The sequence below is a fragment of the Hemiscyllium ocellatum genome, chromosome 3 (genome assembly GCF_020745735.1).
Source record: "Hemiscyllium ocellatum isolate sHemOce1 chromosome 3, sHemOce1.pat.X.cur, whole genome shotgun sequence".
NCBI classification, from domain to species: Eukaryota; Metazoa; Chordata; class Chondrichthyes; order Orectolobiformes; family Hemiscylliidae; genus Hemiscyllium; species Hemiscyllium ocellatum.
The window spans coordinates 138,909,315-139,053,493 of NC_083403.1; the positions used below are offsets into that span (position 1 = coordinate 138,909,315).

The window sequence follows — 144,179 nt, forward strand, 5'->3', positions numbered from 1 at the left end:
CTTCTACGCATGATGCTGACAGATCATGACCTCCCGCATTGTACAAACATTGACTGCCCACTTTCCCTGCTATCTGTACAGTACTAAAGGCAAAATCAGATATTGCTGGAGAAACTCAGCAGATCAGGCAGCATCTGTGGGGAGAAAGCAGAGTCCAGTGGTCCTTCTTTAGAGTAATGATGATGAACAAGAAGGAAGATTAGAACTAAAATCCTGTCAGAGAGAGGGAGAAGAACATCTCCAAGGCAGGAATACTTTGAAGAGAAGTGGCAATGATCAAACATTAAATAAAACAAAGAACTGTGGATGCTGGAAATCTGAATCAGAAACAGAAAATGCTGGAGAAACTCAGCAAGTCTGGCAGCATCTGTGGAGGGAAAGCAGAGGAAAGTTTTCAGATTCACTGAGCCTTCTTCAGTGCCAAGGCATGTTTTTACCAAAGACTATTTCTCCATAGTGCCTGTGACATTTTTAATGGGCTTTTTTTCCCTTTATTCATTCATGGGATGAGGGAATAACTGACCAGACCAGACCAGCATTTATTGCCCACCCATAAATGCCCAAAGGGCAGTTAAGAGTCAACCTGGAGTCACATGGAGGCCAGACGAGGTAAGGATGGTAGTTTCCTTCCCTAAAGGACATTAGTGAACCATCGAGAATGCATTCACGGTCGTTGTTAGACTCCTAATTCCAGATATTCTTATTAAATTCAAATTGTATCATCTGTCATGGTGGGATTCAAACCTGAGTCCCCGGACATTATCTGGGTCTCTGGGTCGACAGTCCAACAATAATACCATTAGGCCATCATGTCCCCATTTGAAGGGCTGTTGTAATTCTGCCATGACAAGTTCCTTACTTTGTATCCTTAATTGTTCTGTACCAAACAGCGTGTGCAATCTGTGCACCCTGCAATTTGTCCAATAACCATCTTTCATCAGCTTTTAAAAAAATTAACCTGTTCAGACATGGTACTATATGACACACCTCAGTGGCAGGTAGGATTTGAACCAGATCTTCTGGTTCCCAGGGGTAGGCTTTAATGAGCCTTAATGGACCTTTTAACAAATATAATTGCCCTTAATTGAGGAGCAGATGGCTTGCTGCCCTGGTAAACATTTTCTGCAGCAGAACGGTGTCACAGAACTGAAATATCAGCTGGTGCCAGTATCTCTTGGCTCCATCTGCCTCCCTTTCTCACCTCTGTGTGGGCTGAATATTCAGCACCATTTCTACCCACCATCATTACCACTTACTTCAATCACCATTATACTGTTGGTTTTACACTACTCCCTCAGCTGCCTTTTTTTTAACCTCTTGATTTAGGTAATCAAACATTCTCCTGGATGGGCTGGTAACTTGTCAAGCAAAGATCAGTCAAAACTTGCTGCCCATTCCCTAACTCACACAGTGTCCAACGAACCAGTCATTCCTTGAATGATCTCACTGAGCTACATTCACACCCAGCCTTGCAACTTCATAATTAAAAAAGAAGTCTCCTTCCCATTTTCAAATCCCTCTTCGTTGGTCATCACTGTCAGTACACTTCTTCCGCCTTCCCCCTCTCTCTGATTTATGCTCTTGCAGATCTCTGATTTGAATCACTTCATTATTGTTCAGTATGACTTTGGTTCTTTAAATGCTAAGCTGTGAAATTCCATGCTTAAATCTTTTTAACTCTCTATTCTCCTTTAAGATAATCCCCAATATCTTTGTTCAATATCTGTTCTAATATCCCGTTGTCCAATTGCAATGCACGTCTGTAGAGAACTTTTAAACATTAGATTAAAGCTATTATTAATTGCAAATTGATTTTTGTTGTTAACACATTAGAACATCTTCAAATATCTCAAGAGGCCTATTTTATGAAATTACGGCAGGAAAACTCCCTTTTTTTAAACAGTATAATGGTGATTGAAGTAAGTGGTAATGATGGTGGGTAGAAATGGTGCTGAATTGTAAAGCTGGTTGGCTTTAGGAATGAGTTATCTCTCAACCTGTGACCTGTGAGGACGTCGACCTGTGAGGACCTCTTTCAGATCATGTGCTAAGCAGTGTGACCCAGTGGGTTTGGTGGTTGGTCAGTTCCGAGGAGAGTGATTTCCCGCTCCACCTGGTCAGTCGGAGGCAGGCAGTTACTGTGTGACACTGTGCAACTTCAGCTTCCTGCCACACCTTCTCCCCACCCAGTACCTGGCTGTATAGCACAGCAAAAGGCAAGGAGCTATCTGAAGCCAAGTGGCAATTTTTGAGCAGGGGGTCAAGAATCGGTACTCGTGGTGAGTGATTTCAGCATCCACACTCCTGACCTTCTCCAATCACCCCAAAGTCTGGGTATATCTAGGCTCCCACCTTCAACCCAGTAGCACCTGCTCTATTGTAGTAGTTAGGAAGGTTTATAGTTTTCTCGCCTGCTGATTAATGTGAACACTTAAGGGCCTTAGTCCACTGTTGATAGGGCAAGTTGCCATCAGACTTTCCTCCAGGCGGCACGGTGGTACAGTGGTTAGCACTGCTGCCTCACAGCGCCTGAGACCAGGGTTCAATTCCTGCCTCAGGCGACTGACTTTGTGGAGTTTGCACGTTCTCCCCGTGTCTGCGTGGGTTTCCTCCGGGTGCTCCGGTTTCCTCCCACAGTCCAAAGATGTGCGGGTCAGGTGAATTGGCCATTCTAAATTGTCCGTAGTGTTAGGTAAGGGATAAATGTAGAGGTATAGGTGGGTTGCGCTTCGGCAGGTCAGTGTGGACTTGTTGGGCCGAAGGGCCTGTTTCCACACTGTAAGTAATCTAATCTAAAAGGGGCAGTTATCTCCTAGGCGCCAATCTGTCTAATTATTTGCCATTCCCACCACCTTCCCCATCTCTTCTAGAGAAGTGAAAATCCAAGTTCACATCACGGGCAAGGAGACTTGTTTTAGTAGAGGTATATATAACAAATTAAGGTTTCTGTACTTGGTGGCTTCAAGTTTGTAGTCCTTAGTCATTCTGCAGTAAGAATATTGCTCAGTAAGTCTTGAAGGAAAAATGTTGACCAATCTACCTTTCCTTTCATAGTTTCAAAATCTTTAGATTTAGCGTGAAGTGTATGAACTGAGTTGAATCAGACATATCCTAAAGATTAGTTCTATGTAGGCCCTAAAGTGAAAAACTCACTTAAAACTTTGTTCAGTTAACAACTAATATGCTGCTGCAACAGGCACTGAAATTGCTCCTGCCAATAGTCAAAGCAAAATATAAACAATGGGAGATTCTCATTGGAATTTCTGAAGAATACTGATATTGGACTCCAAACATTAACTCTGTTTCTCTCTCCACAGATGTTGCTGGACCAGCTGAGCTTTTCCACCACTGTTTCATATTTTAAGAATTCCAGTTGCTTCTGTTTTAGAGAAATTCTAAAGTGATCAGCAGAAGGAATTTAATTTCACGTATATATGCACATAATATGAAGAAAGGTTCAATTTACCATTTTTTTGCACACTGTTAAGAATTAAAAGATGTCATTACTATAACATATTTGTAGCCATTTCAGAAATTTCAAATTACAAGTTGGCAAATCCCAAGTATGCATTCAAGCACTCCGTCTCCCTATGGTTTTATGAGCCAATACACAATATATCTTAAGACTCTACTTAGCTAGCAATATTTGCAATCCTCATCCAAGCAAAACTTAATTTGTCAAATAAGTCAAAATGAATAAAGGCCAAAGTTTATTTTGATTATATCTTTCCAGCTTCATTGCAAATAAACAGACGGAACAAACTCAGTGATGAGTATTCTGAAAACAGAAATTTGATCCCTACAATGCAGGAGTATATTCTGCAACCTCACTTTAGAAATACTATTTTTAGATACTAATGTAATCTGTTGATACTAATATCAGCGGTTCCCTGTTTTGAAAAAAAAAATGGAATAACAAAATACTGAATACAAAGTGGATCCAACAATCTTAAAAGTTTTTGAAAGAACAACTGCAAATAGAATTAGTTATTCTTTCATAATCTCTGTCACAGTGATAGATAGCATGAAAATAATTTGACACCAATTTAACAAGTTCCACAGTCTATGTGAAGCCACCTGTGAGACACATGACTCAGTCAGAAGATGTGTCTAGTCAACACATCGATATTTTCAGAAACAAGCTCAAAGTTTTATAAAGTAATCAACAATAATTTTCATTTATGCAATGTGTTTAACATAGGAAAACATTCTATGACATTTACAGAAATACACTCAGATAAAGAGCAGAAGGAGCTATCAGGAGCTATGATTTACAGCTTGGTTAATTTTTTTCTTAATTCACCACGTGGGACATGGACACCACTGGTTGGCCAACAATTATTGCCTGTCCCTAACTGTACTTGAACAGAATATCTTGCTAGGCTGGTTAAAGGCAGTTGAGAGTCAGCCACATTGCTGTGGGTCTGGAGTCACATGTAGGCCAGACCAGGTAACGATGGGAGTTTAATTCCCGAAAGAGCATTAGTGAACCAAATGGGTTTTTCCAACAATTGGCCATGGTCTCACAGTCAGCAGTAGATTCTTAATTCTAGACTATTTTCTAATGATTAAATTCAAATTCTGACCTCTACCACGGTGGGATTACAACACAGATTCCCCAGAACATTAGCTGAGTTTCTGATTTAATAATCTAGTGTTAATATCACAAGGATTTCACCTCTCCTCAGAGTGAGAGGTCTTAAAGAGGGTTTTAGAGAAGAACAGAGAAAAGAAAATGGGGAAGGGAAGCCAAATGGATAATGTATGTGCAGACACCACAATTCAGGATTCTCCTGACTGGTATCTCAACATATAGGAAGCAGTATTGACTTGAAACACACGATAAAGCACGCAACCTCAGTCAATAGAACAATGACTGTGAACAGTCTAATCTAGGCCAAGATCTTTGTGGTTCTGAAGAAGAGTCACTGGAGTCGAAACATTAGCTCAAGTTTCTCTCTCCAGGTGCCACCAGACCTCCAGCATTTTCTGTTTGAATTCAGATCGTAAGTATCCACAGTAACATAGAATCCCTACAGTATAGAAACAGGCCATTCAGCTCATACCAACTCTCCGAAGAACATCCCACCCAGAACCACCCACCTACATTTCCCTATAACCCTGCATTTCCCATGGCTAATCCACCTATCCTGCACACCCCCAGACACCGGGCTATTTACCTAACCCGCACATTTTTGGACTGTAGGAGGAAACTGGAGCACCCAGAGGAAACCCACACAGACACAAAGAGAATGGGCAGACTCCACACAATCATTCAAACAACCTGGTTCCCTGGCATTGTCAGGCAGCGGTGCTAACCATGGAGCCACTGTACTTTGCTTTTATTATTGTTTCCTAACAGCGAGGTGAAAATATTGAGTGAAGAAAGTGCAAAATACTGGAGTGGGTAAAAAATAATGATGGTGCACCAATGTTGGAACATCAGTTCACCATGCCATAAAGTGGAACACAAACTTCATTCCAGATTCAGTCTCAAGTGTATATGGTCAACTGCTATTCAGAAACATGTGATTTTCTCATGGAGTGGGAGTGAGTTATTTTACACAATCTTTACACACCTTCTGATACTACTTTCATGGTAGTTTAGCTAGAGGGCACGTACTGGAACTCCATTTGATTTCGTAGCCCTGGCACTTTTGCACAAGAATAGAAAAAAGTTGAGAGTCATATCCATAACTGTTATCAAAAGCACCACTAACCCCAATGTTTTACATCTTCCTACTTTAAGCTGAAGATGAATCCCTTGAACTGTCTAGGAACGGGGAGCACGTAACAGCAGTTATTTTACTTAAACACAGATCGTTTGGCACCAATTTAAACAGAAATGGGTGCAAATCTTCCTGGAGGCTGTAATGATCCAGTTTGAAGCACAGCCCAAGGGGGTATAGGATTAGACTGCCTTTGCTTCAGGACATCTCTGCAATAAAAGATTAAACATCTCAAAATGGCGAAGTCCCAGTCCATCATTTTTAGTTAGTAACATTAGTAACTGTAAAACCCACAACTTTGGAATTCACGCTCTTATCGATGAGGCATGTAGTCTGCATTACAGGAAAGGAAGCCTTAATACATTAGAAAAATATTGTTTTAAACTGAATAGCTGAGGGATGGAGAAATGGCAGAGGTGCTCTCCTGAGGTTAGGATTAATAGACACTGAAGTAATAATGATGTGGTGAAATGATATTGTAAGTACCATCACAATAATTTCCCCTGGCAGGCAATTTAGAAAAATACCAAATGTATAAGGTGGTATTTGTAATTTCACGAATGATATAAAATAAATTAAATCTATCTGGACCATGCTAGCGGTGTTAATTCCTACAGTACACTATTGCCACGCTGTTTCCAAGTGTTCCCGTTCTATACTTTCTGCAGATGAATTATTCTTGGACGCGTTTTTGACAAAGCTGACAAAGCAGGTGTCAAAGCGTAAAACAATCTATAGCGTCGTTTCTTTGCAAATTAAATCAAAATGCGTTTCAAGAGCAGAGAGAGACAAAGCCTTTCCACAGTGTGTGGGTTTGCATTTCCTTTGATACAGCCGTGTGCCTGCATGTTTCACGGTATCTTGAAAACGTAACCTGCGAGACAAAAGCATTCTCGCTCAAAACATATGCAGTTTGGCATTTGTCTTTGTTGATGCAAATTGTCGACTGTTGCTTGGGCATTTCCATGAGCACATGATTTATCTGCTTTGCTGGATGTTGCGTTCAATTCCCACGACTCCAATGTTCATCCTGTATCTTGCAGCCAAGCAAGCTGTACTCTATAAATGCCATCAATTGCGGGGGTGGTGAAATAAATCGAGTCAGTCGATTGCAGTTGTCCAATTGACATTACCATCATGTAAGCAGCTGATCGAAGCAGTTCCCCTCCTTTTCCCCAGACAGTTATTACATTTTAAGCAAACCGACAGAAACAATTTGAAAGCCTCCCACTTCGTCACAAGTAAAGTTTTAATTTGCAAACAACAAAAAGAAAACAAATTTAAACAGAAATTGCTGGAGAAACTCAGTAGGTCGGGTAGCACCTCTGTAAAGGATGCAGTGTTTATGTTTCGAATCCCCCGACCCCCTTTTTGGAAGTGCTTCCCTTCTTTGTTCCAAATGTTATTTCTTGCAAAGACAGAAATTTGCAGGAGAAGCTCACTCGATCCAGCACCATCAAGCGGAGAGGGAAAGCAGAATTAATTATTCGAGTCCAGTGACCCTCCTCCAGAACGGCATCCTTCTTTTGTTTCGGATTTTAGCTTTGCATTAACAGACATTGCTGGAGAAGCTCAGCAAGTCCGGCAGCATCTGCGGAGAGAGAAAAGGCGAGAGTCCACCTTTCCAGTACAGTGAGCCCTGCATTTCGGAAGTGCATCGTATTTTAGTTTTGCAAAAAAAAAACCCCAGAAATTGCCGGAGAAGCTCAGCAGATCCGACAGCATCTCTGGACAGAGAGAGAGAGAGAAAGAAAGCACGGTTCTCCTTTAGAGTCCTTCTTTTCAGAAGTGCATCCTTCTTTGTCATGCATTTATTTTTTTTAAAAAGAATATAGAAATTGCCGGAGAGGGTCAGCAGATCCGACAGCATCTCTGGACAGAGAGAGAGAGAGAAAGAAAGCACGGTTCTCCTTTAGAGTCCTTCTTTTCGGAAGTGCATCCTTCTTTGTCATGCATTTTTTTTAAAAAAATGCAGAAATTCAGAGATTTAGCAGATCCGGCAGCACCTCTGGCGGGAGGGGGGGGAAAAAAAAGCAAGAGTTCACGTTTCGAGTCCAGCGAGCCCTCCTTTGCAGAACTTGCACCCTCCTCTGTTTTTGAAATATTATGTGTGAGTGTGTGTGTGTTTTGCATAATGTGTTTTTGGACGATGTGATCTCTCGTGGCCACCGTCATGTGTACAGCAGCACGCGCAAGTTGAGACATTGCAGGAAGAAAAGTTTGGGCAGACCCCCCCCCCAACCCCCGCTCGCTGGGCTTTCCTCTCTTGTCAGTCTGTTCTCTGCCTACGGGAAGTGGAGCTTTCTTTTGCATTTGTCTGTGTGTGTGACAGAGACAGCTCGCGGGCAGCATCGCCGCCCCACCCCGCGCGCCCGTCCCGTCCCGGGCTCAGGTTCCAATTTGGAACGTTGGGTCGTCCAACGGCTCCCTAACGGTTCCCCCCCACGAGGTGGTGGTGGTGGGGGGGCGTTCCATTCGACCCCCATTGTTCCTCCGCCATGCTCGAGCCGCTCGCGCGCTGGCTGCAGGTGCTGCTGCTGCGGGGCAGCGAGTGGCTGCTCGGGGGCGGTCTCCCTGATCCCGGTCTCGGCGCTGCACCCGCGGCCGCTGTCCGCCTGCTGCCGGGCTCCGCCACCGCCTCGGCCGTGCTGCTGCTCCTGGCTGCCGCCGCCGTTGTTGTTGTTGTTGTTGTTGTTTTCCTCCTCCTCCTCCTCCTCCAGGGTCGAGGCCACGCCGCCGCCGCCGCCGCCAGCCGGGCCCTGCCGCTCGAGGAGCGCTCGCTGCTGGAGGAAGCCGCCAGTCCTCCCTGGAAGAAGCCGAGGCAGCACGAAGAGGCGAGGAAGAGGAGGAGGAAGGAGAAAGCGAAGGTAAGCAGGGAGAAATAAAGGGAAGGGGGTGGGGGGGGACCAAAATAAATAACAAAGAGCTAAAGGGCCAGGCGTGGAGAGCACAATGTGCACCGCTGGTCATTTCCAAAGGAGCGTGTGTGAGTTCTGACTGGACACACTGATTGGGGGGGGGATGCTGTCTACACTCACCCTTAACTCAACAAATAAAACACACACAATACCAACTGTAGTACTGGGAATCTCTAATACCACAGAGCTTCCACCCCCTGGGCCTGTGAGGTGGGCATCGCCAATAAACATAAACCAACATTTAAGAGGCATCTGGATGGGTGTATGAACAGGAAGGGTTTGGAGGGATATGGGCCGGGTGTTGGCAGGTGGGACTAGATTGTGTTGGGATACCTGGTCGGCATGGACGGGTTGGGCCGAAGGATCTGTTTCCATGTTGTACATCTCTATGACCCTATAATGTACATCTCTATGACCCTATAACGTACATCTCTATGACCCTATAACGTACATCTCTATGACCCTATAACGTACATCTCTATGACCCTATAACGTACATCTCTATGACTCTATAACGTACATCTGTGACCTTATAACGTACATCTCTATGACCCTATAACGTACATCTCTATGACCCTATAACGTACATCTCTATGACCCTATAACGTACATCTCTATGACTCTATAACGTACATCTCTATGACTCTATAACGTACATCTCTATGACCCTATAACGTACATCTGTGACCTTAAAACGTACATCTCTGTGACCTTAAAACGTACATCTCTGTGACCTTAAAACGTACATCTCTATGACCTTAAAACGTACATCTCTATGACTCTATAACGTACATCTCTATGACCCTATAACGTACATCTCTGTGACTCTATAACTGCTCACAGTAGGATATCCTTTCACAAAGAGAAGCTGCCGGAGAAGCTCAGCAGGCCAGGCATCATCGTCGGATTTCTGTCCACAGATGCTGCCAGACCTGCTGAGCTTCTCCAGCAATTCCTTGTTTGTGATTCTGAGCTACTGCGTACTTTTGGTTTTTTTATTAACGGGATATCCTATATTTATTTCCAAGAGGATGTCCAGTAATTGTCAAGTCCAGTGTATCGGAAAAATACATGGTTTGTATCTCTTTGTTCACGCAAGAATGTCTTGACAGAACTGTGTGTGGAATACATTTTACATATAGTTGAAATAGTGGCTTATGAGGATGTTCACATAATTCTGTCTTTCATGTCACCTGTGGGATTTATTCTGAAAATAAAATACCTGGACTACACCCCTTCCCACCCTGCCTCCTGTAAAAACATCATCCTTTATTCCCAGTCCTTCCACCTCCACTTCCCAGAGTGACCAATTCCACGATAGAAAATTCCAAATGGCTTCCTTCTTCAAAGACTGGAATTTCCCTCTCATGGTCGACGATGGGTCCAGCACATCTCCTCAACTTCCCGCACCTCCGCCTTTGAACTCCACCTCTCCAATCACAAGAAGACAGAACTCCTTGGACCTCACCTTCCACACCACCAACCTCCATATACATTGCATCGTCTTCCGCCACCTGCAAACAGACCCCACAATTAGGCATATATTTCCCTCCCCACCCCTGTCAACATTTCGGAGAGACCATGCCCTCCACGACATCCTTGTCAGATCCACACCCTCCTCCAGCCCTCACTCCACTCCTGGCATCTTCCCCTGTCACTGCAGGAATTGCAAAACCTGTGCCCACGTCTCCCTCCTCACCTCTGCCCAAGGCCCCAAGGGGTCGTTCCACATCTGACAGAAATTTACCAATATTTCCACAAATGTCATCTATTATATCCGTTGCGTCCGTGGTCTCCTGTACATTGGGAAGTCAGGATGCCGACTTGCAGGTTATCCCAGAGATGTTCTCCGAAACACCTGAACCAACCAACTCCACCAACCCGTGGCTGAACACTTCAACTCCCACTCCACCCAGGATAGGCAGGTCCTGGGCTTCCTCCATTGCCAAACCCTTACCACCTGATGCCTGGAGGAAAAACGCCTCATCTTCTGCCTTGGGACCCTCCAACCACATGGGATTAATGTTGATTTCACCAGTTTCCTCATTTCCCCTCCCCCCACCTTATCCCAGTCCCAAGCCTCCAACTTGGCACCACCCTCTTCACCTTTCCCATCGATCTGCTCCATCCTCCTCTCTAGCCTATCACCTTCTCCCCCACCTTCATCTACCTATTGCATTCTCAGCTAGCTTCCACACAACCCCCCCCTCCCCCCAATCTATCTCTCAGCCTACTGGCCCACAAGCCTCAATCCCGATGAAGGGCTTACGTCTGAAACATCGATTCACCTGCTCCTTGGATGCTGCCTGACCTGCTGTGCTTTTCCAGCAACACACTCTCTTGACCCTGATCTCCAGCATCTGCAGTCCCCACTTTTTCCTCGCAAATAAAATGTCTCTGCCTACAACTATGGGTGTACCCAGGGAGGTGCAGATCCTCAGTTTTTTTTAATCATACTGTATCATTGTTTACTATGAATGAATAAAAACAAAATTCTGTAGATGCTGGAAATCTGAAACCGATGTAGAGAATGCTGGAGAAACCTGTTGTCTAGCAGAACCTTTGGAGAGAAAGAGTTAATGTTTTGAGTCCAGTATGACTTCTTCAGAACTCCTGAAGATATTCTGGAAAACATAGGTGTGAAATGTTAACTCCTGCTTCTATCTCTAGAGATGCTGCCAGACCTGCTGAGTTTTCTGTGTTACTTTCAGTATTGACCATGATCATGCAACTCAGCAGTCTTTAGCCATTTTTTAATATAACCTATTTTTCTAATCAACCTGTTCAGAGATGTTATTCTGGACCTCTGGAGCAGGTAGAACTTGAACCTGGGACTCTTAGTCCTGACAGAAGGACAATACCACTATGCCACAAGAGGGCCGATAGCAGATCACCTTCCCAAAGGGGGCATTAATGAACTCCAGTGGGGGATTTAAATGATGATCAATGATCGTTTTTCATGGTCTATGTGACAAGCATCCAATCCTATATTCATTCATCAGATATAAGTCCCACCAGAGGTCCTGGTGTGATTCAAACCCCAATGGTGGTGGGTGAGGGAGGATTTGGATTACTAGCCTAGTGACATTACCACTGGGCCGTTGCCATAATAATACACTTTCCACATGGGGAGAAGAGATTAATCACATTCAGGATGTCAGTGATCAGTGACATTTTCACTTTTCTTTTGGCACTTTGATGGTCATTAATGACAGTTTACTTAAAATTTTAAAAGAGAAACTACATTTTCATTCTGGCAGGTGCCAAAAGAGATCAGGATCTGTAGGAATAGTTTACCCTAGAGTGCTGGCTCAAGTTGCTGCTGAGGCTAAATGTCAATGCTAATTTTACCGGCACTATATATCTACCAAGTAAGTAATTGTAAATTCTCATTCCAAGCCCAACATTGCAGTATGAGAGATTGTGGTAGTTCACTGCACACAACTACAGATCAGACAGGCAGGAAGGCTAAGATACATTTCATTATGTTATGCTCTTCTTGAAGTCGTGTGGTTAAGTGTGAGAAGAGTTCTCATTCATCTTAGTGTACAAGGGAGAAGTTTTCAGAAATACAAAAATGGAAGCCAGTAACAACAGCAAATTAATCTATATAAATAGCAGATTCCTATGTCTAAGCATATATGAATGTTAGGATTTGTAATTACTGCTAGTGTACCACAAGATAGAAAGAAACTTGCTCCAAAATTCATCTAAAGCCCTCTCAAAATCATCTGTTGGCAGTGTAAGTAATTGTTCTAAAAAGCACATGTGCACAGAATACATGTCATACTATCTTGAGCTATAGATAGCAAGGTGAAGCAAGTTGAAGCATCGAATGTTTATGATATAGAAAAAGACCATTTGGCCCATTGTGTTTATGCCAGCTGAAAAATGAATTATTAAGCTTAATCCCACTGTCTAACATTTTATCAATATCCCTACAGGTTATGGCAATTCAGAATTATACCCAGAAACTATTTAAATGAGTTTAGGATTTTTAACTCTAACTACCATTTTAGGCAGTGAGTTCTGGACCCTTGTTGTCTAATAGTTGAAAAATGACTTTCTCATCTCATGTGGAGTGCTTCTACTAATCTGTTTAAATCTGTGCTCCCAAGTTATTGCTCAGGCCCTTCCCTTCCTTTTTCAGGTCTCTTGCAATTAATTGCACCTGAATCAACTCTCCCTTCAGCCAGCTTTGCTCTAAGGAGAATAACCCTAGCTTATCAAATCTTTCCTCAGGGTTGGAACATTGGGTCAGTGGTTAGCCTCACAATGCGAGGCACCCAAGCTTGATTCCATCCTTGGGCGACTGTGTGGAGTTTGCATGTTCTACCTGTGTCTACATGTGTTTCCTCCGGGTGCTTCGGTTTCATGCCACAGCCCAAAGAAGTACAGGTTAGGTGGATTGGCAATGCTAAATTGCCCATAGTGTCGCGGGATGTGCAGACTAGGTGGATTAGTCGTGGGAAATGCAGGTTTACAGGGATGAGGTAGAGAGATGGTGGGATGCTCTTCAAAGGTTGGTGTGGACTTGATGGGCCAAATGGCCTGCTTCCATATGCAGGGATTCTTTGGTTCTAGTTGCATTTTTCCAGTCCTGGCAATGGCCTTGCATTCTGATCATTTAATCTGAACTGTCAACATCCTTTCTAAGCCAGCATTCCAACTCCTCCCTTCCCATTGCGTAAATTCTACTCCCTCCAAAGTTCATGTCCGCTCTAATGAAGAGTTATCCAGACTCGAAACGTTAGCATGCTTTCTCTCCATGGACGCTGCCTGATCTGATGTGAACTCCGACGTTTTTTGTTTTCAATACAGGTTCCAACATCTGCAGTAATTTGCACCTACAATATCCTCGCAAATTTGTACCTGTCTAGTATAATTGCATTGTTTTTATAGAGGTGACCACAATGGCACACGGTACTCAAGTACTAACTAATGATGTATGCAGTTTCAACATAATCTCCTTCTTCCAGCTAAAAAATGGAAAGATTCCATATGCCTTCTTAACCACCATTTTGACCTGACCTCCTATCTTCCAGAATATCTGGACATTCACTGCATGGACTCTTACTTCCTTTGCACCTCCCTCTAACCTCCCACATATTATGTATTCCTTTCCTTTGTTTTACTACCACAAATACATTATCTCACAATTCTCTGGGTTGAATTCCATTTGTACTTGTCTGCTAACTTAACCAGTCTGTTCATACCTTCCTATAGTTCACAGCTGTCCTCCTGTATTTATTGGAACACGAGCTGGGTAGAGCTCATTCATTGAGATCCTTGAATGGGGTTGTTAACTTGGGCAGTTAGGAAGCCCTGGCTGACAGATATAAATAGGAGATTAGCATTACCGCTGTTAGGCGGTAGTGTAGGGGTAATAAAAAAACAGGAGTGAAAAAAAACATGAGTGTCTGGGTAGAGAGAAAAAAAACAGGAGATTAATAGTAATGGTGTTTATTCATTCCCCAGGATAGTTTTCTGCCTGTTAGTCCAATGTAGCGTTTGTTACAGTCCTTGCATGGTATTTTGTAAGTGACATTAGTTTTGTTTGTTGTCTTTATAGGGTCTTGCAAGTTTATTGATTGCTGTTTTAGTATGTTGGTGGGTTTGTGGGCTACCATGATGCCAAGAGGTCTGAGTAGTCTGGCAGTCATTTCTGAGATGTCTTTGATGTAGGGGAGAGTGGCTAGGGTTTCTGGACGTGTTTTGTCTGCTTGTTTAGGTTTGTTGCTTAGAAATCGACGAACTGTGTTTTTTGGGTACCCATTCTTTTTGAATACGCGGTACAGGTGATTTTCCTCTGCTCTGCATAGTTCCTCTGTGCTGCAGTATGTGTGTTTGCTTGTTGAAATAATGTTCTGATGCAGCTTCGTTTGTGGATGTCAGCAGGCAGAAAACTAGCCACCAGGATACATGAACACCAACTAATCACGAAAAGGCATGATCCTCTCTCACTAGTATCCTTACATACGATGAGGAAGGACACCACTTCGACTGGGACAATACATCCATTCTAGGACAAGCCAAACAAAGACGCACACGAGAATTCCTAGAAGCATGGCATTCCAACTGGAACTCTATCAACAAACGCATCAAGTTAGACCCTATCTACCAGCCCCTGAGAAAAGGAACAGGAAGTGACTTCACAGGAAATGACATCACCAACCCAAACGTACAAATAGAAAGCAGGAATTTTCAGCAGTGCTTCGCCTGAGGCCCACTGAAGATGTTACCTAGTAGGGTGTCGAAATGTCTGGAAATAAATCATACAGCTCAGTGAGCAAACCTACATCCAAAACTTGATGTCTAGGTATTTTAATACATCTGGAGCAGCTGGAACAAATCCAGACCTTGCTTAGAGGCATGGGCATTACAACTGCATCACAGCTCTATATAACTTACAGTCTGCTAAGATTGGATTACCTCGTGTAATTATATGGTCTATCCCTTGCTCCTTTTTTAAACAAAAGTGAGTTTTGTGACACAGTGATAGTGTCTCTACTTCTGGTCCAGACAGTCTATATTCAAGTCCTATTAGCTGCAGAGATATGTCATGACATGTCCAAACAGATTGATTTAAAACTAAATACAACAATAGTCCTTCAATCCTTCATCTCACACTTGTATCCAGTTAACACTCAACCCAGAGAATTGTGAGATGATGCATTTGTGGAAGTAAAGCAAAGGAAAGGAATACATAGTAAGTGGGAGAATAGAGAGAATTGCAAGGAAAGTGAGAGTCCATGCAGTGAATGTCTAGGTATTCCTGAAGATAGAAGGTCAGTTCAGTAAGATGGTTAAGAAGGCACATGGAATCTTTCCCTCTTTTTTAGCTGGAAGAAGGAGATTATTTTGGAATTGTGGCTGCAAATGTGTTGCTGGTCAAAGCACAGCAGGCCAGGCAGCATCTCAGGAATAGAGAATTCGACGTTTCGAGCATAAGCCCTTCATCAGGAATTGTATACATCGTTAATTAGTGCTTGAGTACTCTGTGCCACATAGGAAAATGGTGGACCTTGCACTATTTCCTTCCTGGCTTCTTTTTATTTCTGTGGCACCATTAAGCAGGCCCTGATAATTTATCCACTTTCTAGGATGCTAATCAAATTAATACTATTTTTTTCTCATTGTTTATCACATCCAATACTTTACACATCATCTCCTTGACTACAGTATCTGTATCATTCCCTTTTTATGAGCAGGCAGCATTTGTTAAGATCCTTTATATAAAATGTTTGTTTTGAAATCAGAATTAATTGCATCATTGCATGATTTGTCCAATGTCCGTTATATTCCACCCAGGATTACAAAATACATATATACATTTTTAAAAACTGAGGATTGTGAGTGTTTACAATTCCCTTCCCCAAAAGGCAAGGGGTGCAGAATCTTTAAATATTTTTAAGGCAGAGATAGATAGATTCTTGATCACTAAGGGAATGAGAGATTGTTTCTAATTGCAAGAATGTAGAGCTGATATTTAAAACCAGATCAGCCATGATTTTATTGAAGGGCTCGAAGGGCCAAGTGGCTTATCCTTATTTCTTGTTTGTATGTTTGTAAGATTTCTTAAAGTTGGCAATTTAATAGAATTCAAAAGTTCTACACTATAATGCCTCTGAAGAGAGGCAAGTTTCTTCTCGTGCAATTATTTTATTAGAATGCTTTGACTCTTCCTCAACTCCATTGAATCCTAATGAAATTATGTACACAGTCTGTCCCCACTCATTATGGAACATATTTTACTGGATCAGGTCATCTTCTGGAATGACTTATGCGTTCGAATTTTCTCTGCATCCTTTAGCTACAAATTAGTTTTGCTCGGTAACTTGATGAAAATGCATGCTGACAATAAAATGGTGATGGGAATGGGGCATCTGGGATTTTAGTTAATGGCAGGACAATTGGTGCATTTTCTGAAACAATTATATTTGAGCGTTAAGAAAGAAATGGGGGAATGAAGGAGCAGCAGTGAATTTAGCATGAGTAAATTAGAGTCAAATCAGGGGCAAAAATATATTCCAAAAGAGAAAAAAGACAAAGGCAAAATAAAAATACAAAAATGTAAACATTTGGCATTTTTAACATTTCTTCTAGCAGTGTTTGACTGCAGTCAGGAATGTGATTGGACTCTGCAGATTGTTTATTTTCTGGATTGGCATTACATTAATAACCACTACATTGCCATAAGGATGCTTACACTCTTAATTATTGTACCTAACTTCTTGTATTACGATTAAGGAGTAATTATTTTGAAAATCCACCAGTTTCTCAAAAATAGCAGGAATACTAAGGTTTGGATATCTTTTGACTAAAGCAAATGTCATGGCACTGTAACTCAATCAGCAAGTTCTGGAGATTCTCAATTTGTAGCATAGCTTTCAATTCCTTGAACCTTCCAACTTATTTGCTTATTAAAACAGTATATATTGTTAAAACCATTATTTTTGCAGCCCAATCCAATGCAACATATTTTCAGATCAAACTTAAGATAAGTTCAGTTTGAAATCCTCTGTGATTAATAATCAGTTTCTATTAATTGGCAACAAAACCCATCAGTTACTCACGAGGAACCATCCAAATAGCATTCAAATATAAAAGAAAGCCAGCATTCAAAAAGTGATATTCTCTTAGGAAGTGGGTGTACTGTACTAATGAAAAAAACAAGTGCTGCTTTAGATTCTTAAAGTAATTTCTCACTTTACTGCTCTTACAAAGCTTTTGTCCTAATGTGCCAGATATTGTTTTTTTCCAGTTCTAATTTTTATTGGTTTTGTTTTGCACATGTATTTGAAGGTGTGAATGCCAAATTATGGGGGGAATTGCATAAATAAACAGCAAAATGGCTTGCATGGAATCTTATAATGGTGTTTCCTTTTCTCAGAACAATCCTTTTTTGTTTCTTTTAAACTTTCTGACACATTTGATATTGAACTCTCGTAAGCCTTCATGATGTGCAGACCTCTTCTTTCACATGAAGTTAGCAAAAAGACTTAACAAGTGCTAATGTACAATGTTGTAGAGCTGGCAGAATGCACAGAACTGTAGACCACTTCCTCATTTAGATGTGGTGGTTTGTCACAATTTTCTGCTGTACTTTGCTTAAAATGTACCATATTTTCAAAATGCCAAAGAAATGCAAGTTTTAAAGATGAAACTCAATAATTTTTATTACCAGATTGGGTACACATATGCAGAAGGCAGGCTGTGTAAAGCAGCTATTTAAAAAATAGTTGCCCGTACTTCCCATTTTGATCCAGGGTTTGGCAGGACATTGGATTGGGAGCCAGAGTGGAGAAGGCTGCTGGGTGGAAAGATTACCTGTTGTGTCTGGCACTGTGGTTAAATATTAGAAGTTATAATAGAAACATAAAATATTACTCCTATCTCCATCCCCTCACAATCCATGACCTGCATTCACCCCATGCCCTCCCTCACTTCTGTATTCATCAATATGACTTCTTATACTGTCCATGTCATCCATATCAATGTACCCATAACCCTTCATACCCCCATGTCTTGATAATTCCCATGTCCCTTTATAACCCCAATGCCAACCTTTGCCCCCACTCTACGTGTTAAATAACCTGATATCCTAGGGCCTTCTTCAAAATAAATTTAGTGTGTCTACTAATGATTTCACCCTTTAAAAAGAAGCCACTGTTATTGGTAAAAAAGAAATTTGATGCATTTAAATTCCTTCAACTAACCCCTTGTGTAAGCAAACATTTCACTCAAATGCTTCATCCCTTAACTGTTTAATCTCTTATATAAACAGACAATTCCATTCTATAAGCACTTTGAGCTGTCCATCAAAATGCTCACTTGCTGGACATCTCATTGTGAAAGTAATGGTTATGATTATCCCTTTGTCACACAATAGTTATTCCAGTGCAGATTTGGAATTGTCCATGGGATTCCTGTGAAATCCCTATCATAGCAGACCCCAAGGAATTACATGGGAAATTGAAGATTCAACTGGGCAGTTTTCTCTCGCTGTTTAGAACCCACTGAGAGTTTCCATTTAAATCAGTGAATTTGGAGAGTTATGTAAATATTATTGAGGAAAGGTTAGACTATTAAATGCGTACAGAAACTCCAGACTAAATATTCAACTGACCCAATGCTTAACTCATGTACTCCCTCTGCAGCACTCCCAGACCACATACAGCCCCTGGATCCTGACACGATACCCAACACCCACCCTACTCTAGATCTGACACTCTCCATCTCCTGTACCAGAACTGCTTGCCCCTGTTCTTCCAATCCCCTGTGCCCCCACCCCACCATGCCTCTGGACCTGACACACATTCCCCCACTCTGGACCTGATCTACAGCATCCCGCTCCCCAAACAATCCTCCCTTCCCCCTACTGTGGACTGGATCAGCCTCCTTTCTCAACCCACTCTAAAAGCTACATCCTTACCTGGCCATCTGACACGGTACCCCTTCCAACCTTTTGGCATCCTATCAACTGCCCACCTACCCCCAACATGCTTCATATCTTACCTATCTGATGTCCTAATCGTCGACACCCTACTCCTTGGCAGTCTACCTCTAACCCAGGGAGTAACATTCCCACCTGGCACCTTACTTGGTCATGGTAGCTTTTGGCTGACCATAGCATCAAGAAGTCCCAGCAAAACTAAAGTCAGTAGAAATCAGGAGGAAAAGGTCTCCACTGTTTGAAGTCATACCGAACACAAAGGAAGATAATTGTGGCTGTTGGAGTCAGTCATCTCAGCCTCAGGACACCCCTGAGGAACTCTGCAGAGTAATGTTTTAGGCCCAATCATCTTCAATTGCTCTGTTAATGTCCATCCTTCCGTCAAAAGATCAGACGTGGAGATCTTTGCAGAAATGTTCCATCTACTTTCTTTGCCTCCTGCTGAACTTGTATGCTAATTGTGTGTGAAGTAAGTGCATGGATTACCAAATCACTTTGTGCTGCAGTTTTCAGCAGTCTTTCTCCGTTTAAATAATATTCAGTTCCTCAATTCTTCCTTTCAAAGTGAAAAACTTGATATTTTCTCACATTATATTCCATCTGCCAAGTTTTTTTTCCTTTATATTTCCCTCTGCAGACACTTTCTGCCATCCTCTTCACTTGACGTCCTGCCTATTTTTATGTCATCCGCAAACTTGGCTGCAGTATATTCACGTTTCTCATCCAAGCTATTTATATATTATAAATAATGGTAGTCCCAGAACTGATCCCTGTGGCACTCAACTCGTTACAGATTGCAATCCTGAAAATACTACTTTATCCCAACATGTGTCTTCTATTAGTTAGCCAATTCTCTTACCATAATAACATATTATCTCCAACGCTGTCAGCTTTAATCTTTTTCAGTAGGCTAATGTGTGATATCAAGAAATCTAAGTATATTACATCTAGAGTCATAGAGTCCTCCAGCACGGAGACAGGCCCATTGGCCCAAACTGGTCCATGCCAACCAAAATGATCGAGATGGTTGGGTCCAAAAGGAGAAAGCTGCGAGTCTGGGTCTGTGGTGGGTGGGAAGGAAATGACTAAAAAGGAGAAGCATAGTTGACCTCATCCTCACCAGTCTACCGGCTGCACATACATCGATCGATGACCATATTGGTAACAGTGGCTACCCTACACAGTATTTCTGAAACGCAGTCCCACTTTTACATTGTGAATACCCTCCATCATGTGTGTGACACTATCACCGTGGTAAAATGTGCATCCACTATTTCGCTTTTATCTATCCTGTTTGTTGCCTCTTACAGAAAGATCTAAACAATATCCAGGTATGGGCTGATAATTGGCATGTAACGTTCACACCACACAATTAAGAGTCAAATTGAACTTGAAACAGTTCCCTTTCTGTCTCCACAGATTGTGCCTGACCTATTGAGTTTCTCCAACACTTTCTGCTTTGCTGTTTTCCTAACTTAGAAACATTATTCAAATCATTTTTGTCACTGTTTTCTCTCCTGGCATTTATCAACACATTATTAATGAGTTTGGGTGGAGATTTAAAACACACTAAAATGGACGAGAGCCTCTGGGTGACCTAGAAATCAAGCTTTTTTTTTTAAACCCACACTCTCAAATCAGACGACTGGTGGTCACATTATTGTTACTCACTGGATCTTGCTCTGGGTCGAAAGACAGTGAATTTATCTGCCTAATAAAATTTCCTGCCTTCTACTGTAATTTAGTGTACATGGCACAGCTTGAGATGTTTTAGCAGAACGTTACAAGTTGTTGTTGAATGAAAGCATTTTTCTTGTATTGTGGTATCCTCCACATGTCACATAACCTGATCTATCCACTGTATTGTACCATTCCTTTGTGTACCTTTGTATTTCTCTTCTTGAAATTGAATGCCTTTAGCACACAGAAGCTTCATCTCTATCACTGTGCAATAATTGAATTGCTACATCTGGAACTTAACCAAGCTCTAAATGAGACAATGAAAATGTTTGGTTTAATTCTTTACAGAATGTATTCTTCACATTTTCCACAAGTTCAAACAACAGGTACCAAATCGAATTTTTGTTGTTTTTGTTATCAGCTGTTCGTATTCTAAGTTACTCTATTCAGTCTCAACTACATATCATAAATCTTCATTTTTAAAGTTCATTTACGGGATTCAGGCATTACTGGCCAAACTAGCATTTATTCCCCATTCCTAATTTCTCTCCGGAGGGTAGTGGGTAAGCTGTCCTCTTAAACTGCTATACTCCATGTGGTGCAGGTACACTCACAATGCTGTTAAGAAGGGAGTTCTACGGTCTTGATCCAGTGACGGTGAAGGAAGAATTATATCTCCAAATGTAGATGGTGTGTGCCTCGGGAACCTTCAGGCAGTGGTGTTTCTATGTATCTGTAGCTTTTGACCTTGTAGATGGTTGAGGTTACAGGTTTGAAAGATGCCGTCAAAGGTGAGTTGATAAGGCTTCATTGCTAAGGCTGCTATAAGAACGTCCGATTGTCTTGTTGCTAAAGAACTGATATTATCTCTTCAATTCCATTTTGGGTGGCACAGCGGTTAGCACTGCTGCCTCACAGCGCCCGAGACCCAGGTTCAGTTCCCTTCTCAGGCGACTGACTGTGTGGAGTTTGCACGTTCTCCCCGTGTCGGCGTGGGTTTCCTCCGGGTGCTCTGGTTTCCTCCCACAGTCCAAAGATATGCGGGTCAGGTGAATTGGCCATGCTAAATTGCCCGTAGTGTTAGGTAAGGGGTAAATGTAGGGGTATGGGTGGGTTGCGCTTCGGCGGGTCGGTGTGGACTTGTTGGGCCGGAGGGCCTCATACCACACTGTAAGTAATCTAATCCTCATAAAACGTCCAGAAATATTTAAGAGTTGAGTACTATATTTGGTCTTGCTCTTTTTGCATTCATATTCCTGGGTGCATATTAGAAAAATCTTATGTTCAGATAATAAAAGTGAAGAAAGCAGATATGTTCTATTTTTAGTTCATTACTTATTCATAAAGTTTTTACTTAAGTGCTTTTGTTTATTTTGCAAACTTCTATATGGTATTCAACCAATTATATTCAGTGTGACGGACATTTTTAAATTTGATTCCTGATGAAGGGCTTTTGTCCAAACGCGATTCATTTGCTCCTCAGATGCTATCTGAGTATAATTTTTAAATTATAGTTGAGTAATAGTAATACTTAAATTAAGAGATATTAATTATGATATAAAACAATATGGTATAAATTACAGTAAACTTGCAAACCCAGAAAGTAGAATGTTAAAATTTGACACATTTATCTATATATGTGTTAAGTAGCCTTTTCTTTCTCATGTGCTTTGTTTGTCCATTAAGCTTAAAAGTAATTGAGCTTGCCATGTTTCCAGTATTTCTAGGGTATGTTTGTCTATTATTGTGTGGTTTCATTCTTTAAGAAAGGACCTTCTAAGTATTTTCTTCAGGAAAACACTTAGTCTCTACTGGAGTTTAATCTGTGTGTTTTATAAATTATGTCTTTATATATAGCCTTTAAGTGCTAAGAAATTAAGAACATAGAACATTACAGCACATTACAGGCCCTTCGGCCCCTCGATGTTGCGCCGACCAGTCATACCAATCTGAAGCCCATCTAACCTACACAATTCCATGTACATCCATATGCTTGTCCAATGACAACTTAACTGTACTTAAAGTTGGCGAATCTACTACCATTGCAAGCAAAGCATTCCATATCCTTACTACTGTCTGAGTTTAAAAAAAACTACCTCTGACATCTGTCCTATATCTAGGTTCTTAATATTTTCTTCTATCATGGTATATCAAAGGCAGAAAGTATTCAACTGCTCTGTTTCAAGGCATGTACCAATGCTGCTTTATAGTCCTAGCTGATAACAGTCCCTAAGAGGGATTGGTCAAGATCACTTTCTTTAATTCCTGGATCTCTGACCTGACCTGCTGTGAAAACCAAGTACAAAATCATTTCCTGTCTCCTGTTTGGTTTCTCTGCTGTAGACAATGATATTGACATAGGTTAATTAAGTAAAAATCTCCTGAACAAAACTCCAAAGGTGACATTTTAAAGGTGCGGTTCCATTTCTGCAAGGAATGAGAGATGGTGGTACAGGGTGCACACTGGAATCAGCAACCATAATAATTAAGTAAAGCTGGTATTAGCTGAAGGTGTTAGCGAATTTGTTGGTCCCTCGTTAAGATATTGGTTTAGACAACTTAATCAACAGAAACCAGAACTAGCAGAAATTTGTACTTGTGTCACGATTGAAAAGTGGTGGGGGGGGGGGGAATTTCAACACCCTGGTGTGATGTTTAAATTTTTTAAAAAATCAAACACAATCAAATTAAAGCGTATCCTTGAATGTAAGTGATTCAGACATGCATAAGGTTCAGGTGTGGGAGTGGCGGAAGGGGTCAACCAACTTTCTCCCAGAAGGTCAGTCATCGAATTATCTTTGTCAGGATTTGTGCTACGGACCTCGTGGCTTGAGTTTCCTGATCCTAAAGGATATCCAGTAGCCAAAGAGACTTGAGACAGCTGCATAACTTCTTGACTTTACAAATGGAATAGCCCCAGACCCTTCGCCCAAAGCATTCCTGCCCCTTTCCCAAAGCTAGGAATTCCTTCCTGTCTCCCCACTCTCCCCACACACAGGATTCCAACTTGTTTCACGTTATGACAACTGATAAATTTAAGAGACTGAACAATACGGATATTGATATTTTACTGAATGATGTTATCATCTTACTTATGGTTCATGACAAATGAACATTGCCTTATTTTTCTTTTCCGTCTGCGTGTCAGTGGAATTAGAGATTAAATTCACAGTTACGTAACCTGACAACTCAAGTTGTAAAGTCTTGAGATGTACAGCATGGAAACAGACCCTTCGATCCAACCCGTCCATGCCAACCAGATATCCCAACCCAATCTAGTCCCACATGCCAGCACCCGGTCCATATCCCTCCAAACCATTCCTATTCATATACCCACCCAAATGCCTTTTAAATGTTGCAATTGTACCAGACTCCACCACTTCCTCTGGCAGCTCAATCCATACGCTTACCACTCTCTGTGTGAAAAAGTTGCCCTGTAGTCTCTTTTATATCTTTCACTTCTCGCCCTAAACCTATGCCCTCTAGTTCTGGACTCCCCGACCCCAGGGAAAAGACTTTGCCAATGAACCCTATCCATGCCCCTCATAATTTTATAAACCTCTATAAGGTCACCCCTCAGCCTCTGATGCTCCAGGGAAAACAGCCCCAGCCTGTTAAGCCTTTCCCTATAGCTCAAATCTTCCAACCCTGGCAACATCGTTGTCAATCTTTTCTGAACCCTTTCACGTTTCACAACATCTTTCTGTTAGGAAGGAGACTAGAATTGCATGTAATATTCCAACAGTGGCCTAACCATTGTCCTGTACAGCCGTGACATGACCTCCTAACACCTATAGTCTATACTCTGGCCGATAAATGAAAGCATACCAAATGCCTTCTTCACTATCCTATCTATCTGCAACTCCACTTTCAAGGAGCTATGAACCTGCACTCCAAGGTCTCTTTGTTCAGCAACACTCCCTAGGACCTTATCATTAAGTCCGGCTAAGATTTGTTTTCCTAAAATGCAGCACCTCGCATTTATCTGAATTAAACTCTATCTGCCACTTCTCAGCCCATTGGCCTATCTGGTCAAGATCCTGTTGTAATTTGAGGTAACCCTCTTCGTTGTCCACTGCATCTCCAATTTTGGTGTCATTTGCAAACTTATTAACTGTATCTCTTATGTTCGTATCCAAATCATTTATGTAAATAACAAAAAGCAGAGGAACCAACACCGATCCTTGTGGCACTCCACTGGTCACAGGCCTCCAGTCTGAAAAACACCCCTCCACCACCACCCTCTGTCTTCTACCTTTGAGCCAGTTCTGTATCCAAATGGGTAGTTCGCCCTGTATTCCGTGAGATCTAACCTTGCTAATCAGTCTCCCATGGGGAACCTTGTCAAATGCCTTACTGAAGTCCATATAGATCACATATACCGCTCTGCCTTCATTAATCCTCTTTGTTCCTTCTTCAAAAAACTCAATCAAGTTTGTGAGACATGATTTCCCAAGCACAAAGCCATGTTGACTATCCTGAATCAGCCCTTGCCTTTCCAAATACATGTACATCCTGTCCCTAAGGATTCCTTCCAACAGCTTGCCCACCACCTGCGTCAGGCTCATTGGTCTGTAGTTGCCTGGTTTGTCCTTACCACCCTTAAACAGTGGCACCACATTAGCCAACTTTCAGTTCTGTACTATCAAACAACAATTTGAATAACAGTATAATTCCTTAATTTGCATACATCAAATGTATTTAATGAACTATTCTTTCATTCACCTTAACTAAAATATATCATTATATATGATCCAGTACCTCATTCAAAGCTATCATCCAAGAGCAATAACTAATCCAAATTCAAAATCTGATTGAAGATTTGTAGCTCGGGTATCCGTTGTTGTGGTTCTGCTCGCCGAGCTGGAAGTTTTTGCTGCAAACGTTTCGTTCCCTGGCTAGGGAACATCATCAGTGCGGTGGGAGCCTCGTGTGAAGCGCTGCTTTGATGTTTCTTCCGGTATTTATATTGGTTTGTTCTTGCCGCTTCCGGGTGTCAGTTTCAGCTGCAGTGATTTGTATCTGGGGTCCAGGTCGATGTGTCTGTTGATGGATGTTCTTGCCGTTTCCGGGTGTCAGTTTCAGCTGTAGTGGTTTGTATATGGTGTCCAGGTCAATGTGTCTATTGATGGAGTTTGGGGATGAATGCCATGCTTCTAGGAATTCTCTGGCTGTTCTCTGCCTGGCTTGTCCTATGATAGTGGTGTTTTCCCAGTCAAATTCATGTTGCTGGTTGTCTGAGTGTATGGCTACTAGAGATAGCTGGTCGTGTCGTGTTGTGGCTAGCTGATGTTCGTGGATGCGGATTGTTAGCTGTCTTCCTGTTTGTCCTATATAGTGTTTTGTGCAGTCCTTGCATGGTATTTTGTAAACTACGTTAGTTTGGCTCATGCTGGGTATTGGGTCCTTTGTTCTAGTGAGTTGTTGTCTGAGCGTGGATGTTGGCTTGTGTGCTGTTATGAGTCCTAAGGGTCGCAGTAGCCTGGCTGTCAGTTCTGAGACACTCCTGATGTATGGTAGAGTGGCTAGTCCTTTTGGTTGTGGCATGTCCTCGTTCCGTGGTCTATCTCTTAGGCATCTGGTGATAAAGTTGCGTGGGTATCCGTTTTTGGCGAATACCTTGTATAGATGTTCCTCTTCCTCTTTTCGCAGTTCTGGTGTACTGCAGTGTGTTGTGGCCCTTTTGAATAGTGTCCTGATGCAGCTTCGTTTGTGTGTGTTGGGGTGGTTACTTTCATAGTTTAAGACTTGGTCTGTGTGTGTTGGTTTCCTGTGTATCCTTGTGGTGAATTCTCCGTTGGGTGTTCTCTCTACTAACACGTCTAGGAATGGGAGTTGGCTATCCTTTTCTTCTTCTCGTGTGAATCGGATTCCTGTGAGTGTGGCGTTGATGATTCTGTGTGTTTCTGTGTGCTTTACATCAGTAAAGCACAACAACTACTCGCAGACACCAACACCTACCAAATGAAGGATTCCGACCCCACACCACAACTCACCAGTAGAATAATCAACACACTAAGGAATCTACAAAAAAACGGACAGATAACCAAAGCGGACCAGCAAAGAATGAAACCTGAAAGCAACAACACCCCCAGATTCTATGGACTACCCATAGTACACAAACCAGACATCCCACTCAGACCCATAGTATCACTACCAGGGACACCAGCATACAAACTGGCCAAAGAACTACAACAAAAACTGAAACACCTAGTCAGCGGATCCAAACACTCCATACAATCAACACAGGAATTCTTGGACGTCATCAGGAAGACACACATAGACAAAGAAGAAACCATGGTATCATTCGACGTGACGGCACTGTTCACTTCAATTGACAAAACCCTAGCCAGAGAAACAATAGCCAACCTACTGGACATACATAACAGAACACAGGAGGCCGAACCTATCAACAAGGACGGCATACTTAAACTACTGGACCTGTGCCTCACCACACACTTTACATTCAACAATCAGATATACGAACAAATCAACGGAACACCCATGGGATCACCAATCTCGGGACTCATAGCAGAGACAGTTATGCAAAGATTAGAACATACAGCCATACCACAAATCCAACCCAAACTCTGGATCAGATATGTTGATGACACCTTTGTAATCACCAAAAACACAGATATAGAAAAAACACACAGAATCATCAACGCCACACTCACAGGAATCCGATTCACACGAGAAGAAGAAAAGGATAGCCAACTCCCATTCCTAGACGTGTTAGTAGAGAGAACACCCAACGGAGAATTCACCACAAGGATACACAGGAAACCAACACACACAGACCAAGTCTTAAACTATGAAAGTAACCACCCCAACACACACAAACGAAGCTGCATCAGGACACTATTCAAAAGGGCCACAACACACTGCAGTACACCAGAACTGCGAAAAGAGGAAGAGGAACATCTATACAAGATATTCGCCAAAAACGGATACCCACGCAACTTTATCACCAGATGCCTAAGAGATAGACCACGGAACGAGGACATGCCACAACCAAAAGGACTAGCCACTCTACCATACGTCAGGAGTGTCTCAGAACTGACAGCCAGACTACTGCGACCCTTAGGACTCATAACAGCACACAAGCCAACATCCACGCTCAGACAACAACTCACTAGAACAAAGGACCCAATACCCAGCATGAGCCAAACTAACGTAGTTTACAAAATACCATGCAAGGACTGCACAAAACACTATATAGGACAAACAGGAAGACAGCTAACAATCCGCATCCACGAACATCAGCTAGCCACAAAACGACACGACCAGCTATCTCTAGTAGCCATACACTCAGACAACCAGCAACATGAATTTGACTGGGAAAACACCACTATCATAGGACAAGCCAGACAGAGAACAGCCAGAGAATTCCTAGAAGCATGGCATTCATCCCCAAACTCCATCAATAGACACATTGACCTGGACACCATATACAAACCACTACAGCTGAAACTGACACCCGGAAACGGCAAGAACATCCATCAACAGACACATCGACCTGGACCCCAGATACAAATCACTGCAGCTGAAACTGACACCCGGAAGCGGCAAGAACAAACCAATATAAATACCGGAAGAAACATCAAAGCAGCGCTTCACACGAGGCTCCCACCGCACTGATGATGTTCCCTAGCCAGGGAACGAAACGTTTGCAGCAAAAACTTCCAGCTCGGCGAGCAGAACCACAACAATAATCCAAATTCATAAGAGCCACTAATAAATTAGTATTTCTTTGCACACTCTGAATTATCCAGTAAATATTTTCATATTTCATTAGCAACCAATTTAAGATTGTCGGTCAGCTTGCTTTGTGAAACACCTGCATATACTGGAAACTACGTATATTAATACACAGGGCACTGTTCTTTTCAGATAGAAAGAAAATGAACATGTACCGTGTCAGTTTCAACACAATAAAATAGATGGCAGCCTTTTGCTGATTCATTTTTGAGGTCCAAGTTAAGTAACCAGTGTTAACCTGCCTGGTTCAATATCTTAACAAAGTCTGACAATTAACTGTCAATCACCATTAATGGATGCATTCTCCATGGCAGTCCCTCTACCAATTGAAGTCCAAAGGCCAACCAATCAACACTCTAACAGCATTATAAGGTGTTGCATTTCCCCTTGAATGCTTGTGAATTTTCCTGATGTGTGCAAGCTTTGACAAAATTTCTCTTTTTAGCAATTTGTCTTTTTCAAACTAATTGGTCTTCCATGACTTTGTAATATTATCTTACTGAAGAGTAAGATTTAAACTCTAATCTGCTAAACCTTAAACACTATCAACTTGCATTTAAGTCGCTCATGTAATATCGTGAAATGTCCCAAAGTTGCTTTGCAGATGTGCTATGAAGCAACATTTGAAACAGCTATATGAGCAAAATATTGGTCACAGTGGTAACTTAGAAGAAGGGAAGAGGTGTAGAGCTTTAGGGCTAGTCTACAGAGCTTATTGCCTAGGCAACTGGAAACACTGTTGTGAGTGGCTTCAATCATGAGTGCTCAAGGGACCCACAAAGTAGGAGGGTCTTGAAAGGTTATAGGCTGGAGGATGTCATGGGTAGTCAGTGATCTCTCTTTTTCAACAACTGTAGACATCCTGTCAGAAATAATGTTTAAGCAGAAGAAAAGCAAAATTATATGGAGGCCCGTTGTGTGATGCAGTGTTTCCTGTGGTGGAACATTAACTACAAAAGTTCATTCTGTGGCCTGACAGCTAATATTATGAAGGCTAATTATTAAGTGCCCTCATTGATGTTTTTGCTTATAGCATTGTTTCTAACAGGATTGTTCGTCAGCTAGTCTTGCATGATGGACTTGTAAGCAAGAGATTTAAATCTATGGCAGTCGTTTAACAATATGAGAATGAAGTAGTATGAAGATTTTAAGCATGTTGCTAACTTGCTAACCTGTTTTCAAGAGCCCAGTTAAATACTGCATGAATGTTCACTCTACTTGATGAAATGTGCAGAAAGCACATTCAAAATTTTATTTCCTTTTTTTTGTTCAAATTCTCTGTTCCTTGGCACCTTCACAATTGGGATTCTGCACTGTGCATTTCTGTTGTTAATTTCTGAATTCAGGTGCTGTTTGCTCATTCCTGATGGTTTTTTTGAGGAGAAATATTGCATGTTTATAAGAAAGGCCAACTAATGAGTTCTATGGGTATTTCCAGAATGCTCTTTGTAGAGACAAATAAGACACAGACTAACTCTGTGTTGCATTCTTAGCAGAACCTCTGACAGCTACACAATCAAAACTCATGCAAAAATAATAAAGAATCACAGTCATAGAATTATATAACAAGGAAACAGACCCTTCAGTTCAACACATTCATGCCGAAGACATATCCTAAGCTGATCTAATCTCATTTGGCCCATATCCCTCTTAACTCTTCCTATTCATGTAACCATTCAGGTGCTTTTTAAATGTCGTAATTTTACTTGCCTCCATCACCTCCACTGACAGCTCATTACATACCAGCACCACCCTCTGTGTGAAAAAGTTGCCCCACTGTTCTCTTTTAAATCTTTACCTACTCACCTTAAATGCCTATTTTAAAATTCATAAATAAATTTCCAGACATACATAGGAATAAACTAAATAAGAGCAGAAGATCATTCACCCCCTCAAACCCTCTCTACCTGTCAAAAAGATCATGACTGAACTTTTGAGTTTTGAATTCTTCAATCTATCTGACCCTGATAGCCCTGATTAATGTATCTAACAAGAATCTATCTACCCCTGTTTTAAAAAAAATCACCATCTTCTGAGGCAGTGTCTCAAGGTTACACAGCACTGTGAGAGAGCAAGAAAAATCTCCATCTCCAGCCTTAAAGGAGGTTCCTAGTTCTAAAGCAGTGTCCCATAATCATGGACTGACCCACAAGAGGAAACATCCTTTCCATAATTTTCTATTTAAGACCAATCAGGATCCTTTATATTTCAGTCAAGTCATCACTAACCCTTCTTCCAACTGCCTAAACTCTAGTGGAAAAATGTCCAAAGTGTCCAATCTGCTTATTCAAAGTATCAAACTGGTCAACCTCTTCCAATACATTTACATCTTTGCTTGTATTAAGGAAACCACAACAGCACACAGTATTAAAGATGCGGTCTCACCAACACACTGAATAACTGAAGAGAAGCCGCCTTACTTTTACGTTCACTTCCTGTCATAATGAAGTACAGTATCCACTTAGCCTTCTTGATTATGTATTGGATCTATATATTAAATTTATGTGACTCAAGTGTGAGAGCAACCAAATCCATCTGCACATTAGAATTCCATAATCCTTATTCATTTAAGCAATACTTCGCATTTTCATTCTTCCTTCCTTCCTTCTAATTTTCCCACATTATATTCCATCTGTTAATTTTTGCCCATTCACTCATCCTATCTATATCTGTCTGCAATTTCCTTCTGTCTCCCTCATAGCATACTTGGTGTTGCCTGTAAATTTAACTACCATGCCGTTGCTGCCTTCATCTAAGTGATTAAAATCAAAGTTGGGGCTGTGGCACAGACCTTTGTGGGACTCCAGTTACCACAGCTTGACAATGAAATAAAGGCCCATTTACACTAAGTCTCTTCTGCACATATTTGCATTCAACCTCCTCCAACAATATGAACTTATATTTTCTGCAATAATTTTTTATGTGGCACCTTATCAAATGCCTTCTGGAATAATGAGTATGTTATATTTACAGGCATCTCTTTATCTACAGTGCATATTACTCCTTCAAAGAACTCCAATAAATTGGTTCGACATGGTTTCCCTTTGATCAAACTGTGCTGACTCTTTACAATTGCCTTGAGATTTTCTAAGAGCACACTATAATCTCTTTCATAATCAATTCTAACACTTTTCCCATGATACATGTTGAGGTGACTGGCCGATAATTTTTCTGTTTTCTTCCTCCCTTCACAGAGTTTGTTCTATGCATGCTGTCTGCACAGCAAGAATGGGGGTATAACTATAGCAGTAATTTCTGACAGATTAGCTAATGTTTCTTAGAAATATTTTAAGTGACTGGAGAAATTCCATCCGGAAATTCCAAGTGAAGTTTTAGTCTGCATTGCTCACTTGTGGCAGTCAAGAAAACGACTGCTCTCAGTTTAAATGCCAGATTTTTTATCCACTTGGAGATGTTAGAAGTATGTGAAAGTCATCATGGTCTCAGAGGACTGTACTCTGCGCTCATTAGAGAGATAGCTGGTGGGAAATTTACCACAAGGGTGACCACATCTCGTGAGAGCTGTGATTGGGAAGGCAGAGAACTTCATGGTGATCTCCCAGCACTGGAATTGAACCCACGCTATTGGTGTAACTCTAAATTACAAACCAGTTGTACAGCCAACTGAGCTAAACTACCCTAAACTACTGCATTTGGTACACTTTATTCAACTATTGAATGTGCTGTTTATCCAGGCTCATTTGTATAGTCAACTGTTATCACACTATAATATACAAATTTGTGTTATTTAAGCTTTGAAAGAAATAATAGATAAGCAGATTGGAAAGCAGTACACTACTTAATTATCACTGACAAATAAAATAGTTTTCCACATTCGGTATGGTACATTTCTCAGAACTCTTTTGGTGTTTTTGTTTCTCAGGGCTTTTTTTATTCATTGTCAAAAGTTTGCATACATACGTGTCTTTTCTAAGGCCATTGTACCTTTTAGATTATACTGCATTTGTGTGAAGGATGCATCAATTAATTTATGTTTCTTTGCATGTCTACGTTTATGACAGGATTAATGTTAATTAAGGAATTATTTGATGTAAATTATGATTCTATTTCCTGGGAACTAGTTCAGTCTGAGAATTAAGTTGGGGAGGATGGAATTATTTAAAGCCCTACTTGTTTTGTATTTGTCGTAGTAAGTATGTGATTGTGTGATTGCCATCTCCCATTTCAGAAATCTCTATTCTGAGAAGACTTTGTAGACAGTTCTCCCAAGGCAGCTAATCGTTTTGGATTTTTACCAGCTTTACCTATGGTCTTTGAAATCAAATTGGCCTGAAGCAGGCAAAGTATTCCTTTTTATAGTTGGTCTTGAAACAGCAATGTTATACATGTTATCTGTGTTGGTGAGTCAGATTGCAGTTTTGAATACAGCGAGAGCTTGAGTAATTTATATCCCTTTGTCCCAGGTCATACATAGCAAAAATAAATTTCATTAGTATTATTTGAAAAGTTAAATTCTACACAGCAATGAATATCAGTTCTTTTCTACATGGCATTGCTCATGCAATTTTTAAAAGAAGTGTCATCTGATTTTATTGGAAATTCTCACAGATAAGAATTTGCAGTAGAACACTGGTTGAGGTTTCACTATAATACACCGAAGAACTGGGGATGCTGGAAATCTGAAATAAAAACAGAAATTACTAGAGAAACTCAGCAGGTCTGGAAGTATCTGTGGGAAGAAAGCAGAGTCATCATCTTGAATTGGGTGACTGCTTTCTCTCCATGGATACTAAAGCAGCTGAGTTTCGCCAGCAATGTCTGTTTTTGTTTGAAGTTTCATTATGTGTGGAAGTCAGCAATAATCGTGGGCAATTTGCGTATTCCACAGTCATGCTATGTTGGCACTATTTTGTGATAAGAATAACATATTCACAGTCTATGCAGTCTGGCACAGCTGACCTCACAATCTCTTGATCCTTTTAAGTTTTGGTGTCATTTATCTTTGTCCTTTAAGCCACATCATTAAACCTCTTCTTATTAAGTGCTCTGTTTTGTTGTTTGAACAAACATGTCATCTGCAGAGGGTAGGAAAAGCTTTGTTATCATTGCGTTTTAATAATGATTAAAGAATCAGGAACAAGACCAGACTACTCAGCTCTTCGAACCACCTTTGGCATTCAATATTATGGCTGATCAGATGTAAACTTCAACTCTGCATTCCTGCATGCCCCCAATAAAACATCGTAAACACAATTTTGTTATACTCATTACTAAAACATAATTTCCTTTACCTAGTTTTTCAAAAGTGCACTCTTTAATGTATCTCCAGGAAATGTAGTTGTAGAAGAATTAAATAGAAAATACTTCAAACAAGAAATTTCAGTAATCTCTTTTAATAAGTCTGATTTTTTTGCAGCTTGGCATAGAAAAATTTTATTAGCGTATTGACTGAAAGAACAGCTATCTGTATAGGTATAAAAAGAAATCTCATTGACCTTAAGCTTACAATCACATCATGGTTTACAACAGCTTCAAGATAATCCAGCCACATAGGCCTACTCTGTTTTGATCCATTTTTGTTCGTATCCTAATATAAATGATGCTCAAATCTCAAGTTTTCTGAGCTATTCTAAGATAGAAACCAATGCCACTTTCAAATGGATCAATTCAAATGGACTGCATCTAAAATAGCTGTTTCAGTGTCAGATTGGCTTTTGAAATATGTCCATTTTTAACACTTTTTAATGTTTATGTTTGTACTACGAAGTACATCTTAAGTATTCTGCAGTTGGTGCATCCAAATCTGATTTTTGGTTTGGAAGCTGTATTGCTGGTACTCCAATAAATTAATTAAAATCAAAAACTAATTGTTCAGTAATAAAAGCTCAGTAAAATTAAGTTTTTCATAGAGTATACAGAATACAGAAAGTCTCAACTTGTGAGAAAGAGTAAAATCGCAGTTTATTGGTAAGTTCTATCAGGGATTTAATAGAAACTTAGTGGGCGAATGTCAAACCGTTACAGCTTGTAGTTGAGTGAAAAGAATAGAAGTTTTTAAAGGGCAGCTGGGTAAGCATGTGAAGCAGAAGAGAGGAGTAGAGGATTACATTGGTAGAATTAGAGGAGAAAGATTGGAAGGTATGTGAGTGGAATGTAAACCTTAGCTGGTGGACTGAGTGAGCGAAGTGACTTGTTTCCGTACTATGTGACATTTGCAATTATGTAAGATTTTGGACCCATTGGGGAATGTCCTCTGATATTGCAAGAGTTGGTTAGTTTTTCTGTGGTCAGTAATTCATTTATTAGCAGTATTTCTGATAGTGATTTCAAACAGCAAAGTTGTTTCTGATTAATTTGCTTTTAAAATACATTACTTCATTTAAAAAAAAGATCCAAGGCATCTGAATGGGTATATGAATAGGAAAGGTTTAGACGGATAGGAGCCAAATGCTGGAAAACGGGTCTAGATTTATTTAAGATACCTGTTCGGCATGGATGAGTTGGACTGGAGGGTCTGTTTTTGTGCTGTACATTTCTCTGACTCTGAGTCTTTCCAGTAGGAGATTCTGCTTTTAATAATTAAAATAAGAGAATTGTCTGTATTTCCAAAGACAGACTTTTATTTTGCCATATACTGTACTTAATGTTTTTGTTGGAAAATGAATCAACCTTCTTCTGCATTTCTTTCAAGGTACCACTGAATGGACATCCTCCCCTTTCAAATGACATAGAGCTAATTGTTGCAGAAGAAACAAAAGAGTCACAAGCTACAGAGAAGAAAGCTCTTAAGGTACGCTGAAGGTGTCATTATTTAATTTGTCCTTAAGTTGAGCATTTTCACTGTTGATTGAAAATGTCCATGGACATTATATCTGTGTTAGACTAGAAGGCACCAATTCCAAGGTTGAGAGAAAGTTTCAATGCTGTGAAAAAGAAAGAGAATATGTAATTGTAAATCAGTGACAAAGGAGTTATAAATTTTAAAATCTCAAATGAGATGTTATAAATTTCTTCATGCAGTATGCTGTTAGTGCATAAATACTTTACTATGCAGTATAATTGAAACAACAATCACTATTGAATTGTCATTGAGGAGAGATTAAGTCCAGTAAGCCTACATTCCTTACAGTTATGAAGAATGGGAGTGGATTTCATTGATACAGAAAATCCTTAAGGAGTTTCACAAAATAAATACTAAGAAGTTTTTTTACCGTGCTGGGGAGTGTAGATATTAGGAGTTTGCGTTCTCATGTAGAGGGTCGGCTGGCTAGAACTGAGATGACAAGAAATTTATTCGCTCACTGAATCTTTGGTTTTTCCCACCTTCAGAGAGCTGTGCATGCTTAGTTATTGTATTTATTCAAGATAGAGGTCACGTAATTTTAGAATGCTAAGGAAATTAAGGAGCATGAAGATAATTTGGGAACATAGAGTTGAAGTAGAAGATCAACCATAACCTCGCTGAACGGTAGAGCAAACCCCAGAGGTCAACTGGCCTGCTCTTATTCCTGTTTCATATGTATCTTTTAAGGGAAGAACAGATAAGCATTTGAGGTAGATTCATATCTAGAGTATGCAGAAAGAGCAAGTTCATTGCTTTGATTTTAGTTTTCGATTGCTACATCAACCACAAAAGGATGAGTGTAAAGACACAATGAGACCATGTTTTTTATTCTTTATATGAAAAGACTTGATTAAAATCATATGATGTTCCCTTTCTTCTCTTAGAAGCTTGGTTCTGCCAGCATTAAAATGCGTTCAAGTAGCACATCAGCTGTTTGGGTGAACCTACATTATTATGAGTTTGCAGGGCATAAGCAGAACAGCTGCATGAATCTTTTGCAATTCTTTAGGTTGTCAGGGAAATTGTTCAGATTTTTAGGGTGTTTGTATTTCAACTTCTGTCTCAGAATTGCATGTTGCAGTGTCTTAGTAAATACAATTAAGGAGTTGATGATTTAAACCTAGCGATTCAGTTGATTCCATCCAGATCAGTAAATAACTGGCCGAGTGTTAGTAAGGCAGACAAGATCAACAAATATACCAGTCTCAGTGAGACTAACTGTGCCCTAGTAACTTTCCAGGAGATAGCCGGCCTTGCCTGTATTTTGTCTCAGATTTGCTTCCAGTGTAATCTTTCTTTGATTGAACTCTGGTGACTTGAAAGAGTTTTATTGTACTCACTGTTCTCTGTGGCTTCATTTATAAACTACTCCTTCAGTTAAGGCACCTCCTGCACAAACTCTTCAAAATTGTCAATATTAGCACTTATTTTCTTACTATTGTAGTTGCTTCTTATAGATTAGGTAAATGATAGACAACGCCTTCCAATAACCTGAACTTTTGGAGATGAGCTTCCAGTGCTAGTTGAGGCTAACCTTTCCTGTTAGATATATACTGCAGCTTCATTAAAATTTTATTGCATTTGCTTTGACAAGTGTACACAGGTTAGTTATGAAACAAATTGTTGCCTGAGAAAGAGGAATATTAACAAGCACAGGGAACAGTCAAAGACGTAGGACTAGGTACACAGCTCATGTGGGGAAAGGCACCCAAATGGTCCAAATGATCCATTTCTTGTCATAGAGATGTATAGCATGGTTGTGCTCCAGCTTTCAGGGATACAATGAAAAAGATATGTATTGACTAGACAAGGAGAGACTGAGCTGATTTAAATTTTACTTAATTGATGTTGTGAATGTGGGACAGGTGAGGGCTGAGGGAGCAGGACAGTAACCTTGATGGTGGGAGTCAGTTCTTAAAGAATTTATAAAACCTACCAAAACTTAAATTTATTTTTGTTTGGAAAATCTGGTCAGTGCATTGTCCATGTTCCTAGTTCTTCTATGTTTATTGTTTGATTTCCTCTTAAAGAACATTTTTTAAAAACGTCTGATCTGCAAACCCATAATCATGAAACGACCAGGTTGAAAACATGTTATAAGTATTAGATTGATTTTGAGTAATTGTTGCTGACTAGCACTTTCACTGTTAGGCTTTTTAAGCTGTCACATATCATTGCCACCTGCTCAATTACAAGTGTAGGATTTCAGAGCATTGAATAAATTTGCTTGACAAGTTTGTTTTTATCAGTCAGTGAACTGAACAATTTTACTATGCTTGTCTCAAGGTCAAGGGGAAAATTGAGATCCAGACTGTCTCTGAGTCAAGGAGAAAGTGAGGACTGCAGATGCTGGAGATCAGAGCTGAAAATGTGTTTCTGGAAAAGCGCAGCAGGTCAGGCAGCATCCAAGGAGCAGGAGAATCGACGTTTCGGGCATGAGCCTTCTTCAGGAATGAGGAAAGTGTGTCAAGTGAGCCTGCTTGGCACACTTTCCTCATTCCTGAAAAAGGGCTCATGCCCGAAACGTCGATTCTCCTGCTCCTTGGATGCTGCTTGATCTGCGCTTTTCCAGCAACACATTTTCAGCTCTGTCTCTGAGTCAAGCCCATTCTCCTGACAGGCGATTATATAATCTGTTCCTTCATACCAGTACATTTTTCTGAGGAATCATTCTGCAAATATCTTGTAGCTTTCTAGCAAGACTATGGAATGTCTACACAATTTTACATTTTTTGACCAGATGCAAGCCATCTCTCAGCTATTGCATGGCAATATTCATTCTTAACTCCTAAAGCAGCAGGTAGTCTTGCAGCTGTTGTTTGAACGAGTTATTCAACATGTTAGTTGCTTCAGCTGAGAATCTATTCCACTTCATTGCCAAGCTTTCAATTGCTGTTTTTAAGTTCAATATTTTAATCATTTTAAATACGTATTATTAGATATGTCGAAAGTGGGTGTAAATTGAAGGGTGGAATGTCACAGTTGCAGAAATTTCATTGTGAAAACTTGCAGAGTAGCTCCAGGAAGACAGCTATGATAATTTACAGCATCTGCATTTTGATAGCTTGACAATAGGAAATTAGCATTAATCTACTTTTAACTTTGATATTTGGGGGTCTGTACTTAAGCCAAATTCCATACATAAAGAGCACAGAGACAATCTACTAGAAATATGTCGCAGTAATTTGCAGCCCATCTGCCCTCATTACTATTTGATTTTCATTTGAAAATAACAAGCACACGCAAGTTTAATTCAGCAGCCTTGTTTCAAAATGTATGTATGCACATGTTTGTGTCTGAAAATTCTGTGTGCAATTTTATCTGAGGTCTCATTGTCAATAACAAAAATGGGTAAAAAATGAGGTCTGCAGATGTTGGAGATCACAGCTGCAAATGTGTTGCTGGTCAAAGCACAGCAGGTTAGGCAGCATCTCAGGAATAGAGAATTCGACGTTTCGAGCATAAGCCCTTCATCAGGAAATAACAAAAATGGCTCTAGAGCTCGTGTGGGTTGATGTCGAGATTCTGAGGGGATTTTACTGATATGGCCGATTTAAGAGGCTGTCTCTGGGCCTTCTGTGCAGCCTGACCCTACAAATCACTGGTTCTATCAGAGGATTAGTAACTCAGCAGACTTGGCAGTCTCATTGAATAGAGGTGGTCACAGCTGAAGTTGCAAAGAGAAGACAGTGTTGTTTCCATTTTTGAGGTGGCTTCAATAGGGCAAGTGAGTTTTATTTGTGTGCTGCAGCCTGGCAGGCAGTCCCCACTTCCCGATCAATGGGGCTGAATCTCCAGTAGTGTGATGCCATGGGGTGCCTACATAAACACCGGAGTGACCATACCAGAATTACCCCTCCCTGCAGTCCACCAGAATGCCCCCTTGATATATTTGGTAATCTCCTCACACAGCGGGAAGGTTCATCTCAATATCGAAGAAATGCTGGCATTCACATAAAGTGGCTATTAATCAGCCGATTAATTGTTGGCTTTTCCTTCTAGAGCCTTTAGCAGTAGATTAGATTCCCTACAGTATGGAAACAGATCATTTGGCCCCACAAGTCCACACCGACCCTCTGAAGAGTAACCCACCCAGACCCATTCCCCTACCCTATATTTACCCCTGACTAATGCACTTAACATTATGGGCAATTTAACATGGCCAATTCACCTGACCTGCACAACCTTTGGACTGTGGGAGAAAACCAGAGCACCCGGAGGAAACCCATGCAGACACTGGGAGAATGTGCAAACTCCACACAGGTAGTCACCAGAGGCTGGAATCAAACCAGGCTCCCGGACACTGTGAGGCAGCAGTGCTAACCACTGAGCTACCGTGCCGCACGTGTAGTTTTGCCAATGCTCCTGCCTCCTTGCCTGTAAATGGGCTAGTGAAATCGTTTGCTCTCTCCCTTGAGTTCTCCCTCGTGCTCTAACTCTTATCATTAAGTCAAGCATTCTGCAGATTACTGGCTGCTGAAACAATATTTCTGTTCTTTGACAGGTCAAGAAGAAAAAACAGCGTTTAGATGAGAAATCAAAGGAACAAAGTGTTTCAGGAAACAAAGAAAAAAATGAGGAAGAAGCTGGTGAGTTTGAATACCACAAATAAGAGTGATCTTGAAATTGTAAAGTTCCCGTTAAGGGACGAACATCTTTGGTAACATGGATAGATTTCCTTTTCCTTTGCTTTGTGAGGCAGTCGATGCAAAAAGTACTAAATTGTGAACTTAAGGAAGAGACCAGAGGGCACTGTTTTAAGTTTAAGCTGTCTTGATGACTTCCATGGCACATGATGCCCAACACAAGCTGTGTAGAGATTATTTAAAATTAGCTCAGACTCTTAAAAAAGAAAACAAAGTAAGCAGATGCTCTCACACATATTATGAGATTAGCCTCTGTTATCAAAGATCTGGAAAACCCTTTTGGCAATAACCAGAAACATGGGGAAGGTATTTGCAGCACCACTAGATCACTTTGACTGTCACAGTTGCTGAAAATCATTCGAGGAATGAGTTTGATCATGGAAAGAAACACGAAGGGGGCTTGCTCCGAGCTTTTCTGTCACAGTAGTTGAGGCTGTAGAGATAAAGTGGAGGGGAGATGTACTCCATCTACCTGAAACTAAGGAACCTCTCAATTGGATACTGCAAAGGCAGGGAGAGCAGATAGCCATTGTAGCCAGAGGTCAGTGATCTGATGTCCTATAGGGAATGAAGTACATCATTCTTGGACTACACTGTAACTCCAGAAGCACAGCAGTGTGCTTGACTCTTAACTGTCATCTGAAATAGCCCTGTCATGCTATTTAGTTGACCCATTTTGCGAAGGTCATTAAATGCCAATGATGCCCTTATCCCATGAATGACAAAAAAATCATCCAGAATACCTGAGCTCATTGGCATACCTCACTCTCAAAGGACAGGATGGCAAATCGCCACAAACAGCAGCCCGTAGTTGTTAGGGTACAGGCACGGCTACATACCCTCCTGCAGTGTAGGAGCTAGTCCAGGCCACTGCAGTGATGGCCAACACTGAGGTTGTGACCTGACTGAGTCCATGTCTAAAAGTATGTAAAATGATGATATGCTAAAATCTCATTTTCCTTTGAACATTCAACTTTCTGCTGATACCACAAGCTATTCTTTGCATCCATTCTAAGCATGCACCTCTTGGTTTCCTCACCTTCCCTCACCATTGCTGTGAGATTGTCCCTTTTCTCTTTTCAGACACCCAGGGACTGCCACCTGCATTGTGTTGAAGGAACCAGGGTGTGGAAAAGAAAGAAAGCAGTGATAATGAAGAATCATAGAATCCCTGTAGTGCAGAAGGAGGCCATATGGCCACCGGGTTTGCACCGAACCTCGGAAGAGCATCCCACCTAGACCCACGCTCCAAACCCATCCCTGTAACCTCAAATGGGGTTTTTGCCATGGCTAACACTCCAAATCTGCATATCTCTGGACACTACGGGGCAATTTTTAGCATGGCCAGCTTACCTAATCCGAACATCTTTCAACTGAGAAAGTACCTGGAGGATGCAGAAAAACACCTGAGGCTGGAATCAAACCTGGATCCCTGCCACCATGAGGCCACGGGGTGCCTGCACAAGCCTGGGAGTGACCATACCATGCAGCCCGTATCACTTTCACATTTGCAGCTGTCACACCAGATGTTAGATGTAATTTAGCATAGCTTAGTACAGTGGAATCTGCACTTTGTGACACACATGACAAAAGTGAGCTATACCTATGGCAGAGAGAAGGGGCAGCACAGGTGCCAGTTCTCCAGAGTGCACAATTGCATGCCATTTCTGCTGTAAACAGTTCAGCTGAGGATGTTGGAGGAAAGGCATTCAAAAACAGTCTGATGTGTTCGCACACAGAAATATGGTGTACTAACAAGTCTGCCAGTAAACTTGACGGAACTCTCAAATAATGTGGATAAGTTTGGTACTAGGCTTTGGCTGAGTTTATAACCCATTTTTTTCCAGCTTTGTCATTGTGGGCCACCTCATTTTCACACCTAGACACAACTATGATGCAAGCTGATGTTTCGTTTCCATTGCAATGTAAAGATAAACTATCCAAAAGCTGAGAAGTGCTGTTTGAAGCTCAGACTAAAGTCTGAATCAGTGCAATTCTTGAGAGATTTTGTCTGCACCATTGAGCTTTGTAATAGAAACATGCATAATGCTGTATGATTGGTTGAATTATTTGAATCCAAGCAATCGAAGAAACTGTTTCAAGGTACTTAAAGGTACTCGATGGAATTTTACTGAGGTAGCAGGAGTCCATATTAAGAAAAGAGATTATTTTGTTGAAGGCAGTTTAGAGAAGGTTTGCTAAGATGATCCCAAGTATAAAGAGATTGTCTTTGAGCAAAAGTTAAACAAGTTGTGACTTTACCCCAGAATTTAGAATAATAAGAGGTGATGTCATTAAAATGCATAGGACTCTTAAGGGGCTTCACTGGGTAAATTCTAAGAAGACTTTTCCCCTCAAGAGAAACTTGAACCAGAGACATATTCTCAGAATAAAGGGGCACCAATTTAAGACTGAGTTGAAGAAGAATTTCTTCTGAGATGTGAGCCTTTGGAACTCCTACTTTGGGGCAGAGTCCTTTTGTGTATTTAAGACTGAGTTAGATAGATTCTTGATCAATAGAGGAACTAAGGACTATGGAGAAAGGGCAGGAAAGTGATGCTACTGAGTGGTGGAGCAGGCTCAAGTGGCAAAACAACTTACTCCTGTTTCTATTTTGTATGGTATTATATTCTTGCCATCAGGGTTGCAACTGGGAATGACCTCACTTTATTGAGCTGTGAAACCAGTGACTACATTCTGTTGGACTTACCACCCCCAAATGCTGCCAGTCTAATCAGAGAGGGCTAATTGATGACCATGTGTCCTCCATAAGTGAGGTTTAGGGATCTGGACTGTTGAGTGTCACCATGGATAGGCTACATCATCGTTACATATAGCCGTTATTGCTGGGGTGGGGGACTCCTCCATAGGCCAGAGAATGTTGCAAAAGGTGGGCATCCTATGGTTCCCATTGGGAGTTCATTGAGGTTTAACAGGGATGGGGGGTCTCTCTAGACAATGGAAAGCTCCCACAACCACGGGTCAACAGCGAGCAGAAGTGAAAATAGGTGCTTAGTCGGTCATTTATGTGGCTCAGTGTGAGCCAGCTAGTTGCACCATCTGCCACCTTTCCTGCCATTGGCAAAATGAAAGGATGACAGTTGTGCCATTCTACCATCTTCCCAGCTACCATCCTGTCCCAAAAGGGCTGGCAAAATTCAGTTGTTTTTTGAGTTAAAATCAGATGATTGCTTTGGCCCTAAACTTTGAAGATTCTAAACTCAATGTAACTTCTACAGTGGTAAAATGTTAAAGAAAAGGAACAATGCTTGAATAAAAGATATTAAATCAGTAGTCTTTTCATGATAAGATTACAAGTGTTAATATTTCTTTTGTAGTCCAAGTGTATATAAATTATATTCAAAATTATTTGCTATATACCACTGTTATTTACAATCTACCTGGTATTTTTTTTGATAATATCTGCAGTATTGCTTTTTGTAGAAGGGAGAAAGACCCTCTGAAGGCAGAAAATAATTTCATTGTGTAAAATAATTTGCATTTTTCCAAATAAATGCTACTGGAAACCAAATTATCATTGTTAGTTAATATGGTCTCAACATTATGGAGAAATAGGTCTGACCAGAATGGTAGCCTAAAATGTGGTAACTGAGAACGCTAAAATAGAATAGAAAAGCCAACAAAAAGAATACTGTAATAGTGACCAACTTCCAGTTGATTTGGATTTTCTGTCTTTTTCATCACTGGCCGTGATTATAACAACAGCTTAAATTGAGCATGTTCACTTCGATGGTGTGATCTACTGTTTGCAGCAGTAGTTCCAAAATTGTTGAACTGTTAAGTAGAATTATCACCAGAGGTACCTATTCTTGGATCAGATTCCTATTCTACTGTTATGGCGAACTTACATGGAACAAATCTGTTATATCCAAATGGTGTTTATGTCTGTAATGCAAGCTTAATTTTGCCTGCATGACAAGATTCACTGCATATCAATATTCACTGTGTGAATTATTGAGCTGTTTCAATATTTTAGAGTGTTATACAAGTTACATTTTTATTATATTCTAGGCGACTGGGTTATGAAAATCAGTAATCGGGAGAAACGTCAGTTGAGAAAAGAGCGCCAAAAGAAGAAGTGTGACACGACAAGTTTCTTTGATCCTAATTTTTCTCTTTATTTTGATGGAAACAAAGCTGCTTCAAGATCAGCTAAGGACAGTAAAGGTTCAGATGATCAAGAAGGTATCAAAAGATGTTACCACTGGTCTTTTGTTGGCTATATAGGTTAAAATTTAAAGATGTACAAAAATCAAATCTCTTCAAAGATGCTATTCGATTTCTCTTCCAGTTATTATCCAGTTGGTAGAACATGAGGAATAAGGGCAGGAGTAGGCCATCTGACTCTTTCAGCTCCCTCTGCCATTCAGTAAGATTGTGGTTGAACTTTTCGTGGCCTCAGCTCCAGTTGCCTGCCCTCTCACTAATAACCCTTAATTCCTTTACTGTTCAAAAAATTATCTGTCTTAGCTTTAAAAACATTGAATGAAGCCTCAACTACTGGGCACGAATTCCACAGATTAGAACCCTCTTGGTGAAGAAGTTTCTTCTCAATCTGGTCCTAAAGCTGTTCCCCCTAATTTTAAGGCTATGCCCGCTTGTCCTAATTTTACCTGCCAGTGGAAACATCCTCTCTACTTCTATTTTATCCCCTTCATAATTTTATATGTTTCTATAAGATCCCCCCATCATTCTTCTAAATTCCAATGTATATAATTCCAGTCTACTCAGTCTCTCCTCATAAGCCAACCCCCTCAACTCTGGAAACAACCTAGTGAACTTCCTCTGCATATCCTGCAGTGCCAGTACATCCTTCCTTAAGTAAGGAGACCAAAATTGTACGCAGTACTCCCGGTGTGGCCTCACCAGCACCCTATACAGCTTTAACATAATCTCCCTGCATTTAAACTCAAACCCTTATTGCAATGAAGGACAAAATTCAATTTGCCTTAATTATCTGTTGCACCTGCAGACCAATGTTCTCTGATTCATGCACAAGGACACCCTGGTCCCTTTACTTAGCAGCATGCTGCAATTTCTTACCATTCAAATAATAGTCCTTTTGACTGTTATTTATACCAAAATGGATGACTTCACATTTATTAACATTGTACTCCATCTGCTGGACCTTTGCCCACTCACCTAAACAATGTCCCTCTGCAAAGTTTAAGACCATAAGACATAGGAGTGGAAGTAAGGCCATTCGGCCCATCGAGTCCACTCCGCCATTTAATCATGGCTGATGGGCATTTCAACTCCACTTACCCGCATTCTGCCCGTAGCCCTTAATTCCTTGTGACATCAAGAATTTATCAATCTCTGCCTTGATAGCGTCCCAGCCTCCACTGCACTCTGCAGCAATGAATTCCAATTGCCCACCACTCTCTGGCTGAAGAAATGTCTCCGCATTTCTGTTCCGAATTGACCCCCTCTAATTCTAAGGCTGTGCCCACGAGTCCTAGTTTCCTCGCCTAACGGAAACAATTTCTTAGCGTCCACCCTTTCCAAGCCATGTATTAAGTTTCTATTAGATCTCCCCTTAACCTTCTAAACTCCAATGAATACAATCCCAGGATCCTCAGCCATTCCTCATATGTTAGACCTACCATTCCAGGGATCATCCATGTGAATTTCCGCTGGACACTCCAGTGCCATTATGTCCCTCCTGAGGCGTGGGACCCAAAACTGGACACGGTACTCCAAATGGGGCCTAACCAGAGATTTATAAAGTCTCAGGAGCACATCGCTGCTTTTATATTCCAACCCTCTTGAGATAAATGACGACATTGCATTTGCTTTCTTAATCACGGATTCAACCTGCATGTTTACCTTTAGAGAATGCTCGACTAGCACTCCCAGATCCATTTGTACTTTGGCTTTATGAATTTTCTAACCATTTAGAAAGTAGTCCATGCTTGTATTCTTTTTTCCAAAGTGCAAGACCTCGCATTTGCTCACATTGAACTTCATCAACCATTTCCTGGACCACTCTCCCAAACTGTCTAGATCCTTCTGCAGCCTCCCCACCACCTCAGTACTACCTGCCTGTCCACCTATCTTCGTATCATCGGCAAACTTCGCTAGAATGCCCCCAGTCCCTTCATCCAGATCATTAATATATAACGTGATCAGCTGCGGCCCCAACTGTGAACCTGTGGGACACCGCTTGTCACCGGCTGCCATTCCAAAAAAGAACCTCTTATCCAAACTCTCTGCTTTCTGTCAGACAGCAAATCCTCAATCCATACCAGTAGCTCACCTCGAACACCATGGGCCCTCAACTTACTCAGCAGTCTCCCGTGTGGCACCTTATCAAAGGCCTTTTGGAAGTCTAGATAGACCACATCCACTGGGTTTCCCTGGTCTAACCTACTTGTCACCTCTTCAAAGAATTCTAACAAGTTTGTCAGGCACGACCTCCCCTTACTAAATCCATGTTGACTTGTTCTAATCCGACCCTGCTCTTCCAAGAATTTAGAAACCTCATCCTTAATGATGGATTGTAGAATTTTACCAACAACCGAGGTTAGGCTAATTGGCCTATAATTTTCCATCTTTTGTCTTGATCCTTTCTTGAACAAGGGGGTTACAACAGCGGTCTTCCAATCATCCAGGACTTTCCCTGACTCCAGTGACTTTTGAAAGATCTCAAACCAACACCTCCGCTATTTCCTCAGCCACCTCCCTCAGAACTCTAGGATGTATCCCATCGGGGCCAGGAGATTTGTCAATTTTAAGACCTTTTAGCTTTTCTAGCACTATCTCTTTTGTAATGGCAACCATACTCAACTCAGCCCCCTGACTCCCTTTAATTGTTGGGATATTACTCATGTCTTCCACTGTGAAGACTGACACAAAGTACTTGTTAAGTTCTGCTATTTCCTTATCTCCCATCACTAGGCTTCCAGCATCAGTTTGAAGTGGCCCACAGTCTACTTTTGCCTGTCGTTTGTTTCTTATGTATTGAAAGAAACTTTTATTACCATTTCTAATATTACTGGCCAGCCTACCTTCATATTTGATCCTCTCCTTCCTTATTTCTCTCTTTGTTATCCTCTGTTTGTTTTTGTAGCCTTCCCAATCTTCTGATTTCCCAGTGCTCTTGGCCACTTTATAGGATCTCTCTTTTTCTTTAATACATTTCCTGACTTCCTTTGTCAGCCATGGCTGTCTAATCCCTCCCTGGATGATCTTTCTTTTGTTGGGGATGAACCTCTGTACAGTGTCCTCAATTATACCCACAAACTCCTGCCATTTTTGCTCTACTGTCTTCCCTGCTAGGCTCTGCTTCCAGCCTATTTTTGTCAGTTCCTCTCTCATGCCCTTGTAATTACCTTTGTTTAACTGTAACACCATTACATCCGACATTGCCTTCTCTCTTTCAAACTGCAGTCTGAACTCTACCATATTATGATCGCTGCTTCCTAAGTGTTCCCTTACTTTAAGATCTTTTATAAAGTCTGATTCATTACATAGCACTAGGTCCAAAATAGCCTGCTCCCTTGTGGGCTCCGTGACAAGCTGTTCCAAAAAGCCATCCTGTAAGCATTCCAAGAATTCCCTTTCTTTGGATCCACTGGCAACATTATTTACCCAGTCCACCTGCAAATTGAAGTCCCCCATGATCACTGTGACCTTGCCTTTCTGACATGTCTTTTCTATTTCCTGGTCCATGTTGCGCCTCTGGTCCTGACCACTGTTAGGTCTGTCCATAACTCTCATTATGGTTTTTTTGCCTTTGTGGTTCCTCAATTCCACCCACACAGACTCCACATCATCTGACCCTATGTCATTCAGTGCCATAGATTTAATTTTGTTCTTAATTAACAAGGCCACCCCACCCCCTCTGCCCACCTCCCTGTCTTTTCGATAAGTTGTAAATTCTTGGATGTCTAACTGCCAGTCCTGAACCCCCTGCAACCATGTCTCTCTGATGCCTACCACATCATAATCATTCCCGATGATCTGTGCTGTTAGTTCATCTACTTTGTTACGAATGCTGTGAGCATTCGGGTAAAGTGCCTTAATGCTAACATTAGAGATATTGGAAGTCATAAGATGTCCTAAGTTATCCTTGCTTTTTGTTGCATTCCTAATCTGCCTCAAGGTTAAATTCACCTGCAAACATGCTATCCTCCTGCCTTTCTTTCCATTTAACTCCATACTCCCTGTCGCTTTCACTTTCCCCCCCCCCCCCCCCCCCCCCCCCCCCAACTCAGAAGTTTAAAGTCCTACTGACCACCCTATTTATCCTCTTCGCTAGAACATTGGTACCAGATCGGTTCAGGTGGAGACTGTCGCAATGGTACAGATCCCCCTGGTTCCAAAACTGATGCCAATGCTCCATGAAATGGAATCCCTCTTTCCCACACCAATCCCTTAGCCACGTGTTTACTTCCCAGTTCACAGTTCTCTGCACACTTTGCTCTTACCATTCATCTTAGCGTCATCCGCAAACTTTGACACAGTACTTGTGGTCCCCAATTTCAAAACATCAATGTAATTTGTGAATAATTGCAGTCCCAATAATTATCCCTGAGGCACACCACTAGTCACTAACCACTAACCAGAAAAGGACTCATTTATCCCCACTCTTTGCTTCCTGTTAGTTAACCAATCCTCTATCCATGCAAAACATTACCCGTAACACTATGCATCTTTATCTTATGCAGTAGCCTTTTGTGCAGCACCTTGTCGAATGCCTTATGGCAGTAAACTGCTCATTTAAATATTTTTACCAGTTAAGCCGAGGAGCTAGTACTGGTTTACATTTCAACCCGTTCACATTGAAACAACCACAAAACCATTACGTTTTGAGAATATTCTGAATATTCCTAAAAATTTTCTTCAGACTGTTTCAACTTCTATATTTTTAAATCTGTATATTTGACTAACATAACAGTAATCTTTTTAAATGTATTAGATCTTTAGTTGAGATCAAATTATTTATGGCAGAGTTGGTTTTGTAAGGCTGATAATTGCTAATCTAATTATTTTGTACATGTTCTATTGAGTACATTGGGGTTTTTCCAGTCATTCTTCAGCAGAATGGTGGTTATGCTGTATCATCAGGTCAATAGATCTGCTGAATTTACAGTGGATAATGAAGAAACCCATACTGAAATTCAATCTCTTAATAGTATTTAACCTGCTCCTGTAACCTTTCCTTTGAACATTACTTTTACTATTTCTGCAGCTTCTAAATCCAAATTAATGCTGCAATATCAGTTCACTCCTCCCCCACGCATCTTTAATAATATATGAATTTGCAAGGTGCATATTGAGGAATTTCATTTCGCTCCAGCTAAAAATGGAAAGATGAAAGGATTATTTTCAACCCCACTTCACCTCAAACTCTGTATCTTTTTTAGAGTTTGTGAATTCTTCATCATTGAGTATTTTTAAGGTTGGGATAGATAGTTTTGATCTCTCAGGAAATTGAAGAATATATGGAGTGAATGGGAAAGTAGAGTTGAGCTAGAAAGTCAGCCAGTCATTAGAATGACAGAGTAAGGTTGAGGGACCATATATCTGGTCTAAGCCGCCTTTGATTCACAAACAGCATGGGGGCATCATTGACTGGCCCAGCATTTATTATCCATCCATAATTGCCCTTGAAAACATAGTGATGAGCTGCAATCTTGAACTGCTGCAGTTCATTTGGTTTAATTACACCCCCAATGCTGTGAGGGAGGGACTTCCAGGATTTTGACCCAGAGACTGAATGAATGAAAATACATTTCCAAGTCAGGATGTGTGGCTATAGAGTTAGGTTGTTATACTGATACGAGGTACTGGTACCATTGCCAGTAATTCTTTATCCCTCCGAAAATCACAATGTCAGGCTCAATATGTTGGATAACAATCCAAGCTTCCAATCCCACATATTCTTGATCACAGATTGCCAACTTTAGCTTTTAACACTGGACCTTCACCTGAAGATAAATCTCACTTGCTCACATTGACTGTGAATTCCATTGGTTTGAGTCCTTCATCACTTAAGTATTAAATTTATATGTATGTTTTAGAATCCCTTCATTGTTTTGCTGTTTACTATGTCTGCAACTTCATACAGCCTAAATTCCCTGTTAACTAACGAATTGACAATACATTATCAACAAGTCTATTTCCCTCGATCAGTGTGATTGTGCAGTCCCTTTCCTTCAATCATTTGTATAGCCATTCACGTTTCCGAGCTACATACTCTACCTGCAAGTGCCTTTTAAAGGTCCTTCCTAAAATTCTTTGTCCTTAACTCATTTTATTTTGTTCTTTGATGGGAGTTGGGTGTACTTGACCAAGCCAGCATTTGTTTCCCATCTGTAATTGCCTACCATCTGACTATTGCAGTCTATTGTAGTTTATTGCAGAGCGGAGTTAAGGATGAACCACGCTGCTTGAATCTGTATCACATGTAGGTAAGGAGCAGATCAAGTACAGAAGGCAGATTTCCTTCTCTAAAGGGAATTTGATGAACCAGATAGGATTTTGCGGTAGTTTCGTATCTGTCATGACACAGGGTAAACCCCTCTGCTAATTTAAACCAGCAACGCAGAAAAGGTTCACCCCATGCTGTAATCTGTTAAAATTCGAGAGGCAAAGAATTATCCCAAAAGTCACTATTTAAAGTAAAAATAAACAACTTTGTCTGGTACACTTCGGCCCATTTCTCCTCTGCACTAACCTGCTGTAGTCTCCATTTCAATCTTAGGATTCTATCTTTCAGATAATAACCCTCGGGAATATTCTCAGCCTCTTTTTCGGAGTACTCTTTCACAGATATATTTTTTATCATCTTGTCTTGCTGCTGCAAGAGCAAAAGTTTACAGTGTGATGTAACTGAAATTATATATTGAAAAAGACCTGGATTGTTTAAGTGTCTCATCTTTTAGGATGGGAATGTTGGTTTTAGTTGCATCACACTAAACTTTTGCTATAAATTCTGGGTCCTCCGATCTTATACTCCACAACCACCTGATGAAGGAATAGCATTCCAAAAGCTAGTGCTTCCAAATAAACCTGTTGGACTATAACTTGGTGATGTGATTTTTACCTTTGTACACCCCAGTCCAACACCAGCACCTCCACGTCAAAATTAGAACTATTTGTCCTGCTCCACCTGTTCTTTCTGAGTAAACTTTACTCAGGTGAATTTTTTTATTGAGATCAAGTACTAACTCCTTACCCAGCCCTGCCTTGGCTATGCACCCTCCTGCAGTTCCTTGGCTCTTCTTGGGATTTCCTTTACTACATTCACTAATGTCACTGGCTTAGCTTGTTTTGCCACATCTTTTCTCACAGTGCCTTTCTTTAACAACTAGCACTGTGACTTTGAGTGTCCCACTTTACCACAGTGGAAACTCCTGAGGCCTTTCACCTCCTTTCCACCCTCTTGGGCTTTTTATTTTACCTGTGGTAAACTCTTACCAGTGACCTCTACTTTTTGTTTCGTAATGTAGGATCTCCCCTTTCCCAACTTTTATTCCTCACAGGATGAAATTCTGGCTGGAAACTTGTCTTATCCATGAGTATGTATTCATCTGCTAATTCTGCTGACCTTTTCACTTCCTGAACTTTCTGTTCCTCCACGTAAATTCTTAGCATCTCTGGAAGTGAGTTTTTAAACTCCTCCAGCAGGATAATCTTTCTAAGAGCCTCAAAGATCCTAACTATCTTTAAAGCATGCATCCATCTATCAAAATGACTATGTTAATTCTTTCAAGCTCAAAATAAATCTGACCTGATTCCTCCTTTATGTTTCTGAAGCGTTGTCTATACACTTCTGGTACCAATTCATAAGCACTTAAAATAGCCTGTTTAACCTCTTCATAATCTCTTGACCCCTCATCTGACTGTGGCAAATACCTCACTGGCTCTGCCTACCAGTTTAGTCGGAATTAGCATTACCCATAAATCCTCAGACCATTCCGTCTGCCTAGCCAATTTTTCAAATGAAATAAAGAAGGCTTCAGCATCTTTCTTATCAAAATGTGGAAGAGTTTTAACATATTTGTATATATCACTACTTTCTCTTTTAATCTCCATCCTGTTATCTTGACTTTGCTGACTAAGTTGCAACTTCTCAAGTTAAAATTCTCTCTTTTTGCTCAGCTAAGAACCTTCTCTGTCTTTCCCCCCCTTCTCTTCTTCTCTCTCCCTTTGTTTATCTTCTAACTCCATTTTCCTCAATTGTAATTTAAGTTTTTCTACCTCTACTGTACTTGTCTATTTCTCTGACACCGTTAAGTGTTTGAGTAATTCCCTTACAATTTCAGCTGTATTTGCCCTTGATTAAACCCAAATCTAACTTCTTTGTTAATTCTAAAAATATGGCCTTTTTCTTTCCTTTTAAACAGTTTTGGCAAACTTGAGAATCATCTTCAAATCCCAGAATCTCGTTAGCAATTTTAAGAGCCATTTCTCTCACTCTTAATTTAACCAACCACAAATCACTGAAAATAAACAAGTTGTCTCACCTACATTTTATTTAAAGATCTAGGATACTAAACTGCAAGTGTTTAAATCTACTGGGCTTTTTCATACCCCAAATCTATTCAAATCTCGGACTGGATCTGTCTAAACCTGTTCAAATCCTGAATCTGAGACCCAAACTGTTCAGATCCCAGATGAGCCACCAAACTGTTGCAATACGACATAAACCCCTCTGCTAACACAGAAAAGATTCACCCTGTTCTGTGATCTGTTAGAATTTGAGAGGCAAAGAACTATCCCAAAAATCACTATTTAATGTAAAATTAACAACTTTTTAAAAGTCAAACAGAGAATAATTAACTAACAACTATTTACAACTCCTTTCTCTAAACCTATCTTTTACTTTCTCCTCTACGATACTGGTCCGATATAGATCCCAATTACGATTTACAAAAAAAATGTCACGTTTCAAAACCAGTCAGCTTTGACGAGTGTCCTCTGTAGATTTTCCTCTATCTTCTTTTCTTCTTAGGGATTCTGCTTCACAGGTCATTGTTAGATAAAGGTACCTTTAATAGAGCAAATCTTTCTGTAAGCAGTCTCTCTAGTTATTGGTGCTCACTACTCTTTGCCACTCTGGGTAACTGTCCTAAACATCAGATCATTTCATTGGTTTACTGTTGCCAAAACATTATTTTTTCAAATTAGTTTTGATTTTGATAATATGGGGTATAAATTAAACTGATTGTCGAAATTCAAATTTGTTTTTGCATCCTGGCAACACAACTCTTAGTTGTTTTGACCAAATGTTACATTGTTACCTTGTTCAGAACATTTTGTGCTAGCCAGAAAGTTCAGTTCCCTTAAAGATACAGTACACCCCCAACTTCAAAAAGGTGACCCTGATTCTGAGATTAGCTTTCAATTCCAGATTTTATTTAAATTCCAAGTTTCTAGGTCCCAGATGCATTACTCTTTCCTCTGGATTTTATTCCAGTGATATTATTGTTATGTCAGCACCTCCCTCTGACTTGCTTAAGTACTCTGGGATGTTCCTCTACTTTAAAAGGTATATAAGTACAAATTCAGCAAATGCAGGACACTGATTTCACAATAAAATATGCTTCTGATGGCAAAGTGAGGGTGTTAAGAGAGCTAGAGTTCAGCCTTGGAGTTTTGGTAACATCTATCTGCCTGAAATAACCTTGTTGGACACGGATACTATAATTAGTACAGCGCCAATCAGATGTAAAATGGAACATTCTTTTCCCATAACTAAGTATATTTTTTGTGTTACTAAAGTATAACTTCTCAGCAAAAAAGCAAATTGGACTGTATTAAATGTCTTTCTAACTAGGAAAACCCTAGTTAGAAAGTAATGGTTGGGAATTTGATTGCGAGGGCCTGCATATAATTTAATGTGAGAGTCAGTTAAGCCACTAAATTGGTAGAAATAATAAAAATATTTAGATAAACTAAGGCAAGCCTAAGAAATACATTGTTCCAAATATTTTGTAGAATTATTCAGCTATTTCGGAGCTGTTGTATTAGACTAGACTTGAAATCTTATAACTGTGAGTGAGTGGACTGATGATGCTGTAATAAATAGCTACAGTTGTCATGTCCTGTATACTGATCTGAATTGAAACTGATTGAAATAGAATCCTCTAGGCTAACACGTGCAGTGTATGCACAGTTCCACAAACAGTTGCATCTAGAGGCTAACGATTTGATGTAAACTGTAGTATGGAGCTGGGAGTTAGCATGTTTTGTCAAGTACTGGAGTAGTATAAAATAGCTGCAAAAAATACATTAATAGCTAGCACTAGCTTATCTATATGTCAGGGCAAAACCTTTAAAATATAAAAATTAATAGTAGGAATCTTAATCAAGGGGAGTAAAGGTGAGGCCCAGCAATCAGTCAGTATCTGAACAAGAAAGACAAGTTAGCCTTTCAGCTGAGATTATTCTTCATCTACAGTTAATACTTATCACTTCAGCCCAGCTCTTGCACCAAGATGCTATTCTGCTTTACTCTTTCACATGTTGCTTACCTGCAGAATGTTCTATTATATTTCTCTATTGCAAGCACATGCAGATAATGCCCTTATTCACTGTCAGGGTGAATACTTCTGGGAATAATATTGATCTCTCCTCTCTAATACATTTTGGAATAAAACTGTCCCACTGAATATAACTCAAAGTAATCTCAGAGTTCTATTGACTTTCCACACTGACTTTTATACAACCCAGTTGATTAAAGTGATAAAACTAAACCACTTGGCTTCTTAGCTTATGATTTGTCTTAATGAATAAAATTGTTAATGAAGTTACTGCTGATCAATGACATTCTGCCTGCACTGTGTCAGTGGATCATATCTATCACCGTAAAGGCTTTTTATCAATGACTGTAAGTCTTTACAGAGGAACCCTTCAACACAGATAAGCTGTAGAGTAAAGGGCGTGATTTTGACAGTGCCAATTTGTGGACTGAAATATAAACAAAGTGCTGGGGAAATTCAGCAGGTCTGGTAGCTCATGTGGAGAGAGAAACAGAGGTGACATTTCAAGTCTCATATGACTGTTCTGAACAGTGCTGCTGAGTTTCTCCACCACTTTTTTGCTTCAGATTTTCAGCATCTGCAGCATTTTGATTTTACTGTGCTGAAAAATGATGGATTACGTTAGGTCTTCATCTTGACATTAAGGCTGTATTTTGGCTGAGGAAGTGGGACTCTGGAGACAGGTTCATATTTGGGTCGTGATTCTGCCCTGAACAGAAAACAACTGATTTTGGTGTGGGCGAGGGGTTACTTGTTGGGGTTTGGGACAGGAAGCCACTTAATGGCATAATGAAGCAGGAGTAAAGGCAGAAATTCCAGGGAATCCAAGAATGTGTTGCAACTTGTGCTCCATTTTATCAACAATTTGGGGGAGAATTGTCATATGAAACACCTGGTAAGTTATGGAGTATTAGGGGCATTATATTCTATCTACAGTATCTTATTTTTAGTTATATTATTTTGATTTTAAACTCCTTTCTGCATTGGAAATAGGATTGTTTATTTGTGACACAAAGCACTGGCCTGTGCTGAATCATGTTGTATTTATGTGCCGTTTTATACCTAAGTCCTGTCATCAGCCGATGAACTGTATCATTGCACAGGCTCATCCTTGTGTAGACAAATTGTGCAAGCTATAATAAACTTGACAGTAAACGAAATTACATTTCCTTCCACTTGAGGTCCCTCTCCTGTTATACACCATTCACTATCTGATGGTATGAACGGGATATCCTTGAAATCTCCAGTAATGTTCCTCGATGAAAATGTTTACCTTGTGTGCTTGTTCTTTACCTTGCATAGCTGAACACAACTTCAACAGCAGGAGGGTCTTGGTCTCTACCTGAACCAACCCAGTCAAAGATACCAGATATTGTATGATTTTTGTTTTGTCCTTTGCTTTAAGTAATGGTCCTTTCTAATAGTTGTTTGAAGTTGTGAAAATCGGTAGTGCGCATAGTGAAGGAAGTTGACCTCATGGCTTCTGTGTAAACTGGTTGCTGCCAGATATCTTCTGCAAATGGCAATGCAAGTTGGATCAGTTACTAATTTTTAAACCTGAGATCGATTTTATTTTGTTAAGCAAAGGTATTAAGAGATAGGGGGCCAAAGGCTAATAGATGGAGTTAGGTCACAGATCAGCCATGATCTTATTGAATGTTGGAGCAAGCTTGAGGGGCTGAATGGCCTACTGATGTATATTCCTCTGCACTGGTAGGCATGCTGTTAATTTTATAACTGAGCTGGTCTTTTGTGGAATAATGATATTAAGGGATTTTGGGACATAGGTGAGTTATAAGAAAGTTATGTGACGTTAGTTATATCAATCATGGTCTCAAGTTCCGTTCCTATCTGCCAACTCTTGATATTTAGCCTTATCAGTTTGATAGTATGTGTGCATTTTCAAGTATTTCTGAATGTTTTGAAGGTTTCTGTCATTGCAGGTCTGAAAGATAGTGAGTTTCAAACTCCTGCCAGTTACTGAGTGCAAAAGAATTCTTATCAACTTCTCACTAATCCATCTATCAATTGCTTTAGAGGCAAAAAAAAATCTGCAGATGCTGGAATCCAAAGTATACAAACAGGAGGCTGAAAGAACACAGCAAACCAGGCGGAATCAGGAGGTGGACAAGTCAATGTTTCGGGTATTAATCCTTCTTCAGGACTCTTTTCCAGGCAGCTTCAGAAATACCTGAAGAAGGGTTAATACCTAAACGTCGAGTTCTCTACCTCTTGATGCTGCCTGGCTTGCTGTGTTCTTCCAACCTGCTGTTTGTCTACTACTATTTGCTTTAAATACACATGGTACTGATCTCTCTTGAAAAGGAAGTCGACACTTACTGTCTATCCAGACTATTGAATTGTAGCTTATACACTTCATTTACATCTCTGTTAAAACTTTTCTGTTTGTGAATAAATGACCCAATTTATCAAATCCTTTCTCATTGCTAAAATTCTCCATTCCTGGCAACATCTTTATAAATTTCTTATTGTACTGTATCTGATGTAATCATATTTTTCCTGTCATACAATGAGCACAACTGTATGTACTACTCTAGCTGCAGCATAACTAACATCTTCAACATCATAGAATCATAGAATCCCCTCATTGTGGAAACAGGCCCCATCGGCCCAACAAGTCCACACTGACGCTCTGAAGCGCATTCAACCCAGACCCTATCCTTTGTAACACTGTATTTCCCCTAGGTAATGCACCTCACCTATGCACCCCTGAACACTGGGCAATTTAGTGTGACCAATTCATCTAACTTACATATCTTTGGACTGTGGGAGGAAACTGGAGCACCCGGTGGAAACCCATACAAACACTGGGAGATTGTACAACGTACTCATAGACAGTTGTTCATGGTTGAAATCAAACTTGGGTCCCTGGTGCTGTGAGGCAGCACTGCTGAGCCACTGTGTCGCCCTCTGAGCCACCATGCCACTAGTGCTGCTACACCTGCTGAGTTTGTCCAAATTTCCTTATTTTATTTTAAATCTCAGAACAACATTCCAACAATAACCCTGAAGACCTGTATTCCAGAACCTGCTGCTTTCCTAGTCACGCTGTTCCAGTACAACTATAAGGAGAAAGTGAGGACTGCAGATGCTGGAGATCAGAGCTTAAAAATGTGTTGCTGGAAAAACAGCAGGTCAGGCAGCATCATAGGAGCAGGATTCCTGAAGAAGGGCTTATGCCCAAAACGTCGATTCTCCTGCTCCTTTGATGCTGCCTGACCTGCTGTGATTTTCCAGCAACACATTTTTAAGCTCACTGTAACTATAACACTGGCATCTACTTAACAGTGGGGAAAATGGCCAAGATCTGTCCTGTACACAATGCATGACAAATCCCATCCAGCCAGTTATTTATCTAACAGCCTACTGTCGGTCAACAATAAAGTAATGGGAGGTGACGTCAATGAGGCGATCAAACACCATCGACTAACGGCAGGTAAGAGACTAGGAATACTGTGGTGAGTAACTCAACATTTGACTCCCCAAAGCTGTTCACTATCTATGAGGCACAAATTAGGAGTGTGATGGAAGACGCCCCATGCTCGCTTCCTATTTCAGATTGCCTTTGAATTCTGTTTATTGATTATATTCTGAAATGCTTAGTAACATGAACTGTTATGGTAGCCAGTTCTATTAACTGAAATAACCACTCCAGGCCAAGAGAAGAAATACTGAGTAGTTCCAGTGGGGCATGTCATGGCAAAGGTCAAACAACAATCTTAACATTTATTTTATCTCCTAACTTTAATCCCAATTACATTTCCTTAATAACTTTTCCTATGCAAAGAAAACAAATCCAAATTCCTTAAACGTTAACATTTTAATAGTTTGATTGCTTCTTTTCTTAAGTAAAATTTTCATCTGATTAGGTGAAGAGAACTATACCCAGTATCACAGCTCCTTGTCATATACACTCTGTTCCTTTCCTTTCAAATTATATCTTGTTACTATTTAGTTTAACATCTGCCAAATGTCTGTACAATGGTAAGATGAAAAAAGGAAAATATTAAATATGTAAAATATTTGAAATAAAATTGGAAATACTCAGCAGGTTTGGCAGTACCTCTGAAGAGAGTTAATAAGAGTCAGTGTTTCAGGACTCTGACCTTTTTGAGTGTTATTTGGTTGTTGTGAGTTCTTTTACTTCCTTGGCTATTGAATAATGGATGATTGTATAAAAGTACACACACATGCTCTGCAGTTCTAAATTGTATGATGTATTTGTGACATTTTCTACTATGACCAGTCCAAAGCTGGTAAAATTGGGTGTCACTTTTAGCCACATTTGGTGCTTCTCAGCCAGTTCTTTCATAAGGTAATGTTGTAAGGGAACTAGAGAATAAACTCATTCCCTAAAGGCTAATTGTAAAAGAACTAAGAATAGCACAATAATAAATGTAATGCCATGTGTTTGGAGGGTTAATGTGTAACTAAAATGCTACTGTTTGACATAACGTCTGGTGATTGTGATTAATACAAACTGATTACATTTTTGGATTGATATATTATTTTGAATCTTTTTCTCAAGACCTTGAATTCTCCTCGGAGGATGCACTGGCCAGCCATCGCCACTCCACAAACTTTAATTGAAAACACGTTTTTGATGCTATCGTGTTTGAAGGTCTAGTAACTCACTAAGTGCAAGAGGAAATGAAGTTTTGTTTCACAGCAAACTTTGACCGCAGTAGTAAATTTGAAGGCTGAGCAGAGATAAGAATAGCTGCAGGAGAAAACCATAGTTACTGTAATTGCATGATTGATAATAGCAGTCAAAGACGTCACACCCTTAGAACCGACATCTTACTTTGTGTTACAGGAAGTCTTACCAGGTACTGATCATTTGCCGTCAGTTTTTAATGCTCAAAATTGTTGCTGCAGGCAAGTTGTTGCGAATGGCAGTATTGACCATAAACTGTTACAATTGACCTCTAATCTCTCGATTAGAAAGGAATTGAAGATGTGCCATTAGACAGCCCACATACTTAAAGTCTATCTTGGTTTCTGGATGTCAAGAAAATGGGGACAGAAGAATTATAACCCATGAAATACTTTTGTACATCTCAGTTAGCAGGAGGTGTGGTTAGATGCTACAACTACAAAATAAATGCAACCAAGTGTTTACTGTTGTTATTGTGTAAAATTAAGCATGCAGTTTTCAATTCACTTAAGATCAGGAGTGAGCCTTTTCTGCTATTTCAGTTTACAGAGGAACTCCAAAAAGACATTGATAAGTTGGTAGAAAGGACAGTTAATTATATTGACTTTATAACTCTTCACAGATACTGACATACCTGCTGATCTTTTCCAATTTTATTTCAGGCCTCTTACGTCTGTGATATTTTGCTTTCTTAATTTTCATCTGACAATTTTACAGACATTTGACATGTCGAAGCAAAAGCAGATGACGCTTAATAAGTGTGATGTGAAGCATTTTGATAGGAAGAACATTATCAAATAGGGGGTACAATTCCAAAAGGGGTGCAGGAGCAGAGGAAACTGGTTGACAGACGATTAAGGGTTGAAAATGTGTTGCTGGTTAAAGCACAGCAGGTCAGGGAGCATCCAAGGAACAGGAAATTCAACGTTTCGGGCCAGAGCCCTTCATCCTGAGGAAGGGCTGTGGCCCGAAACGTTGAATTTCCTGTTCCTTGGATGCTGCCTGACCTGCTGTGCTTTAACCAGCAACACATTTTCAGCTCTGATCTCCAGCATCTGCAGACCTCACTTTTTACTAGACGATTAAGAGTGGTAGGACAGGTACAGTTAATAACACATCCAGTGTCCTTGGATTTTATTAGCAGGGAAATTGAGTATAGGAGCAAGAAAGCGATGTTGAACTTGTATAACAGACTTGTTAGATTTCAACTGACACATTGTGTACAGTTGTGGGATCCACATTATAGGAAAGATGTGAATACCTTGGAGATGTTGAAGAAGTGATTTACAAAAATGGTTCCAGGAATGAGAAGTGTAAGTTATGGGAATAGATTGAAGACGTTGGGATTGCTCACCTTAGAGAGAAGGCAGCTGAGGGGAGATTTCATGGAAGTTTCAAAATTACGAATGGCTGGATAGCGTAGGTAGGGAGAAGTTTTTTTCCATTCAAAAAGGAACAAGAGCAAAAGAGCATAGATTTAAACTGTTAAAAATCACACAACACCAGGTTATAGTCCAACAGGTGTATTTGGTAGCACTTGCTTGCAGAGCGCCACAACCACCTGATGAAGGAGTGGCGCTCCGAAAGCTAGTGCTTCCAAATACACCTGTTGGACTATAACCTGGTATTTTATGATTTTTAACTTTGTACACCCCAGCCCAACACCGGCATCTCCAAATCAGATTTAAACTGATATGCAAACAAAGCAAGTGTGGTATGAAAACAAAACTTTTCACTCAGTCAGTACTTAATGTGTGGAATTCACAGTCTGAAAATGTGGTGGCAGCAATTGAGGCATTCAAGATTGGATAATTGCATTGGATGATTATTTGGATAAAAATAGTGTGCAAGAGTATGGGGAAAACACAGAAGATTGTCACTAGGTAGTCTGTATCTCAAATCCATTTATCCACATTTGCACCATACTCATCAGCATTTCTCTGCAACAGAAGTCTATCAGTTTCAATGACAATTTCAGTCTCAATGGGTCTTTTGGAGTAAGAATTGTATATTGCCCTGAATTGTGTGCAAAATATTTATTGATTTCACTTTGTGACTTTCATAACTTTCTGGGCCTTCTAGTTTAATGCTGTCTGAAAACCTGGATCTCTAACTATCAGTGACTGGTTGAAGGAATATATATGGTTTGAGATTACAGGAGTCTTGCATATGTATAAAGCTGAGGCCTAGTGTGTATTTATGGAAATAAAACTTTCTACAAATCACCATACATTTCCTAAATCCCCATTCTCCAAATCCTACTACTACTTATCAATCCATGTACATTGTTTTGCATGCTTTTAATATTAACTAAAACTCTTATGTATCAGATGCCTTCCACATGTGTAAATATACACCATTTTTGTTTCTTTTCATGGGATCTGAGTTTTGCTGGCTTGGCTAGGTTAGGCTAATTGTTGCACATTCCCAATTGTGCTTGAAAAGGACATATCGTTGTCCTTGATCTGACATCCTCAAAATATTCAGCTGGGTTAGTCAACCGCCATCAAAACACACACGCGTTCATTAGAATGTTTTTAGAATCTGGTGAAAATTCTGTATGTTAGCTTGCAAACTCATAACATTGTCCTAGTTGTTCTAATCTTGGCAATAAAATCCACACTTTTTGTACATCCATCACCTTATACAGTAAACTCATTAATCCAAGACCCCTTTACTTAATGGCCATGAAGCAGAAAATGAGCAATTATAGAGTCATATGACATGGAAACAGATCCTACAGTCCAACCAGTTCCATGCCGACTATAATCCCAAACTAAACTAGTCCCACTTGCCTGTGCTTGGCCTACATTATTCCATTTTATTCACATATTTATCTAAATGCCTTTTAAGCATTGTAACTGTACCCGTGTCCGCCACTGCCTCTCAAAGCTCATTCCACACAAAAACCATTCTGTGTGTAAAAACCAATCACCAATGTCTTTTTAAAATCTTTCTCCTCTCCTTAAAAATATGCCTCATTGTCTTGAAATCACCCACCCTAGGGAAAAAGATACCTGTCAATTACCTTATTTACACTCCTCGTGATTTTATAAACATCTGTAAGGTCACTCCTCAAACTCCTAGGTTCCAGAGAAAAATGCCAATCCAGCCTCTCCTTTTAACTCAAATCCTCCATTCCTGGCAACTTCTTGCTAAATCTTTTCTGAACCTGCTCCAGCTTAATATTATCCTTCCTATAACAGGGTGACCAGAATTGGACACAATACTCCAGAAGAGGCCTCATCACGTCTTTGTGCAACCTCAACATAACATCCAATTACTCAAAATTCTGAGCAAAGAAGGGCAAGCATGCGAAAAACCCTTGGGTAAATGTGAGATTTTCAGTCGCCAGTAAGACGAGGAGCGAAGGCACAAGTTTGTAACAGATTTGAGGTTTTTCGAAGATACTTACAGGCATTTTTCTGAGAATACTTACATTACCATAGAAAAAGGATTTTCAGGAAACTTTCCTGAAAAGGATTGGTCAAATATTACCTACAAAGAGGAAAAGTTTGTGGCTCTGCAATAGTTCATTGAATATTTAAGTGTTGGCCTAAAGTTGATTGAATCACATTTTGATTTCCACTGCATAAACAGTATATCTTTCATAATTATACATCTGCCCTTTTAACTAGATCATTTGTTTTATAAATAAATGTGAAATTGCTTGTAAAATATTGAAGATGCTATAGCAAAAGATATTTAGCCAACTGTTATTTTTTTTCACTCTTTTTTCCAGAGACCACTGCATGGAATGCTTCGTCTGATTCTTTAGTTGATACAGTTTCCAGCTGGAATGAGCCCACTGACAAAGCTGTCACATGGCAGTTCACAGGGAGAGGAGAAACAAGCTCTGTGGCTTGGGGACCCTCAGATAAACCAATGGCTACCTCAGGTTGGAGCATGACACCCAAGGACTTGACTAATAGTGGAATTGACTGGGACACTGCAGATTCTGCTGAGCAGGACATCTTCGCTAATATAGGTCAGTATCCTTAGAATTACTTACAAATGCAGTAAAATCAAAGGAATGAATGAAGCAATAGGTTAAACTAACAGCTCAGACAGATGGATGAAACTGTTGTGACAAAATTTTTCTCGTACACAGGATTAGGAGCTCAAATGATTAAGGTTGAGGTGTCTCCAAATTGTCCCTAGTTTGATTCCAGGCAAAAGAAAACTATCCATAATGAAACACAAAATTGTTCATGGAAGTGTTGAGTGTGGAAATCTTTGCCCTCCTCTCTGTCTGTTCACTAACACCTCTACGTCTCTTTCTGTGAATTGGAGAGTAAGCTTTCCTTCTTGGTCATGTAGGAATATCGAGGCTCGAGCACCAGTATGAGTTGTAGTTCCTGGCATGCAGCATCTGAGTGCTGTGCAGCTGGATTTTAATTATGGTGCCAGACGTGTGAAAACCAAAAGGTCCGGGCAATAGCATGTGCCTCGGCCTCTCTGGCTTCAAGGAGCCTGAGAGTCCAGTAGCATAATAATTTGGAGAAGAATGGCAGATTGTCTGAAAAGAGTCCCTCTGCGCAGCAGGCTGGACACCATGAATTTCCCTCAACAAAACACTTTAGCTGCAAATAGGAAAATTTCATTCACTGATAAGGAATTTACCTAACCCATGTTAAATGTGATGTGAAGTTGTACCTGCCAAAACTGGTAAATCATGACAGGGAAGAACAAGAGATGCTACAGTTTTGACCTGGTAATGTCAGACATTCCTCTAAGTTATTTATATTAGATTTGAGCTTTTGTACTCAGAACCAGAGGGAACCTTGTACGGTGTGTATATTCTTTTACAGTTATACAATGAAAAAAGCAAAAGATGAAAATACAAAGGTAAAATTTATATCATTTCAAAATAAATGTGCCTGTCAGCATCTAAATGGCTTTGATGAGATGAATCTAGAATAACCTTTTGGTAACATAAGCTTGCCTAGTCTCCCTTCTAAGATTTTTCAACTCTTATGTGCTTTACGCCTGCCTTATGAAAATAAGATCACCCATATAATGGGACTTTTGGTGCCTGTGGTGTCAATAAATTTTGCCAAGTCAAGCAACTTTCTAACTACTCATACATTCTGAAATTCTCTCACTCCCAATTCAATACAGACTGTCCACCATCTACAATGTTCAAGTCTGTAATGTAATGGAATACTCTCCATTTATCTGGATGAGTACAGCTTTGACAACATGCAAAAAGTTCAACATCATGCAGGCCAATGCAGTTCACTTGATCAGTACCCTGTTTATTCACTTCCTCCATCACTGCACACAATGACACTTGTGAAGCCTCCTTTGACAGTACCTTCCAAACTTCCAACTTCTACCACTTAACAAAAGAATGGAAGCACCATTCTGATCTCGAATTATATCGCTGCTCCTTCACTGTCACTGAGTCACAAAACTGGAAATCCCTTTCCACACTATCTGCACTGAAGTAGTTCATCAAGGTGGTTTGTAAAGGGCATTTAGGGGTGGGCAACAAATGTTGACCTTATCAGTGATACCCATATTCCATTAATGAAGCAAAGATTGGTGGAGTAGCAGAAAGCATAAGGGACTGTCTGAGAATATAGAGACTGGAGAGTTGGGCAGAAAAGTGGCAGATGGCTTTCAATCCAGACAAATGTGAGGTGATGCATTTAGGCAAGACTAATTCTAGAGCAAATTATACAATGGACGCAAGAGCCTTGGGAAAAGTTGATGGGCAGAAAGATCTGGGAGTGTAGGTCCATTGTATCCTGAAGGTTGCTGCACAGAGTGGTCAAGAAGGCATATAGTATGCTTGCCTTCATTGGATGGGGTATTGAGTATAAGAGCTGGCAAGTCATGATAAAATTGTACAAGACGTTGGTTCGGCCGCATTTAGAATATTGTGTACAGTTCTGGTCATCACATTACCAAAAGGATGTGGACGCTTTGGAGAGGGTGCAGAGAAGGTTTACAAAGATGTTGCCTGGTATGGAAGGTGCTAGCTATGAAGAGAGGTTGAGTAGGTTAGGTTTATTTTTACTAGAAAAAAGAAGATGGCGGGGGTGGGGGGGGGAAACCTGTTTGAGGTTTACAAAATCATGAAGGGTATAGACAGGGTGGATAGAGACAAGCTTTTTCCCAGAGTGAAGGATTCAGTAACCAGAGGTCATGCTTTCAAGGTGAGAAGTGGAAAGTTTAAGGGGGATGCACGCTTCAAGTACTTCACACAGAGGGTGGTGGGCATTTGGAACGCATTGCCAGCAGAGGTGGTAGAGGCAGACACGGTAGATTAATTTAAGATGCGTCTGGACAGATGCATGAGTAGGTGGGGAGCAGAGGGGTACAGTTGCTTAGGAATTGACTGACAGGTTTAGACAGTACATTTGGATCGGCTCAGGCTTGAAGGGCCGAAGGGCCTGTTCCTGGGCTGTAAATTTTCTTTGTTCTTTGATTGCAAGTGCTTTTCTTTACTTAACAATCAGTAGTTCCTATACTACAGTCCTAAAACAAAATGTCTCATGACATAGGCCAAAAGACATTTACGCAAACTGCTAACAGTGATAGCTCTGAACCTAAAAGTTTGTTCTAATGTAAAACAAAAGTCTGCTAAACACTTTTGTCGCAGATCCCATGGCTACTTCAGCATGGGGGAGAAATAGTGTCTGTGCCAAGCAGTCAAGACAATGTTTACCTGACTTGGGATATTTAATATGCAGGGTTATAATATAAACTGTTTGTTGATTCACCCTCACACCATTACTGGATAAAGATGCCTGCAGCAATTGTTTTCCACAAGTACTTGTTTTTTTACCTGTTCAAGTCAGTGATTTATTTGCCGCACAAAAAGAAGTGACAAAAACAGTTTTACTCTATTTTTCTCTTGAGCAATGTTCAAGAAGGATCGTTTGAAATGCTTTTAAGTCTGTCAGTATCTGCAGTTGGAATTTTGTGCAGGAGTTGGGATATGTGAGAAATAAATGATGAGGGAAAGGAGACCTACCTGGACAACAAAAGAAACCAAAGAAAAAAAGGGCATAGATGAAAAGGAGGGAATAAAAGGGAGAGGAGGAGGAGCTGGAAGAGAAACAGTAAGGGAAGTTGGTGGCTTGCATTGTTAGATTAATAGTTTACAGTAAATATTATCGATAAGATTTGTAATTTTTTATTAAGATTACTGTAGAAAATTTGAAAGTGCATGGACGGATATGGTCAGTATTTACAAAATTTGACTTTGCATTTACACCTATCCATGAGTTTTCAGGGTGTGGGAGTCTTTACAAGAACGTGTTGGGTGTTTTCGTGTGTAATCTTCTATATTAACATCACAATGTAAAGAACTTTATAAATTAACCATTTGTAAAATAATTATAAGTCACCATCATCTCAGAGACAACCACAGAGATGCACTCTCATTAGAGAGAAAGAGAGAGGACTGCTGGTGGTTTAACTTGGGGGTCACCACAATTCAGGAGAGGTTGAGAGGGAGAGTCTGTCATGGTAACTTCAACCAGTCTGAGAATTGAATCAACATTGTTGGCATCTACATCGTAAACCAGTTGAACAGTGAACTCAGCTAAGCAACCCTCGATAATTAGAAGATTGCACTAAAAAAAGAAACAACTCAACAGGTCTGACATCATTTGTGGAGAAAAAATAGAGCTAAATTTTAAGTCCAGTCATCTTTCTTCAGAGCTGGACTCGAAATGCTAACTCTGCTTTCTCTCCAAAGATGCTGCCAGACCTGCTGATTTTCTCCAACAATTTCCACTTTAATCAGGAAGCTTGTTTCCAAATAAGAATTTGATTATAAATTTAAATTCCTTCAGTCTTTGACACATTGAAATGCAGAATAATTAAATGTTAATGGTTTTCAAGAGCCGTTTTTCCTGATGAGACTTTCTTACAACAAGTGACACTCACACTGATAACTGGTTTGAAAATTGGATTGTTCCGCAGCCTTGATTTAATAGTTATTTCTGCAAGCAGACAGTGCTTGTTTGGAGAATGAGCCCGTTTATAAGCACTTTTATTCCAATCGCAGTGTAACAAAAAATTCCAAACCTTCATTTCAGGAACAACTATTTTGTTGCTTTGTCTTGAATTGATCTTGCTGATTTGTGTTTAGGTACATGGGAAAACAAGGCAGGTGTTAGAAGCCCTCCTGTGACCTTTGGAGCATTTACAGATCTTCCCGAAGCAAGTAAGTGACCAAGAACATGCCTGTCAATATGCTACTTTCATTTCATTGCCAGCAGTGAGCTATATTGAACTGCTTTAGAAATAGAGATTGCTGATTTGTCACCAATATATTATAAGACACTAATGCAATCGAAGAGTTTAAATAATGCCATAAATTGAGATGGTAATGAAATTTTGATATTTTTAATAAATAGCATCCACAACAGCCTATTTATCACGAGTTTCTGTTTTAAATAAGTGCCGTGCAATGCTGGATACCACAGAGTAGTTTGTTGATGTTTCACCGCACAATGTATGAGTTGTTTTAATACAGCAACTCATTGCATTTGAATCTAGTGCCACAGACATTAAATTCCATTTTCTAAGATTCTACTTGTAGCCTAAAGCCTTGTTGGGGGTAAGCTTGGATTCAAAAAAATGGACCCCAGTTTTGTAGGTTTAATTTTCCAATATGCAATTTCGGAAGGAGCATAGCATCAGTACTGTTAAGGAAAGCTGGATAAGCAAATGATTTAACTTGGGTCCCTCATTTGATTTCATGACTTGCAAGTCTCTTTATTGAAGTTGCACTTGCTCATTTGAAATGGGTTAGAGATGATTGTACTATGCATGGACTTTCAGACATAACTGAAATAACTCTGCAGATTCTATCACCAAGTCACCCTTTATTTGCCACATGGAGAGTCTTTGACACTAATCCAGCTCCCTCAGAGCCAGCTTTCAGAGTGAACAGGATGTCTGACACTTATCCTTGGACTCAGGAGCAGAGATGTTGTGATTGTAACGAGGTCGGCCAGGTGGACTTCATAGAATATGAGTTCCCTCATTGGACCAGATTAACAGCCCCAATGAGTTCTAGTAAATCAGTTCTGAACTCTTTCCAGCTTAATAAAGTCCTTTCTATAACAGGACGACCAGAACTGGCCACAGTACTCCAGAAGAGACCTCATCAATGCCCTGTACAACATTAACATAATGTAACAACTCCAATACTCAGGGTTCTGAGCAATGAAGGCATGTGTGCTAAATGTCTTCTTAAACATCCTATCTAAATGGGATGCAAGTTTCAATGAATTATGTACCTGAACCCCTAGTTCGCTCTGTTCTACAACACTAACCAAGGCTGTACTTTTAATTGTATAATTCCTGTCCTTGTTTGTTTTACCAAAACGCAATATCTTTCATTTATCCACATTAAACTCTATCTGCCACTCTTCAGCCCATTGGCCCAATTGATCAAGATCTATTTGTAATCTTAGAAAATCTTAGATAACCTTCTTAGAACTGTCAATTTGTAATTCTTCAAATTAAAGATCTAATCTCTTTATTTCTTCCCCTTACACAACACATGCACAAACAGGTACAGACCAGGAAAAACATAGGTTATGGATGGAGAGGAATAAGCAGGAAACCAGTTTAGTGGTACCTGTTCACAGGGGATCAGATGTGGATCAGAACACCGCTTTTCAGTCATCCTTCTCTAAATGCTTCCATTGGTTTACCAGAGGTACAGAGTGGCTGATTCACTTGCAAAAAGGTCTCTGACTTGTTAATTAAAAGCCACAGCTTTCACCAACTGCTGGTGGAGTTCTGATAGCTTCTCTGTATCTTGCTTGCAGCCCTAAGCTTTACTATTAGATGAGAACCAATCACATGGTTATTAGCAGGCTGAATGTCTCTGTCATCAACTGGTCACTCAATCACTAACCAAATAGCCCTTGTTGTCAATGAAAGCTCCATCTGTACATAACCCCTCAGCTCCAGTTCACCTGCAGACACTATAAACCCATAGCTATACAAGCAGTGCTCTGAATGAGTATCAAATTACTTGTTTTCAAACCAGGCAGCTTGGTTATTAAATCTGTTTTTCGCATTTCAGTCCACAATTGAAAAAAATACAAAAATAAAAATGCACGGTCTTTGCAAGAGAAGTGTGAGGTGATTCATTTTGGTCTTGGATATAAGTGTGCATACTTAATTGAAGATAGCAGAATAAGTGCAGAGTGCAGTTAATAAAACATAGTGTATCCTAGGCCTTATTATTTGTGATCTAGAATACATAGGAAGGAATTCGTGGAATCCCTGTAGTTCAAAAGGAGGCTAATCAAGTCTGCACCAACTCTCCGAAGAGCATTCTACCCCTTACTCTGTTACCATAAACTCACATTAACCCTGGCAAATCCACCTAACCAGCATATCTTTGGATTATGGGAGGAAACCGGAAGAAACACACGCAGACACAGGGAGAATGTGCAAACTCCACATAGGCAGTTGCCCGAGACTGGAATTGAACCTGGGTCCTTGGCAGTCTGAGGTAGCAGTGCTAACCACTGTGACATTGTGCCATCCCAATTAATGCCTAACTTGTATAAACATCTGTTAGATGTCAGCAAGCATATTGTTTTGGTTGCCACAATATAGAAAGGATGTGAATGCATTGGAGACTAAAGACAAGGTTCACAAGAATGGTTTCAAGATGAGAAACTTCAATTATGAGATTGAAAAGGTTGAAACTGTTCTATTTGGAGGGAAGAGGCTAATAGGAAAGTTAGTAGAAGTTTCAAAATCATAAAAACGTTGAATGGATGGGATGGGGGAAACTGTTCCTGCTTGTAAAAGGATCAAGAACGAGAGAGCATAGATTTGAAGTACTTCACAAAAGAATCAAATGCAAGATGAGAAAAAAAAAATTTTTCCACATAATGAGTGGTTCAAGTCTGGAATGCACTGCTTAGTGGAGGTAGGTTCAATTGAGGGATTTAAGAGGGCATTGTTTTTATTCAAATCATCCAAAATGCAAGGGTACAGAGAAACATCAGAATAATGGCACCAAGTTCATGATTCTTATTTGGAGAACCAGTGCAGATACAGTAGGCTCAAATGGCCTCATTCAATGCTGTAGAATCTCTGTGATTCTGTGAAGAATTTATTGTTACCAAAGATGATACCAGGAATGAAAAGTTTATAATTGTGAGGAAAGATATGAAGTACTGGAACTGTTCCCATTAGAGTAGGAAAGCACTTTAAATCTGTGCCCTCACGTTCTTGACCCTTTACAAGCAGAAAGTTTCTCCCCTCCCACCCATACAATCTTCATAGGATCGCTTCTGGTTGGAGACTTAGCAATGTGGGGGAGAAAAATCTAATCTGCCTATAAGAAAATGAATGGAGTACTTTGGAGATATGTCTTTACGCAGAGGGTTATCACAAAGTGAATGTTTTGCTGAAGAAACTAATTGAAGCAGATGATTTTTCAGTTATTTGGAGAGTGTGGGGTTAGTTCTCAATTGCTTTAGCAAGGAACTGCGCAAGCATAACAAGCCAAATATTTTTTAATGCTGTAAACCCAAATGGCTGTATTGTTCCTTGTCAGGAAAATAGGGCTGGCTAGCTTTCAAGTATCAGATAAACCAAGATTGCTGTGTTTCATTGGAAACAGTCCAGAGATTTTTTTTTGCATATTTTATACACTTTTAAAAATTTTCTGTAGTTTTAATTCCTTGCTGAAAGTTTCCATTTGATAAGGTATATTTCCCTGGAGATATGCAGCTGTACATATTCCTGCTAACAAAATTGTACTGTTTCCTGTTATGGAGGAATCTAGAAATATGAGTCACTGTTTAAAAGTCAGGGATTGCCCTGGTTCTCCCCCTGAATCTTTGAAATATTTTCTTCCTGAAAAAGTAGTCAACGCAGTGTGTTTGAATAATAGAGGTAGATAGATTTTGTTACGCAAGGATTTGAAAGGTTATCAATAGTAGGCAAGAATGCAAATTTGAGGAGCCATGATCTTATTGAATGGTGAAAACAGATTTGAGGGATTGAATGCCTTACTCCTGTTCCTAGATCATGTGTTAATATATTGTTGACTGACTACTGTGCAAATTGGTTGAGGAGGACCATTTCATGAGGAGACATCTGCAAATTTGCTAGAACTGTTTGGGAGAATTTAAACTAGTAAGGTTGGGGTGTGGGACCCAGGGAGATAGTGAGGAAAGAGATCGATCTGAGACGGGTACAGCTGAGAACAGAAGTGAGTCAAACGGTCAGGGCAGGCAGGGACAAGGTAAGACTAATAAATTAAACTGCATTTATTCAATGCAAGGCGCCTAACAGGGAAGACAGATGAAGTCAGGGCATGGTTAGGAACATGGGACTGGGATATTATAGCAATTATGGAAACATGGCTCAGGGATGGGCAGGACTGGCAGCTTAATGTTCCAGGATACAAATGCTACAAGAAGGATAGAAGGGGAGGCAAGAGAGGAGGCGGAGTGGCATTATTGATAAGGGATAGCATTACAGCTGTACTGAGGGAGGATGTTCCCAGAAATACATTCTGGAACTGAGAAATAAGAAAAGGATGATCACCTTATTGGGATTGTATTATAGAACCCCCCCCCCCCCCCCCCACCCCAATAGTCAGAGAAATTGAGAAACAAACTTGTAAGGAGATCTCAGTTATCTGTAAGAATAATAGGGTAATTATGGTAGGGGATTTTAACTTTCCAAACATCAACTGGGACTGCCATAGTGTTAAAGGTTTAGATGGAGAGGAATTTGTTAAATATGTATAAGACAATTTTCTGATTCAGTATGTGGATGTACCTACTAGAGAAGGTGCAAAACTTGACCACCTCTTGGGAAATAAGGCAGGGCAGGTGACGGAGGTGTCAGTGGGGGAGCACTTTGGGGCCAGCGGCCATAATTCTATTCGTTTTAAAATAGTGATGGAAAAGGATAGACCAGATCTAAAAGTTGAAGTTCTAAATTGGAGAAAGGCCAATTTTGACGGTATTAGGCAAAAACTTTCGAAAGCTGATTGGAGGCAGATATTCACAGGTAAAGGGACAGCTGGAAAATGGAAAGCCTTCAGAAATGAGATAACAAGAATTCAGAGAAAGTATATTCCTGTCAGGGTGAAAGGGAAGGCTGGTAGGTGTAGGGAATGCTGGATGACTAAAGAAATTGAGGGTTTGGTTAAGAAAAAGAAGGAAGCATATGTCAGGTATAGACAGGAGAGATCGAGTGAATCCTTAGAAGAGTATAAAGAAAGTAGGAGTATACTTAAGAGGGAAATCAGGAGGGACAAACGGGGACATGAGATAGCTTTGGCAAATAGAATTAAGGAGAATCCAAAGGGTTTTTACAAATATGTTAAGGACAAAAAGGTAACTAGGAAGAGAATAGGGCCCCTCAAAGATCAGCAAGGCGGCCTTTGTATGGAGCCACAGAAAATGGGGGAGATACTAAATGAATATTTTGCATCAGTATTTACTGTGGAAAAGGATATGAAAGATATAGACTGTAGGGAAATAGATGGTGACATCTTGCAAAATATCCAGATTACAGAGGAGGAAGTGCTGGATGTCTTGAAACGGTTAAAAGTGGATAAATCCCCAGGACCTGATCAGGGTACCTGAGAACTCTGTGGGAAGCTAGAGAAGTGATTGCTGGACCTCTTGCTGAGATATTTGTATCATCGATAGTCACAGGTGAGGTGCCTGAAGACTTGAGGTTGGCAAACATGGTGCCACTGTTTAAGAAGGGCGGTAAAGACAAGCCAGGGAACTATAGACCAGTGAGCCTGACCTCGGTGGTGGGCAAGTTGTTGGAGGGAATCCTGAGGGACAGGATGTACATGTATTTGGAAAGGCAAGGACTGATTAGGGATAGTCAACATGGCTTTGTACGTGGGAAATCATGTCTCACAAACTTGATTTAGTTTTTTGAAGAAGTAACACAGAAGATTGATGAGGGCAGAGCAGTAGATGTGATCTATATGGACTTCAGTAAGGCATTCGACAAGGTTCCCCATGGGAGACTGATTAGTATGGTTAAATCTCATGGAATACAGGGAGAACTAGCCATTTAGATACAGAACTGGCTAGAAGGTAGAAGACAGAGGATGGTGGTGGAGGGTTGTTTTTCAGACTGGAGCCCTGTGACCAGTGGAGTGCCACAAGGATCGGTGCTGGGCCCTCTACTTTTTGTCATTTTACATAAATGATTTGGATGCGAGCATAATAGGTACAGTTAATAAGTTTGCAGATGACACCAAAATTGGAGGTGTAGTGGACAGCGAAGAAGGTTACCTCGGGTTACAACAGGATCTGGACCAGATGGGCCAATGGGCTGCGAAGTGGCAGATGGAGTTTAATTCTGATAAATGCAAGGTGCTGCATTTTGAGAAAGCAAATCTCAGCAGGACTTATACACTCAATGGTAAGGTCCTAGGGAGTGTTGCTGAACAAAGAGACCTTGGAGTGCAGGTTCATAGCTCCTTGAAAGTGGAGTAGCAGGTAGATAGGATAGTGAAGAAGGCGTTGGTATGCTTTCCTTTATTGGTCAGAGTATTGAGTACAGGAGTTGGGAGGTCATGTTGCAGCAGTACAGGACATTGGTTAGGCCACTGTTGAAATATTGCGTGCAATTCTGGTCTCCTTCCTATCAGAAAGATGTTGTGAAACTTGAAAGGGTTCAGAAAAGATTGACAACGATGTTGCCAGGGTTGGAGGATCTGAGCTTCAGGGAGAGGCTGAACAGGCTGGGGCTGTTTTCCCTGGAGCGTCAGAGGCTGAGGGGTGACCTTATAGATGTTTACAAAATTATGAGGGGCATGGATAGGATCAATAGACAAAGTCTTTTCCCTGGGGTCGGGGAATTCAGAACTAGAGGGCATAGGTTTAGGGTGAGAGGGGAAAGATATAAAAGACACCTAACAGGCAACGTTTTCATGCAGAGGTTGGTACGTGTATGGAATGAGCTGCCAGAGGATGTGGTGGAGGCTGGTACAATTGTAACATTTAAGAAGCATTTGAATGAATATATGAATAGGAAGGGTTTGGAGGGATATGGGCCGGGTGTTGGCAGGTGGGACTAGATTGGGTTGGGATATCTAGTTGGAATGGACGGGTTGGACTGAAGGTTCTGTTCCATGCTGTACATCTCTATGACCCTATAACTGACAAAATCCTCAAGAAATGTGTATCCTTTCATTACTGTCCAAGTGTATAGGTTTATAGACCCAAACTGGTGAGCCTCAGGAAATCTTTCTTCATGCTTTAGTTTGATTGAACAGTTAAATGACAAAAGTATTCAGGTGCTGCCAGCTGATATGTTGGTAACATTAAGGACTGGGATGGTTCCTCTTCTTTGTGAAGACCACTGGCAACATCTGTCAGATAAGCCAGTCTACAGTTCATTCCTACTTAAAGCAGGTGACTGACATTAAGTTTGATGCTAAGCACCTTTATCACTTTCCCGCTGAAAAGGATACAACTATGACTCTAATTGTGATATTGTAAAACTTTTTCCATATCCAAGCTGGCAAATAATCCAGGCCACTATAGACTGAATCCATTTGACCATTAAGACTCCACATGTCAACACAGATGCTCCTATAGGCCTGGGTATTCTCTAGCGATGGACTGGAAAGCAGGTAAAACGAAAGTCGGTGGGGTGATTAGAATGCCTTCTCACCCAAAGGCATTCACTAGGTTGTGATTGACACTTGCCCACACTTCAAATCCCTATGTTCTCTAGAGGCTAGTTTTTTTTTGGTGCCATGGCTGGATAAAATATCAAACACTGCATTCTGGAAGTTAGCTAGTACAACCTTGTCTGACCTCAGCATCGTGAGGGGAATGTAAATGAAAAAGAAAGGGAAGGTCTGCAATGCATCTTTCTAATAGTGATTTTAAAATGTATAAGATTGTGAGACTTTTAATTGCTTTATGTAGCAGTTTTGATAAGGCAGCCCCTTCTGTGAGTAGTTAGAAAGGAAACCAATGCCATTTCATGTAATTTCTCAATGAGGCAATAAGCTAGTAGGCCTAGTTCAGCCCCTTGGCTGACACTATGGTTTCATTTCAGTCTCCTGATTCCAATAATTTCACGATTATAAATGATGTACTTTGATTATGTCAAGTTAATTATTAAAATGATAAAATGCCAAAATTAAAATGTTAATTTTCAGTGGTGGTTGTACGGACAAAATTAAGGATACAATGATAATGCACAACCTCTTCTCCCTCAAATTGCCAATTCTTAGTAAATTAATGAACTGTCATATTGTCTTCATAAATGTATGAAATAGCATTAGTATGACATAATTATATATCAAAATTAGATGGTAAGTTACCACTTGTGTTTTAAGGATACTGTGAACTGGTTTGAGGAAATGTTCTTTTTACCTTAAGTTACCCAAGACACAACTTCATCTCAAGATAGTCCATCAAGATGTTACTTGAGTGCCTCATTGCCTTCTCATACAATTGATGAAGCATGGCTTGGACTAGGTAAGTAAGTCTCATTATTTAAACATTTTTCATGGCACAAATTTATTGCATGATTAAAATATTAATATAATTCCTAAAGAAAGTAACAACTTTTTTGTTGACACCAGTATGAGGCAACACAGTAAGGTTCCCAGCTGATGCTATAGCAAGAATTAAACGAAAATGTTCTAGTTCATCTGAGAATAATGTCCAGGTTTGTAAGTGCATTTTTTGCAGCTCCATGTGCAAATATTCAAATGAGTTACTTTGGTTTAGAATGTTGAAATTTGCCTTTTTAATGGCCACTTTTGTCAAACCTGACTTGCAAAGAGAGTGAAGTGAAAATAAATGGAGATGTGTGTCTTACAGTCATGGACTGCCTACATCTCTTGAAATCTTATTTTCACTTTATTACGGCTTGACCTTCTCCAAGTAGGATGTCCTGGCAGGTCAAAAATATTGTATCATTTCATCATCTCTTCTCACTGAATCCTTGTTTTATTGCAATCAAAGTGAATTATACATTTTCCCTCTTCATTCAATCCTTCCTGAGAACCTCAAAATTGAAACCCGTGACCTCCTTCAGCCCTCCCTTCCTGCTCAAGCCTCAGACTCTTAAGACCCAAACTCTCTCATCCACTATTTTCTGACGTGATTTTGTTTTTCATTAGAGTGATAATTTTCATTAACTGCTTTGTATTAGGGAGCTAGGCATATAGTAACCACAGGGAAAACATCAGGATCTGGCTTATCCCAGTTCCAAGCCTAATATTTGATCCCTGCACCAGACCTCTACTGAGGTAATGGTGGGAAGTTAAGATATGGTATATCATGGGTGACTAACCATTGCAGTCAGCTTTGAATTACATCCAAATTGACAATTACTTTCAGATCTTTCCACCCCAGCTTAAGCCTGGCTGTGATATTTATGTCATTAGTGGTAGTACTACCTGTAATTAGTGTTGGTCAGCTGACATTGAATTTCTAAATAATATAAATTCATAGCACAGATGAACGCACAATTTGGCACGAGCTGCTAGTCACTTTCAAAGAAATCAGTAGAGTGAGTTTCTAGTGAAAATGTTCTGAAGGGATACTAAACTGTTGCATGATATAAAATATATTGTTGGCAGGGCAGAAGGTTATTTGTGTATATGACAATGCTAAATTGAACTCTGTATTTGATGTTTACACTCTGCAGCCCTTCCTCTCAGCTGAAGCTGAAATAACCTCAAACCTGTTGATCAAAGGCAAAGACTCTTGTGTTCCTGCCCTCTGGGTCCTCTTACCTACCTCAGCTGTACTTAAGTTCCCCTGTCCCTGACCACTAAACAAATTTGAAGACTTTATCCTAAGGGGTGTGACCACTTCACAGTACAAAATATCCAAGCAACCTTTCCACACCTTGATATATTATGCTGTTCGCAGCTCAACCTCAAGTTCAGTTACTCTGAGCCAAAGCTCCTTGAGTTGCAAACACTCATTGCAGATTCATTGCCCTGGTGCGCTGGCATCCAAGAGTTCCCTTCAACTGTATTCACAACACATAACCTGTCTTACCATCCTTAACGTATTTTAGTTAATTATTTTATTTGATTGTCTGTTTTTATTTTTATATTTTGTTTCAACCTTATCACAGTTCTTGTAGTATTTGCAACCTTAGGAGTAGAATGTCCCTAACCATTTATCAGATTCAGGCCAAATCGAGTAGAGTATGAAACAAATTCTACAGGATAAAACGTTTGTTAAAAAAGCAAAGGCAAACCACCTTATCTTCTTTACTAATTCACTTGACTCTCAGCACTTTGATCTAAGCCCCACTGAGATTCGTGTGTTTAAATGCTCTGAGTTAGCTTAGCCCCAGGTAGAGAAAAGATCGATTAAGCTAATTTCCTTAATTAGTTATCTTCACAATGCTGATTTCTAAACAAGAAGACACAACACGCCCAGAAACTCTAGCTACCCTTCCATGCATTGAAGGCATCTCAGAGATGGCGACCAGACTACTCCGGCCCCTAGGCATCATGGTAGCCCACAAATGTAACCACCACACTAAAACAGCTCCTGATGAATTTAATGGACCCCATATCAACAACCAGCAGAATGAATGTCCTAAACAGAATACCCTGCAAGGACTGCAACAAACACTACATTGGACAGATGGGCTGGAATCTAGCCACCAGGATACATGTACACCAACTAGCCACCAAAAGACATGACCAACTATCACTAGTATCCATACACACAGCCTAAGAGGGACACCAGTTCGACTAGAACAATACATCCATCCTGGGACGAGCTAAACAAAGACACTCACAGGAATTCCTAGAGATGTGGCATTCAAACCGGAACTCCATTAACAAACATATCGATTTGGACCCCATTAACCAATCTCTCAGAAAAAGAACTGAAAGTGAGAACATCCACCACAACAGACCAAAACAGATAAATAACAAGCGAGACAGATCATCAGCGATTCATCGGAGGCTCACCGATGATGTGACCTAACATGGTGAGGAAACGTTTGAGAACAAATCTATCAGCTCAGCAAGCAAACATATAACCTAATGATCTTCAACTGCTCTTCAGTAGAGATCTTGCATATCCCTGCTTGTATTACCCTGTCCACAACTGGATAAGCCACCGGGGTGGCCACACAATGGTATACAGTCAGAGGGAACTTACCTTTGGAAGTCTCATGGCAGCAAAGAGGGGAAAGGAAACCTCCTGCTGATTACCAACCACTTCTCTCTGTCAGAATGATGACAACCACTTTGGAAGAGCAACTGAGGGAAACCTAAAACAGAATAGACTGTGATTGGGGAAATCCAATGTCCGTCACCAGGAGTGGTTCAGTCACACCACTACTGATTGAACTAATGCACATAGTTGCTTTAGCAAATTCTGAGGGAAATAAAAGATGGAAACTAAGCTAACTGAACATCATCCATACCAGTCTGCTAGCTCCAGATGCCAGGGGTACTTGTCGAAACAAAGTCCTGTCTTCACGCAGAGCATACTGTAACAATGCTGTGGCTTTAAGAGATGTACTTTGTCCTAGTTTCTTTTAAGAGAGAGATTGAATGAGTGGAATCAAGCAGTCTGTGGTAACAAACAGCTAGTGAGGCCTTGGGATTCTTTTGGAATAAGAGAAGCAGCCAGGATAGGTGTGGCCAGCGTTCATAACCCAGGATTTCTATTTTTTTCAGCTTTTAGATATAGCAAAAGCTGCTGGAGTCTTGAAGAAGTAGGAGCTAGTTTTCCCCTCCTATATTTATAGCTAGAAGCTGCAGTTTCTCTTCATACAATGGGCTTTGCATGTGAGAAAATCTGTTTTCTGAATTTGCCTTTCTGCCAAGAGCTTTGTTTATGGGATGTTACTAAATTGAAACAGTTAATTAGTAATAATTATTGTATCTAATATTCTGTTAAGTTTTCCGTACAGCTATTTCAAGTTCTTCTTTCTTTAGTTGTATTTTAACTATAGAGTTTGAATAAATTATATTTTGCTTAACGTTGAGTAGTTTGACCAATCAAGTTGCATCTGAAATAAGGCACCTGACATTTACCTTTTAAAACAAATAAAAAGCTAGAGTCTAGACTATCTTCTTAATATGTTTTGAGAGGGTGTAGTCTAGCTCATGACAGTACCATCTGTTGTATGGCTAAATGAGGTAGATTCAGAACAAATCTAACAGCTCAAAACTGGGCATTGATGCAGCTCTGTGGCCATCAACAGCAATGGAATTTTATTTAACCACACCCTATAATCTCTAATGATGCAATCACTTAAAAAGATTATTTTGTCCTTGTTTTTTTTCAAGAGAGGTTGTAAAGGCAGAGATGCCAAAGTGTCTAGGGGATAACAGTTTAACAATGGAAGGGGAGTGGTCAGTTCTGCCAGTTCAGGTATTTTCTAGTTCATTTTAAGTGTAACAGTCACAAGATGTTTTGAGTACCAGAAGTATTGCAACCTACAGAAAAGAATTCCTGTCTTTCTCTGAAATCTCTCTACGGATATTGGTCGCTCCTGCCTGTAAGATTCAGTGTTTGAATTTACCTTTTTGCTAAGGGGTCTGTTTATGGGATGTTAATTAGTAATAGTTACTGTATCACATTGATTAAGTTTTTCAATAGTTAAGTTATTCTAAATTCTCCTTTCTTTGTGTTTTACTGTATGTTTAAGTAAATTGTTTTGCTTAAAACCGAGTGGTTTGACCAGTTGCATCACACCTGGAACACCCACTTCACAGTTATCTTTAAAATAAGAAAAAGTTAGGGTCTAGGCTATCTTCTTAAAATATTTTGAGAGGGGGTTTGGCCTGGTCCATAACAAATCTTATAGCCTAGTGTGTCCTTCATTCTTCCATTATTATCAAGCCAGCTGATTAACTTTGGTTCAGTAAGGAATATTAAAGAGTATGCCAGAAGTCACACTTGTATTCATAAGGCTAAGGTGTCAATCTGTTGAAAATATAGCACCGAATTATATGTATATGAACTACTAGAAACAGCATGTGAAAAACAGAACTAAGCAATCCCACAGTTAATGGATGAGAACAAAGCTCTGCGACTTGCTGTATCCAATCATGAGTGGTAGTGGGCTAAGTACGAAAGGAGACTATATCAATACTTCTTTCCTCAGTAATTGGGGAGGTCTGCATGTAAGTGCAAAAAGACCAGGCTGAAGTATTTGCTACCGTCTTTAGTCAGAAGTGCTGCATGGATGATCCATCTTGGCCTTTTTCTGAGCAAGGAGAAAGTGAGGACTGCAGGTGCTGGAGATCAGAGCTGAAAATGTGTTGCTGGAAAAGCGCAGCAGGTCAGGCAGCATCCAAGGAACAGGAGAATCGACATTTCGGGCATAAGCCCTTCTTCAGAGGGCTTATGCCCGAAACGTCGATTCTCCTGTTCCTTGGATGCTGCCTGACCAGCTGCGCTTTTCCAGCTCTTTTTCTGAGCAATCCAAAATCACAGTTGCCTGTCTTTTTAGTCATCTTGATTCAGTCGACGTGATATCAAGAAATGGCTGAAGGCACTGGATATTGCAAAGGCTTTGGGCCTTGACAACATTCTGACAAGAGTAATGAAGTACTACTCCAGAATTAGCCATGCCTCTAGCCACGCTGTCCTAAGACAGCTATAACACTGACATCACCCAACATTGGCAAATTCTCTGCAAGTATCCTGTTCCTTAAAAGCAGACTATCTAATCTAGTCAATTACTGCCACTTCAGTATGCTCTCAGCCATCAGCAAAATGATGGAAGGGGGTCATTGCCAGGTTCATTGAGTGGAACTTGCATGAAACAATGCCTGCTGACTGACACTCAGTTTTGGGTTCCAATCGGACCACTCAGCTCTTGATCTTGTTACAGCCTTGATGCAAACAGGAACAAAAGAGCTCCAGTCCCCAAAGGTTAGGTAAGTTTTGTTCTTGACATTGCGGAAGTGTCTGACCAACCATGGCTTCAAAGAGCCTTAATAAAATCGAAGTCATCGGAAATCAGTGGGCAAGCTCTTGATTGGCTGGAGTCATATCAATCACATAAAAGATAGTTGTTGGATGCCAGTCATCTCTGCAGAGTTCTTGGGGACAACCATCTTCAGCTGCTACATCAATAACCGTGCTTCCATCATAAGGTCAGAAATGGAATCATCCAGTGATGATTGCATAATGTTCAGCACCATTCATGACTCCTCAGATATCAAAGCATTCTGAATGTGGACAATTTTCGAACTTGTGCTGACAAATGGAAAGTAACATTCATGCCACACAAGAGCCTGTCAATTCCATCTGAAACAAGAAAGTATTCATCACCCCATGACATTCAGTGGCCTTGCTATCTCTTGATTCTGCACCTTTAAATTGGACACTTTGTGTAACAGTTCCTGTCTCCCTAGCCCACATGGCAGTGGAATGACATTTTCCTCATCGTTTGGGAGACTAATATTGCAGGAAAGTCAGTTTTGCAAGACACAAAGAATCATTATCAGTCACTAACTGTGATAGTAAAATATAAAATATTTTAGTTACAACAAGCTTAAGGATTCTTACTCATAATTGACAGATCCTCGCTTTCAATTTATTATAAGGCATCAGTTCTTAGATGTGAACTTATGGTGTTCAAGTCAAGGTGAGCTTACCTGGATCACGTAGAAATCATTTTATGGTTTGAGACAACACTAAGAATAAGCTCCAGATCTGAGAATATCGTGGCAAGCAACTGTCTTGTGATTGGGGATAGCCACTACTGTGGCTACGTTGAGTTCTCAGGAAAAGTTAGCCAGGTGCCCAATTTTAGCCAGCTCATGTACATCCCTCCCTGTGAAGCTATAAAACTCCGTTTCAATGTTTAAGCATACATTTTGGAAGTTTCCCTTGTCATAAATGTTTTTAATCTTCACTCTCTTTGTGCATTTTCAGCTACTATTGGAATACTGTGTTGAGTGACCTGTTTATTAGCAGAAACTCTGGTTTGCTATTTTTAGCCTCGTGCATGTTGGTTTGGGAGAACGGACTGAAAAGGTTCAAACTTTTCCCCCAAATGGACATTGATAGATATGTCTAGGGACATAGAAACAGGAGTAGGCCATTCAACCCCTCAAGTCTTTCAACCGTGACTTATCTGTGGCCTGACTCCATATACCTGCCTGTAGCCCTGTAACTTAATACCTTTGCTTGATAAAAGATTATCAATCTCAGACTTAAAATTAACAATTGATCCAGCATTCATTGCCACTTGTGGGAAAGCAACTGGTTTTGAGGTCAACTTCCTTCATGATGTACAGCCTTTCGCAACTTAAAATAAATGGTTAGCACCCTTAACCACAGCAAAGGACAAAACAAAAATCAAACAACCAGCACATATCTTTCATGGGGTTGGTTGAGGGTGGGGACCAAGACTCTCCAGCTGCTGTAGACATCTTCAGCTGTGCAAGGTTAAGAACAGGCATTAGCCGGATTACTGATCTCTGAGATGACACTGCTAGCATCAAATCAGTAACATGGGCTGGTGGCTGCACACTACTTGACAATGTGCATGTTATACCCCTATCAGTGTGGCTTCCAGCATGATAAAGGTCAGCATTCCATTAACTTTCTTGATGGTTTTCTGCACCTGTTTGTGACACTTTAAAGATTCATGCACCTGAATGTCCAAGTCTCTTTGCACATCAGCTGTATTTAACTTGATGTGGAAACTACCCTGATCAATTCAAAATAGATAACCCCACACTTACCTTGAACTGCCACAGTTTTACCCATTCACTTAAGACTGTCAGTGTCTCTTTGTAGTTTTATGCTGTCATCTACACTAACCACAGTGCTGCCTAACATGTCTGAAATAGCTCATTGTGAAAGAGAAGGGTTTATACAATCAAAGCAAGCTACAAAATTGACACTGAAGAGAGAATAACCCCAAAGAAGCAATATTATAATAAAGTGCAGCTAGAAGAGTCCTGTTGATTCTTCCCCTTCGTACAAGGCATGTGTTGCTAGCAGTATATTGCTCTTACATTGGTAAAGCCACTAAGTTTAACTCTAGTTTTGGCAGGCTTGTTCACAGTGCTGCTCCTTCTTTGGTGTGTTAATGATTGTGAGGAAGCAATTCTTAGCAAATCTAACAAATTTAAATATTGAAACATTGAACACTTAACTGACAATAAAAGATATTACAGCAAATCAGAATAAAGCTTTGGCCATAGGCCATCTCTGACCTTGGTAGTCGAACAGGAAATGAACAAACTAAGGCCTCAGACTTCAAGAAGTAATTTTATAAAATTGTGAGTACTTAATTTTAATATTGGTGGAGCAGTTATTGCCTGAATTTGTAAGTTATGCAGGGTGCCCAGAAAAGATCATGATGTGTTAATATAATAGTCCATTGCTTTACAGATGACCCCTTTGCCATTGATCTTAACTCTGATTGGAGTCCACCGACAGAAGAATGGGGTAACTGGACAGGGGAGGAAACATTAACAACCCAAGAACTAGGAAAAGAGAAACAGAAGGTAATAATGAAAAAAGGACTAACTAATCAATATACCTGAGAAATGATTCAGAACTCCTCAATGTCCTAAAATATAACTTACAAGGTGCCCTATTTGTGCTCCAACTACCTATTAATACTGCAAGACAGTTGTGGAATACTGTACATGAATCAGTGAACAGCGTGTGTCTGAGGTATGCACAGAAAAATATTTCTCTTGTGTCATTTCTTTAAGCTTTGTGTATAAGTTTTATTTTTAAAGCTAAATTTAATATTGGCTGTTGTGAAGGTGCGGTTTTGAAATTTCCAGTGATGGCATCAGTACAGAACTCCAATAGCTCTTTAAAACCAACCAAGTATCTCTGAAGTATCATCACTGTTGAAATGTTATGTGACAGTTTGTGCACAGCAAGATTCCAAAATCTCAAGCAGGATAAATGACAAGACAATGTGAGTTGAACATTATGTTGCAAAAATGGGTGAAATGTTAAACGTCAAAAATCTCAAACCCAACCAAGGCAGATTGGCCAATCAATTAAATATTCTAATGAAGCTGGAAACCTCTGATTTATATTGGTCTGCAAGTTCAGTTATGGCTGCCAGAAATTCTTGAACTTCTGGGAAACATATGACTAAAGGAGGAAGACAAGGATAGCTATGAAGAGAAATGAAGTGCTTCCCTCTGGCCACCAAACTGCAATCTCCACTGTCAGACCATGCGCCACTCCTCACTCGTTTGTGTCAGTGTTCACAGTGGAAGACGAGTAATATCCAAACAGTTAAGGAGAGTCAAGGGGCAAGAGTTGAGTATAGTGGCCATTACAAAGGAGAAAGTACTTGATAAGCTGAAAGGTCTAAAAAATAATAAATCTCCTGGTTGGGATGGGCTACATCCTAGAGTTCTGAAGGAGGTGGCTGAAGAAATAGTAGAGGCGTTAGTTGTAATCTTTTAAAAATTACTGGAGTCAGATGATTGGAAAATCGCTGTTATAACCCCCTTGTTCAAGAAAGGATCAAGACAAAAGATGCAAAATTATAGGCCGATTAGCTTAATGTCAGTCGTAGGTAAAATTCTAGAATCCATCGTTAAGGATGAGATTTCTAAATTCTTGGAAGTGCAGGGTCGAATTAGAACAAGTCAGCATGGATTTAGTAAGAGAGGCTGTGCCTGACAAACCTATTAGAATTCTTTGAAGAGTAACAAGTAGGTTAGACCAGGGAAACCCAGTGGATATGGTCTACCTAAACTTCCAAAAGGCTTTTGAAAATGTGCCTCATGGGAGGCTGCTGAGTAAGGTGAGGGCCCATGGTGTTCAAGGTGAGCTACTGGCATGGATTGAGGACTGGCTGTCTGACAGAAGGCAGAGGGTTGGGATAAAAGGTTCTTTTTCGGAATGGCAGCTAATGACAAGTGGGGTCCCGCAGGTTTCAGTGTTGGGGTCGCAGCTGTTCACTTTATATATAAATGATCTGAATGAAGAGACTGGGAGGCATTCTAGAGAAGTTCGCCAATGATACGAAGTTAGGTGGACAGGTAGGTAGCTTTGAGGAGGTGGGGAGGCTACAGAAAAAGTCCGACGGTTTAGGAGAATGGTCCAAGAAATGGCTGACGAAATTCAACGTGAGCAAATGTGAGGTCTTGTACTTTTATAAACGGTGAGAAAATTCATAAAGCCAAAGTACAAATGGATCTGGGAGTGCTAGTGCAGGATTCTGTAAAGGTTGACTTGCAGGTTGAGTCTGTGGTTAAGAAAGCAAATGTAATGTTGTCATTTATTTCAAGATTGAAATGTAAAATGAGTGATGTGCTGCTGAGACATTATAAAGCTCTGGTTAGGCCCCATTTAGAATTCTGTGTCCAGTTTTAGGGCTCATACTCAGGAAGGGCATAGCACTGGAGCGTTTCCAATGGAGATTCACATGAATGATCCCTGGAATGGTAGGCCTAACATACTATGAACAGCTGAGGATCCTGGGATTGTATTCATTAGAGTTTAGAAGGTTGAGGGGAGATCTGATAGAAACTTACAAGATAATGCATGGTTTAGGAAGGGTAAACGCTAGGAAATTGTTTCGGTCAGGCGGGGATACTAGGACTCGTGGGCATAGCCTTAGAATTAGAAGGGCTCAATTTAGAACGACAATGAGGTGTTTCTTCAGCCAGAGAATGGTGGGCCTGTGGAATTCATTGCCACGGAGCGCAGTGGAGGCCGGGACGTTAAATGTTTTCAAGGCAGAGATTGATAAATTCTTAATCTCGCAAGGAATTAAGGGATACGGGGAGAGAGAGGGTAAGTGGCGTTGAAATACCCATCAGTCATGATTGAATGGAGGAGTGGACTCAATGGTCAAATGACCTTCCTTCCATTCCTATTTCTAATGGTCTTATAGTCTCCTCTGGATTTCGGGTCATAATCCATGCTAGTGTTGTGGAACCGAGGGACCTAAGGGTGCAGGTGCATAATTCTTTAAAGTTTGTGTCACATATAGGCAGGATGGTTAAAAAGGTATTTGGAATGTTTGCCTTCATTGTTCGGTCCTTTGAGTATAGGAGTTGGACTTTATTTTGAGGTTGTACAGGATATTGGTGAGGCCTCTTCTGGAATACTTGGTCCAGTTCTGGTCGCCCTGTTATCAGAAAGAAATTATCAAGCTGGAGAGAGTTCAGTAGAGATTTACTGGCTATTGCCAGGTATGGAAGGTTCGAGTTATAAGGAATGGCTAGGACATTTTTTACTGGAGCGTAGGAGGTTGAGAGGTGACTTAATAATGAAAGGTACAAATAAAGTTGATGGTAGTGGTCTTTTCTCTTAAAATGGGGAATTTCACGACTATGGGGCACATCTTTTCAAGGAGAGAGATTTTAAAAAAAAGACGAGGCCAATTTTTAAACAGAGGGTGGTTCGCATGTGGAATGAATTTCCTGAGGAAGTGGTGGATGTGGAAACAGTTACAATGTTTAAGACATTTGGATGGATACATGAATAGGAAAGGTTTGGAGGGATATGGGCCAAGAACAGACAGGTGGAATTAGTTTAGTTTGGGATTATGTTCGACACGGACTGATTGAACCAAAGAGTCTGTTTCCATCCTGTATGACTCTATGATTGTATTAGCAGGTGACTTACTTGCACTTACTAACCTTTTCACTGTGCCTTGGTAGACGTGACAATAAATTCAGTTCAGTGTGTCCCTGGTATGACTGGATACCAAGTCTGTAAATCAAATCAAAACTATGCATTGAAGATTTCAAAACAACTGAGAATCCCAAGCTTCCAGTTTTTCTGGCAGAAACCCATCCATCCCCAACCATGCAGCCCACTCCTGTCAAAATACAGCTCTCCACTTTTTTTTAAATGTGGGTTGAGGGCAAAGACAGATGGCCTTTGCTCTTATTCAAAATATTGCCATGGTGTCTTTTGCACCTACCTGAAAGTGCAGACAGGGCCTTGTTTTAATATCTTAACTGAAAGGTGGCACCTCTACCAGTGCAATTCTCCCTCACTGTTGTGTTGAAATGCCTGCCTAGTTCCTGTCACCTTCACCTTTTAAAATGAAACAAAGAAAATTTTACTGTATAAAAGAAACTCCTACTGACAAATGCATGGTAGCACAGTGGTTAGCACAGCTGCCTTACAGTACTGGGGACCCAGGTTTGATTCCAGCCTTGGGCAACTGTCCTTGTGGAGTTTGTACATTCTCCTTGTGAAGACTCGAGCTCCGCCAGATACTCCAGTTTTCTTCCACAAGCCATGCTAAATTGTATCTAGGGATGTGCTAGGCTAAATGGGTTAACCATAGTAAATGTGTGGTTACAGGTTACAGAGATGGTTCTGGGTCAGGTGCTCTTCAAAGGGTCGACGTAGACTCAATTGGCTGAACGGTCTCAATCTGCACTGTAGGGATTCTGTGAAAAGCTGCCTATTACGTCTAAATCCCCTCAAGTACATCCCCTATACAAATAAACTCAAATCAGTTTATAGTCTCTGAGTTACCAATCAAACTGAGAACTTCCAAAACCACAGTTTTGTGGAAAATAACCAAACTTAATTAATACAATGATAATAGCGCTTAGGATTATGTCAACAAAGGCTATTTAAATTGCACAGAGCTGGTGGTTATTTTTGAACAAAGGATAGCTATTTCAATATCTTGTCAGCTTGACTGTTCTACAAATCCTCTGCCTTTGAAGAGCACTTACCACCATCTTAAATATTCCTAAACCTTCCACTGAGTTATAAGGCATTTATACAAAATTGGAGTCTGGTTAAACTGAACACTGAATACAAATGGCCTGGCTGAGTTCAGGATTCTTATATGTGGAAGTCATGTCCAGTTCCAATTCCCTCTGTCTCCAGCGGCGAACATTGGATCTGTCAGGAATCATCGATCTGGATCCTACTTGCCATTTGTAAAACTCCCCAGAGTATCCATAATTTGGCGAGTATCCAGCTCCATATATCTAATGTGGCTCAGAGAGCAGTGCTTTTAAAAGGGAATTTTGCAACTGGCTGTGATATCTTTTTTTAATTACCTAGGTGTCCGATGGGGAGGAAGAAAGATCTCCGGTTAACCCTGCTGGCATTGGGAAATCTAAACGAAAAAAGAAAAAGAAGAAGGGCAAGCAAACAGAAGATTCTGTTGCAAGTGAAGAGGTATAAAAAGTTCATAAAACCTTAAGAGGAATAATAGCTTTAAATTGATTTGCCTTCAAGTAAGTCAGAAATGAAACAGTATTTTGAGAATTTAAGAAACATCTTGTTCTTAATCATATTAATCACAATGAATGGCACTTATTTAGCATACTTAATAAGCAAAGCTTTTCAAGGCACCATGAAAGGGAGGAAAAGGAGGTAGGCACTGGAGTGGAATTTTCATCTGTTCAACATTTTTGGCTGAACATTGAACACAATCAGAAACAGAAAAGTGCTGTCTGGTGTTGAAATTTTTATCTTTTTAATCTGTGTCAGTACCTTCTGTTTGACTGTAAGGAATTAATAGAATGATTTGCAAAATCAACTACATAAATCATTTATTTTGCACTCCTAGTAAGATCCTTTTAATGTGGTTTTCTGTTGTGTACGTTAAATTATAAGAATAAACTACATAGCTATTAGCTTTCAAATAGATCATGACTACTGGAACCTTCTTAGTGGCTAAACTTTAAAGATATATTTAACGGTAAAAAGGTATTGTAAGCAAGTAATACATATGAATACTGATAAATAAAAGAACTGATCCAATCCAAGGTGGCCCTTAGCATAGTCTATCAAATGTTTGTATCTTGCATTAAAACCCATTTCTTGGGTCACCAGATTTGATGTATCTCGACCATTAGGTGCTAGCTTTATGTCTCACCCTGACTTAAAGCATTCCCAGATGGTTCTCAGTTTATCATATGACCTACCAGGTACTGTATTATGGTCCAAAATTTCAACTCTTAGCTAGATTTTCCAGTCTGGAAATAGTTCATTTATTCTTTAAGTCAACCACATTTACTGACAGTGTTAGCACAAGATCATAAATATAAAATATTCATCAGCAGATCAAAATAAGATTTTAGGAGGAATTCCTTTACAGTGAAAGTTCAGAATTATTTGATCCAAGATAACCTTTCCTTTATTCAAAGCTGGCTTTACTTGCCCTGATGTTTCTCAGGCCTACAACAGCTGACTCTCAAATGGAAACTGCTCTCCAATCACTGAACTAGTTAAATGTTCTTCAGGGTTGGCTGAGCTTTGCAGAATGCATGGTAGACCCGAACTGGTACCACATTATCAGTCCCACAATAAAATCCAGACATCCAGATTTTGTCTTGGATCCTTTGTTAGTGGCAGATGGAGTTTAATTTAGGTAAATGTGATGTGCTGAATTTTGAAAAGGCAAATCATGACAGGATTTGCTGTATGGATTGAGGATTGGCTGCCTGACAGAAGGCAGAGAGTTGGGATAAAAGGTTCTTTTTCGGAATGGCAGCCGGTGACAAGCGGTGTCCCGCAGGGTTCAGTGTTGGGACAGCAGCTGTTCACATTATATATTAATGATCTGGATGAAGGGACTGGGGGCATTCTAGCGAAGTTTGCCAATGATATGAAGTTAGGTGGACAGCCAGGTAGTACTGAGGAAGTGGGGAGGCTGCAGAAGGATCTAGACAGTTTGGGAGAGTGGTCCAGGAAATGGCTGATGGAATTCAACATGAGCAAATGCGAGGTCTTGCACTTTGGAAAAAAGAATAAAAGCATAACCTATTTTCTAAATGGTGAGAAAATTCGTAAAGTCAAAGTATAAAGGGATCTGGGAGTGCTAGTCGAGGATTCTCTAAAGGTAAACATGCAGGTTGAGTCCGTGATTAAGAAAGCGAATGCAGTGTTGTCATTTATCTCAAGAGGGTTGGAATGTAAAAGCACCGTTGTACTACTGAAACTTTATAAAGCTCTGGTAAGGCCCCATTTGGAGTACTGTGTCCAGTTTTGGTCCCCACACCTCAGGAAGGACATTCTGGCACTGGAGCGTGTCCAGTGGAGATTCACACGGATGATCCCTGGAATGGTTGGTCTAACATCCGAGGAACGGCTGAGGATCCTGGGATAGTATTCATTGGAGTTTAGAAGATTAAGGGGAGACTTAATAGAAACTTACAAGATAATACATGGCTTGGAAAGGGTGGACGCGAGGAAATTGTTTCCGTTAGCCGAGGAGACTAGGACCCGTGGGCACAGCCTTAGAATTAGAGGGGATCAATTCAGAACAGAAATGCGGAGACATTTCTTCAGCCAGAGAATGGTGGGCCTGTGGAATTCATTGCCACAGAGTGCAGTGGAGGCCGGGACGCTAAATGTCTTCAAGGCAGAAATTGATAAATTCTTGATGTCACAAGGAATTAAGGGCTACGGGGAGAATGCTGGTAAGTGGAGTTGAAATGCCCATCAGCCATGATTGAATGGTGGAGTGGACTTGATGGGCCGAATGGCCTTATTTCTACTCCTATGTCTTATGGTCTTAGGATTTACACACTTAATGGTAAAGTCCTGGAGAGTATTGCTGAGCAAAGAGACTTTGCAGTGCAGGTTGATAGTTCCTTGAAACTAGAGTTGCAAGTAGATAGGATTATTAAGAAGGTGTTTGGTAGGCTTGCCTTGATTGGTCATTGAGTAGAGGCGTTGGAAGGTCATGTTGCAGCTGTACAGGACATTGGTTATGCCATTTTTGGAATTCTGCATTCAGTTCTGCATCCTTCTGTAGGAAGGATGTTGTGAAACTTGAAAGGGTTCAGAAAAGATTTACAAGGATTTTGCCAGAGTTGGGAGGTTTGAGCTATAGGGAGAGGCTGAATAGGCTGGGGCTATTTTCTCTGGAGTGTCAGAGGCTGAGGTGTGACTTCTTAGAGGTTTGTAAAATCACAAGGGGCCTAGATCGGGTGAAAAGCCAAGGTCTTTTCCCTTGGGTGGGGGGAGTCCAAAGCTAAAGGCCATACAGGTTTAAGGTGAGAGGGAAAGGCAACTTTTTCACGCAGAGGGTGGTGCATGTATGAAATGAACTGCCAAAGGAAGTGATGGAGGCTGCTACAACTACAGCATTTAAAAGGCATCTGGATGGGTAAATGAATAGGAAGGGTTTAGAGGGATATTGTCCAAATGCTGACAAATGGAACTGGATCAATTTAGGTATCTGGCCAACATGGATGAATTGGACTGAAGGGTCTGTTTCCGTGCTGTACAGCTCTATATTAGCAGTGTTAACAGTTAAATATCAGTCTCAGCAGTTTCCTCAAAAGCCCAGGTGTAAACAGTACACAGAGAATCAGGTGGCTCAGGAGGAAAGATCATTTGCTGATGGTCCTTAGAAGGATCTATCCAGTTATTCCCAGGCCCTTGCTATTTTCCCTATATTCCTAAAAAGTATTTCTTCCTTAAGTATATATCTAATTCCTTTTTGATAGTTAGTACTGCCTTTCTTTTCACCACTTTTTCAGACAATGTAGCATAATTTGATGTAGTAAATAAAATTCTCAGTTCTTTTCTGATTCTTCATTTGAATAAAGGGTTATTAAAAACAGGAATTCTTATTTACACATTATTTGTGAGACTATTATTTTAAAAACTCTCAGGAATAGGTGAAAGAAAACAGCCAACAAAAGGAATAGAAGTAATATTGGGTGCTTGTGAGAAAACTATTCATGATCATTTCCTGTTTCTTTAATTTACATAAAAACTAGTAAAATTGTACTGGTAATAGTAACCTGGATGAGGAATTTGTAGAATGCTTTTGAGATAGTTTCTTCAAGTGGCATGTTCTGGAACTGATCAGAAAGCAGTTTATATTAGGGTAGTTTAATGTGACATGGTTGATTAATGAACTTGCAGTAAAGTCATCCTTAGTGGTAGCAATTATCATAAACATGATTGAATTTCGCATCCTGTTTGGAAGGAAGAAGATTGAGTCTAAGACTAGTATTTTAACTTAAATAAAGGATGATTATGCAGGCGTGAAGGCTGAGTTAACTGAAGTGAACTGGCATACTAAATTAAGGGATAGATCAAGAGATAGCGTGGCAGACATTTAAGAGAATATTTCAGAATAAGTACTTTCCTATTGTTTTAAAACAAAAATTTAAATGGAAGACCCATCATTTGTAGTTCACTAAAGATGTTAGCATCAAACTTAAGGATTAAGCATATAACAAAGGTGAGTGGCAGGTCACATGGTTGTATTCTGACCACTGTTAAAGAATGACTGTAAGGTTAATCAGGAGAAAGAAATTAATAGTGTAAGAGGAGCTAACTAGAAACGTAAAAAGGGATAGTAAGAGCTTATGTAAGTATTTAAAAAGGAAAATATAAGCAAATTGACTGCTAATCCTCAAGAATGCGAATGGGGAGTTAATAATAGATAATAAGGAAATAGTGGGTACATAAATAAATGTATTGCTCTGCCTTCACTATAGAGGAAAACTATAGAAAGAACACTTTCCAGGAATGGCTGTAAAAACAGGAGGTGGAAGAAAGCAAGGAACTTAGCATAATTACAATCACTAGGGAAGTGGTATTAAGCAAACTGACACCTTTGTATCTTAGTGGACATCATCCTTCGGTTTTGAAAGAGGTGACTGATGTAGCAGACTGGCAATTGTCCAAAATTCTCTAGATTCAGGAATTGTTTCAACTGACTAAAAAAACAAATGTAACTTAAGGGGCAGCGCCAGATGTTTGTTGGCTTGATGTTTAGCTTGATGTTTGTTGTAGGGAAGATATTAGGATCAATCATTAAGAATATTATCGTTGCATATTTAGAAAAACTCAAAGTAATCAGCAAACTTCAACATAGTTTCATCAGAAGAACCATATGACGAATTTATAAGACTTCTTTGAAGAAGTAATGGGTTGTTGATAAAGGGGAGCCGGTAGACGTACTGTACTTGGATTTCCAGAAACCATGCGATGCCAGAGCAAAGGTAGTTGCAGAAACTAAAAGGTGCAGTGAGTACCATATAAGCATGGATAGAAGTTTGGCTGGCCAGCAGAAAATAGACTGGGACTCACCGTGATCTATACTGGAGACTCCGCTTCTTACTCAGATGAGGGGAACAAATACATGATAGCTAAATTTACTGGTGACACAGATAGGAAAGTATGTTGTGAAGAAAATGTAAGAAGCTCGCAGAAGGATATAGATAGGTTAGGTGAGTGGATGAAAATCTGACAATTGGAGTATAATGCAGGAAAATGTGTATTTGTTCATTTCAACAGAAAGGACAGAAAAAGTATCACAGAGAATGACTGCAGAGGTTCAAGGTGCAGAGGAATTTGCTGTTCTGGTATATGCACCACAAAAAGTTGGTATGCAGATACAACACTTAATCATGAATACAAATAGGATGCTATCCTTTTTTTACAAAATAAATTGAATAATAAAATAAGGATTTCATGTTTTAGCTATACAGGGTGTTAGTAAGATCGTATCTCCGATATTGTGCAATTTTGGTCGTCTTATTTAAGGAAGATGTAGGTACCTTGGCTGTAGTTCAGAGGAGGTTTACTATACAGAGGAACCTCAATTATTCGAATAAGATGGACAGACAGTATTTTATTCGGATAATTGATTATTCAGTTAATTGATTCAATGCCTCTCCTCTGGTACTCTGAGTTTCCTGAAGTTTCCTTTTTCCTCGCTGTGCCTGCCTTGCTCCCTCTCTCTGTCTCAGGATTTGTTTCTGAGCAGACACACACTTGTGTGCAAGGGTCCTGCAGCATTACTGTAGCCTGTCCCTGCCGCTGCTTCACTTCAATGGGATTGACAGTGTGAGCATTTGTTAAGCTCATTTCCCGTTCATGAGACGAGGCAGCAGCACACTGCGTGCACCCCCTAACCACCACCACCCCCCCCCCCGCCCCCCCCCCCCCCCCCCCCCACTCCCCCCAAAATGCTGTGTGCTTTTGACTCTCCATGTTTCCAGTGTTGGATGGAGTGAAGCGACCAGATACCTCTTATCTGTTCTCCCAGATGGGACTCAAAAACAAAATGAAGTTACTAAATGGAGACAGCAGTCAGACTGGACACCAACAGCAAGACTGCTGCTGCCTTTGGGGAGGTGAATCTCAAAATAGCATACGCACACATGCAGCCCCACACACAACCTTTTACTGCAATGTTTTGGCAAGTGCCCACTCTGCCCTGTCCAGGACAATGTTGAAGAGATTATTGGGGGGGGGGGGGGGGAAGATTCAGGGTACTACAACTCCGAGGAAAGTGTGGGGGAGGAGAGAGGGCAGGAGGTCAGTCATTTAGAGACGGTGACTAGGCTTCCATCAATGTCCAGCAGCATTTCAATAAGCCAAATTTACTTTTAATCATTGTAAACAAAAGATGCGAACAGTGTTGGTAACATCTCTGATGCAATGTTTCTTTCGGGATCTTGAGATCGCCTTTGGGTAATCCAAAATTCAGGTAATTGACATTTGGATAATTGAGGTTCCTCTGTATTGATATCTGGAATAAATGAGTTATCATATAGGGAAAGGTTGGACAGTTTGGGCTATTTACACTGGAGTGTAGAAGAGTGAGGGGTGACTCGATTGATGTGCATCTGATCCAGAATGGTTTTGACAAGATGGAACTAGAGAGAAGATTGGCTCAGAGTTCGATAGATTCGGGATCAGTTCCTGCAGATTGGAGGGTGGCTAATGTACCACTTTTTAAGAAAGGTGGGAGAGAAAAAGCAGGAAATTATAGACCAGTTAGTCTGACCTCAGTGGTGGGAAAGATGCTGGAGTCTATTATAAAGGATGAAATTACAACACCTCTGGATAGTAGTAACTATCCATGAGGCAGCATGGATTTTTGAAGGGGAAATCATGCTTGACTAATCTTCTGGAATTTTTTGAGGATGTAACTCTGAAGATTGATGAGGGAGATTCAGTAGATGTAGTGTACCTGGACTTTCAGAAAGCTTTTGATAAAGTCCCACATAGGGGGTTAGTGAACAAAATTAGGGGGCATGGTATTGGGGGCAGAGTACTAATTTGGATTGAAAGTTGGTTGGCTGATAGGAAACAAAGAGTAGTGATAAACGGCTCAATTTCGGAATGGCAGGCAGTGACCAGTGGGGTACCGCAGGGATCAGTACTGGTACCGCAGCTTTTTACAATATATGTTAATGATATAGAAGATGGTATTAGCAATAACATTAGCAAATTTGCTGATGATACTAAGCTGGGTGGCAGGGTGAAATGTGATGAGGATGCTCGGAGATTACAGGGTGACCTGGACAAGTTAAGTGAGTGGTCAGATGCATGGCAGATGCAGTTTAATGGATAAATGTATGGGTATCCACTTTGGTGGCAAGAACAGGAAGGCATATTACTACCTAAATGGAATCAATTTAGGTAAAGGGGCAGTACAGAGAGATCTGGGTGTTCTTGTACACCAGGAGAAAGTGAGGACTACAGATGCTGGAGATCAGAGCTGAAAATGTGTTGCTGGAAAAGTGCAGCAGGTCGAGCAGAAGAATCGACATTTCGGGTATGAGCCCTTCTTCAGGAATGTTCTTGTACACCAGTCAATGAAGGTAAGCATGCAGGTACAGCAGGTAGTGAAGAAGTCTAATAACATGCTGGCCTTCATAACAAGAGGGATTGAGTATAGAAGCAAAGAGGTTCTTCTGCAGCTGTACAGGGCCCTGGTGAGACCACACTTAGAGTACTGTGTGCAGTTCTGATCTCCAAATCTGAGGAAAGACATTCAGGTTATTGAGAGAGTACAGCGTAGGTTCACGAGGTCAATTCCTGGAATGGCGGGATTACCTTACACTGATAGACTGGAGCGATTGGGCTTGTATACCTTTGAGTTTAGAAGACTAAGAGGGGATCTGATTGAGACATATAAGATTATTAAAGGATTGGACACTCTGGAGGCAGGAAACATGTTTCCACTGATGGGTGAGTGCCGAACCAGAGGACACAGCTTAAAAATACAGGATAGACCATTTAGGAGAGAGATGAGGAGAAACTTCTTCACCCAGAGAGTGGTGGCTGTGTGGAATGCTCTGCCCCAGAGGGCAGTGGAGACCCAGTCTCTGGATTCATTTCAGAAAGAGTTGGATAGAGCTCTCAAGGATTGTGGAATCAAGGGTTATGGAGATAAGGCAGGAACAGGATACTGATTAAGGATGATCAGCCATGATCATATTGAATGGTGGTGCAGCTTGAAGGGCAGAATGGCCTACTCCTCCACCTGTTGTCTATTGTCTAATGAATGAGTTCGTAAGTAGGGTACAGCTTTTTTTAAAAAATTAGGTCTGAGATGATTTTTTTTTGGATTTCTCTGCCTCAGAAGGCGGTGGAAGCATGTTTATGAATATATTTTGGGCAGAGGTGGATCGATTCTTTTTAGGCAAGGGAATCAAAGATTCTTGGGGGTTGATGATAAAATGGATTTTGGAACGTGAATAGATAAACTACAATCTTATTGAATATTGGAGCATGGTCGCAGGGTAAATACCCTGATGCTACTAATTCCTGTGTTTGTATGTTTTAATGCACAATTGAAAAATATTGAAGTGATGCTGTAGTTTTGATGAGTGTTGTCTTCAATTGATACAAAAGGAAAATTTTAACAACAGCAAAAATGATGTTGACTTTTTAATTCCAGGTGACACTGGAAAAGCCCAGCACTAAATCACAAACTGAACATGGAAAAAACCATCCAGTTATTACGAATTCTTCTGAAGTCCATTTTATTTTAACGGGTTCAGAAATAAACAAGGTATGGTAAACTTGTATGATTGGGAATCTTTCATGACTGAAGAACCTAAAACTGACCATTCTAACATAATTTGCTGTTTGTCTGCAGCGTTTTCAAATTCTGTTAAAATCACTGCTTTTTGTTTGTTATTCTGCCGATTGATATCCAGTATTGGATGAGAAGAAATCACCTTTAGTTAGCTATTGGAAAGTCTGAAGCTACTGTCAAAGTCTCCACTACAAACTCCCTCCCTTCGTCACCAATTCTATCCCTATCCCTTGTCATTGTCTAAAAGCTAAGTCAAATTGCAAGTGACTCTGATGTCCTGTAGAACCAGATGGCAGAGTCAGGGATATATCACTGGTCTTGTATTCCAGAGACCTGGCAGATACGTTAAGGATATTGGTTCAAATCCCACTATGGCAGCATGTGGAATTTAAATTTGTTTCATAAAATGATCTAGATTTGAAGCTAGTTTTAGTAATGATACTCAAGAAATTATCATCATTTATTGTAAAAACCCCATCTGGTTCATTGATATCCTTTTGGGAAGAATATCTGACATCGTTACCCGTCTCCCCTACATATGACTCTTAACCCATCTAAAATGGCTTAGTAAGCCTCTTAGTTCAAGGTTAAAATTTGACCTTCAAGGGTCTAGCCAATGATTCCCACTTACCATAAAATAAGTTGACCCTGAGTTGAGCTTCCAACCCCATGTCATTTCCATCCTACCTCAGTCCATCAGGTCTTTTGGCCTGCCTTTTAACCTTTCACTTTCCATGCACTTCAATTCATTCAAAATGTCTAGAAGCTAACTCTCACCTAGTTGCACTCAGCCATCACCCCTGTATTTGCTGAGCTGCATTGTCTTTTAGTCCTGCAAATCCATTAATATAAAATAATCAGCCTTCTGTTCAAATTTCACCATTGGCTTGCCTCTGACCAACTCTGCTTCTTGCAACCTTTTAATGCACCACACTTCACCCCTCTAAATAAAGACCTCTGTCTTTTTTTAAATACAATTTCCATCGCCTCTCCATTGTCAGTGTTGTTCTTAGCTGTTTAGGTCTTATGTTCTGGAATTCTTCCCTAATCCCCTCCAGCCCTCTACTCTCTCTCATTTCACGTACTCATTGGAGCATGCCTGTATGAACAAGCTTTCCGGGAGCTGTCTTAATATATGCCTTTGTGCCACATTTTACTTGATAACAGTCCAGCGAAGCGCCTTGGCACCTCTTACTGTGCAAGTTGTTGTTGGAGAATGTATCATGTTTTCTTTTTATATGAAAGCTCAAAGATGACTCTGAAAAGAAGATTCTGAAGAATGAGGATCCAAAGGGAACAGTGGCAGAAAAACCGGGAATTGGAATAGAACAGTGTTTAACAGAGATTGCTTTTTCTGATCAGTGGAATACAGGGGGCAGTACATCATCCAGTAAAAGTAAGCAATGTTAACAGGTTTTCTTCTGGGGTCTGTTTGAAACTTACAAGGTTCTGAAAAGGCTTGATTTGGAGATGCCGGTGTTGGACTGGGGTGTACAAATTTAAAAATCTCACAACACCAGGTTATAGTCCAACAGGTTTAATTGGAAGCACACTAGCTTTCGGAGCGACGCTCCTTCATCAGGTGGTACCACCTGATGAAGCTAGTGTGCTTCCAATTAAACCTGTTGGACTATAACCTGGCGTGTGATTTTTAAATCTGAAAAGGCTTGATAGCGTAGACATTAAGAGACTATTTCTGCTGGCTGGGGAATCTAGTATACATTGATACAGTCTCAATACAAGAGGTTAATCAATTAGGATTGAAATGAAAAATTTCTTGTCTCAGAGAGTTTGGTAAAAGTGCTCAGTTCTTTTGCAGCAGTGTCACACATTGGTATCATGTCAACCAGTCCCACTGCCTTATAGAATGTGCATTCAATGTACTTTTATATTCATAGGAAACAAGTCCAATGTTGCTCACTATTCCAATGCCACTTAATATGCAGGAGAATTTAGGAGAAAGAAAGAGGGAAAAAATAGTCAAAGGGGAAATCATCTTGGGAAGACCATTTGAACCCATTGGAGACAGTAATAAAGTTATATCGACAGAGATTTAGAGCAGGGCGTCTTCTGGTAGTGCTGAATTTTTCCATTTTGAGTAAAAATATTTTTGTCGAGTGAGACTCGTGATGCCCTGTTAGCTATGGCTCACAGTGAATTTTCTCTCATTATTCCACAATTCACTCCATTAATTATGCATTTGAGCTGTATGGCACACACTACATGGAATCACTACAAGTTTATGACTTAATTGAAACACAGGACCCTGAGGGGTCTAGACAGGGTTGGTGTGGTGAGGATGTTTCCTATTGTGAAAGAACCTAGAACTACGGGTCACTGTTTAAAAATCAAGGTTACTCATTTGAAACCATGATTATGCTTTTTTTTTCCCCTCCAAGAAGATCATGAGTCTTTGGAACTCTCATTTTGAAATGGTGATGGAAGCACAGTCTTTGAATATTCTTAAGGCAGAAGTAGATAGATTTTTGTTAAGCAAGGCAGTGGAAGGTTATCTGTGATAAATGGGAATGTGGAGTTGAGGTTACAATCCAATCATTGGTGATCTTACTAAATAGTACTGAAGGCCCATGGGGCTGAATGGCCTGCTCCTGCTCCTTGTTCTTTTGTTACAAAGAGCACATAGTTGTCATGGGTGGCACATCATAATTAAATAATCATGTAAATAATCTTGCAGTTTTGTAGGTAAATATTTGCTTACACTCCTAAAAATTGACTGCACTATTGTTGATGAAGCTATACCCATGTGAAAGATGCGCAGCTTCTCCAGACATTCTAAGGATGAAAGGAATTGTAATAGTCCATCATTGCTTATGTCTCACAAGCTACTAACTCTTTAACTACAGAGAGTTTACATGTTGCGCTTTTACAAGGATAGCTCTGAGGCATAATACAATTTACAGAGATTGTGTACGAGCTTGGCCTGCATATAACCTTGTGAGTGAAAATATGAAATCACTAGTTATTCCACATATATCTTTGGAGGAAATGGTTCATTCTATCTGTCAGCTTTTCAAGGGAGCACATTACCATACAAGGCTACTTGATATGCAGTTATCAATCACATGTCAAACACCCCTCTTTGTGCATTGCCCTCTTGAGAAAAGTGACCTCACACATTTCAATGCTTTGCCACAGGATGCTCAAGTATTTCCGGGGAGCATAGTAGTCTACGTGCACTTTGAAACATTCATGGATAACCATTCATGGAAATGTCATTCGGATATTCCTTAGGATTCCTCCTAAAGTTTTTCCTATTTTGAGAGACTTCACCACACAACACTCTGGAATGATACACTGACTGAAGTTTTAAAAGCTGCCTGACCCCAACACCATTTGATGTTAGTGCCTTGTCTCACTAACTGTGCTTTTCCATAATGGTCACAAGAACATGTATTGTATATGTAACTGAAAATGGGGTCAGCATAACGCAAAACTGGGAGATAACAGTTGGTAACATTCACAGTACGCTCTGGGCCAGTAGAACTGGAACATGAGACCAATTCACCAACCTAGAGCAGCAGCGCAGGAGTACCAACCTAGCTCAGTGGCACAGAAACACTAGATAAGCACAGCACCACTAGAACTGTTTCCTCAATGACCCCCTTTCCATTCAGCCCTTATTTAGCTATTAAAGAGGTCAATTTGATCCCACAGTCCATGACTATTGCCATGAATTTGTTGGCTATGTACTTGCCCTATGTAGAGGCCAGTCTGATAGTGATGTGTGAAAGCTCTGTTACCAGAGCTCCCCATTTCCACCTACGCTCTGTGAGATGCGACCCATCTACCTTGAATTGCCCCTTTTCATTGTCATCATTCCCTTAGCAACCCAGTCCAGTAATTTGATCTAACCCAACTTGAGTTTCCTGTTTTCCTGAGAACTTGCCCCTAACTAGAATTGAGCAAATCACCAGAACTGATCATTGCCCACTTCTGACACTGATTTGTTAGAGCACCTCTGAATGAATGCAGCAAGCTCCGGACTGATGTCTCCACAGTATCACAGTTCAAGTACCTGAAATCCCCAAACTGGTTGCATTTCACCTGGACGAATGTGGCCCACTCCCTGGAATCTGGTAGAACCAAGCACCTGCCTGACAGTAGCCGTTCCTGGCATCAATGGGCAACTTGACTGACCTTGGTGGCACTCCTTAACTGACTTTAATCTCCTTTGACTCCACTAAGGACTGTTTCTCTTTGACTTTCAGACAATACCACCAGGTTGAAGTCTGTCTGGTGTGTTTGGCATGTAGGCTGCTGGCACCTGCTGAAAATGTAGCATTGACATATAGTGTTACACAGTGACATGTCTACCTGCTCAGCAGTTCAGTGAGCCTAACTCTGACAAGCAGTTTGCCTGTCCCTCTGCACTAAACAGTAGTGCAAGCCACAGAGTCTGGCAGCCTCCAAATAAATGTGGAGTGAGTGAACACTAAGGAATGAGGCTAAGATGCATCCATTGCAGGTGCAAAAGCTGTGTGTGTCCCTGCACAGAAAGCAACCTGGCAGAAACCTGCAAGACATAGTGTTCATGAGCTCCAAAGCAAAGTCCTCAAGAACTGATGTGAAAGTTGGATTACATGCAAAGAGGATGATATGGCGATGCTCATGGTTTGTCAATGCCAACGTTTGGATGAAAGGATGGTGGAGGATGGCATCCACAGAGAATGCAGGGACATTGTGGTGAAGACAGTATTGGATAATAACAGGGACAAGTAATTGGTGAGCTGAAGCCACCAGTTACTAGCTCAGAAGTTCCTTTAGGGAATTTGTGCTCTCTAGTTTCTCAGGGGAAAAAGAGAGAGATTCAAAGTGATGTGTAAATGACGGGTTTAGCTAATAATTAAATGCACTTTATGGAAATAAGGTATCTGCTGCTTAATGGTGAGATTCTGAAGTTGCTGTTCAATGCTTAAAGGGAATGTTTGGACATATTTTCTTGATATCAAGATTCAATTTTTAAATTCTTGTCCTTTTTCCTAAATGTCTTGCCATTATCAGCCCAGTCCAGGGAGGGGAAATCTCCAATCGTCCCTTGTGGACTGGATAATCAATGAGACGGGGGATGTTTCTAAGTTGGGACAGAATGCAAAGAAATACTTCAAACCAACTGTTTCAATGTTCTCTGAGTTGTCTCGGCTCTCGACTAAGCTTGTTACGTATTCTTGGCTGAAAGCCCAGACATGTCAGATTGTTGAAATAGCTACACCCCAAACTGATTGTCAGCTCTGGCTGCCTGATCTCTACAAATCATAATGTTTGTTTACAGAACATTAAGTAGTTTCACATTCTTTCAGAGGTTTCAGTTTGAAACTTTAAAGAGTCTGGATAATGAACCCTTGTAATATGTTGGAATAGTTTTCTTTAAATTAGTGTAAAGTTGTGAATTAATCATATTTTTAAAAGTTTCATTTGCATTCATTCAGTTACCAGTGAAATGTTCATTGTTTAGGAAAATTATATAGTGGGTTAATGGACATGGATGTGGCCTGGGGAACATGAGAGGACATTGGGGAATAGAAGGAGAACCAATCATGTCATTGGGATGTTTGGGAGACCGCTGGAGCATGTGGTCAACCTTTTGAACTTACTCTTCAAAGTATTCCCTCATGTAGATTGCGGTTCAATAGCCCTCTGAAGAACCATGAATCCTGACCCTTTAAAGAGCTGAACCAGTGCTTTTAAAATGGAAGAGAACTAGTCCATGTTTACCTCTGCAATGTGCCAGCCAAATCAGGAGTGCAGGGTGAGAACTTACCTAGCCCATTCTTTTAAAAAGCTTGTCAAAAAATCAGAAAGCCCAGGACAAGGTCAGTAATCCTGGAATTAGCTGCCATTTTTAAAGGACTCCTGAGTCAATCTGGTCCTAATTGTTTGCCCTTCCATCTCCTATGGCTCAATTTATAACTTTGTTTATCAGTGGTCCTATGAAGTGACTAAGAATGTTTTACTGCATTAAGGGTGTTTAGCAGAACATGTTAGTTTGAGTGTCCAATACATGTTTGCTGCTTAGTTGTTAAAATTGTACCATGCCTATCACAAATATAGTCAAAAATTTTAATCCTAAAGCTGTAAACATAAAATACTGAACTGACAATTTTTCTTCAGATTTTTCTTTTTTTTTCCATGAAGGACGTATAAAGTAATTATGCAGCATTGATTATTGCTCAAAACACAGGTTTTGAGAAATTTTGGATTAACAAACTTGTTAAAGATTAAACTACAGTCCTAAAAAGCTTGTAAAACCCTTTAAATGTACTTAGTTAGGGTTTCCTGTATTCAATTCTTATATTTTTACCTATTTTGGTGGCTATTTTAACTATATTAATTTGCAGGAAATTCAATGTTTAACCAGCTATAAAGATCACTTCTTTTTGGATTGTAGACTTAAAATCAGAAAAGATACTGCTCTAAACCAAGAAACCACTGAAAATAAAGGTGTTTTCAGTTTTAAAGGCAAACTACTGGAACACATTGTGAGTTGTGTATACAATATTGCCTTATTTGAGCAGCAGCGAGAATTCCGAACAAAGCAGCATAGGTTGTGGGATCAGAAGAACTTAAGATAGTAGCAACCTCCCAATTGGTTTGTGAGCAGGTAACTAAAGGTTTGTGTGTGGTCAATACAGCAGCAAAAATAAAGTATCCATCTCTCTTTTAGTGTATGGAAAAGTAAACAAAACCTCTAGCCGCTAGTTGTTATTTCTCACTTTTACTCTGTGACCTGCTGTCTTTGCAAACCCCAATCGAAAGGAAATGGGTGCGAGGGGGGAAAACTATCTTCAGTAAGGGAGAATCCTCAACCAGTGAATGAAAGACTGAGAAGTAGTATATACTCCATGTCAAGTCAAAAGGAATCTTGAGGAACTAAAAAAAAGGAAACTCATCGATGTCAATTATCTAGACTGATGCCAGAACTGCACTGCTCTGACTTCTTTCCTTCCCCACCAGCTCAATCTATCTTTTTGTGTTTCAGTTTGAATGAGTATGGGAGTTTTTAAAAAAGCAGAATTTAAGTTAGAGTTATAAGTTAGCAATTCATGTTTCCCTTTTGCCATCATTTAAAAGCAATTTATTTGCAATTGTTAGTTTTTGTTAATGGGATAAAAATACCAATGTATGTCTTCTTTCAACCCAGATCATTTAAGTAGATTTGGACAATTTGATGATTGAATCAATTTTTCACAGTTGTGACAATTCTGAGTATTATAGGGCATGATTTCTAAGTCACTACCACAGTAAGTCATGAGACAATGCTTTCATTGTATTATTAACAAAAGCCACCATAACATGGGTAAGTGCCAAACGCTTTACAGATCAGTCTTACTCCTGAGAAGGAAACCTTCAAATAAGGACAGCCTAAGTTTAATTGTCCACTGTTGGAGGCTTCCTATATGTGCCCTCAGTTTTTGGCCCCTTGCCAACCTGTCTGTGAGAATTGCATTCTTTCATTTAAATGAAGGATCATTATTTAGATTAGTCGGCATCATAGTCATACAGTACCGAAACAGATCTTTTGGTTCAATCTTTCCATGCCTAACATACCTTTTTCCTGCCTCCCTGCTCACATCGCTGTTTTGAAAGCACATCATGGGGCTTGAATTAGCAGATGACTAGGGTTTTTGCCTGAAGTAAGTTTGAAAATAGTATTCTGCTAATTCAGTTTTTATCCCTCTGATCTTTCTAGTCACAATTTAGATTGTATATTTAAAAAAAAGACTCATAATATCACTTGCAATAATTTGCATCCTTCAGAGCAAATTCAAAAATTCAGTAATGAACCTGGGTTATAACATGCTAGCCCAAAGCTAGGAGTTGTAAACTACTTGCAGGTAGATGATAAATAATCATGTGAGCAGTATTTAATTTCTGATACCTTTTTCTTGGATTTATTTCAGATAATGGCTTCACTTTAGATTGTGCCAAAACAGAGAAGAAGAAAATGAAAGCAAGAAGAGAAACTTGATGCTGCCTTTTCATTTTTGTAAATGGTTCAGGTTTTTAACTCTGATCTCTTCACCAGTTACTGCTAAATTAGCTACAAGCGTTCCGATGCAGGAAGCATTGCACTAAGTTCATAAAATGAACAAGGGGACAAAACAGTAGGAAACTCTGGTCTAGTCATGGAAACCACAGAGGAGAGGAAAAGGAGTAGTTAAAGCCAAGTTCTTATTGTTACTGAGAGGTGAAATTCAGACGCAAAAGGGAGATGTCTCCTACATTCCCTGCAGATTTATCTTTTTTAGCACGACAGGGAATGCAAAGTCGCTTTGCCAGTTCCAAGCAGCCTCAAATGTATGTTAATAGAAACAGGCAAGACTTTTTTTAAATGTTGTATATTTACTTGCAATTCATTTAAATCTGTCCATGCTCATTTCATCTCCACAGGAATAGATATATTGTGTCAGAATCTGTACTTTTAAACTAATCATGGCTGCATGTCTGTGTCTTAAGTGATTACTATTGCTTACTTGCAGTTAAGATCATACTGATTAAGAGATGGTTTCCCTTGACAATGTGAAGGGATAAGTATGGAATCAGCTGTTGTTTGTCTACTGTCAGCTCATAGCAATATTATCGCACTTCAGGTATTACTCAGTAACTTTACTTGTCCAGATTAAGTATTTTAATACTATAATTTTGCATCTTTATGGATGAAAATTGGTAAAATCTGTTTTTGCAAAATATGCAGGAGAGCCATAGAGCCCCAACTCACTCAACATGTTTGATACCTTTTTCAGTGGTGTCAATGCTTTTGCTTTATTTTTTGGTAAATCCATTCTTTCACATTTAAGTGTTCTATTATTAGTCAGACTATTCCTGGAAAGAGAGTTGATCTTCAAATTTAAAGTAGTTATTAAAGAATAAGATTATTTCATTCCAATCAGCGGGGTAATCTTTAATGGCATAATAAAATCAAAATACTGCAGATGCTGGAAATCTGAAATAAAAACAAGGTGCTGGATAAAGTCAGCAGGTCTGGTAGCATCTGTTGAGAGGATTGGCAGTACAGTTATTGACCTTTGTAGAATTCAAGGTAGATATTTCCAAGAAATAGGCCCATTTTAAACCATTTTGCTGTAAGAACAGTCAGAGTTAATATACAAATATGAAAGTCTAAATATTAGCCAAATTGGGGCCTTCTGAAAAGAGCGCTTAACTTTGTTACCTTGAAATAGAGCCTGATAATTTTCACAAACTAAGTGTCAATCATAGGCAATCACCTTACAATTTAATGACCTGCCTGTAGCCTTCTGAAATCTAGCCTTTTTCCCATGGAATTTTTAAATTAATAATTTATTTTCACATTTCATACAACATGCTTAGACTAAATGAACCATTGACTGGCAATATGGCAAAATGTGAGATCCCTGGTGAGATTTGACAACTTACAATATAATGATAATCTTTTAAACTAGAAGGATAAATTGTTTACTTGCTGTGTTTGAATCTGACAACAGCAAAACCAGAGTTAGTGCAAACAAAACATGAATATGTCAAAAGGTAATCCAACAACATTGACTGTACACTGGCAAGAGCACAGTTATCTTACAGAAAGTAAATCAACACCTGTGACCTTTCCAGGTGTACATCTTGCATATTTATTTGCTAGAGTAGTCAATATTAGATGTGATTGTATATAAAGTAGGGGTGATTTTCCAATTCCATTTGGAAGAAAATTCAGTTAAAGGGCAATTTGAAATCAAAGCAACATAGTATTTTATGTAAATAGCCTAACAGACAACTGATACCTCCTAAACCAGTATCCTTAAGTATAGCATTTACTATTTGCAAAGAGCTAAACTATCCACATTTATGAAGGTGTTTGTTACAGTTGCTCACCCATTACATTTTTTTTTAACAATCAGTGGTAAACAATTATAAACTCATGCCAGATTCTGATTATCTGAATGACTGATGGACTTTTTTTTCCAGCTGTACAAAGAACAATTTTTTAAACTGGTCATGTGGTGGCCATATCAGCCTTAATGATGACTTAACAATTTTATAGGAGAAGGTTTAACTGTTCTCACTAATGTTCTTGTTAAACAGTATTTCTTTCAGTTTTTATAATTGTTGGAATGCTTTATTTCCTACCCCTCCCACAATGGCAACAGTTTATATTGAATTATGATGTACTTCTGTGATCTATTTTTCAAGATAAGATTTGACTTGTCAGCTATGAAGTTTTATGCCTGTTTGGTTTAGCTAAATAGTTTACTTTTATTTCATAAACATCCCGATGCAATGATAATTTGCTACATTAATTAATGTAAAATTTAAAATTGAAATATTTAGTAGCAAATAATAACTACTTAGTCAAGTTGAGGTGTTTTATTCAAACCCATATGTACCTAAAATCTAGTTTATGCAACCTTTCTCTGTACTCATGACCGATTTTAGTCCACAGAATTAATGCTAAATGAACCAGTACAGAAGGCATTCCCTTAAAGTTTGGGAAAACTAAAACATGGAGGAATTTGCAGCACAGAAAATGTAATGGCAGGTTTATGCTACATGAAATATGTTAAGTAAGGGAGTTACATTTTTATGATAACGAAATTGCTTTTAATTTTCATATTTGAGTTCTGAGTTACTGAAGCTTACTATTTCCTACTTGTAAAATACTGAACGGTTATTCAGTTAAAGGTAGTCCATAAATCAGTTATTGGTTTTTTAATAATATGGACAATTTTTCTGTACATGTCTGCATTACTGTATAATATGTTTGTACTTTATTATAGAGTTTGTGCGATATTTTTAGTTTGTGTTGTATAACGAATGTTCTGTGTTTCAACAAGTATTTATCATGAGGTAAATACGTTACACAATGGGGAATAGTGGAACACACAGTTTATCCTTTTCATAAGATAGACCTTCACTTCATGAAGGTCTTAAAAAAGGATAAAATAAAAATATTTTCATTATAGTAAACGATGTGTGTGATGTAATTATTGTGTTATGTTGATTTATGTAGAATAATTTGTTTTAACAAGTCTTTTACAATACTTTTGGAGATATTTCTCATAATGAACATATAGCTGTGAAAGTGGAGTTTGTACAGTAGTATTGTGATTTACGATATAATGAATATGGTGAAGGTGTACTCAGCCCATGCTGGTAAATGTATGATCATTTTTAATGTGTAAAGAGAGTGACAATTTACTTGACAGCTAATAGTAAAATCAGTATTTCAGTATAGTTTTGTTAGACTTACATAAACTGTTTACATAAACATTTGAATATTTTCATTAAACATCAGTTGCCATACTCAGGCAATATTAAACATTTATCTGAGCAATGTATTGTGCTTTTCTGTTATGTTTTTCATTATTGAGCGCTCAACTTTTAATTCTTGATAAGTGCTAATATCTCAACCAGGATGATCGTAGGGATATGACAGCAACATCATCAACCAGGGTATTGACTATTGCTTGAAGAATTATCTTCTGAAAGTCTGATAATGCAATGATCAGCTGCAACTGTGCGCTACTCCTGTACCTTGCCTATATCATTGTCCAAGCTGACTTTTGGGGGAAAAAAATAGCCATTTGAGCAAAGTGCCTCAGGCATTGGGGATATTGAAACCATCTTTCCATTTCTCCTGAAGGCATACGTTTATTTGACAAAGAATTTACTCTTGCACATAGTGAATTACCCAAAACATCCCTCCTCGAAGTGTTTTGTCACTACCATAAAAGTCCTCATACGAAACAGATACAGGAAACAAATGTGATATTGAGCAACAAACGTTGTACTGTTTTACAAAAGTACATTTTCCTTCTCAAACAGTAAGCATTTTATTTGTAACTTTGGTTTAAACATTTTGAAGCTAACAGATCTTGTTATTTTTGTTAGTTTTTAATTGATTGGAAGTAAAGATGCTAGATCAAGTAGTGCTGGTTTGGTTCCGTTTATTAATAACCAAGGTCCTGTCCTATTAATCTGCAGATATAAGTATAATTGTGGGCTGTCATGCCATTCATTCTGGTATCTGAGGCCAACAGTCTGTGCATCAACCACTTCAAACAAATGGAAAATTATGTTATTGAAAAGAAAATGAAGTGTTTTGTCCTTTGTGCGGTAGGCTACTTGTCTGACATCCTATACTAGATGAATAGAAATTTCCCCAAGCTAAACACTGGAGTCATTGACTTTTGTCCCCATGACAGACTTTGTTCCCTTGCTGCTGATTTTCTTTTTTCCCATCTGGCAATTGACTGATGTTGAACCAAACTATTCATAATGTCAGTCTTGTATTCAATCATAAGATGATATTCTGACCACATTTCTGCATAATCGGCTAAGACTGTTTATTTCCTATCTCCATGATATTGTCTGACTTTGTCTTCATCCCTGCCTAAGCTTATCCACTGCTGAAATGTTTATTTATGTTTGTTTCCTCTAGTCTTGACTATTACAAGGCACTCTTGCTCACTTCCCACATTTTATCCTCAGTAAATTTAAGTCATACACTGCCCAAATAAAGTTGCATTAACCCACCAGCGCTGTGCTAACTTACCTACAGCTAGTGCTGACATGATGGACCTGAATAGCCTTCTCACAAAAACAATTTTGTGATATATTGGCTCCCAGGTAACCAAGGCTCAACTTTGAAATTCTGAAGAACCTTCATGGCTTTATGGAAAATCTTTCACTCACTTCCTAGCTCTGTAATCTTCTTTAATCCTTCAACCCTCCAAGAAAGATATGTGATCATCTGATTCTAACTTTGTGATCATCTCCTACTTTTGTACACCACTATTTGTAGCAGTTCAGTTACCTAGGCACTGAGCTTTGGAATTCTCCCCATAAATCTCCCCTCCACCCCCCAACCCTCTCTTTAGGGTGCTCCTTTATGATATAATTCTTTACAGCATACCACCATAACCTTGGTTAATGTTGACGTTTGCATCTCAGCATCAATTTTTGCTTTCAAATGATCCTGTAAAATGCCTTGGCACACTTCATTATGTTAAGGATGCTATATAAATAGAAATGATTCCAGTTGTTGGCAACCAACTGGACCTTTAAATTTGTGTCTTGCCTGAACTAATTTTTTCCCCCCCCAGGATCTACTTAGCAATAAGATTAATTGAAAGGCTAAAACTTTGTTTTATGTTGGGGTGGGGGCAAAATTGGTTCAGTTGTTCCCATTTTTTAGATATGAAACGAGAACACAACTTCCTGTGCCCAAAAGCAAGTATGAATAGGTCTGCACCATATTGATTCAGAAACTTTATGACCTTTCCTGCCAAAAACTTTAATTAATACTAGATTAATTAATAAATAGTAAGGAGCCTGATTATGCTTTCTAGGCTACTGGAGGGCATTGGGTCAATATCATAGCCACTAATATTTAATCTGTGGTTTTAAAGATTGATTTCAGGAATTTGCTGCAATCCTTATTCAATTACCTTCATTACAGTAAAGGAAGATGGGGTTACTGCCTAGCTGAAGCTTTTGAGGGTAATGAGGAAGAAGAATATCAAGGACTGCGGTAGAGAACTGGAGAGGCCGTTGGAAGGAGGGGAGGGGAGGGTGGTATTAGCATGTGAATCTTCAGGAACATCGCAAGATCCATCAGGGAATGCTAATGTAATTGTGTTTTTCATTGTTCCAACAGGCAGATATGTACTGTATTACTTGCACCTTGATTAAAAATTGATCACCTTCCCACTGAAGATTGTCAACAGGAAAAGAGCTTTGGGATGACGAAAAGTTGGCTACACTTACCACAAGTGTTCATGTAGAGTTATATTGCCTGTAACCAACCAGGAGTTTTCTGCAATTCACCTGCGATTCTGGGCTCAGAATAATGCAAGATTCATTCCTGATGAAGGGCTTTTGCCCAAAACGATGATTTTCCTGCTCCTTGGATGCTGCCTGACCTGCTGTGCTTTCCCAGCACCACTCTAATCTAGACTCTGATTTCCAGCATCTGGCGTATCCAGAATAATGCAAGGACTTGCCTAGTTTTCTGGCAGTACTCGTGAGGTCTTGCACTTTGGCAAAAAGAATAAAAGCATAGACTACTTTATAAATGATGAGAAAATTAGTAAAGCCAAAGTAGAAACGGATCTGGGAGTGCTAGTCGAGGATTCTCTAAAGGTAAACATGCAGGTTGAGTCCGTGATTAAGAAAGCGAATGCAATGTTGTCTCTTATCTCAAGAGGGTTGGAATATAAAAGCAGAGATGTGCTACTGAGACTTTATAAAGCTCTGGTTAGGCCCCATTTGGAGTACTGTGTCCAGTTTTGGTCCCCACACCTCAGGAAGGACATACTGGCACGAACGTGTCCAGCGGAGATTCAGACGGATGATCCCTGGAATGGTAGGTCTAACATATGAGGAACGGCTGAGGATCCTGGGATTATATTCATTGGAGTTTAGAAGATTTAAGGGGAGACTTAATACAAGATAATACATGGCTTGGAAAGGGTGGACGCTAGGAAATTGTTTCCATTAGGCGAGGAGACTAGGACCCGTGGACACAGCCTTATAATTAGAGGGGTCAATTCAGAACAGAAATGCGGAGACATTTCTTCAGCCAGAGGGTGGTGGGCCTGTGGAATTCATTGCCATGGAGTGCAGTGGAGGCCGGGACGCTAAATGTCTTCAAGGCCGAGAGTGATAGATTCTTGTTGTCTCGAGGAATTAAGGGCTACGGGGAGAACGCTGGTAAGTGGAGTTGAAATGCCCATCAGCCATGATTGAATGGCGGAGTGGACTCGATGGGCCGAATGGTCTTACTTCCACTCCTATGTCTTATGGTCTTAAACTGTGCCAACCAGATCATCATGTCATAAATGAGAACTGCATTAGTTTTAAGAAAGAATCCGCTTGAAACATTTGTGGTAAAAACAATGACTGCAGATGCTGGAAACCAGATTCTGGATTTGTGGTGCTGGAAGAGCACAGCAGTTCAGGCAGCATCCAAAGTGTGGATGTTGTCTGAACTCCTGTGGTCTTGAAACATTTGCTCCACTTTGTACAGCTGCTGCCTGACCTGCTAAGAATTCTCACCAGTTTTCTCTTTATTCCAGTGTTCCAGTATCTACAGTATGTTGCTTTTGAAATGGTAGTTCTTCACAAGTCATGAAAATACTGTTTTTGTTTAAAAAATAGTCTGGTGGCATGAGTAAATAAGTGGCAGTAACATATAATGCAGAGCTGTATGAAATGATTCATTCTGGTAGGAAGAATACCCAGACAATGTAGTATACATCCTTTGTTTTAGAGAAGGTGCAGGAGCAGAGGAACCTGAGTGTACCAGTGCAAAATCATTTAAGATGACAAACATGTCAAGTCTATACTTAAAGCACAGGATGCCAAATGCTTTATTATCAGAGGGGGCGTATGACACAAGAACAGGTGCTGTTAAACCTGTAATAACAGTGGCTGAGCTTCAATTTGACTTGTGCTCAACTGGGCACTGCTTCAAAAGGGTTATGAAGGTGTGCGAGACAATGTGGAAGATTCCTGAGAATAGATCTGGGAGAAATACGTTGTGCAAGATTGGAGAAATTGAGTCTGTTTTCCTTTGAGAAAACTGAGGAGAGATTTGCAAGACGTGTTCAAGATCATAAGTAATCTGTGTAGACCATTGAGGGAGATACTGTTGTCGCTGGTGGTAAAGTCAAGGAACACTGTATAGATTTAAGAGACCAAAACTGAAATTGCTGGAAATGCTCAGCAGGTCTGGCAGCATCAACGAAAAGAAATCAAGAGTTAATGTTTCAGGTCTGAGGAAGGGTCGCTAGCCCCGAAACTTTGATTTATCTTCACGTGCTACCAGACCTGCTGAACTTTTCCAGCAATTTGTTTTTTACAGCATCTGCCATTCATTCGGTTTTTATACGGATTTTGAGGGCACTGGCGAAAGGCCTTAATTCATTTTCGGAGAGAATGCCCCGAGGATCTGTGGTGTGCTGCCTCAAATACAAGCTGAGAATTCCATAGCGACTTGGACCATTATCTCAAGAGATCAGGCAATGGGATAGCACGGACAGGATGGGCACAATAACCTCGCCCTGCGGTGTCGCTATTGTGACGTGTAATGTCCCGCCCCCACACGAGCCGCCGTCCTATTGGTTGGTTAGTGCGGCTGCCCAGTGGCGGGGCTGTGATTGGGGGAGGTCGGCTGTCCGTCAGGGTGAGGTTTGGCCGACAGGAGCTGTGTGTGAAGCGGGAGGCCGCGGACCCGGACTCCCTCCCTCCCTCAGCCCGAGCGAGCTTCAACGGCCCACAGCCATGACTTTCAAATCGGCGGGCGGCCGCCGCCTGTACAGCACCCGCTGCTGCGGGTTCTGTCACGTCCGCACCGGGACCATCATCCTCGGGACCTGGTACATGGTGAGTCGGGGCCCATCGAGATTCTGCTGCGCGGCCGGAAGCGAGCGGAGCCGTCAACACAACCGCCGCCCGGGGCCCGGGGCCTGAGCTCACACCTTACCCCCCCCCCCCCCCCGCCCCTTTCCCTCACCTACGGCCTCCCCCTGAAACCAGGCACCACCACTTCCTCCCCCCCCCCCCCCCTCCGGAACAGCGGCCCGGCCCCCACTCTGCCCCGGGCGGAACCGACTTCCTCCTCTCTCTTCCACTACCCCCCCCCCCCCCTCACCCCCGTCTCTGTTTACTCCCCCCCCACCCCCGTCTCTGTTTACTCCCCCCCTCACCCCCGTCTCTGTTTACTCCCCCCCCACCCCCGTCTCTGTTTACTCCCCCCCTCACCCCCGTCTCTGTTTACTCCCCCCCCTCACCCCCGTCTCTGTTTACTCCCCCCCTCACCCCCGTCTCTGTTTACTCCCCCCCCCCTCACCCCCGTCTCTGTTTACTCTCCCCCCCCTCACCCCCGTCTCTGTTTACTCCCCCCCCCACCTCACCCCCGTCTCTGTTTACTCCCCCCCCCCCCTCACCCCCGTCTCTGTTTACTCCCCCCCCCCCTCACCCCCGTCTCTGTTTACTCCCCCCCTCACCCCCGTCTCTGTTTACTCCCCCCCCTCACCCCCGTCTCTGTTTACTCCCCCCCGTCTCTGTTTACTCCCCCCCCCGTCTCTGTTTACTCCCCCCCCCCTCACCCCCGTCTCTGTTTACTCCCCCCCCCACTCCCGTCTCTGTTTACTCCCCCCCCCTCACCCCCGTCTCTGTTTACTCCCCCCCGTCTCTGTTTACTCCCCCCCCCCCCTCACCCCCGTCTCTGTTTACTCCCCCCCCCACTCCCGTCTCTGTTTACTCCCCCCCCTCACCCCGTCTCTGTTTACTCCCCCCCCTCACCCCCGTCTCTGTTTACTCCCCCCCCCACTCCCGTCTCTGTTTATTCCCCCCCACCCCCGTCTCTGTTTATTCCCCCCCACCCCCGTCTCTGTTTATTCCCCCTCACCCCCGTCTCTGTTTACTCCCCCCCGTCTCTGTTTACTCCCCCCCCCTCACCCCCGTCTCTGTTTACTCCCCCCCCCACTCCCGTCTCTGTTTACTCCCCCCCACCCCCGTCTCTGTTTACTCCCCCCCACCCCCGTCTCTGTTTACTCCCCCCCTCCCCCGTCTCTGTTTACTCCCCCCCCACCCCCGTCTCTGTTTACTCCCCCCCTCCCCCGTCTCTGTTTACTCCCCCCCTCACCCCGTCTCTGTTTTCTCCCCCCCTCCCCGTCTCTGTTTACTCCCCCCCCCCCTCACCCCCGTCTCTGTTTACTCCCCCCCCTCACCCCCGTCTCTGTTTACTCCCCCCCCCCCTCACCCCCGTCTCTGTTTACTCCCCCCCCCTCACCCCCGTCTCTGTTTACTCCCCCCCCCTCACCCCGTCTCTGTTTACTCCCCCCCGTCTCTGTTTACTCCCCCCCCCGTCTCTGTTTACTCCCCCCCTCACCCCCGTCTCTGTTTACTCTCCCCCCCCTCACCCCCGTCTCTGTTTACTCTCCCCCCTCACCCCCGTCTCTGTTTACTCTCCCCCCCCCCGTCTCTGTTTTCTCCCCCCCCCTCACCCCCGTCTCTGTTTACTCTCCCCCCTCACCCCCGTCTCTGTTTACTCTCCCCCCCACCCCCGTCTCTGTTTACTCTCCCCCCCGTCTCTGTTTTCTCCCCCCCCTCACCCCCGTCTCTGTTTTCTCCCCCCCCTCACCCCCGTCTCTGTTTTCTCCCCCCCTCACCCCCGTCTCTGTTTACTCTCCCCCCCCGTCTCTGTTTTCTCCCCCCCCTCACCCCCGTCTCTGTTTACTCTCCCCCCCCACCCCCGTCTCTGTTTACTCTCCCCCCCCACCCCCGTCTCTGTTTACTCTCCCCCCCCGTCTCTGTTTTCTCCCCCCCCTCACCCCCGTCTCTGTTTTCTCCCCCCCCTCACCCCCGTCTCTGTTTTCTCCCCCCCCTCACCCCCGTCTCTGTTTTCTCCCCCCCCTCACCCCCGTCTCTGTTTTCTCCCCCCCCTCACCCCCGTCTCTGTTTTCTCCCCCCCCTCACCCCCGTCTCTGTTTATTCCCCCCCCCCCCCCCCGTCTCTGTTTACTCTCCCGCCTCCCCCCCCCCCCCCCCCCCCCCCCCCCCCCCCCCCGCCTCTTGCCATTGTATTTTCATTGACAGTAACATAACTCAGTTTCAAAACTTTAAAGCTGCAACTATTTCAAGTCTGATTATTTTTTGACTTGATTTTTCTAATTGGATTATAATCTGAAATGTTAACTATCTGCTCAACACAAGCCTATTGTTATCCTGTATGTTCCTAACTGTAGTTTTCCATTTTCTGATCTACTGGTTGAACAGGGCAGTGCTTTACAACACAGCAGAACTACATTTCAAAAGTATATCACTGACTATGTGCATGCTGCATGTATCAAGTTTTTAATATACACAAACTTTGTGCAAAGCACATACCATCCCATGTTAATCTCTGGTCATCTAAACCCATTACATTGTTTTCAAACAACTACTTAGATCTTTCTCCTTTTTGATCATGTGTCTGCAGCCACCTGTAGAGCTACATTCTATTGTACTGTTTGCTCTTCCTACACTGGCCAAATGTTTATCTACTTTATGGCCCTGTTAATTGGATTCTCTTAACCAGTTACCTTGCTGCAGTCCCTCTATTTAAGCCTCAAATGGCTTTTTATCAACTTTTGTCACCTCTCTTTACTCTTCCTTGATATGTTTTGGATCACTTGAATAATATTTAAAAGTTATTGATACTGGAGCAGCAAATAGCTTGAGTTGCATCCTATCATGGTGTAAAATTTGTGTCATTTGTGGGCTCGCCCAAGAGCAAGTGACCATAAAAGTCCTGTCAATATTCAAAGTTTGCATTGATGAACCTCCATATTTCACCATACTTGGAAATAAATTAACCGTAAGTTGAACTGGACCAGCCATATTAACACTATTCTTGCAAGAACACGTCAGAGGCTAGGATTTGTACGCTGTGTAACTTCCCTTCTGTTTTCCCCAAAAATCTGTCCACCGCAAGGCACAAGTCAGAGTGTGATGGAATGCTGTTCATTTGCCTAGAAGATGCAACTCCAATAAAATTCAAGCAGCCTGACACCATCCAAATAAAGCATCTTACTGTCACCTCCAGCACCTTAAACATTCCCTTCTTCACCACTGACACACAGTGCAGTGGACACACTCTAATAACTCACCAGACTCCTTCAGCAGCACCTTCCAAGCCCATGACCTGGAATTCTTGTACAGCATTGGGGATGTATGCACGGTGCTTGGACTGCTCTGGTTCAAGAAAACCGTTCATCACTATCACCTCAAGGACAATTAGAGAAGGGACAATAAATGCTGACCTAATGACCCAAACCCAAATCCTGTGAATGAATATAAAATTGGAGACTGCATAATGTAAAGAGTCCATTACCCTGCCTTTTGGTTCTTTTTATTATGGGTACATATCATAGAAGACAAAGCATAAAATCAATGAAGTGATGTTTTATTGCCTAGTGTTTATTGCTACATCTGTTTTTGAACAGGTGGTGAATTTACTAATGGGTATATTGCTTACTGTGGCAATAACTCACCCAGAAACAGTCCCTCCACTGGACCTACAGTATGAAGTCATTGGAAACTACTATTCCTCAGATAAACTAACAGGTATGCAAAGATATTTAATATGCTTAGATTTGATTCACTACTTGAACAGCTTGTTATTTATATTTCACCCACTACAGTAACTTCTGTTACAAAATGTTGGAAATAAACATAAGTATACCATTCCTTCTGTAGCTATACAGTTGCTATGGTGAACCTTTTGCAAGGTAAGTACCGTAAGTTGAAGATTGGGAAATAATTCATTGTGCCACTTGATACAGGAGTCTACTTTTTGCCTTCCATGTAAGGACTGCCAATGAACAATGACTCAGTATCCTTTCTCTTTAAGGTCAGTGTGTTGTAAATTTCCCTTCTGAGTAAGAAATCCTCTTTGCTATCCTTTCTGAACAGGCTTGCTCTAATTTCAAGGTTATGCCTTTTTAAAATTTTGGTTTCTCCAACTAGTGCTTTATCAATTTTCTGAACTTTTATATTAAATTCCTCAAAGTGAGGACTGCAGATGCTGGAGAGTCAGTCAGAAAATGTGGTGCTAGAAAAGCACACCAGGTCAGGCAGCATCTGAGAAGCAGGAGAGTTGATGTATCAGGCATAAGCCCTTCATCAAGAATTAGACAATAGAGCCTAGGAAAATGCAAAAGTAAATTATTTAAACCATGGTATGATTAAAATAAATCTGCATGGCCGGTATACCCTTTGAGACAGGAGTTTAACTCAATAGTTTATTATTGTTTTAGTCGAATAGAAACTTGGACAGAATGTGTCTGGAGAATAGCTCCTTTATTTCATCGTTTTTTAAGATAAAGCTTGAAATGCAATTATCCTCCACACTCACTTGTTTGTAAGATGGTAAGGTCCTGGGTAATCTTGTTGAACAAAGAGACCTTGGAGTGCAGGTTCATACTTCCTTGAAAGTGGAGTTGCAGGTAGGGGAGAGAAGAAAGTGTTTAGCATGCCTGCCTTTATTGGTCAATGCTTTGAGTATAGGAATTGGGAGGTTATATTGCGGCTGTACAGGACATTGGTTAGGCCACTTTTGGAATGCAGTGTTCAATTCTAATTTCCCTGCTATAGGAAGGATGTTGTGAAATTTGAAAGGGTGCAAAAAGATTTACAAGGATGTTGCCATGGTTGAGACTGAGCTACAGGGTGAGGCTGAGTAGGCTGGTGCTGTTTTCCTTGGAGCTTTGGGGGTTGAGGGATGACCTTTAGAGGTTTATAAAATCATGAGCGGCACGGATAGGGTAAATAGACAAGATCTTTTCTCAGGAAGTGGGAGAGTCCAAAACTAGAGGGTATAGGTTAACGGTGAGAGGAGAAAGATTTAAAAAGGACGTCAGGGGAAAATTTTTCGCAAAGAGGGTAATGCATGTATGGAATGAGCTGCCAAAGGAAATGGTGGAGGTGGGTGCAATTTTAACATTTAAAAGACATCTGGATGGGTATATGAATAAGAAGGATTTCAAGGGATATGGCCCAAATGTTGGCAGATGGGGCAAGATTATTTTAAGATGTTGGGTTGGCATGGACCGAAGGGTCTGTTTCCGTGCTGTGCATCTCTGACTGTGACTTGATGCAATCCTCATCTTTCTGAATTTCTAGATATCTCCAAAGCATTTTGCTACCACTGCAATTTAGGAAATGGATAATTTAAGTATATCAGGGTCTCATTCACAATATGCCAGTAGGTTAAAGGGTAAATATTGAATGGGATATCAGGTGGAGGTTGTGAAAGTGCACAAATTAAATGTAGTTTAAAATACATTCACTGGAAGACACATCTGTGCCTTGACTTTTATTAGGGTATCTTCAACAATGAAACATGAACCAGTATTGCACTTATGTCCAAATCTTGTGCTCCAGCTCTAGACTGGGATTTTTGAACCCTCAACTATTGACTTTAATCTGTTCCATAAATAATGGTTTGAAACTCAAACACAGGAGCAGAAGTAGGCATTCACTCCTGAAGCCTGGTAAAATGTAGCTCATCAACTACCTCAACACCATATTCCTACAGTATTTCCAAATCATTTGATGTAATTAATAATGACAACAACTCAATTTCGTGAATCTTTATGGCAAGTAATTTTGTTTGTCAAGAGAACCAAAACTGCACACAACAGTCAAGGTACAGTGTCCTCAGTGTTCCATTGAATTAAAATCTTTCCTCTGTTCTGAAATCCTCTTGGCATACCATTTCCTTTCCAAATTATTTGCTATACCTGCACTTACTTGCTGCTGACGAGGCTGCATGCTTTACAAGAGTAATATTGCACATGTTCCAGAGACCAGTGTGTGCAACTGCTGTTTTCCTCCTGTTTTCTGTCATGCGGATAGGGCATTTGTAGACTCTTCTGTTGCTTTCAAATGACATAGGCTTTCTCTTTGCCTGTGCACCTATACAATTCGCAAACACATGAAGCAGCTAGTAGCTTTGTGTTTGATCAATGTTATACTTCCTAATCTTTAGAAAAGATTCTGCCATAAAGATTTACCATGTGAATGTTTTCAGTGATGGAGTATTGTTTTGTAGAATTTGTTTGTCTTTATACCTTACTAGAAAATGTTAAAATTGTCAGTGTACTATTGATATCATACTGCATTAAGTTATTTATCTGATATTTTAGTTTGGTTCAGGTGCCAATTAAAAACCTTAATAGAAAAGTAACAAAAATGTTACCTGAACTGTGTATACATATGAAGCAACAGAAATCTCACAACTGCAACTCTTTCAACTGCAGATTTGTTTTCTATAGCATGATGGCTGTGCATTACCATGAAAAAGTAGATGCTTAAAACAAAGATTCAGTTAACATGTTGTAAATTGTTCTAGGATGTTTTGCATGCAACATTCTCCAGTCTCTTCATTTAGGATGCACTGCACACCTAAGTTCCTCCTGCTAATGTGAATAATGGCCCAATTATCTGCATTGCAGTTCATCTGCCCACTCACAGCATGTTTGAAAGCTTGAAAATTTTACCTCACATCCAAATCATTGACACAGATTGTGAACAACTGAGGTCCTAGCACTGACCCTTGCAATACCTCACTGATTAAAGCCATCCAACCTGACAATAGATGCAGACAGGCATGAGTAGGCCATTCAGCCATTTGAGTCTGCTCTGCCATTCAGTTATAATCATGGGTGATCATTGAGCTCCCTGTCCTAATCCTGTTTCTTTCTCCATAGATGCTGCCTAATCTACTCAGCATTTTCAGTTTTTCATATTTTCTAAACCTGACTGTACAGCAATCTGCTGTTTTGGCTGCATGTAGCGTGTTCCAGTGTGGCAAAGAAGCCTTTGTATATGTGCACATCCGTGCTATTTGATCCGTCCGCATAGTGCATTTATACAGTTGATTTGATGTACAGAAGTACCTCTGCATTTAATCGCATAATTAGGAAAAGGTAAATTTCACTGCAGTAAAAACAGTGGTTTAGTCCTCTAACTAATTAATAACTATATTGGCACAGTTGTTTCAGTGAATTTGGACAGACTTTGGCATTTGCAATACCATGTGCATGGATGGAGTTCAGGCTTTATTTTCTCATATATCTCTGATTGGGATCAAATCCAACCCATGTGGGGACCTAGCTAGTCCAATTGGACACTATTCATCTTGAAAGGTACATATTAGATAGTGTTTGGGGTATTTGAGAATGGAAAAGAGTAGTAATGTAGCAGATGTATTTCTTGACCCAGTCAATATTAGGGGAGATTTGAAGTTGCTTGTTTTGTGGACCTAAAAGTACTATTCATTTTACATTTTTCATTTCTTCCCTTGTTGGAAGATGGTCGGGAGAAAGGAAAGTTCACAATATTTCTGTAGCTTCTGTAGTTCTATAAAAATGTATAAATGTTAGTAATAAATTCTCACATATCCTTAGATGCTGTTCTTAGGGAAATGAGCAATAACAGTTTCTCTTTCAGAAAAGGCAAGATGCTTTTTATTTGCTTATCTAGTTATAGATTAGTTTTGGTCACATTCATGAAGAAATCCATTACCTTTTTGAAAGAAAATATAGAACACTGAGAAGGTGCATCTGTGTTATTTATTCAGGAGACGTTAAAAATGGAGGAAATAGAGGAAAAGCTTTTACAATCCAATTAAAAGCTCCAAATATAAACATTTGATGCTTGAATTCATTATCATTAATCATTATCATGAATAAATTCATTATCAGAATATTTGTTACAGATCAGATTTTTGTAACCATCGACTAAATTTCTTAGTATCTAATATTTAATTTTTCACTTTTCTTTCCTATCTGTACAGAGAATGCATGTGTTGGCTTTACCATCTCACTTCTGATGTTTACTATCAGTGCCATGTTGGTGTACGGTGCTGTCACTGTAAGTATTTTCATTTTGAATATCTTGCCTGAAATGTCCACTTGTTCTTGGATTATAATTGTGAATTTGTAAATTTTCTAACCATTATTTTTTCTTTTCCCTTTCAGCATCGTGGAGGATGGCTGATTCCATTCTTCTGTTACCTGTTGTTTAATTTTGCTCTCTCTTGCCTTGTTGCAATCAGCTCTCTCACCTATGTGCCAAGAATCAAGGACTATCTGGACCAACTGGTAAGTCCTTGTTAGAAGTGCATTCTTGCAGCAGTTGGGAAATACAGGAGTTGTATATTTTCTGTTGCCATGGAGAAGGTAGAGCATGCAATTTCAACATCAGGTTAAAGGCTTCTCTAAAAGTTAGATGTTGCAAACAGCCACCAGAGTTTTGGATTTGCAGCTTGGCCCTGAATGACCAGTAGTCTCTGCTGTTGCAAAATGAATAATTAGCTGTTGATCCAGTTTGCACCTGCCGCAGAAAAAATGTTGACTGTTATTGACCATGTGAAATGTAGTTTGTAAAACTCTGAGGAGTTAAAACCAGGCTGGAGGGTTAACCAGCTGAAGCTATGTTTGAATCCAGAAGAAGTGAATGTCATCTTTTTTAAAAAAACAGTCACTTTTTACGAATTTTTTTTGTCAAAGAAAGCAGAATGGAGCAAATTCTGTTTGGTTGTTTAAATCGTAAGTTGCTACAAAGAGTACATTTAATAGTGTTACGGCATTAGTCATTGATATCGTAAAAATTATTTTAAAACGTGAAGTCTTTGTTAATAACTGGAAGTTTGAAATTTTCTATAAAGTGTTACTGGTCTCTTCAGCGGTCATAACATGTCGTTTGGTCCAAAAACTCTCTCCCAATGTTAATGCTTCATTCAAGTTTCCTGTAAATCTGCAATTGTAACCACTTATTCCTTTTCTCTTCAATGCTTATCTAGCTTTCCTGTAACTCGCTTATACTATTCTCTTCAGTCACTCCTCGGAGTCGAATGTTTTGTCTACTTGTTGCTTATTATTCAGACGGAGAGTGGCTGCGAGAAAGTGCAGCATAGTGGGATCTGGGTTAGCATGTTGATGCAGCAATAATTAAGAAGACAAGTGCAATTTCGGCCTTTGTTCCGAGGGAGGTGAAATTTAAAAATGGGTAAGTCTTGTTGCTGAGGCTGCATTTGGAATAATGAGTCTTGGTCCCCCTTCTTGGGGAAAAAGACCTTTGGTCTTTGAAGGCTGTTGAGATGACGGGTGATCTTATTGAAATGTAAAAGTTGCTGAGGGGCTTGTCAGTGTAGATATTAAGATATATCCACTAGGAGGGGAATGTCAACCAAGGGGGCATAGTTACAAAATAAGGGGAATTCATTTAAAACTGTCAAGTAATTTCTGCCAAATGGGTGGTGAATGTCCCTACTCCAGACAGTAGTGGAGGCTAGATCACTGGAAGTATTTAAAGAGAAGGCAAGTAGACTTTTGAAATGCCCAAAAGTTTATATGAAAGAGGTTGAGCCTTTGGGCAGATCAGCTGTTGTTGAATGGTGGAGCAGGGCTAAGTTGCTGGATGGACCTACACCTATATATATTCTTTGGTTGAGGTTTTGTTTTGATTTGCCTATTGATGGCATTTAGTTACACTCTCTTCCATTGTGCTTTTATCAACATTAGCATAATTTTTGCAAATTGCTCTTAGGTCCCATCATAGCCTTTTTTCAAAGGAGAAGAGCCAGTGTGTTGGTCGTTTCTTGATCTGTATGCCCACACATTTCTGCTACTATCCTTGAAAATCCTCTTCTACACATTGTCCAGTGTGACTAACCCTTTTTGAAATATGTTCAGAACTGCTCACAAGTACGCAAATCCATTGTAGTCTATCCAAGATTCATACAGGTTTAGAATAACTAGTTTTCAAGTTTATCCAACTAGGTAAACTCTAATGCTTAGTTTTCTTTTATATGGTCTTACTAACCTGCATTTAGTGATTGACATATTTGTATATCAATTCCATTTGTTTGTTCCATTACCCCACAGATATTAATGTGATCTCCCCATTCTTCTTACTGACGTACTACCTCTCATAATAAAACTTCATTTCCCAGTTGTTTGTTCATTAACATAAACTGACGATATTTCAGTTATGTTATTAATCCCACATGTTTGAAATTAATAGTTTTATCCAATGTTAAGGTATTGGTGATGTAACACAGTATTGTGTTTTAAATAAAGTACTGAAAGTATAAACTGCTGGGTTTAATATTCCGAATGCGTAAAACATTTTGATTTTACAGCCTGACTTCCCTTACAAAGATGATCTCCTTGCTTTGGACTCCAGCTGCCTTTTGCTGATAGTTCTGCTTTCTTTTGCCATTATTATAACTGTGAAGGTAAGACTATAGAAGCAATGTGCTTAGTTTTTTTTAATTGGACATGTAATGGTAGTTGTTTTAAACGTTTTATATCTATATATGGTGGCTCAGTGGTTAGCACTACTGCCTCACAGCATCAGGGACCCAGGTTCAATTCCAGCCTCAGGTGACTGTGTGGAGTTTGCACATTTTTCCTGTGTCTGTGTAGCTTTCCTCCAGTTTCCTCTAACAGTCCAAAGACGTGCAGGTTAGGTGAATTGGCCATGCTAAACTGCCCATAGTGTTAGGTGCGTTAGAGGGAAATGGGTCTGGGTGGGTTACTCTTTGGAGGGTCTGTATGGTCTTGTTGGGCCAAAGGGCCTGTTTCCATGCTGTGGGGAATCTTAAAATGTGCAAACATAACTATGAAAGTAAACTTTAGTAATTCATGGGATGTGGACATTACTGGCAAGGCCAGAATTTGTTGCTAAATGTACTTGAAACTGAGTGGCTTAATAGGGGTTTTAAAGAGCACTTCTGGGTTTGACGCTCATGTAGACCAGATCATAAGAATAACCAGTTTCCTTCCTTAATACATTAGTAAACTAGATAACAATCAATAATGGTTTGTCACAGTCATTAAGGCAGTGACTACCTTTATTTCAAATTTATTACCAGACTTAAACTTTCCCAGCTCTTATGGTAGAGTTTGAACCTCTCACTGGGTGAGTAGACCAGTGACATTAGCACTATGTTACCACCTCGTCTATAAAAACACACTTTAATTTCCAAGACAGTTCGTCATTTTATGGAGTGTTTGTGACTTTACTGAATAATTGAATATTCGCTTTAACAGACCTGCATTGTGACTCTTGGTACAATATTACAACATCATTTTCCCAAATGAACTTTATTAAATTAGACCAAACTTGGTTCCACCCTTGTCACCACTAAAAATATTTTGTCTGTCTGTGTTATGATGCCATTTTCTTCCTTGTGTGGTTAATACCTTTCCTTCATTCACATTGCATAGCTTTTCTGTCCAGTTTACTATCTTTAATTGGATTTGTCTGTGATTTTCCATGTCCCTCATTGTAAGGAAAAGGCAGCAGCTAATCTGTGTGAACTGTTTAAAAAAATACCCATTGACTTAATTCAAAAAAATGTTGCGTATCTAAGTTAAAAATCACACAACATCAGGTTATAGGTTTATTTGGAAGCACTAGGTTTTGAAGTGCTGCTGCTTCATCAGATGCTGTGGAGCAGAATCGTACGACCAACAGATTCTTTTTGGAATCCATAGCTTTCAAAACGTTGCTTCTTCAACAGATAGTGTGGAGTAGAATCATACGACACGAACTTTATAGCAACAGGATTGCAGTACCATAAAATGTTATATTAAACAAATTTAGCAAAACAAAAGATGACAGAATTTAGCTAAATTTGTTTAATATAACATTTTATGGCACTGCAATCCTGTTGCTATAAAGTTCGTGTCGTATGATTCTACTCCACACCATCTGATGAAGAAGCAGAGCTTTGAAAGCTATTGATTTCAAATAAACCTGTTGGACTATAACCTGGTGTTGTGAGATTTTTAACCTTGTGCACCCCAGTCCAACACCGGCACCTTCAAATCATGGCTTTTTTGAATGCTTCTGTTTGGAAAAAAAAATCCGTTAATGTGCCAGTCTTCTGGTACACCTTTTTTCTCGCATTTTGTCTTAGATCTTTCTCTCTTCTTTCTATTTTTATCGTTAGCTAGAGGATCCTGAGTGAGAGTGTTTTGTGTTCTCTAATTCTCGGTGTGATAGCTGAAGTTCTTATCTCAACATATTAACTTTTTTTCCAAGAGATATGACAAAAGTAATTTTTCATAGATGCATGGAATGGGGAAATTATACTACAGAAAAAAACGAAAGCAACCCTAACACACAACAGTTGCTTATCTCTATTTCTAATCAGTGTGAGAAGGATAGTTGCAGCAGAGAGACTGTCAATTTTCTAAGGCTGTGCTATCGAGGGCTATTGATTTCCAGAGTACACATTTGAACTGAATTGGAACTTGAGGTGTGCCTTTTTAGTTTCTGTGCACTGGTCCAATCAGCTGTTAGTATTTTCTAATTGACCATGTTCAACAATGTTATTACACACCCCTGTGTAGGTGGGACTGAGCCTGGGCTTCTGGGCTCCAAGGTAGGAACATTACTACTGTGCCACAAGAGCCCTCCTTAAACTAGGACTGTTTTGCCTTGTGCATAGCCTGGATTTTAGACTAATGTCTTTGGAGCTGCTCTTTGCAAACATGACTGAGCTTCGAAAATGTGAGACAATAACAAGCTGGTTAGCAAGAGTGTTGGGTGATTCGTTCTTAAGTACTACTTTTCTTGTAGACAGAGCTAGCACAGTTAGACCTGAGGGCTCTATTGGCTGTGAGCCATGTGATTAGATTGGATTCCCTACAGCGTGGAAACAAACCATTTGGCCCAACAAGTTCACTCCGACCCTCCAAAGAGTAACCCACCCAAACCCATTTCCCTCTGACTAATACACCTAACACAGGGCTGTTTAGCATGGACAATTCACCTGACCTGCACAACTTTGGACTGTGGGAGGAAACCAGAGCACTCAGCGGAAACCCTTGCAGGCACTGGGAGAATGTTCAAACTCCACACGCACTCGCCCGAGGCTGGAATTGAACCTAGGTCCTTGGAGCTGTGCAGCAGCAGCCAACCACTGAGCCACCGTGCCATCTAGTAGTGAGTTGAGATTTGGATCGGCCCTGAGATATACTTTTTGGAGGGGCGTTCAGAACTTTTTCTTCAGTGCCTTCAAGCTGGTGATCTGCTCTTTGACACTGCAGCTGAGGTTGGGGCTAGGCTGAGGTGTCGTGTCTCGGGAAGAGGATCATTGATTAACCAGAAGCAGCACTTTTTCTGGCTTGGTTTTAACACTAATGGACAAACTCTCATGTCATAGTGATAAGTTATTACTTTAGTTTGGGACAGCTTTGTCATGATCAAGTTACTTTTGAGAGACGGGAGATCTTTTGAGGAATTTGATGCTCTAATGTAGAGATTTAGTAAAGGACTTTAATATGAGCAATTTTATCATATGTAAATCAAGGGAAATATGGCTGGGCTAACCCACCTCTGATCATGCATAAGACTTCACTCAATTCAACACAATGGCCTTGCATTAATGCCTTAAAATATGTTGTAACTAATGTTTAATTTGTTTTAGCTTGATCCCTTTTTGCCTGACCTACCACAGTACAGTAATTTCATTAAAATTCTATGGTCTTTATAGAAGAAAACAAAAGTCAACTTAACTGAATTCATTTGCTGTCCAGATTATTGTAGCTTAGAAATGTTTTGGTAAATGTACTTTAATTTTATTATATTAAATTATAACCGATCATCAAGTACGTATTGCTTTTGCTGTTCTGTTCTGTAGGCTTACTTCATTAATTGTGTTTGGAACTGCTACAAGTACATCAACAATAAGAACACACCTGAGATAGCTGTGTACCCAGCGTTTGAGACACCCATGCAGGTAAACACAAATATTCATAATTTTGCCATGCATTTAGTGTGAACCGGATAGGAGTGTAAATTCATTTAATTTCTCCTTTTCCAAGCGTACTTACTTTATTCTCCACTATCTTGATTTACCTTCTCGCTAATGGGTGATGCCCATGAAGTTGTGTGGAGGAGATGCATGTCAGGGTGGGGATAAGTTTAGGCAGGAGGTGACAGACAGATAGTTGCATGGGTGCAGGAAGGGAGGGATGTTGCATCATGATAGAGAAGTGTGTCAAGTTGGCAGGGGAAGGTAGTAAAGTTAGGTTGGGAGAGGAAACTTACGTGTTGGGGAGGAATGTGGGCAAAGTGTCAGGGTTGGAAGGGGCATTGAAGTTTGTTGAGATGGAAGGGCTACATTTGTGTGCATGTTGGAGCTCTAAGGGAGACATGTCAGAATGGAACCGCAGGGAGCATCTTAGCAGTTCAAGGTGTTAAAGGAGGAGAGAGGGGGAGAGGAGAAGCATTACAGCTGTATCAAGCTATTGGAGAAGTAAGGGTCGTCAAGGGTGAGGGAGTTTTGGAACACTATTTGGTGGGTTTGTCAGGGAGGAGGGACATCAGGGGAAAAGTATGGACCATGGAGCCATGTGGCTGATGGGGGAGAGAGGTGGCATTAGTACCTGTTGGATCAGAGTTGATAGTGTTTTTAATAGATATCTGATTCAAGCAGAGCTGGCTTTTGGTTGCCTACTTGCTTAAATCCAACTCAAATACGAATGACATTAGTTCCAAACAATGAACAGAAGTGACTTTGAAAGGCGGTTTCTTGTCAACTGAAACCCTAAGACTTGCAACAGAAATATTACACTCAGCTAAATATTAACATTGATTCACAGCTCCAGGGGTACCACAGTTGAGCAAGTAAAGTTCTTTGTGACATCAAGTTATACTTACAATCTTCTTCCTGTCTCAATTTGTTGTTCATTGCTATGTTTACCAAGGCAGTGACTTGTCAAATGTTACATTTTTAAAATTACACTATATGCAAAACAAATAAAAGGTTTATTGCAGTGTTTTAATTGGTACTGGTGAGCAGAGAGTATCGTACATCTTTTGATGCCTAGCTGGAAGTTTGCCATCTAGCCAATTAACTGGATTAAAACTTGTGAACATGTGCTGGTTTGCATGTGTGTTGTCTAAATAGCATGTATTTCAGATCAATATTATTTGACACAGCTACAGTATTTAATGAATTTGTTTTTGTAATTTTAGTATGTGCTGCCAACTTACGAAATGGCTGTGAAGATGCCAGAGAAGGAGCCACCACCTCCCTACATGCCTGCTTGAACTCAATGTAAATCCATAACAAATCAGCAGTTTTCTCAACAAATTGAAGCCTGATTACCTTGCATTTAAGCTTTGAGACTTTGTAAGAGATACTCTGTACTTGTGTAAACTTTTAAGTATCTAAAAAAAATTATATTTTGTATCTAAACATGATTGAAACTAAAATCTTTGAAGATGCATTTTTTTTAACTTTCTCTAATTACTTAACTGGGTATTTATGATCTTTCTGCACCACATCGAGATGATTTTATTTGAATTGTCACTTAAAATTATCTGGGTGCATTTGTGTTTTCTTTTTTATCCTCATTCACATCAAATGGAGAGTAGAATGGTTCTTGGGATAAACACAGGATAGAACCAGTCAATTATTTCAAACTTAACAATTTGAATTACATAAGCATTTGAACCACTTATTGGTGCAGAACTTAGAAGTTGAATTAAATAGTGTGTGATTTCTGCCACTAGAGGTTCCAGGTGATCTGTCACTGAATATTAATGCAACCTCCTGGGGCAGAAATCATGGGCAACACCATTTTTCTCTGCTGCATCCAACTCTGCACATTTATTTTCTGGAAGGCATAGCATTCACACTGTTGGAATTTTCAGATCAGACTGGTGAATTGTGTGTCCATTGGCAATAAGGAAATGTACTGTTGGTTATATGGATTGCATGTATTTGCACTTTTCTTGTGCTGTCAATTTGGTTTCAAGTTCCTTTCGGTATAAAATAGTATATTTTTAGGTAAGGGAGAGGATATTGAAATGCTTAAACAAAGTGCTGTTTTCTGTACTGTATAATTGATACAAGTGTGAACAATCATTTTGAGGATTGTAAGATTGCTTTATATGTCACTTTAAAAGATTCATTAAATATTTCCATTTACAATGCAGTTAAGTTTCTCTTTAAATAATTCTGCTTGATTAAAAGAACTGGCATTGCTTCTGCATTTACCTGTGTGTCAATAATGGAATAAACGTTTCTGCGCTGTTTGAATTTGGGTAAAAGGCCATATGGCTCATTGAGTCTGTACTAACATAACTGCTACTAAACGTGCGCTAATCCCAATTTCCTGCACATGTCCTATATCCTTGAATGTTATGATATTTGAACTGCACATGCAAATGGTTAAGATTTTAAAGGTTAAGATTTCCAGCCTCCACTACCTACCCAGGCAGTATATTCCAGATTCCCAATGAGTTAAATTTTCTTTCTCAAATCCCCTCTGAATCTTCTGCCCCTTACCCTAAAACTCCTGCCCTCTCATGATTGACCCCTCAGCCAAGGGGAACAGCTGCTCTCTTCTCACCCTGTCCATACTCCTCATTATTTTATACATCTCAATTGTTCACCACCTCAACCTTCGCTGCTCTAAATAAAACAATCCAAGCACATCAAGTATCTGCTTTTATACCTCCATTTCTCCATCCCAGGCAACATCCTGGTGAACCTTCTCTGTAGCTCCTCCAATACTATCATATCCTTCCTGTAGTGAGGCGATCAGAACTGCACGCAGTACTCTAGTTGTGGCTTGACCAATGCTCCGTACAAATCCAACATTTCCTCCTTGCTTTTATACTCTGTCCCACGATTGATGAAAGCAAATGTTCAATTTGCCACCTTAACTATCCTGTTCATGTGCTCTGCTGGCTTCAGGGATTGAACAATTACCCTAAGGTCTCTCCTCTTCGAAGCTACTCTGTGTCCCGCCATTCATTTAAATAGTCCCTCATTTTGTTTCTTCTTCCAAAGTGCATCACCTTGCACTTATCAGGGTTTAAATGCAATCTGTCCACCTGACAAACCCACTGCCTTCCTGTAACCTACAGTGATCTTCACTAATAGACTACCAATTTTGGTGTGTCTGCAAATTTGCTTAACATTTCCCCCACATGTTCATCTATCATGTTTATATACATGACAAACAATGGGTTCCGAGTACCAATCTTACGGTGCACCACAGGACAGCAGCATCCATCACTTAAAGAAGCCTTCTACCACTACTGTGTACTATTATTAAGCCAGTTTCTGATCCATCTCTCCAAGTTTGTCAATTCCGTGGGCTTTAATCTACTCAATCTGTCTTCCACGTAGAACCTTGTCAAAAGCTTCACTGAAAGTCATATAAACTACATCAACTGAATTTCCCTCATACACTTGATCACATTTTCAGAACATTGTAACAAATTTGTTTGGCCTGACCTCCCTCTGACAAAGCCATATTGACTATCCCTACTTAACCTATGCCTTTCCAAGTGGATATTAATTCGTTCCTTCAGAATTTTCTCCACTGACATGAGACTCACCAGTTGGAAATTCTGAGCTCATTTCTACCACCTTTATAAAGTGAAACAGCACTTGCCATTCTGCAGTCCTCAGACACTTATTTCACAACCAGAAGGGAATTAAAACGTGTCAGAACCCCTGCAATTTCCTGCCTCTCCTCCTACAGCAGGCTGGGATGTAATACATCCAGACCAAGGGATTTATCTGTTTTAAGCCTGATAGAGCCTCCAATATTCCCCCATTTCTGTTGATAAACTGCAAGTTCCTCATAGTCCCTTTTCCTGAATTCTGTATCTACATTCTCCTTTTCCACAGTGAAGACAGAAGAGAAGTATTCATTCAACACCCTTACAAAGTTCTGCAGCTTTACACACACATTGTCCCACTGGGCCCTATTCTTTCCCTAGTTAACCTTTCTTTTAATGTATTTATAAAATATCTTGGGATTTTTCCCTAAACCTTTTAGTTAGTCCTTTATCATGCTGCTTTTTGCTCTTCAACTTGTGTTCTTAACTTAGCTTTGCTGAGCTGTGTTTTCACTTATTAACAAAAATAGCCTTAAATTTATTTATAGAATTTTTAGCCGTTAGGAGTAGTATACCCATAAATGTTTCTACAAATCTGACTGATTTAAAATAGAATGAATGGATGGATAATCATACGGTCCTGTTGATCACCCCACATTTTTTAAGTTCTTAAGATGTGAGCCTCACAAGTTGGCCAGTATTTATTGTCCATCCTGAATCCGCAGTTGAGTTGTACATCTTGTTATTGCATCATCTTGTTGCGTGTAGGCCAGATCAGGTAGGAACTGCAGATTTCCTTCCTTTAAAATACTTTACGCATTTTACTGAATTCAATAATTTCACTATCTGCCCTAGTGGAATTCAAATCCAAGTCCCCAGAACATTCTTCTGAGATTCTAGATTGCTAGTCCTTCTTTGGACAGCTGATCCAACACTTAATGAGAATTTTTTTCCTAGAATTTGAAGCCTAAGCAACCAATAATGAAGCAGAGAAATTGTTGAAGGCAAAAAAAAAAGCCGGAATTAGAGTGGGGATTTTGGCAGGCTATATCCCTGGAGGAGGTAGCATAGGCCAGGAGTGAACACGTGGAGGGCTTTAAATTGGAGTGTTGGTAAATCAGAATAGATGGATGATCTTCTAGGCAACATTGCCACAGTTTCAAGGCTGTACAGGCAGGTACAATGGAGTTCAGAGAATAATATTGAACATTTGTTATCAGTAAGATGTTTGCTTCGATGGGAAATAATTCAATTATGGTTGTATAGGACATTCTACAATAGAATGAGGGTTGACTTTCATGTGTTAAGATTAATATTACTGATAAAACTTTAGTGTCAAACAACTTTTGGAGTGTGCAGGACACAATGTAGTCTGGGTGGGATACTTTCTATATCCATAACATAGTGACTTAATAACATTGCTGTTGACTGAACTGGCTCAATCCTGAAAGGCATTTCTCTTGGACTGTGTGTTAACCAATCTTGAAAAATGTGGTGCTGGAAAAACACAGCAGGCCGGGCAGCATCCGAAGAGCAGGAGAAACGACGTTTCAGGCATAACCTTCTTCAGGAAAATGTTTGCTTCGGTGGGAAATAATTCAATTATGGATTCCTGAAGAAGGGCTTATGCCTGAAATGTTGATTCTCCTGCTCCTTGGATGCTGTGTTTTTCCAGCACCACGTTTTTCAACTCTGGTCTCCAGCATCTGCACTCCTCACTTTCTCCTAGTTGATCTTTAACGCATCACAGAACATGTATCAGTGGCCATATTTGTAAGAATGACTATTGTACAGTCATCTGTCCATTGTGCTAAATTTGCCAAGTCTAACTTTTCAAAGCTGACCATTCATGAGATGATATGACCCATCAGCAGCAGAATTAGATTTGACAACAATCTATAACCTCATGGCAGTACGTTCCACGTTACAATAAAGCTGGAGATCAATGCTGGCTCAAAGAAGAGTGCAAAAGGCCTTGCCAGGAGCAGAACTAAAAATTCAACCCAGTGAAGCTACAGTTAGCATTACAATTTGGACTAGCATCATGCAATCATTCCAGCTAAGTCATCCTGCAAACAAGGAACAGACATGAGCTCTGCAATGCCGCCACATCTGGACGTTAATGGCTGTGGGCAATTAAGCAGGAAAAACTTAGAAAGTAGGAAGAAGAACCAACCATTTGGCACATTGAACCTCTTCTGCGATTCAGTGTGATCAAATCTGATCATCAGTGCTCTCGTTGTGCTGTTTCTCATAGTCTTTAATGTCTTTAGTATCTAGAAATCTATATTTCTTGAATATATTCAGTGACTCGGCCTCCACCGCTTTGTGGCAGAGGATTCCACAGGACCCTTCCCTTTGAAGTGAAGAAATGTTTCGTCTACTCGTATCCCAAGTCTGTGACCCCATTGTTTTAGAACCTTTTCCCTTCACAAAGTGGGGCACATCATCCCTATCTTTCTATAGAAAGTATATCTTTCTTTAAGTAAGAACACTAAAACTGCACCCAATGCTCCAAGTATGGTCTTATCATGGTCCAGTACAGCTGCAGTAAGATGTTATTATAGAGTCATAGAGGCGCACAGTACAGAAACAGACCCTTCAGTCCAGCTCGTCCATGCCGACCAGATATTCCAACCCAATGGAGTCCCACCTGCCAGCACCTGGCCCATATACCCACACAGATGCCTTTTAAATATTGCAATTGTACCAGCCTCCACCACTTCCTCTATCAGCTTATTCCATACATGTACCACACTCTGCGTGAAAAAGTTGCCCCTTAGGTCTCTTTTATATCTTTCTCCTCTCACCCTAAACCTATGCCCTCTAGTTCTGGAATTCCCCCACCCCAGGAAAAATACTTTGTCTATTTATCCTATCCATGCCTCTCATGATTTTGTAAACCTCTATAAGGTCACCCCTCAACCTCCAACGATCCAGGGAAAACAGCCCTAGCCTATTCAACCTCTCCCTTTCGGTCAAATCCTCCAACCCCGGCAACATTCTTGTAGATCTTTTCTGAACCATTTCAGGTTTCACAACATCCTTCCGATAGGAAGGAGACCAGAATTGCACACAATATTCCAACAGTGGCCTAACCAATGTCCTGTACAGCCACAACATGACCTCCCAACTCCTGTACTCAATACTCTGACCAATAAAAGAAAGAATACCAAATGCCTTCTTCACTATCCTATATACCTGCGACTCCACTTTCAAGGAGCAATGAACCTGCACTCCAAGGTCTCTAGGACCTTACCATTAAGTGTATAAGTCACTCAAATCCAATCCCCTTCCAATGAAGGCAGCATACAATCTAGTTGCTTTCCTAACTGCATGTTGTACTTCCCTGTTTGTTTTCAGTGATCAGTGTACACTGGCACCCAGATCCCTACTCTGCAATTCTGCTTTTCCTACTGAAGTGGATAACATCACACTTATCCACATTATACTGCATCTGGCATGTATTTACCCACTTATTCACTTTGTCTCTTCCTCATCATTCCCAATTCCTTCTAGTTTTATCGTCAGCAAGCCTGAAAATATTACATTTAATCCCTTCATCCAAATTCACAGGAATTCTGAATACAGGGCAAACTCGATGGACGAGGATTATTTTGTTCAGATAATCGATGTTCGGATAACGGAGGTTGTACTGTATCTGGTACCAAGCATTGATGATACCCCAGTGATTACTGCCTTCCACTCCAAAATAGATTCATTTATTTCTGCTCTGTTTCCTGTCCACTACCAAATTTTCAATCCAATAAAAGCGACATACATACAAAATTTGGGAAATGGACACTGTATTTACAATCCATGCCAGTAAATTGTCCCTCTTGCAATCCCATGTATTTTGATTTTGCAGCCTAATCTGTGTGTGAATTTACGAAAATCTTTCTGAAATCACAAATACACCACATCTAGTGGTTGTCTCTCATCCATACAACTAGTTGCATCTTCAAAATAACTCCAGGTTTGTCAAACATGACTGATAAATCCATGTCAGCTATGGCTAATCTCATTAATATTTTCCAGTGTCCTACTATCACATCTGTTGTAAAAGGCTATAACATTTTACCTACTACTAATGTTTTACTGACCAATCAGCTATGGTTAATCTCATGAATATTTTCACATATCTTATATCTCATGCTTTGTAATAGGCTATAACATTTTACGTAATTCTAATGTTTTACTAACCAGTCTATAATTCTCTTTTTTCTTCCTGTTTTTACGTGCTCTAAACTGCCAGGACTCTTTCAGAATATGCGTAATTTTAGAAGATGGAAGCTTTTCAAATATCCCTATTCTCAACAATGGGGATCCCAGTATATCAGTGTAAAAATACATGGCTGAAGTATTTGCATCAATCTAAATCTACCTCCTAAATCTGCTTAGTTTAGGTTTTTGCCATAGCCACTTAAGTGCTGACCTCATTGCAGCTTTGATTCAAATGTGACAGAAGAGCTGAACTCCAGAGGTGAGGTGAAGTGAGACTACCCTTAATATCAAAGCAGCTTTTCACCAGGTATGGTAGCAGGGAGCCCTAGCACAACTGGACTCAATGGGAATTAAGAATCAGAAGGAGGGTGACTCAAAGAAACTCCAATGGTTGCAGTCATACCTGGTGCAAATAAGATGGTTGTGGTTGTTGTAGGTCAATCCATCTCACCTGCAGGACCTCTCTGCAGAAGTTGCTCAGAGATGTTTCCTAAGCCCAATCATCTTCAGCTTCTTCGGCAATCATTTTCCTTCCACTTTAAGGTCAGAAGTGGGGACGTTCACTGATGATTATGCAATTTTTAGCATCACACTCAATGCCTCACATACTGAAGTTGGCCGTGTTCATATTCAGCAAGGTCTGGACAATATCTAGGCTCGAATAGAAAAGTGGCAAGTAACATTTGTGCTATTTAAGTGCCAAACAACGACCATCTCCAACAAGGGAGCGTCTAACCATATTTATTAATGACTTGGAAGAGGGAGTCGAAGGGTGGGTCAGTAAATTTGCAGACGATACAAAGATTGGTGGCGTTGTGGACAGTGAGGAGGACTGTTGTCGGCTGCAAAGGGACTTAGATATGATGCAGAGCTGGGCTGAGGAATGGCAGATGGAATTCAACCCTGCCAAGTGTGAGGTTGTCCATTTTGGAAGGACAAATAAGAATGCAGAATACAGGGTTAACGGTAGGGTTCTTAGTAAGGTGGAGGAGCAGAGGGATCTTGGGGTCTATGTTCATAGCTCTTTGAAAGTTGCCACTCAGGTGGATAGAGCTTGTAAGAAGGCCTATGGTGTATTAGCGTTCATTAGCAGATGGATTGAATTCAAGAGTCATGAGGTGATGTTGCACCTGTACAGGACCTTGGTAAGGCCACATTTGGAGTACTGTGTGCAGTTCTGGTCGCCTCACTTTAGGAAAGATGTGGAAGTTTTGGAGAGGGTGCAGAGGAGATTTACCAGGATGTTGCCTGGAATGGAGAATAGGTTGTACGAGGATAGGTTGAGAGTGCTAGGCCTTTTCTCATAGGAACGGCAAAGGATGAGAGGTGACTTGATAGAGGTTTATAAGATGATCAAGGGAATAGATAGAGTAGACAGTCAGAGACTTTTTCTCCGGGTACAACAGAGTGTTACAAAAGGACATAAATTTAAGGTGAAGGGTGGAAGGTATAGGGGGGATGTCAGGGGTAGGGTCTTTACCCAGAGAGTGGTGGGGGCATGGAATGCGCTGCCTGTGGGAGTGGCAGAGTCAGAATCATTGGTGACCTTTAAGCGGCAATTGGATAGGTACATGGATAGGTGCTTAAGCCAGGACAAATGTTCGGCACAACATCGTGGGCCGAAGGGCCTGTTCTGTGCTGTATTGTTCTATGTTCTATCTTGACATTTAATGGCATTACCATTGCTGAATTTCCCCATTAGCATCCTTATCCAAAAGCTGAACAAAAGGGACAGGACAGAGGCAGGTGGTTCTGTGGCAAGTAGCTTATCTTATGCCCCGCAATTCTTGTCTATCATCTTCAAAGCACTGGTCAAGAGTATAATGGAATACTCTCTGCTTTGCTGAATGAGTTCAGCTGTACCACCCAAGAGGTACGACACCATCCAGGACAAAATAGCCAGCTTGTTTGGCATGCTGTCTTCTCCCTTCAACATTCATTTCCTGCACCACCAAGCAGTGTGTGTCATCTACAGGATGCAGTGTGGCCACTCATTAAACCTCCTTCGACACACCTTCCCAGACCACAATGTTCATCACCTAAAAGGACAAGGACAGTAGATAACAAGGGAAATCCACAGCTTACAAGTTCCCTTCCAAGCCACTCGTCAGATCTGTGATGGGGTAGGAGGAAGGTGTGATTAAACGTCAGAAGGATGGTAGACAGAAAGTGAAGAATTGAACTGAATTGAATCAGCTTTATTGTCACATGTGCTCAAATGCTTAGAGTGAAAGGTTTAAGTCACCACTTACAGTGCCATCTTAGATATAAGGTACCTCGGTATAGCTTCTTCTGTTAGAGATTACTTACAGTGTAAGAATGTCAACAACACATTTTAGGCACACTGTACCTCAGTATAATCCTTAGTTACAGAATAGAGAAATGAAGAAAAGTAAATTACATTACAGCTATAGACAGTAGAACTGAAGATTAGAAAAACTAGAAAGAATGTTCAAAGGGCAAACATTGCAAGGGCTCTCTGAAGCAGACCAGTACATGGAGCCTCCACGTGACTGTTACTGTACCCTCATACTGGGCCGCTGTGGATCAGTAAACAGCAACAGCAGAATTAGTACAGGCATTGCCATCCAAAATGATTATGATCTGAAGGTCCCGAGTCTGTAAGGTGCTAACTGAAAAATTAGATTACTTACAGTGTGGAAACAGGCCCTTCGGCCCAACAAGTCCACACCAACCCGCCGAAGCGCAACCCACCCATATCCCTACATTTACCCCTTACCTAACACTACGGGCAATTTAACATAGCCAATTCACCTGACCCGCACATCTTTGGACTGTGGGAGGAAACCGGAGCACCCGGAGGAAACCCACGCAGACATGGGGAGAATGTGCAAACTCCACACAGTCAGTCGCCTGAGTGAGGTGCTATTCCTTGAACTTCCATAAAGCTGAAGTTTGTTAATAAAAACTGAATGGGGGAGGGTTGTAGACCGTGTAATAGGTGGTGGATAACCTTTACAGTATAATAAAGAAACTTTAAAATCAGTTATAAGTGGAATAGAACTAATAAAATACAGGTTGCAAAATTGTCTCTGAGTGTATTATGATGAATTCTAGGTCAGATCAAGTTCATGCCAGTGATTTGGTATCGTCTATGAACAATGAGAGACTAGGGACCACATAAATTTAAATATTGTGCAGTCAGTACCAGTAAGGATAAGAGAATGCAAATTTAGAAGCTGAACTTCAAAGCAATAATAAATATATTAGATAGATATATAATAAATATATTCAACAGGGAAATATTGCTGAATATTGTGAAACAGATACAAGAATCTATCATTGGAACATAGGAATAGATAGGTTGGCACCTCTAGTTCTGCCACAATTCAATGAAATTATGGCTGACCAAGGATCCAACTCCACATAACCCCTGATACCATTAGATAATAAGTAATTAGCATCAATTGCTCTTTGCAAAGATGATTTCCAAATTTCTGCCACTTTGTGCATGTGGCTGTGTTTCCTAATTTCACTCCAGAAAGTTCATCTCCAATGTTTATGCCAAGTCCCAGCCCTAGACTCTGCAATCAATGAAAATTGTTTCACCATATCTGCCTGATCTGTTTCCAAAATGCCTTCAAACATTTGATCACATATATATTGTGAAGAAGAAGTATGGAAGTTGCAGATGGATATAGATAGGTTGAGTGATTGGGTAAATAAAGCTGGTAGATGGAGGATAATGTGCAAAAATGTGAAGTTAATCACGTCTGCAGGAAGAATGAAGATGCAGCATTTTACTTAAACAGAGAATGAATGCACAATTTTGAGGCGCACTGGGATCGAGGAGTTCTGTTGTATGTGTTACAATGCAGGAATAGCATTAAGCAAGAAGGCTAATGGAATGCAATCCTTTATTACAAGAGCAATTGAACATAAAATTAAGGATATTATGCTTCAGTTATAAAGGACATCAGTGAGACCACATCTCAAATATTTTGTGCAATTTTGGTCTACTTATATATAGAGGATACTAATGCATAGGAAGCAGTTCAGAAGAAGATTACTAGATTGATATTTGGAATGATCAGGTTGTCTTATGAGGAAAGATTGGGCAGGTTGGACTCACTTCTACTAGAATGTAGAAGACTGAGGAGTGACTTGATTGAGGTGTATCAGGTCCTGCCGAACCTAGAAAGGATATTTGCTTTTGTGGGTCAGTCTAGAAGTGGATTACACTGTTTTAAAATTAGGGCTTATCCTATCAGCCAGAAGTGGTTATTCTCCTGTGAGGCAGGGGAATTCCGAATTATCGGGGGAGATAGCAAGTAGATTTGAAAAGCAAACAGATTAACCACAATGTTATTGAATTGTGGCAAAGGCTGAGGGGGACAATTGGTCCAACTCTTCTGTGTATTTGTATATTCATGTGCACACACAAAATCTAACTTTGAGTTTATTACTTGGCCTTTTATTCTGAATCAATCTGCTGCCTTAATATCCTCTAATCTATTATCTGTCCCAAAATTATTTAACTTTGGTATCACTTTGTAAGAATTGCATCCTAGTTTCCACACTTTACCAACTCAGTTTAAATCCTCTCCAATAGAACTAGTACATTTGCCTGTGGGAAAATTGGTCCTGGTTCTGTTTATTTGAAACTGGTCTGGTCTGTGCAGGTTCCATTTTCCCCTGATCCCAATGTTCCAGTTATCTAAAGCCTTTTCTTCTGCACTATTTTTCCAATATTCATCAGCTATATCTTTTTATTTTTATACTCAGTTGCATGTGATACTGGACATAATCATGAGATTACTACTTTCGGGGATCTACTTGCTAATTTCTTGCTTAGTTCTCTTAATTTTGATTGCAGGACACCTGAATCTTTCTGTACATGCCATTGGTATCAATGTGAACCAGAGCTGACAGCTAGTAACCCGTTCCATTCAGAGGGCTCTCCTGTCACTTATGCCATCCTCAATCAATGTTTGCAGGCACAGGTGTTTTTCATTATTCATGGGATGTGTGAGCGTCTCTGGCTAAACCAATGTTTATTGCTCATCCCTAATTGTGGAGCAGGTATTTCAGAGTCAACCATACTGCAGTGAGTCTGGAGTCACATGGAAGCCAGACTAGTAAAGGACAGCAGTTTCCTTCCCGAAATTGCTGAACCAGATGGGTTTTTTTCAACATTAGCAATGGTTTCATGATTGTCGAATTCAATATCTATCATCAACCATGGTGAGATTCAAACACTGTTCCTCAGAACGTTACCTGGGTCTCTGGAATAATAGTCTGGCAATAATGCCACAAGGCCATCGCCTTCCCACATATGTCTAGCTGTTACTTGTGAATCGACTATCGCTGTCACTCTTTTGATCTTCATTGTGCTAAGCTGCTTATAGTACCATTGACTTCGCTCTGGCTGTAGTCTCCAAATGAACATCACCTTCAACAGTATTCAAAATTAAATACTGGTCACAGAGTAAGATACTATCAGGGTCTCCTGCACTATCTTCTTGAATGTCTGGTGTTCACCTCTTTCCCTGCATACCATGAGGTGACAGTCAGCATAAATGCGTTATCCAGAGAGTTGTCAACTTCGATGACAACCAATGCTGCTTTAAGCTCCAAAACCTGAAACCTGAGCTGTTTAAATGATGAGACGCCCACACTTAATGATTATCCAGGATACAGGAAGTGTCCTGAAATTCTCACATGTACCCATTGTAATTCAAGGGTTAGAGAGGTCCAACCAAACATCCTTTTAATAGATAATAACATTATCCACACAAAAATAATATTCACTAATCACTCACTTCTCTTCTGCAATCATGCAAATATGGGAAGGTGAATTGAAACACTTTATTTAATCTTCATGTACGTGATAGATATTTATTAACACGAGTGAAATTCATGGAAAATAATGGTTTTTGTTCTTAACATGTGTGCACATTGAGGGTGAATTTCCTCTGTTTATCTTGTTCATCTGCCACACTGTTGATGGAAAAGCCACTGGAAGATCATTGTCTGGAGTTTTGACATTTACTCTGGATGGAGGTGGACCAGAATTAAATAATAAGCAGAGCATCCGAATGATGATGTGGAGATCGAGATATTTTTAATGTCATGAAATATTTATTTTTGAATTTTTTCTGCTAAAGACACTCATTATTTTGCACAAACACCAATTCTTCATATGTGATATTAGTTAGAAAGTGTTGGTTAGTTGTTATCCATTGAAAGACAATAGACAATAGACAATAGACAATGGGTGCAGGAGTAGGCCATTCAGCCCTTCGAGCCTGCACCACCATTCAATATGATCATGGCTGATCATTCCTAATTAGTATCCTCTTCCTGCCTTATCTCCATAACCCTTGATTCCACAATCCTTGAGAGCTCTATCCAACTCTTTATTAAATTAATCCAGAGACTGGGCCTCCACTGCCCTCTGGGGCAGAGCATTCCACACAGCCACCACTCTCTGGGTGAAGATGTTTCTCCTCATCTCTGTCCTAAATGATCTACCCCATATTTTTAAGCTGTGTCCTCTGGTTCGGCACTCACCCATCAGCGGAAACATGTTTCCTGCTGCCAGAGTGTCCAATCCTTTCATAATCTTATATGTCTCAATCAGATCCCCTCTCAGTCTTCTAAACTCAAGGGTATACATGCCCAGTCGCTTCAGTCTTTCAGTGTAAGGTAATCCCGCCATTCCAGGAAGTGACCTCGTGAACCTACGCTGCACTCCCTCAATAGCCAGAATGTCTTTCCTCAAATTTGGAGACCAGAACTGCACACAGTACTCCAGGTGTGGTCTCACCAGGGCCCTGTACAGCTGCAGAAACACCTCTTTGCTTCTATATTCAATTCCTCTTGTTATGAAGGCCAGCATGCTATTAGCCTTCTTCACTACCTGCTGTACCTGCATGCTTACCTTCATTGACTGGTGTACAAGAACACACTCTGTACTGTCCCTTTACCTAAATTGATTCCATTGAGGTAGTAATCTGCCTTCCTGTTCTTGCCACCAAAGTGGATAACCATACATTTATCCACGTTAAACTGCATCTGCCATGCATCTGCCCACTCACCTAACTTGTCCAGGTCACCCTGTAATCTCCTAACATCCTCATCACATTTCACCCTGCCACCCAGCTTTGTATCATCAGCAAATTTGCTAATGTTATTGCTGATACCATCTTCTATATCATTAAGGAATCATACTTAAGCCCAAATTCTCTTGTATAGGCTTTCCAGCAAATGTCACTACCTGCTGTACAGTACACGCTCCCAGACTTGAAGCTGAATTTTCCCATTGGTAAACAACTTCTTTCGAGTGAGAATTTATCCAACATGGCCTATGTTGACATTTCTCACCCAATTTTCTGCTTTTTAACCCATTGGTTATGCAGCTGGCCTGTCTGATGGAATTTTGTAGTGGGAGAGGACTGTGAGCGAATCAGCCCTGACTGACTGTGGTGGCATTTCGTGACTTATTGTCATCACACTTGACCCCATCACCGAGTCTTTCCTATGGACTTTTTGACATGGTCATTAGGTTGAAGCATATGTGGTGTGTTTGTTGTGCAAGCTGTTGGCACATGTTGTAGCTATGGCACTGTACCATAGATTGACACATCCATCCCTTTGACTGTTCAGTGCTTTAAACCATGACAAGCTGCCTGCCTCTACTACTGTATTGCAGAACATGGAGCTGATAGTCTGTAACTTAACACTAGGGAGCCAATGAGTTGAAAAGCCATGTAAGTTTACAAAGGCTGGCAGACTCTAAGATGGGTGTGAAGTGAGTAAGCACCAATAAAGTAAATTAGAAAGCATAAAATGCATCTTGCGCAGATGCACGAGGTGTATGTGTTTCTCTGTGGATAAAGAGGCCTGACAGAAGTATGTAAGTCATAAGAGTCCCTAACCTCTAAAGCAAAATCCCGAAGAACTGAAATCTTGTTTGAGTTAACCTGACACCAGGCACGATTATGTGCTAAGGCTGGTGATTTCGTAAAGCCCACTTAGAAGGGTAAAGGGTGGAAGAGATTGCTGTCCATGGACTATGCAGGAGTATTGTAATGAACGCAGAGTTTTCCAAAGTCCTCAGAGAAATGAACAATGAGTTGCCACTACCAGGAAATCACTTGGACCTTCATGTCAGGAACTGACGCCATCTGGTGTCTCAGATGGATAATAGATCCTGCATAGAGATGAGACATGTGACTTGTTATGAGCAGTAACTGTTTGGAAATAAGTAGTTCCCACACATTAATAAGATTCAGAACTCAACATTGACAGTTTCAGCTTTCCATTTTTGTTGTATTTTCCCAACTTCCTTATCATTATCCATGGTACTCAAGGGAGTAGAAACTTCCACCCTGGGCATCAAACCTGGATCCATCATGTCTGAAATACTCAATCACACATGAATAAACCAAATAAGCTAACAGGAATATCAGATTAACATAAGTTTCCTCTTCGGGAACTGAATGAATGAGGTTAAGCCTTTGATAATGTTTTACTCTATAGTACAGATGGCACAGTGGTTAGCCCAGCTGCCTCCCAACACCAGAGTCTCAGGTTTGATTACTGCCTCGGATGACTGTCTGTGTGGAGTTTGCACGTTCTCCCCGTGCCTGCGTGGGTTTCCTCCCACAGTCCAAAGATGTGCATGTCAGGTGAATTGGCCATGTTAAGTTGCCCATAGTGTTAGGTACATTAGTCAGAGGGAGGTGGGTTACTCTTCGGAGGGTAAGTGTGGACTGGTTGGGCCAAAGCACCTGTTTCCACACTGTAAGCAATCTAATCTATATTAAAACTGTTTTGGAATATATCAGCAAAATACCAAGATGCTGCATTTCTAGCTATGTTTTGCCAGCCAGCAATTTGGATATTTTTCTTTCCCTGTTGACAGTAACGATTACTTTGTTAGAATAAATCTCAAAACTACTAACCATTAAAAAAACTCTTCTTGTTTCACAGGAAAACAAATCCATTCTTGCTTGCATGAAGCCAATAGATGGTGGGATCTCCTGTGCAGTTTCATTGAGCCTTGAGGTAGTCTTGGATTTTGGTCTTCAGCATCCTGCCTCCAGTCTCTTTGAAGTCTCTTCTATTTCTGGTGATG

General features: G+C 40.4%; 2 protein-coding genes across 2 annotated transcripts; both read left to right on the forward strand.

Moving 5' to 3' along the window:
• Positions 1 to 7,925: 7,925 nt before the first annotated feature.
• On the forward strand, positions 7,926 to 107,885 carry LOC132834812 (protein LYRIC-like). Its single transcript, XM_060853863.1, has 12 exons — positions 7,926 to 8,596; positions 35,197 to 35,295; positions 39,854 to 39,938; positions 44,028 to 44,201; positions 62,932 to 63,177; positions 67,300 to 67,374; positions 75,575 to 75,673; positions 83,549 to 83,664; positions 88,181 to 88,297; positions 96,789 to 96,902; positions 98,175 to 98,325; positions 104,849 to 107,885. The coding sequence occupies exons 1-12, from the start codon at positions 8,228 to 8,230 to the stop codon at positions 104,914 to 104,916; spliced, it is 1,713 nt and encodes a 570-aa protein (XP_060709846.1). The 5' UTR covers positions 7,926 to 8,227; the 3' UTR covers positions 104,917 to 107,885.
• Positions 107,886 to 113,075: 5,190 nt separating this feature from the next.
• Positions 113,076 to 129,432, forward strand: laptm4a (lysosomal protein transmembrane 4 alpha). The gene is made up of 7 exons (XM_060821997.1): positions 113,076 to 113,306; positions 116,911 to 117,031; positions 121,266 to 121,342; positions 121,450 to 121,572; positions 123,615 to 123,710; positions 127,128 to 127,226; positions 128,468 to 129,432. Exons 1-7 carry the CDS (start codon positions 113,205 to 113,207, stop codon positions 128,540 to 128,542), a joined length of 693 nt encoding a protein of 230 aa, XP_060677980.1. The 5' UTR covers positions 113,076 to 113,204; the 3' UTR covers positions 128,543 to 129,432.
• The last annotated feature ends 14,747 nt before the right edge of the window (positions 129,433 to 144,179 follow it).

Excerpts from the sequence above, each read along its gene's own strand:
- LOC132834812 (XM_060853863.1), top strand. The coding sequence starts at position 8,228 with ATGCTCGAGCCGCTCGCGCGCTGGCTGCAGGTGCTGCTGCTGCGGGGC. Across the intron at positions 44,202-62,931 it reads AGGTTCAGATGATCAAGAAG|AGACCACTGCATGGAATGCT; the intron begins GTATCAAAAGAT and ends TCTTTTTTCCAG. Across the intron at positions 96,903-98,174 it reads CGGGTTCAGAAATAAACAAG|CTCAAAGATGACTCTGAAAA; the intron begins GTATGGTAAACT and ends TTTATATGAAAG.
- laptm4a (XM_060821997.1), top strand. The coding sequence starts at position 113,205 with ATGACTTTCAAATCGGCGGGCGGCCGCCGCCTGTACAGCACCCGCTGC. Across the intron at positions 113,307-116,910 it reads TCCTCGGGACCTGGTACATG|GTGGTGAATTTACTAATGGG; the intron begins GTGAGTCGGGGC and ends GTTTTTGAACAG. Across the intron at positions 123,711-127,127 it reads CCATTATTATAACTGTGAAG|GCTTACTTCATTAATTGTGT; the intron begins GTAAGACTATAG and ends TCTGTTCTGTAG.